This window comes from Sarcophilus harrisii, chromosome 2, assembly GCF_902635505.1.
Source record: "Sarcophilus harrisii chromosome 2, mSarHar1.11, whole genome shotgun sequence".
In the NCBI taxonomy this organism is placed as follows: Eukaryota; Metazoa; Chordata; class Mammalia; order Dasyuromorphia; family Dasyuridae; genus Sarcophilus; species Sarcophilus harrisii.
The window spans coordinates 167573677-167705132 of NC_045427.1; the positions used below are offsets into that span (position 1 = coordinate 167573677).

The following is a 131456-nucleotide window of genomic DNA, read 5'->3' on the forward strand; positions in this document are numbered from 1 at the left end:
TTACTCAATAGAAACTACTTAGAAGTCAAAACAATATAAAATTAAAATCCCATTAGAGCAGATTAGCTAAATTGTTATTTGTAAGAACAAGGATATGGTTATCATCCTTCTATAGACCAGTTACTTGTTCCAAGGCCAGACTCTAATCTAACCGGCTGGAGATGGTACAACAGTACAATGATGGATCAAAACAAATAATTATTATTAGAAAAGCGGTTCCTAGCACATACATATCCTTGTGGAAATATAATCTTTATGTACAAAAACAAATTCTTACTACTTAGTAGAGAGGTTACTGTTAAATGACATCCAGCTAGGCATCCAGCAGAGCAGATTGAGTATATAGTTATAGTGTTTTGATAATGTGCTATGAAATTATGCATGTTCCTTTTCATTTACCATGAGATAGTAAAAGATAAAAGTAGAATATATATGATATTTACACTGCAGGAAGACAGCAGAAATGATTTTTGTTCGAGTAGCAATTTCCCTTCTACTCTTTACCATCCTCAATTGAAACATGAATCATCTTGAAGAATCCACTAAATTTCCTAATTTCCTAATAAAACTAACAAGACTGATAAAGAGTTAGAAACTTCAGAAGGAAAGAGGGTGAGATGTATGTGGGTGACGTTGCTTTCTTCTAAACATATCACTTGCTAGCTAATTCATTAAAAGAAGCAGCCGCTATGTTTCACCTGTAGTTCCAGCAGATTCAATGATTTACAAGTAATATAGTTACAATGAAAGACTTTTGTTTCTTTCTCTGATTATAAAAAAAAAAAAAAAATTGGTGTATCTTTATCATTGGACTTGAACAACAGAATAACAAAGGAGACAAAGTATATAGAATAAAGAGTATATAGAATAAAGTTTATATTGGCCTTACCTTACTGATGAATGTTGGTTTTAACCTGGCAGTGGCATAGCAAGGATTGAAATATCTAGCCAGTGTTCGCTGTGAAAGTGATAATAAAAGTTTGGATATTTAGTTTGTTCTTGAAAAGCAAAAATGTAAATTCTAAAGGAATTTATATCAGTTTAAAACATAAATCATTTTGTAAATGTTAGCAAACAATACATAGGAAATGAACAAAATGTCCTTTTTTAGCTCTGAAACAAAAACATTTTAAAAGTTATACATTTTAGATACTTCTTATGACCAAATTTTATAGAATAAAATGTAAACAGTAATATATGCAATAGCATAATTATATACCAGGGTCCTATTTTATGCAATCAAGAGATTAATACACTCATTTAATTAAATAAGTCATACTGAATATATAACAAAACACCTAACACTGTACGTTATTTCTTACTAGAATACATTACTTTTAGTCTGGAGAATTAAAAATAATATAGTCAATGATATTTTAAAAAATTCTTTATATTCAGCTGGTGATATGGGCAAATGCTTCTTAAAAAGACAACTTTTAATAATTCTGTGATATTCAATTAAATAGATGAAAAGAAATTCAAACATAAAATATAAGTTCCTGTGCCTTTTAAATTTAGTGTATCTCCATGTTATTAAGCAATTACTTTAATCTCTTTTATGAAGCAAGATGATGCATGCTTAAAAAAAACAAAAACCACTATTTATTTGAACTAATTGATTAAGGGATGAAAAACCATCACTCAAAAGATATTTTAATAAATAGACCTCAATATTATGTTAGAATAACACTGCCAAACTACAGCTCTTTACTTAAAACCTATAGAAGAAAAACAACTCTGTAATCTCCCTTTAAAATAAAGTACATTTTTTTACTTACTGGTGATGGAAGAGTCCTATATCTGATGTAAAAAACGGCAGCAATCAACACTATATCTCTTGAAATAATCATGTAAGTGAGTGAAACTGAAAAGTGAAAATGAAATCATCTTAACATATATATTTGTCAAGATACCAGGAGATACCCCATTTTCCAGAGCTAAGGTCTAGCAAGCAAGCTGTGCCCCGAGTTTGGCATAAAAAAATCCTGTGCACTCACCTTCTGAAAAAAAGTTACATAATTATTGCATTGCTTTAGGCATTAGCACCAGGCATTCTCTGAGCTCAAAGTCGGATAAATACCTATGGCCTGTTCATGAAACCCTGCTATGAATCAAAATTGTCTCATGGTTGCTCATGAGTTGCCCTCCACTGTCAAAGCCACAAACTCATTGTGTGGCCCATTGACATAAGTACTGAGACCTACCTTGGGTCTGCCCACTAGAGGAAAGGCCCCAGCACATGTGTCTAAACTGACTCCTTGCTTGCAAGCCGTTTAACTGTTTGATTTCTGACACTAAATTTCTGACACTATTGCTTTGTTCAGCTCCGGACGTTCACAAGTTAAAGGCTAGTTCTGTCCAGTTAACAACATTAACAAATACATCTATAACACCCCAATTACTCACTACTGTCAGGGAAAGTATTCTATATAAATTTTCAATTAAATAATTTACTTTATTGAATATCAAAACATTTAAATTCTAATTATCACATATGGCAAACTTTATAATATGGATTAGCCATTTCTCCATCTTCATAAATAATACAGATCCATAACCTTTTCTTGATGACCTTAGGGCTTCATTGTGAAACTCAATTGTCATATTGTGTGGTAATATACCATGATGCCCTGAAAGACTAGTGACATATGTGCAGGACTAAAAAACTCCAGACTACTATTAAATTTTTTTTTAATGTCTTCCCCTTTACTTCTCAGGTCTACAATCATTACTTCGTGCAGTCCAGAAGTTTGTTTCTAAGAAATACTATCCTCCACTTTTACCATTAATTGATTTCCTGAGTTAGGAAATATAACTGAGCCTTTCAGAACTGTGAAGAAGGCTATATTTAAAGAGATTCAATGCTGCACAAATGGCCTTTCCTCCTCCTCCTCCTCCTCCCAATACCATACTTAAATTTAACTAGGTGTTCTATAGTTTCCAAAGCACTCTAGCCTTTAAGAAAGACTGATCAAAGTATTAGCCCCTTTTTAAAGTATAAGGGAAATTCGGAGGGGTTAAGTAACTTGCTTTTGTCAATTTTTCTTAAGTAATTTGCTTGGGTCAATTTTTCTTTATCTTCAGATTCTAGCACAGTGGCACATGCAGGCACTTTACAAGGGTATCTATTAGTGAAGAGACAAAATAAATTCAAATATTGTATATGGATGTTGTTGAGATATTTAGAGACCTTTTTTTTGTTCATTCCAAGGTTCTTCACTTTATTCTTGGCAGTGAAGCCACCTTCTCCTTACTACCTGGATTTCCAAACCAAAATGCATCACTTGTTCCCTTCTTCACTTTGACAATACCCTTTCCATTATCCACACTACAACACAAGGCCACTGGCAGCACTTAATGTGTTTCAGTAAGTAACTTCAATCTAAGATGTCAACAGAAATGAGGTACAATATTCCTCTATTTATGAAAATACTTCCTTTATGTATCTTAGAAGATTGATCTCCCAGCTGAAGTAAATCTGATTCAAAGACTCTTATCAGATATAAAATGTTCTTTCTGTCATAATAGGATTGTGATAAATTCTAATAGGCCAGTTGATCAAAAAATTTTGATTTGCATAAATCAAAGAATACTTTTTAATGCCTGTCCAGTTATTATCAATAGCCTCTATCTTTGTATGAACATGACCCTCAAGAAATCAAGTTTTCCCAATTTAAATTTTTCATCAACAAAAAAGATATATAGTTAGGTTATAGAACCATATTTGTTCTTCCTTAAAACCTAAGCCTTAAACCAATTTTTATTTCTTTAAGAGGTTGAATGCTCAAAACATATATATATATATATATATAAATTTTTTGCAAATAGTTCCTACTTTCTGAGTTACAAATTATTTTTAATTAACTTCTAAAATACATAAATTTGCTTTCTAATCAGGCTTCTGATGCATACTGTTTTTATATGATTTGGGGCAAATTTTTTTAATCTCTGTGGCCCAGGCAACTTTTATTAAGACAATAAATTGCAGGTCAATTGCTGATATACTTTGGTAGAGGGTGTTTCCTGTCAATGAACTCTTTAAACCCTGAATACTGAAGTGAAAATAGAAGAGTTTTTGTTTTTTAAATTCTTTGTGGTAAATTTCTTACAAAATTACAATACTGGATATTATTTTTGAGCTCTTACCTGGAATGAGATCTGCACATGTCAAGCTAATATACAGGACACTGATGAGTATTTTATCAGCAAGTGGATCAAGAGCACTTCCCAATGCTGATTTCTGGTTGGCCCAGTTTCTGGCAATAAATCCATCCAACTGAAAATAGAAGAGGTTTTGTTTTTTAAACAAATGTCATCATTATTGTAAATGCTATATGAGATCACTTCAAAATAAAGCAATATTCCTGAGAATTGCTAACAAAAATATATAAATGTTATTTACAAAACATATAAAATGAAGTATCAAAATTTGATGTTATACACCTCCCCCCCCCAAAGTTTCTAATTTATTGTTATACATTCACTTCTGAAAACTACTCACCTATGTACTTAGAATTTTCATCATTTTTCTACTATCTCAATATTCTAGTTGTGCACCCAGGCTCGTTAATACTAGTAATATGTTGATTTAATTACATACCATTTTTAGTGCCTACCTGGTTATTCCCATATTCTATGGTATCAACAACTTCTATCTTTATATGAGACCTTCTTGATTTCTTGAGGGTCATGTTCATACAAAGATAGAGGTTATTGATAATAACTGGACAGGCATTAAAAAGTATTCTTTGATCCAGTGACATTAGCCTCCCTCAAACCAGACACCATCAGAGCACTTTCTCTTATTGTCCCCCTTACCTGTAATGCTTACTTGCTGCTCGATCTTCATCTCCATCTCCACTTACTGGCATCTCTGCCTTCCTCTAAATTCCAATTAAAATCCTATCTTATATAGGAAGCTTTCCTATATAACCCCTCTTAATTCTAGTCCTTCCTTCTTTTTATATATTGTTGTTTTTCCCACCCTTCCTTAAGATTATGAGCTCCCTGAGGGCAGGGGCCATCTTTTCCTTCTTTATACCCTCTCAGGGCGCAGAATACTGCCTGGCATATTGTAGATTGCTCAATAATGTTTACAGATGGACAAATCTCTGTTTAGCATGTTACATAAAAATGTGCAAGATAAATATGTTATGATTGAAAACTTTGATAATATTATTTCCTTGTTTACTATTGCAAAAGAAGTTAGGCAAAGTAAATTTGTGAAGCATAAATTTGATTGTATAGATTTACATAAAGAAAAAAAGGTATCATTATTGGTGGAATTGTAAACACATCCAGCCATTCTGGAGAGCAATATGGAACTATGCTCAAAAAGTTATCAAACTGTGCATACCCTTTGATTCAGCAGTGTTTCTACTGGGCTTATACCCCAAAGAGATATTAAAGAAGGGAAAGGGACCTGGCCTGTATGTGCCAAAATGTTTGTGGCAGCCCTGTTTGTAGTGACTAGAAGCTGTTAAATGAATGGATGCCCATCAATTGGAGAATGGCTGAGTAAATTGTGGTATATGAATGTTATGGAATATTATTGTTCTGTAAGAAACGACCAGCAGGATGAATACAGAGAGGCTTGGAGAGACTTACATGAACTGATGCTAAGTGAAATGAGCAGAACCAGGAGATCACTATATACCTCAACAATGATACTGTATGAGGATGTATTCTGATGGAAGTGGATTTCTTCGACAAAGAGATCTAACTCAGTTTCAATTGATCAAGAATGGACAGAAGCAGCTACACCCAAAGAAAGAACACTGGGAAATGAATGTAAACTGCTTGCATTTTTGTTTTTCTTCCCAGGTTATTTATACCTTCCAAATCCAATTTTCCCTGTGCAACAAGAGAACTGTTCAGTTCTGCACACATATATTGTATTTAGGATATACTGTAACCTATTTACCATGTATAGGACTGCTTGCCATCTGGGGGAGGAGGTAGAGGAAGGGAGGGGAAAAATCAGAACAGAAGTGAGTGGAAGGGATAATGTTGTAAAAAATTACCCTGGCATGGATTCTGTCAATAAAAAGTTATTAAAAAAAAATTTAAGTATCTAATATGGTAAAGTGTCTTGAAATGCCTTTAAAGTATCTTAAAAATGACAGACTATATATACCAAAGAACTTTTTTTTTAATGGAAGGGATTTTTTTGATGTTTAATTTGTATTGACTGTTAGTATTACATTTATGTTTATGAATGTATATTTATTCATATAAACATATTTTTGTTGTTAAAAAAAAGAAAAAAGGTATCTTAATATGTGTTTTGAACACATATTACTATATGTAATTACTAAAAAAAATTAAAAGACTAAACTTTTAATCTTTATATTGGGGGTCTTTTAATGTTTTATATTCTTATTGAACATGTTAAATAGTGAACTGTTTGCAAAGTTAACAGTAGACTACTATCAGTACCTTAAGTGAAAAGTTATACATTGTAGATATCTATGAATAATGGGCCATCCACTAGGGGAAAAAAAAGAGTACTTAAATATACTTATAAACTATAAGAAAAGATTTAGTTTAATCATAGTGATTACAATGTTATATAAGGTAAGTAGAAAGACAAACTAATCCAAGAGAACTTAATTAAAAAAAAACAAAAACAATTCCCCTCCTCTCCAAATCATACCAGTCTGTCCAATTAAGTACAATAGTATATAGTCTCTAAGCATCAAAAGACAAGTTCTAAGTCCAGCTGTTATTAACTAGCTATATAATCTTAGGCAACTTACTTAATTTCTGTCTCAATTTCTTCATTTGTAAAATATGCATAACATTTTGTAAGAGTAAAATTAGCGTGGACATGAAAAAATGCACAAGAGCTGTATAAATGTACAGTACCATATTATTGAAATAATGGTGAAAAATAAAGGATTACTTGAAAATTGTTATTACCTAAGAATAGATATATATGAGATTATCTCCAGTACTATCTTCAAATTGTATAGACTTTCCTATTATTCAACTGCAACATCCACTGGCCCTTTTAATAAATGACTACAATGTTCAGTATCATTTTATAATTTTTATAGATATACATTACAACTTACCAAATCAGTTAATCCAGCCAAAGCAAAAACTCCTAGTGCAACATTAAAATCTTCTTCAATAATCAAATAACCCAAAACAGGTGCCAAGGCAATTCTTGTCATTGACAATAAATTTGGAATTGTCCATGGGTTTTCATACTGGAACAAAAAAAATAAGGAAGTTAAAAATTAACACACACACACTTTAATTGTTTGTAACTTCAAAACAGTACCATTACATCCTAAAAAGATTAAGGGAGCGGTTTATCAAAAAACAATAATGTGGCAGAATCTTCAATTATCAGGATCACACAAACTATGTGCTACTTGAGCAAAAACACTCTTAATTTAGTTCTGTTTCTAACAAAATTTACTGAACTTCTAGGTATTGAGTTAGACTGTGTTAAAAAGACAGCAACATCTGGCTGCTTCTACAAGCAGCCTCCTAAATAGATATGGGTCAACTAGAGAAGAGAGGCAGAAAGAGAAAAAGATACACACAAATTACTTTTTAAAAAGTTAAGTTTTGCTTTCAGAGATAGTTTCTGCAGGAGGTTTGTTTGCATTTTGCTGAAGGATGGATTTCAAAAAGTGGAGAAAAGGAGGCCATTTCATCTACCAGATATAGTATAAGCAAAAGACACAGGCAAAAATGCATAGTTTTTGTTTGTGGAACAATCATTAGTCCAGTTTAGACAAGATATATGAAAGGATGTAAAATAAAACTACAAATATATACAGCCTTGAAGGCTGGTCTAAAGAATATTTCTACCTAGATGCTCTGCTGAAAGGAAAATACAAAATCCAGAATAATTTTAAATAATTTATAAAACATATCTGGAAACTAAACAGCACCCCATCCCCAAAATTCAAAGCCTCTCTACTAATTTCTTCCACCAAATATCTTCACTTAGCAGATATTTATGCAATATGGTGACATTTAGCTGAGCTGTAGTGCCTTCAAGAATCTTTCATTCTTTTGGCAAGAAATTTTCCTAGTGATAGCATTTCTATTTTTAAAAGGTTCAGCTGTGAATGATGGAACTTAAGAAATATTCCTCCAATAATGTGATTTCCTAACTCCCTAAATGGGATTTTCTTTTCATCCATCCATCCACTCATTATGACCTTATTATTTTTTTTAATTTTTTTATTTATTTAATAGCCTTTTATTTACAGGTTGTATGTATGGGTAACTTTACAGCATTAACAATTGCCAAACCTCTTGTTCCAATTTTTCACCTCTTACCCCCCCACCCCCTCCCCCAGATGGCAGGATGACCAGTAGATGTTAAATATATTAAAATATAAATTAGATACACAATAAGTATACATGACCAAACCGTTATTTTGCTGTACAAAAAGAATCAGACTCTGAAATATTGTACAATTAGCTTGTGAAGGAAATAAAAAATGCAGGTGGGCATAAATATAGGGATTGGGAGTTCAATGTAATGGTTTTTAGTCATCACCCAGAGTTCTTTCTCTGGGTGTAGCTGATGACCTTATTATTTAGTGCTTCATAAAAACTTGTGATACACATTTTAAAAAATCAAATGTTAACAATACTAAGAAACATGAAGGTACTACATTTTTCTATCAGAACCTGGTAATGTTTTTAAACTTTTTTTTTTTAAACACAATGTCTGAAAAGCACTCTACAATGAAATTCATAATTGACAAAACTGTCATTCAGTAATTCAAATGGAAAACAAATCTAGAGACATTTGGTCACATCATTGTGTTCTCTGTCTTCCCCTTTTCTTCCCCCAATACTCACCCTACAGTGCCTAACATAATACACTTGGCACACGGTAGACATACAATAAAGAACTGTGGAATGGATTTTGCTGAATGGGCCCCCTTACATAATTTAACTGAAACCTAGTAGGAATATGTCCAAATTCAAGTTAAAAGGTCATTCTCTCTTTTCCACTGCCACAGTCCAAAGAATAAAGACATGCATTTCCAGAGACAGTCGGATATAAAGCAAGTTAAACGTATCCAAAGAAACAACGAAGAAAAATGTGATAAATTACTTAATAGCTGAGGGTAAGAAAATAAAAAGCAAAAAAAGAAACCCAAGCCTTACAAGAGAATAAAAGCACCAAGAATTACTCTTGGAGAAATCAATGGGATAAAATAAACAAGGATGAACAGTTTTGTATATCCACGTAAATTAATTTGATAATTATGATGCAAGAAGGTAGACCAGATACCACATTAATGATGAGATGAATTAGTTTTTGCCATATAATTCAGGTCAGAGAGAATATTTTATCGAATTAATTCACAACCATTGAAGCTAAATTTGTAAAACTCTCAAAAAGTTAAAGAAGCTAATCTCAGATTACCCAACCAGATGACACTCAACCTGTGTCATGCTCGAGAAACAACTGAAGTTTATGAAGGAACTTCTGCCAGGAGATGGCAACCTCAAACCATACAGCATTCAAATGTCAACATGCTTTAGCTATTAAGGCAGTTTATACTTCTGCCTTGATGTGGATACCTCAACTCATGCTGCACATCTGATGAGATGGCCTAATAGAGGCCATTGAAGACATAACAATTGAACATGTAACAATTGGAGATGAGACTTGCTATCATGACAACAAGTCCTCCCACACTCAAAATCAAGCTGACTTAATGTTTGGTCAACATTTAACAGACACCGGTAACAAATGAAAAAAAAGTTGGAAAATATTTCCAAACTCGACAAATAAAATAATTTCATTTTTATTTTTTAAAAAAAATCAAAGATATAGTTTTAATTAGAACTGAAAGCAGTCTTTTTAAAGATATATCTGAAAATGGTCATATGCTTAAAAAAATTAAGTCAGCCCGTTTTGTTTCCTCCCTAAAAATTTAGTTCCTTTGATTCCTTAAAAAGAGTTTACTTTAATATATTCCATTTAATGAGAAAGACTAAAACCACTTTTTAGTTCTGGTAGTTCCAGAAAAGTTCTCCATAGAAATCTCTGGGCGTAAGGGCCGCTGCACGTGCCGGTAGTGGCTAACTTTGCCACTCTCAACGACCAAACTTGGAGGATGCACGCCTGTCACCTCGGACATATGGCACGTACGGCTCACGCCAGGGCAGAACGTTAACCAGTTCAGCGACAGAAACAGACTTTCATTGGGATGGTGAGGTGCTCGTCCCTGTAGTCCTCGCTCCCGGCGCCAGGGAGCCCCACAGCTAGATCCCAGTCAGGTGAGAAGGTGTGAGGCTGTGAGGCACTTAGCCCCCCCCCCCATTTGAGGGAGGGGCTCAGATGACGCGGAGAAGCTCTCCGCCTTACCTACCAGGCTGGAGGGACGCCGTTTCCACGGCGAGTTCAAGACTTCTTTCGCTCCGGGAGCATCTGGCGTTTGTTCCGGGGCCCCCCTCCCCCCGGCGGAGCTGTGTCCTCTTCGGCCGGACCCTGCTAACCGCAGGCCAGCCGTGACGCCAGTCCTGGGACGGGGGCTGCCCGGCACCTGCGGGAGCAGCCCCCAGTGGGTGGGCAGGAGGCCCCAGCAGCTGCAGGAGGCGGCGGAGCCCGGGCTCAAGGTGGGCCGGGGTCGCCTCCCAAGCTCCTCGAGGCCTCCCGCCCTAGACCACGGTCTGGCAGCCGCTAGCCGCTCCTCGGCGCGCTCCTGATCGAACTTCGCCCCTGCCCCCAGCGCGGCTCCCCGCTCCAGAGACACGGGGCTGCGGGATCGGGGGCTGAGCGAGAGACTGCGGCCGGCGCCGTGGAGCACCCCCCGGGAGCTCCGGCTTAGCCAAGCTGGCAGCATGGCTTCGGAGGGGGCGGCGGCCACGGCGGCCGGGCTGGGAAAGAGCGCGGAAGTCGCCTCAGCGGCCTGAGGAGATGCAGCAGCCGGAGTGAGGGCAGAAGAGTCGTCTCTCCATGAAGGCGAGTTCTCAGTCGCCCTCACGCCCCACTAACCCCAAGGCAAGGCCGCAAACCAGGACGCGGACACCTGCATGTTCGTCTTCGAACATCCAGCGGTCCCCGCCTCTGTCCAGGTGGCCTCGAGAGTGGCCAGGGGCGGGCGCTTTCACGACACTTTTACGACATCCCGAAGCCTTCCCTACCACTTACCCCAGCCGGGTCCGTTAGTGGGGCCCGCGGGGGCCGTTACGGTGCTATCAACTGCTGATCTTCCGACAGTCTCCAGAGGAAATGGAGGGGGCGGGGCGAGGAGCGGGCGCAAAGACCCCTGGAGCCGTCCGCTGGGAGCGCCCGGCTAACGGGAAAGGGGGCGGTGGTTTGGGGGAAAGAGTGGACACATCCCACCGGGAAGCTGGGCCAGGGCTGGGACATGTACATCTACGGGGTGGGCGGAGAGCCGAAGGAGCTTGCCCCTCCCATCCGCCAGCCACCTGGATCGGCTGCTCTTCGGAGCGGACAGGTGCGCGGCAGTGGCAGCACGGAGGCAGAGCCCAGGGCTATCTCCCGTGGGAATGATCGTGGATCCCGGGACCATAACGGAGCCAAGTTCGGGGTCGTCTACGGCCGCTGACCCGCTTTCCGAATCCTGCTGGTACCCGCCCTGCTCCAACCTGCGACGGGTGGAGGTGAGGTGCTGGTCCCACACTAGAGGCCCGAGTAGGCTACAGCCTCCCCGCTTCCGTGGAGCTTGGGCCGGCCCAGGAGTCCTGCACCTCGTGGAGTTTTCTGCCCCGTCTGAGATGGAGCTCAGGAAAAAGAAGGCAGGCGTTAAGGGGAAATATGTAAAGATGGGCTAGTTTTTAACGTGGACTAAGGTGTGGGAAGGGTACTTTTGCTTAGCATAGCTCCAGGGGCGACATAGTAAGCGCATATTTAATGTGTATTGGCTTGTTTGGAATTGTTTGGATGAGTTGTTTATTAGGACTCTAGGACTATTATCCGTACTTAGCACTCGATTATATTGGGGAAGGATTGTCTTGTTTATGCCAAAATTACAGACAAATAGGGAGCAAACAGTTTTAACAAAAACAGTTAACTGCAGTAAAAGTAAGCAGTGTTTGGCGCCAGTTTTGAGTTTTTTTTTTTTTTGCTCATATTTCGGACAAGTCAATGAGAGATATGTTCTGTTTTAGCTTGAATTAACTTTATGAAAGTATCTTGTAGTGCATTTATATCTTTTTTGGATATTTATTTTATTATAGCTTTTTATTTACAAAACATGCATGGGTAAGTTTTCAACACCGACCCTTGCAAAACCTTTTGTTTTCCCCTCCTTCCCCCCACTCCCTCTCCTATGTGGCAAGCAGTCCAATACATATTAAATATGTTAAAGCATATGTTAAATACAATATATGTATACATATTTATACAGTTATCTTGCACAAGAAAAATCGGATCTAGAAAGTTTTTAAAAAGTTATGTTTTAAAAAGTTTTAAGTTTAAGTTTAAAAAGTTAAAAAGTTTAAAAAAACCTGAGAAGGAAAACAAAAATGCAAGCAAACAATAACAAAGAGTAGAAATGCTATGTTGTGGTCCACACTCATTTCCCCTAGTTCTCTCTCTGGGTGTATCTGACTCTCTTCATTATTGAACAAGTGGAACTGGTTTGAATCATATCATTGTTTAAGAGAGTCACATGTTACAGAATTGATCATCATATAGTATTGTTGAAGTATATAATCTCCTAGTTCTGCTCATTTCACTCAGCATCAATATATGTCTCTCCAAGCTTCTCTGAAATCATCCTGCTGGTCATTTCTTACAGAACAGTAATACTCCATAACATTCATATACCACAATTTATTCAGCCATTTTCCAATTGATGGACATCCATTCAATTTCCAGTTTCTAGCCACTACAAAAAGAGCTGGTGCATTTATTTCTTAAACAAAAATGATTTAACAAAGTCAATATTAATTAAATTTAAAATGAGCCAATATAAAACTTGACAAAGTAGCAGTTATTTGGGATATTCTATAATAAGGCTATTATTTTCTCTTATGTAATAGACAAAAGTCAAAGGAGTCAAATCTTAAAGGACATTAAAGTGAATAACTAACAGATTTAGAATTGTCATAATTTTCGACCTCACATGACCTCACTAAAACTTAAATCACACCAGAATACTATTCTCCCCTTGACCATATCACTTGATAACTGAATTCCTTTAGGTCAGAAGCTGCTCTAATCAGACTTTCACTATTATTTTTAATAAAACTGCTTTCTTCATAAGTTGTGATTTCCTAATTGCCATATCCAGTTGCCCATTGTTAACCCACATCTCTGAACTTTTGTTGCTACTCACCCTCTTTCTTGACATTTCTCTAGCTTTTCTGAAATTGATTCCCCCCCCTCCCCCCATTTGCTGGTTACTCTTTCTCCTGTTGCCACTTAAGATACAAATATGCTCTAAAGTTATGTCCTCGGTGTGCTTCTTTACAGTGTCTTTAGGGCAATTTTTGTGAACATTTATTTTGACTGTGCATGTTTGTTAGTATGAGAAAGGACCCCACATGTATTGAGACCTTATGAATCCTGCCATTTTCTGTAGCTGGGAGGGAGTCAGAAAAGACATCTCTAACTTCCTCCTTCTCCCACTCCCATCGCCAGTGGGGACTCATTCTTGGAAGCTGAAGACTACTTCTCTCCATAGAGTAGTATTATTAGTATAAGTATTGTCTATATGCTCCCTTAAATATTGTTCATCTAGGGAATGTGATTTAACTTCTGATAGCTTTGACATTTCTGGGAAGAAGGGGAACCCTTCCAAGTTCTATATCCAAGACTTTAACACCCTTACCACCAAATACCTGTTCCACAGTTAAAATACATAGTGAATTACAAAGAATCCCATTTATCCATATCATAGCAAAATTGAAATCAAAGGAGAATAATAGAGTGAAGCTTTTTCTTTTTCTTTTTTTTTGGAAGCAAGATACCTTCACTCAATCAAGAATTGAGTATCCTATCACAACATAGCATTTTCATTCTTTTTGTTTGCATTTTCTTTCATATATATACATATACATATATAGGCATATATATACATATACATATATAGGATTAACATTTTTAACATATATTGGATTAGTTGTCATCTAGGGAAGAGGTTGAGCAAAATTTGAAACACAAGATTCTGCAAGAGTCAATGTTGAAAAATTGTCCATGCATATGTTTTGAAAATAAAAAGCTTTAATTAAAAAAAAAAAAAAATGAGTATCCTAGATCTTATCCAAGGGGTAATCCCCTGAGTCACTTATGTAAACAAGCTGGAAATTAGGTATGGGATGGAGACTGGCAGTGTGCTACTCATATCTTCCCAGAAACTTTTCCTTCAGCAGTCTAAAGTGAGGTTGGCCTCTTCTATCTTCTTTCTTGTAGCTGGAAGCCAGAAATGCCTAAAGATTTCACTTTGAAGACTAAAACTCTTGTGAAGCGTGGTTGCTAGGACCGCCCCCCCCCCCTTCCCAAATTAATTAGACACATCTTAAGGTACAAAGAGAAAGCATTTATTTAGTCCCACAGGGAGAGTCCCAGGCAAGCACACCTGGGAGCCATCCCAGCTTCCATCATGTGATTATGAAGTTTGTTGGGATTTAAATAGCAAAAGACCCAAGCTTTTTCATTGGATAGATGAAAAGAAAGTAACCATCCTTGCCCAATGGTCACCAATGTTGTCTGCTTCCTGTGGGTCATGTCACTTCACTAACTTCATGTGACTTTCTGCAACACAGGGTTAAAGGCCTGATCTTCTGTCTCTGGGAATAGGGATCATGTGACTTAGGCCTAGTCTCATAAACTGAGAAAACTTCACTTGATCAGTCCCATTCAGTCCTGATATATTTTTTTCCACTAGGTTATCTCTGTGATCTGGGCCTTCAGGCTGGTCCCTCTCTTCAGTACTAACTGTAATCTGTCCTCTACTATTTAGAACCAACACCCGCACATCAGAGGAAGCTTTAGCTAAATCTTGAACTACTCTGATGATTAAATGCATAAGCAAGCAGGTGACAGGATATTGTTGCTTAAAACAATGAGTAGGAGAGACTCCACTTCCACCCACTCCCACCATCTGTCTTGGAAACCCTGTTATTACAATCAACAGACTGGCATCTGGCAGCCAGTTATCCATAGAACTACAGCACTGGAGTCAGGAGGCCCTCAGGGCCACTGTCACATCATTTCCACATCAAGCAGTCCAGACCCATACTCATTTGGGACAAAGGGACAAAGTTCTCATCTTCTGGAGAGGCTTCAGGCTAACAAGGAGCGTAGAGTTGGCCCTGCCCAGTGGGGTCCAGACTGAAGAGGGAAGACAAGTGACTTGTAAGCAGCAGCAGCAGCATTTGGTGTGGAGTGTCAATGATTTCAGGTTAACTAAATGGCTGGAATTTCATGTCTTGAAAGAAGCAACTCTCATAAGCATATTTAAAATACAAGGACTAAATATGAGCAAAAAAGAATAAAGTAGTTAATATGGAGCTTACTAGGGATAGTAACCCCTCCCAGAGGAAGACTTGGGTTGTGGGGAGAAGGTGAGGCTACCATGAATGCCTCTCATCCAAACAGCTTTCCTAGGATAAATATCAAAAAATGTTTTCCCCAAAATTCTTGCTTTTGTTTCCTCAAAGAAGTGGGTACAATGGGTTGAACACTATGTCCTTCAGTGAGTATGATCTTTTCCAGCAAAAACCCTAGAGTCTTACCAGGAAAGGCTTTTACCCAACTAGTACAGGTGTACTACAAACAGAGCAGTTTGAAGCCCCTGCACGGGGCACATGTGCAGGCCCTTTTAACAGTCCTTTAAGAATTTACTTTCCTGGGAACTATATGAGGGAATGCAGGAGTCAGAAATTGGGGAATTAAAGTTGCCATGATCAGAGGCAAACAGCAACATGGGCAGCTGATCTGTAAGCCTACTTCCCTCTACCTGAAGTGAATGGAACAACAGAGACCTCTCTAGGTCCATGGACAGTTTGCAGTAATTGTTTAACCCACATACTTAATGGGGAATTGGCTGTCAAAAATACCCTTTTCCATATAGCCTCCATCATCATGCAAAACATGAAAAATGCATTTGAAGTCAGTATAGATCTTTGCAAAGTAAGCAAGTGGTCTAGGATAGGGTTCCAGAGACCCCTAGGACCTAGTCCTGCAGGTGACTAACATAGTGTAAAAAGGCTCTAGGCAGATAATAGTTTTAGCTTTCAGAGTCCTTAAAAACAACAACAACAACAAAAAAAAAACTTAGCCTGATCAGGGCCTGCTAAGATTGTCTGCTTGCTTTCCTAGTGAAAAGGGAAAGTGGAAGTGGTCCCAAATACTTAGGCAAAGTAGGCCTTCAGACAAACTCTAGCCCCAGGAAGCAAAAGAGTTTTCATTGTTGGTGGAGTTGTGAACAAATCCAACCATTCTGGAGAGCAATCTGGAATTAATGCCTAAAAAGTTATCAAACTGTGCATACCCTTTGACCCAGCAGTGTTACTACTGGGCTTATATCCAAAAGAGATATTAAAGAAGGGAAAGGGACCTGTATGTGCCAAAATGTTTGTGGCAGCCCTTTTTGTAGTGGCCAGAAACTGGAAAATGAATGGATGCCCATCAATTGGAAAATAGTTGGGTAAATTGTGATATATGAATGTTATGGAATATTATTGTTCCGTAAGAAATGACCAGCAGGATGAATACAGAGAGGCTTGGAGAGACTTACATGAATGGATGCTGAGTGAAATGAGCAGAATCAGGAGATCATTATACTTCAATACTATATGAGGATAGGTTCTGATGGAAATGGATATCCTCGACAAAGAAAAGATCTAATTCAGTTCCAATTGATCAATGATGGACAGAATCAGCTATACCCAGAGAAGGGACACTGGGAAATGAATGTGGACTACTTGCATTTTTGTTGTTTTTCCCAGGTTATTTTTACCTTCTGAATCCAATTCTTGTGCAATAAGAGAACTGTATGGTTCTGCACATGTATAAGACTGCCTGCCATCTAGGGAAGGGGGGGGGGGGGGCGGTGGAGGGAGGAAAGGGAAAAGTTGGAACAGAAGTGAATGCAAGGGATAATGTAAAAAAAAAAAAATTACCCATGTATATGTTCTGTCAATAAAAAGTTATTAAAAAAAAAAGAGTTTAAAGATTTTATAGTAGCAACTTAAGAATCCTCCAGGGCTTCGCGAATCAATATCTATATACTTGTATATTGTGCCTTATATCTTCCATTGGCCACTTGCTTTGATTACAGAATTTTGCTATAAGAGGAAAAATCAGGGACATGATTTAAACAGTACCCAAACTGGTCCCTCAGGTCTTGACTTGAGAGCATATACAGGATAAAACATCCTTAACTCAATTTTACTTCAGGTAACTGTCCTAATTTTTAACAATCCCACCTTAAGCTGGACTCAGGAATATTCAGGTGGGTTCTTATCCAAAAAGTTCACCACTAGAAATTTGAGTCAGAAGGATCCTACCTACAGCAGAGGGCAAGCTCATCCTCCTAATTCATTCCCAGTTACTAACTTCCACTTAAAACAATTTCTTTTTAGTAGCTTGTGGCATATTCCTTTCAGATGGTGGATTACTGGCTTGATAATCAGACAGTTATACTTAAATTTAAAATTCCAAATAGCAGCTACAATCCCAAGAGATTTTATTTCCAATAGCAATTCTCATTAAAGCTTCAGATGATTCTAGCTCTCAAGGATCATGGTAAAAGATTCATCCTAGAAAGTTCACAGCTTATTTTTCATATCTAAGTAGTTGGTTTTAAGTTCAACATTACACATATCATTTTGCTTTTAAAATGACCAATAATAGAAAAATTCTAAACTGCACAATGACCATAACAGAAACATGTTCAAAGGGAGAAAGGCAAAAACTATTAATGTCCCCTTAAATAATGGGTACAACTATCAAAACATACAAAATACAGAAATCCTAATTTCACATAAAAGAACTTTTATCAGAATTAATTCATTCTTTTAAAAAATGTTCAATTTATCAAATCAGGTTAAAATTCTGCTCTAGGTTTTTGTTATAGTCCTTAAACAAAGAGAACATTATGTACTTAGATAAACATGAAATAATTTGCTGAAGACAGATGGGACACCTTAGTAGAAAAATCGCTTTCAGAAAACTTATGGTTCCAACAAACTTCTTAGAGCAGCTATAGACTTGAAAAAACATTGTTATTAACACCATGTAAATGTAGGCTGTTCCATTAAACAACATAAGCAATGTTTCAAATAGCAAGGGGGAGGGGAGCTCCAAAGAGCTGCAGTATGTTAAAAAGCAGCTGCACTTTGCGGGGGAGAGGGGAAGTTAGTCACCTGACAAGTCTAACCTTATAAGGTCCTCTTATTTCTTCACGTAGCATTTCAACCCCACCATGCTTCCTGACCCCCAATTCTCACAGCTAACTTTTTAGAGTCCCCCAGGAAGCCTAGCCTGCAAGCCAAAGACATCCCCAATCTCATAGATTATCTCCTTTCCCCTGGCAAATGGCAAATTCCATTAGCAGTTTGTCCCTTTCTGTCCAATCTAACTCTTCTTCCCTTTTCCAATATACTGTGGTTACTCTGTATGTTGTTTTTTCGGTTCCATTCATTCTGCATCAGTTGATATAGATCTTTCTATGCTTCTCTGTATTCATCACATTCATCCACTTCTTACAGCCATTAGTAGTAGTCTATTTCATGTGCCATAATTTGTTTAGCCATTCTACAATTGTTGGGCTTCAACTTTGTTTCCAATTCTTTACTATAACAAAAATTGTTGCTATAAAGAATTTGATATGTATAGAGACTTTCTTATTAAATACCCCCTTGGATTATAAAGCTAGTAATGTTCTCTCTGGGTCAAAGAGTATGAACATTCACTTTATTGCTTCCCAAAATTATTGTACTGATTTATAAGTCTACCAACAATGCATTAGTGTTTCCATCTTCCCATAATCCCTCCAACATTAATTTTTCTCACTTTTGTCAATTTGCTATGTATGAAGTGAAACCTCTTCAGGCTTGTTTTGGCTTTCATTTCTCTTATTTGTAATGTGGACATTTTTTCATATAGTTTACAATTCTTTCATATAGTTTACAATACTAAACTATTCATATCATTTAAATATTGGAAAGCAATTATGTATGTGTGTTTGTATGTTAATCATTTAAATGTCTTATATACCAACCCTTAGAGAAATTTGATACGAGAATTACTTTTGAAGACTTCCTATTGAAGGTTAATTGATTTTGTGTGGAAGCCTTTGCTTTATATAATCAAAACTATTCACTTTATTTTCTGTAATTCCTGTTGTTTGATTAAAAATACATCTATCCATAGCTATAGAGGTGTATATATAATATACAGTAAGTTCTTAATGCTTATTTATTGATCAATGAACTAATAGAACCTTCTGTTTTCCTGCTCCAAAAATAAAGGCAATAGTTGTTTCAGGTTGAGAGATGCCAAAGTGAACAATTGAATGGGCTAGGTGTTTTTCAAGTATGGGGAAAAAAATACCTCTTTTAAAACTTATCTTCTTCTGCCTGAAATTTTAGCATTTATTTGAAAACATTCTGAGAAGGGGTGCATGAGTTTTCCAAGATTGCCAAAGGGAGGATCTGTGATACAAAAAAGATGAGGAATCCCAGGTCTAGCTTTTTAATTTTGTGGATTATCTTGGTTTTCCACATTTGCTGGCTCAGTCTTTTGTTTTTTGTTTTTTTTTCATTCTGCTAATCTGTTTGTATTTCTCTAGCACCAGTGTTCCTAACCTGTTTTTTGCATCATGGACCACTTTGGTATTATGGTAAAGCCCTATGAACTCCTGAGAATAATTTTAAAAAAATAAAATGCATACAATGTAACTGGTTTAGTTACTTTTAAATATAGTTATCAAAATATTACACATAAATTCAGGAACTCCTGGTTAAAACCTCCTAATCCAGTTCAATATTCTTAGTTTACAAGTCAAGAAACAGAGTCCCAGAGGTGATCTGCCCAAGATCACATCTACAAATGGTAGAGTCAGAATTTGAATTCATGTCCTCTGACTCCAAATCCAAAAGTATGCTCACTGCAGGATCAAATTTACTTTAACTTACTGAGTTGTATGATCCAAATTGACAAGAAAAACAAATAACTTGCCACATTACAATTTTTCTTGATAACATTATTTTAAAATATGAAGATTGTAGCTTACACTTTGAGCTTAAAGACCTAATAGCAAAATAACTGACCAAACTTTAACAGATAAAAAAGTTAAAATCCTCTTCTACCCCAATCGCCAAAAACATTAACAAGGAACTGTCCTTGATTCTTCAAACTATGTTTCTTAGAACTTGGTGGAAACTCCTAGTTAATAAATAAACAAACAGGTTATGGAGAAAATGCAGAAATATGAAAGCATCACAGTTCTAATTTTCAGCACATTAAAACTAAGCATTTACAGAAGCACATGGCAAGAGAATAAACAGAATTTTAATGTTTCTGTATAATGTACAAAACCATCTCAAAACATTAAATGCAAGAGCTTTAGTTAAAATGCTTTGTGATGGCACACATGGGAAAAACATTTAAACTGGTAATAAAATTTTGTATTAATGAAAAGCATAAGCTTCTTTAAAAAAAAATCTTAATTTTGCTGATCTTCTGTTTTATAATTTTTCATTTTCCTGTCCTCATTTCTTAATTAGTATTGCTTATCTTGTAACAAAGAAGTAAAGAGGGGAGGGGAGGAAGTTTGACAAAACTACCCCGTTTCTCCAGGATATCTGACAACAAACAGATATGTAGGTGGTTCAGCTAACAGGTGTTGGACTTGGAATCAGGAACATCTAAATTGAAATCTAGTTTCAGACACTTAAGAGGCATGTGACTTTAACAAGTCACTTAATTTCTTTCAGCCTCTTGTTTCTTCACATAAAAAAACAGGAATAGCACTTCTTTCACAGGGACAACCACAAAGTGAGCAAATGAAAGTGCTTTACAAATATAAAATACATTTATGTACTTTGTAAATGTAAATGTGCATTTATATATATAGCAATTTGCAATCTTAAAATTGTTACATAAAAGTTACTATTATATGACCAAAATGATATCACTAAGTTAGAGTTAAGTTAGTGAGTCCAACTATGGCTGATCAGACCAATAAGAGCTTGGAATGCTGAAACACAAATATGAAAATTTGAGATGGCTTCTCTAAGTGCACCTTGGGTTTCTTCTGAGCTAATTAAATTCTGCATTGCTGTGAGCACATCACCTTCTCTGATGAGGGCAAGCCATGCTGGCCAATCCTGGCCAGTGTCTTCCATGTCATAGTCAATTCTAAAGTTCTTAGAGATTTTGAGAGTTTTTCTGACTACCTGATAAGCGCTTGCCCTGTGTGAATTCAAGAGTCTTTTTGGCAAGTTTAACATTTAGTATTTAAACAATGTGGTCAGCCCAAGAGAATTGCATTCTCAGCAGCAGAGTTTGAATGGATGATTGTTTAGTTTAAGAAAGAACCTCAGTGTCTGCTCTTATTCTGCCTGATAATATTCAGAATCTTCCTAAGAAAATTTAAATTGAAGTGATTCAGTTTCTTAGCATGGAGTTGGTATCTTGTCCAGGTTTCACAGACATACAACAATGAGGTCAGTACAATAGCTCTGTAGACCTTTGATTTGACCTCTCCTCTCCCACTTTCCTTGGGACCCTCCCAGATGTTGAGCTAGCTCTGGCAATGTGTGTTTCAACCTCATTATCAATGCATACATCCCTGGAAAGTATACTGCCAAGGTAAGTGAATTTGATAGCATTCAAAACATTTCCATTTGCTTTTTTAAGTGTTTTGCATAATTTGGGCACAAAGGCATTAAAAATCTCACACCCAAATTTCTTTTTTTTTTTTATTATAGCTTTTTATTTACAAAACATATGCATGGGTAATTTTTTGACTCTTGGAAAACCTTCTGTTCCAACTTTTCCCCTCCTCCCCGAACCACCTCCTCTGGGGGGCAGGTAGTCCAATACATGTTAAATATGTTAAAGTATATGTTAAATACAATATATGTATACATATTTATACAGTTATGTAAAAGGCTGAAACTCTGAATAGGTGCACTTGTATCAGACAACCAAGCACTTAAGGCGAATTACGTACTGGACAATAACTCTGGCATGTTTGGAATTTCTCTTCTCACAGTTAATGCTAGCTCAATGCTTGGGGTTAAGAGAATTGTAAGGAGGGATTAGGGGGTGGAGTGAGACAAGTCAGTCACTTTGGAGGTGGACTAAGAGAAGGGAGGTTGTGAAGAACTTGTGGCAGTCTTGTTAACCCCTTTCATTTCTCCTCCTAAAGATCAAGGACTTTTACTTATCCTGACTCTGGCTGATTCTGAGGCCTTCAGGGGACTAACCTGGACTTCACAGTTATCTTGCTGCACAAGAAAAATCAGATCTAGAAAGAAAGAAAAAATCCAAGAAGGAAAACAAAAATGCAAGCAAACAATAACAGAAAGAGTGGAAATGCTATGTTGTCACACCCAAATTTCAAAGCTCCCAAGTTAAGGAGAAAATATTGGAAGCAACAAGAAAAAAACTTAAATATCATGGAGCTACAATGAGGATTACATAAAATCTAGCAGTTACATTGAAGGACCATAGGTCTTGGAATACTATATTTCACAGATCAAAAGAACTGGGGTTATGACCAAGGGTAACAGAAAAGTTAAGTATAATCTTTAATTTTTTTAAAAATGGGCATTTACTGAACTGAAAGACTTTAAAGTTTTTGTGGAAAAAATAAACCCAGAACTTAAGGAAAAATTTGACATATAATATCCAAGAGAAATAAATATAGGGTAAACATTAAAGTTCAATTATAAGGAACTCAAGGCCAAATTATTTACTTCATATATGTGAAATTATTAGCAGTACTTGTAAAATTGTCATTATTTGCGTAGTCTGAGCTGAGTATGATGGAATGATTCTAAAATAAAGCTGTGGAGGGGGGAAGAGAAAAAGTAATTACCTCATACAAATGAGGCATCATAAATATGATACAGAAGAAACTAGCAGGGGGAGGGTGAATGGTGCTGGAACCTTACTCTTAATGAAAATGGGCTAAAGAAGGAATAATATAGAGGGTGGAGAGAGAGGATAAGAGAAAGACTTAGAGGGGTGAGTACATTAAAGAATAAGAGGACAATATAGTAGATAAATGTAAAGCAGAGAAATGAAGAGAAATAGAGTAAGAGGGATAGGAAAAAATAGGAGGAAAATATAAATAGTAATTTACAATGTTAATGGGATGAATTTACCCATAAAATGGAAATTGGTAGCAAATTAGAAATTTGAATTCAACATGTTGCTTTCTAGAAACATAAAAATGAGAGACACCAAGATAAGGACAGTAATAAAATTTATTATGTAAAAAGATTAGGGATAGTAATCATCTTAGAAAAGTTAAAGTTAAAATAGATTTAATTAAAAGTGAAAAATAGAGAAACTGTCAGCAATATTCAATACTGTTATAGAATCTTAAAAATAACTAGATAGTATAAAATACATGAGCATATTCTTGCTAGAACAGACACAAGATCTATCGGAACATAAATGTAAAACATTTTTTATACAAATAAACCCAGATCTAAATAAACTGAAGTAATATTTATTATTCATGGATAGGTAAAGCAAATTTATTTTTTTAATGTCATTTTAAAATTTCATTGACATGCAATGACATTAAAATGTCATTTTTAAAATGACAATTTTAACTTGTCATCTCAAATTACTAAAGTTAATGAGTTCAAATGAGAACAAAAAAGTTCATTTAGAAGAGTAAAATGTAAGGAACTTTAAAAGAAACCAGGAAAAAAGTAAAGGAAGTAGATTTGGCAATACCTTAAACTACATCATAAGGGAGAGCATTGTTGAAGTATATAAAGGATAATTTTATTTTAAATTAAAATCTTTTTGTATAAATAAAACCTATGTAGCCAAAAATAGAAGGAATGCAAAGAATTAGAAAAAAAATTTGTAATTCAGTTGGAATATTTCAGTAACATGGAAAATGATAAGATGGTTGATTTAGAAAAATATGGAAATGCTTGGACCTATAGGAAGATGCTATCTACCATAAAACAGATGACAGGTGAAAATAAGCATAGTGTGCTTTTATGAGTGTGTACGTGTGTGTGTGTGTGTGTGTGTGTGTGTGTGTGTGTATGTATACACACAATATGTATAAAAATCTCCACACTTAATTGTAGCCTCCTTTAGGGTAGAGAAGGGCAAAAAGTAAAAAGTACACACATAAAAGAAAACAAGGAAGCAAAACTGGGCAGTTTTAAAAATATGTAGCATTTAGCATATAGATTTTCTTAAAATGGAAAACTTTTATATTGAAGCCTCTTTTATGGTTTGCTGTGAATATGGTAATTTAAAAAAAGTATTTTAATTTAAAATAAAAAGAATATCACACCAAGGACCTTAGGCTGTAGCTTAGATTACTGTCTCTCTAGGGCTAAGGGAAATTACTGTCACTCTTATCACTACTTTGTAGCTCCTACTACTTGGGCCAAGGGATTTTTTCACTTACTGACCATAACTCAGTGTTTACACTGAGGGAGTTTTAGTGGCTTTAGAGGCTTTAGTGAAGAAGACTTCAGTTCAAAAGACAGACTAATCTTTAAGGACTTCTCTAAACAATCATTGTTTGTCCTTCATGCTCAAAGACCATAGCGTCAGGAAGATGATAGCATAACTTTTAGGTAAATTGAATTTAAGTGATAGAGGACTATGCAAAGTCACCAGCCTCACTTTGTCCTCTGGAGCTATCTAAGTCCTGTGGCAATGTGTAGATCAGGATGACTAGAAATGGCCCCAGATGCACTGGGAGACCTTGTCCCTTTAAGCTAAGGTCTCAGTTTGACTTGAGTACTGGGACTGGAGTCAGTAAAAAATGAGTTCAAATTCTGCCTCTAAAATACCTACTAGCTGTATGACCCTGTGGAAGTCACTTAATCCTATTGGATTCAGTTTCTTCATCATAAAATGAACTGGAAAAGGAAATGGCAAAGCACCCCACTAACTTTACTAGTCTCTAAGTAATCAGACTGGGTACTCCTTTTGTTGGAAAAGGCTACTGGTTAAGACTAATATCCCCTTCATGTTGCATAGTGCCTAACAGAGAATACACTGCAATAAGTTGTTGAATTGAATTTCCAACTCAGAGTCCTAGTCAGAATAGTTGAATGGGACTTTACTATCATAATGTCTTAAATCTATCATAATTTGTTTTCTAAATTACTCCATGTTCATATGTATAATACTATTAATTTCTTATAAGAGTTGTCTTCTGTCTTAGGACAAGTTTCTCCACTTAAAAAAAAAAAAAAAACTCCCTGACAAAAAATTTGCCTGTTGCTTAGCATTTACATCAAACTTAATTTTCAAAAATGGCTACTCTCCCAAGTGACTAGGTATTACATGTATGAATGATTTGGGTGTGGGCTTTCAGAGACTTTTATTATGATATACAGAAAATAGGTTTGAGAAACCAAGGACATTTTAAAATTTCATCCATATCAAAAAGGTAGTATGTAAAACTATCTTCCAGGTGAACAATTTTTTCCCCACCCACAAATTATTCAGTAATTAAAGATAAGGAAGTGTCTCTATTGATTTCCATGTGTAGTACCTAGGGTTTCCCTTAAAAACGGGTCCCTTGATCCCCAGATTTGAGGTAAGTCACTTCCTTAGGTAACTCTAAGACCAGAATGATTTTGGACTTAACTAGAATCCATCTAGGCACTTTCAGTTTAGCCACCCTCTAGTGGTCAAGTGGATATACTGCAGCCATTCAGCAGGTTCTATTTTAATCAAAGGAATTAAGTGATCTGGGGCCTATTTACCAAAGGAGAGTGCTCACCTCTGGGCAACTAGACACTCTTAGTAAACAATTAACAATGAACATGCTTGTCATTTATATAGGTTTAAAGTTAGCCCATAAGCCTATAATTTGATTTGCTTACATGGCAGAATACCACTACTTTAGGAGAGCAAATCATTGGGTAGGAGAGTACATAGATATCCTAGATCTTCCAAGTTTGAGAATCATATTACCAATAATGTGGATTATAAACAGCATATAACTAGATGGCTCAATGAATAGAGCACTGGTACTGGAGTCAGGAAGAAATGGGTCTGAATTTGACCTCAGACCTTTACTAGCTGTGTGACCATGGACAAAACACTTAATCTCTTGTTGCCTTAATGCTCAAAAGAAGGAAATGGGAAACCACTTCAGAATCTTTGCCAAGAAAACCCCATGGACAGCATTATTATATATGGTTCCCAGGGTCACAAAGAGTTGGACATGATTGAACAAATTAACAGGAAAGTTTTGACCAAGGTGTGGCTCTTAGCAACTTACTGCTATCTCACCACAAAAACCACCATAGGACTCAACAACCCTTGTGAGATGGAAGAACATCAAACTTTATAAAATCTGCCTTGCTACTGCATCCTAATGTCCTCTAGACCTTGCCATCTATATTGCCTTCAGACCTCCAGGCTTTTCCCAACTGTCAGGCCTGATAGAGTCTGGGAGAAGGCAGCAAAAAAAATTAAGACTTGGGAAACTGAGTTCTTGTCTTCTAGGGAGGTTCTGCTAAGTTAACTTAAATCCAAGTTTCTCACCTTTAAATTTGCTTTTCCTAGAGCTAGTGTTACCAACTAAGTCAAGATGAAAGCTAAAATCAGCTCATTTGAGCCTTCTCCAATACTTCCCCATTGTTTAGTCAGTATAGGTACAGCATTGCTTCTGGGTTTACTCCTCCAAAATGTACTTTCATAGGCATGTTAGCTCTCTAGAGGTGTGACTGATACTTCTGATTCTATGGATAACTCAATACATAGTTATTCCTAATACTGTGGTTCAAAAGCCTCCAACCATGTGCATCATATTGACAATCAGCCAATAGTCTTTTCTAATATCTTAGAAAAGACATTTACTGAAGTAACAAACCAAAAAAAAAAAAAAAAAAAGCTAGTATTTATATATCACATTATTGCTATTATATACAGATTGTTTTAAAAATGTTATTTTATCCAAACATCAATCATGGAAGTTGGGAATTATATAAGGATGAATAAGAAAAAAATAACAGAAAAGATAGAATTAAGAGGCATTGAGGAAGGCTTCCTATAGAAGATGGGATTTGAATTAGGACTTAAAGGAAGTCAGGGTATTCAGGATGCAGAGCCTAAAAGGAAGAGCTGGAAGAGCTTTCCAATCATGAGGCACAAGTAAAATTCCTGGAGAGGAGAGAATTTGTGGAATAGGCTGGAAGTCAGTGTCACTGGATGAGTATGTGTTAGGGAAAAAGGTAAAAGAAGACTGGAAAGGGAGGAGGGGACAAGTTATGAAGGGTTTTGAATGCCAAACACAGCATTTTGTATTTGCTCCTGGAGGTAAGAGAACACTACTGGAGTTTATAGTCTCATATGAGACTAGGGAAGAAGAACAAAGTAGAAGAAGGTACCTGAGTGATTAAAGAGAAAGTTCATGGTAAATGGCCTCAGTTTCTTCTGTAAAATATGAGGCAAAATTCTTAGCTGAGATTTGAGGAAGAATTAAAAAAGATGCTGTGGAGAGTAGAATAATGAGTAAATATGAGAAATATAACAGAATTGCCTAGCAGCAGTGAGGCCTCAATTGGAGTTATATAATAAATCTGTTGGGCAGTTGTGAAGCTCAGGAAATAAAATACTGGGCCTGGAGTCAGGACTATCTGAGTTCTGCCTCAGATACCAGCTGTGTTATTCTGAGCAAGTCACTTAATCTCACTTTGCCTTAATCCTCTGGAGAAGGAAATGGGAAACCCCAACAATATCTTTGCCAAGAAAACTCAGTAAGAAGTCATGAAGAATCAGGCCTAACTGAACGACTGAACGACAATGTAAATATGTAGTGGACCCAGTCAGAACATTTGCATGCTTTTCTCTACATGTATGTAGGCAAGAAAATAATGAATGATTGGCGTGATATATAAGATTGAAGCTTGAATGGATGTAACTGGTAATATAAGGGGGATAGGGGATTGAAAAAAGGAGGACAGCACAGAAAACTGGGAGAGAATTGAGGACTCAAGGAACTAGAGGTCATGGTGCAGATGAAGAGGGTTAAGTAAAAGAATGCAGAGGGAGAAGTGAAAGGCCAACAGATAATAATTAGATGTAAGGATTTCAGAATTCTTGATAATCGAGTTGGCACATTTTGTGGGTGACTCGAGATGAGGTTAATGTGGAGGAGGAGCACAAAATAGCTATAGCTGAGTATGTTGAGGAACTGAGTAGGATATCTGAGGGAGAATCAATATGAATATTGAATTCTACCTAGTATGAGTGTAGAAGTTGAGACTTAAGAGAAAATCGTAAGCCAAGAATAAAACTTATGGAGAAAGAAAGTGGAATGAACGGTGAGGAGGAGGGGGAAAGGGGGAAGAGAAAATCTATAGACAACAGCTACCTGGAATTTGTTTGATAGATATAAATATTTATTTGGTAGATATAAATAGCATGAACCCCAAAAGAAGAGACTTTACTAAGTGATGGAAAAAAAGGGAGAACCTGGAAATGACAATGGGGAGTAAGAAATACTCCAACTTCTTTTCCTCAGACAATGTGAAGAATGAGTGAAGGAGTTACCAATCATGGAAAGGGTGGCCAGGGAGGCCATATAGGAGAAATTCTGGTTTCAGTACGACCTAATAGAGAGGAAAAGATTAAAGAAATTTGTTGCCTATGGATCATGCCTTCCAAAGGACAGAATGAAAGAGCTAGATGGAATTGGATGAAATTTGAGGACATAGAGGGTAGAGAGAAGGGTTTAACAGTAACTTCTCATATGATTTCCAGGACAGGCGTAATTACTAATGTTACCTGGATCTGTTCTAGACTGTCCTTCATTCTCAAAGAGGATAATAACATCAGGGAGAGGATGCCATGACATGCAAGTGAATTGAATTTAAATGAGGGAGGGCTGGGCAAGGTCACCCGCTTCACTTTTCCCTCCAGAGCCAACTGGGTCTAGCAGCAAGATATAGATCAGGATGACTAGGGATTGGAGACCTGTATTATATGAGGGATATAAAATGGGACTTGTGTAAAGTGATTCATATCCTTCATTATGATTTCCACAGAAATCTCTGAGGTAAATGTACACAAACATTTGGCTAAATAGCAAAAATTGCTTCAATTTATTCTTCTACCAACAGAATCACAATCAATAAACACATATCAAATCATCTGTGGCTTAGAAGATAAGTTCTAGAATACTGCTGGAGGCATGTAGAGATGAGGCAATCAGCCAAACTGCTGCTTTTATCTTGGATAAAGTTTAAGCAGATGCCAAAGTTAAAGGAAAAAGGTCATGAAATATAACCTGAAGAATACATGTACCTTGACGTGGGGAGAGCTGGGGGGAGCAATACCACAATACCTCCTCTAAATTTTACATATTTTTAAATAAAAAAAAAAAGGTTTTAGAAAATAAGAAGCAGATCATTTTAGAATCAGTGATGAGAACAAAAATAACCCTCTTAACCCAGTAAAACTAAACAATTTTAAAGCCATTCATTAAAAAGGATGGTATCTCCAAATTTCTAACTACTCTCTGGAACCATAACATGCCAAGAAATTGAGCTCGTTATCTTTAAGGCTATCTTATTTATGAAATTAAAAAAAAACATCACCAAGCAGTAATATCCTTTTTATACTGAATTCTCATTTGCTTAGTTAAACAGCAAAAGGAATACACATAAATTTAAAAAGTTTTTATAAAATTAAATTTTAATATCATTTACATCATTTACAATAAGTACAAAAAATCGGCTCATTTTAATTTCATTTTAAATTTTAAGCTGAGAATTTCACATATGAAAATCCCCTTTTGAAGAATATTAAATATGCAGTCAAGATCAAATGTCAAGATAAAAAAATATCAAATATTAATTTCTAAGTAATATAAAATTTAAGCAAAAATAAGCTCCAATGAATACTATGTAATTTTTTTTGTTGGAACTATTTAATTCAAAATTTTAAATATACCTTGTGTCTCCTTCAAAACTGATTTTTTTAAATGTTAAAAATATAAGTATAAAAAAGTGATTGAGATATATTTCAGTTTTTTCTTTTTTTTTTTTGACTACTAGTAAGAAAAATGTAAACAACTGTGGACCTTTGGGAAGAAATGAATAAGGAGGCTGCCTATCACTGAAAAAAAAGAAAACAAATTATTTAGTTCACCTTATCTACTACATTTGATTCTCTTTTCATGTGGCATTTCTGACTACAAAAAATTATTTTAAGAAAACTATATGACTAACATTAAATTGATAGTAAATTCAGATATACTTTCTCTTACATTTCAAACAATTTTTTTTTTTTAAAGCAACTGTTGATGGTAAATTATTTGGGGAAACTCACTTTACATAGTTTGGAGCTGGTAGATTTTTGGACCTTTTTTCAAGAGGTAACCTTGGTCATTTAATGAACTGATAAAATTTTCAAAATCAGCAACCTAGAAGAAAAAAGAAAATTCTGGGCAAGTGAACTATAAAACAAACTGAAATTGTTACACTAATTATATTTGAATATCTGTTCAGATCTATGATTTCATTGGTATAGGAAACTATAGCAGTGAAGATACTCTCTACCAGGCAGTCTGTAGATAGATACCATTTGCTATTTCTAATCTTAGATAGCTGTCAGGGTCACTGAGAGGCTAAATGGACTTGCCAAGGATAAAAAAGCCAGTGTATAACAAAGATAGGACTCACTCTGAATCTGAAATATTAGAGGATTTGATCATAGGGTAAATGAGAAAAGTTCTGCTGATGAACACTTTAACTGGGAAAAAAGCATGTGCTTATATTGGAAGATGGTGGACTTTATGATGCATTTAATCTGAGGGGAAAAACAATACAAAGAGAGAGCACTGTCTCTAAGAAAGAGGTGTGCTTCCATAAGCATCATTCTAGCCTAGGAAAAGGGAAGTATAAGCTGGCACACCCACCAGTGGAACAGCATAAATATGGAAGAATCATAATCAAACTAAAAATCCCAATCCCTAGGGTCTCTGACAAAAGCGCAAACAAGAATTACTAGGAAAACTGGAAAACAGTCTGGCAAAAATTAGGTTTAGGCCAATATCACATTCCACAACAAAGTCAGAATGGACATATGATTTAAGTATTATGTCATAACAAAAACTGAAAGACAACCAAATCAGTTATGCATCATAAAAAGCATAACCCCATGACTGGTGTTGAATGATATAAATTTTTTTTCTCTAATTCTTAATACCAAACCCCTCATGTGAGTATTTCTAAATGTATCATATGGCACAAAAAGTCTGTAAATTTAATGTGAATCTATACTTTATGCCATTTTCTTTATTAAAAACAATATATTCAGCACATTATTTTCATAATTGTCCTTGCTGTTACCTTCTTCTGAATTAATAGAAAGTTCCTATATATACACAACATAAACATATAAATATATTTGTATAGTGGTACCTCTTCTAAAACAAAGTAGATGCCCATTGACTGGAGAATAGCTAATCAAATTGTGGTATATAAAACAATGGAGTAATATACTATGTTGTAGGGAATGGTGAATATGAAGAATTCATAGGAATGTGACAAATGAAATAAACAGAACCAGGAAAAAAATGTACATATATTCTGTCCTCCTTGTTTAATGTGTTATTTAATTTTACTTAACTTCTTTTTTCATGTATTTCTTTTTCTTTGTTTTAAGGGATGATGACTGATTTGGGGAGGGGAAGAGACATATCTGGAAATAAAAACAAAATCCATCAAAAAAAATTTTGAAAAGAAAATAAACCAAGAGACAGTGAATAATTTTATTTTTGGTTCTTCTTTATATTTCAGCATCCCTGGAGGCATAACATGTTCCCACCTATTCCCAAGGAACCTTCACAGTAGAAAATAATAGAAATGCTACTATAGTTTGAAAGAAGTTATTCAAGTTTGGGATTTATGAAATATGAAACAAAATATGAAAGAAATTTTAAACAACACCTTATTATACTCACTACAAGTAATTTCCTTTAAAATTCCCTTATATAGTTAAAAAATCTTATTGATATAAAGGTTTGAATGGAAAAATCTCTAAATATATTTGCTTTTTTTTTCTAGTTATTAGCTTTATAGAAGTCAATAATGCCCTACAAAAATGATTACCAAACAATAAATGGGAATACAAAAGTTGAAAATGTAAGTTAGGAGAGATGAGAAACACTCAGTTTTATCCAAATAGCAACAGAGCTGAATATTCTTGATTAAACATCCTGATTTCAGTAGTATACTGCTAATAATAAATTCTATTCTAATTTATCTGCTGCACACATTTTGTTTTAATGAGCACTTTGGCTTACGTCTGCATTGCCTTAAGACAGTGTAATATAATGCTTAGTGCAATGGGCTTGGAGTAAGAGTTTTAAATCCCAGGATCTACTAACTGTCTGACTCCAGATCTAGTCAAATACCCTCTCAGAATGTCAGTTTGCTCACTAGTGAAATGAGGATAATCAAACCTGCAGTGTACCTACCTTTGCTTACTGTGAGACATAAAATGTCTTGCAAACTTTAAAAGTGATTGAAAATTTGTTATTATGATGTAAAATATCTTATAGCTAAGAAGCAGTAGAAAAAGATCCAGTTTGAGAGTCTTAACCTGGATACAAGTACTGTCCTCTGACCCACACTGGCAGAATGACCCTGGGCAAGTCTCAAAACATCTTATTACTGCATTCAGTTTTCAAGGACTATAAGCTCTGGAGAAGGTGCCAATGTACATTGGTAGAACTTCCTCACTGGGGTGTTCCCTATGCCAATGAAAAAGATCTGGTCCCTCCTACCCCCACACCCAATAAGAGCACTTTGCAGAGAATTATATAAAAAATATTACCTGAATGTTTAGCTCTTTAGAAATCTGTCGAAGTTGTTGATATTGAAATAAATTATTATAGGTTCTTTCTGCAATGGTGTTGAGAGCAGAAATAAACCTTTTTGCTGATGATCTGTTGCTCATTCCAGAACCATGTTGAGAACGTTCAAAATCCAGATTCCCAAACTCATCTGAGTAAGTTCCTAGCATACTAAAACAAACAAGATTTGGCAAATATGACAGGGATTTAAAAAATTGGTAATAAACCTTTAGACTGTAAAAGACCTTTAAAAATGTTTATTCTGAATTCTGGGACTAAATAAAATGAGCATATCTATGTACAAAATAAAATGAAAGAGGATTATACATAAAACTATAAATCTTGAGTTCTTTCAAGTTTGTAATAATTTCAACAAGCAATTTTTAAGGTTATCCTGCTTGTCAAGATTATCATCTCTTTTATTTTTTCATGTTTAAAAACAAGTTTCAATGGCCCTCTTTTTTTTTTTTTTGACAACCTATTGCTATCTATCTTTATCTTCCTACCCCTACCCCTAATTGAATAAAAAAAATATTGAAACAAAAGGCAAGAATCTTCACAGTATTGAAATAATGGGAAAAAAAGGGATGATGCTAGATCCCGATAATATAAAACACAAATCATTAAAAACAATTTGATACTGACTGAAGACATAGACTGCTTATTAGAATGCATTAAGTACACAACATACAGAAGCAAACAAACATAGTAGGCTAGTGTTTGATAAACCCAAATTTGCTGGCTAGTGGAGTAAGAATTCACTCTGAGAAAAACTGTTAGGAAAACTAGAAAACAGTAAGGCAGAAAATATATTTAGAGCATCATCATAGATAGTATCCTGAGATAAGCTTCAAAAAGAAATAGGAATTAGACATAAAGGGTAACAGCATGTATAAATTAATAGGAACAAAGAAAAAATTAGATCTAACTTTTAGATCTATATATAAGGGAACAGTGCATAACAAAATAAGGGATGGAAAGGGTCACAGAATACAAAATTGATAATTTTGATTACATTAAAATTAAGTTTTTATACTAACAAAATCAATTAGATTTAGAGAATTAGAGAACTGAATTAGCTTGTATTAGGGAAAAAAAGAAAAACACCTTTGCAGCAAGCTTGTCTGATAAGCATCTCATTTTCAAAGTATATAAAGAACTGATTAAATAAGAATATGAGCTACTCCCCAACTGATAAATGATCAAAGAATATATGAAGTCATTTTTTAAAATGAGACATTTAAGCTAACAAAATGTGGAAAAAGTCCCTGAATCACTAATAATTAGATTAAAGCAACCCTGCTGTAGGACTATTACTTTAGCTGCTGTGTGGAGAATGGACTGGAGAGGTTAGGACCAATTACTAGATTATTGTAGTAGTCTAAATGAGAGGTGAAAAAGGCCTGATCCAGGATGGCAGAGAGGAGACAGATGTGATATATGTTGTGGAGGTTGACACAATTTGGTAACTAATTAGATACGTGGGGTGATGGAGAATTAGGTGTCCAGGATGAGTCTGACATTGCAAACCTGGTAACTAGATGGATGACAGTGCCCTTGACAGAAATATAAAAGTTTAAAAGAATTAGGTTTTTTTGGGAAAAAATAATGAATTCTGTATGAATGGAAGAACTTAGCACAAAAATGATAGCCATTACATGATAAGATTATTGGTTTTGATGACACATGAAAGTAGTTAAAAATATAGACTAGAACTCTGTTTTGTATAACCCCTTCAACTCCCACAAAAATGGTAGAAGATAGCAGGATAGAAGATACTAAGAATCACACAGATCTCAGATTAGGTATAAGCATTAATATAGCTATTAGTATTAATGAGCAATCTTTATCCAGTAACACATTAGTATATATACTACTGGAAGAAGTGGACTATATCCACACTGATATTTTTGCCACAAATGAAACTAGAAGGAATGAGGAAATTGAAGCAAAATGGAATGATGTCTCATAATTCTTCCTAGGAGTTAATAAATAATTTGGCAGACTTGGGTTTTATCACATATCCAGAAACAAAAAACAATTTGAAGAAGCATTTAGTTATCTTGCTTTTTAAGATTCATGATAAACAAAAGTAATAGCTCATCATGAAACAATCTTAGCCTAAATACTAATTGTAAAAGAAAATTCTGTGAAAAATTGTACAGGCTCATTCAAATGAAGTCAATATATACCTTGTTAATTTAAGTTTTCTAGGACAGTATTGACTTCCCTTTACCCAAAATAAAATCTATGGATCATAAGGTAAAATATCAAAAGTAACGTTAAATGAATATTGACACCTGATGTGAGAACTAATCTGTAATAGCCAGCAGACAATCACAGCCCTATTACAGATAGCATCTGTACACTCTCTACACTCTCCAGGCTCCTATATCAGATCCTCTATAGGATCTACAGGAAATTTTGGCATTTCCCTTTCTTAAGTTCCCTACATTTGATTACTTCATAAAACAATGCTTCCCATCTTTTCATACTCAAAGTCCATAATAGTAATAGGGATCATTATTAAAAATAATACCTAGAGGCTTGAGAAAGCTAAGGATCACATTATAATGACCTAATGAGATTACATAATGTGATTCTTATAAGTCTTATATCTATATATTGTGCTTCAAAAGGAATCAAAAAAGTCCCTGGAACATAGCAAGCACCAAACAATATTACAAAAGTAAAACTGATAACAAATTAACAAAGAGGAAGTAACTGGTAACTGACTTTGAAATAATTTCAGAGTATTTGTGTACAGCATGATCATTGACTGGATTAAGGTTATAATGAAAGGTTTATTTCATGAGCTACTTTTAAAAGTGAGACTTTATCAGGAGATATTGACAGACAAATGGCAGTAGTAGATACTGTGATCAAGTGAATCTTGAAATCAAAGTCTATTAAAAAAAGATATACTTGAAGGCATTAAGAATATTACAGCCAGGGGCAGCTAGGTGGTGCGGCAAATAAAGAGCACCAGCCCTGAAGTCAGGAGGATCCGAGTTCAAATCTGGTCTCAGACATTTAATACTTCCTAGTTGTGTGACCCTGGGAAAGTCACTTAACCCCAACTGCTTCAGGAAAAAAAATTAAGCCAAAGGGTTAATGCTACAATTCTTGTATCATCATCTACACTACTTCCCTTTTTGTGAAAACATCTTTGAGTTAGTTGATAGATTTCTAATGAGCTTTTGAGATACAGAGATAAATGAAACCATTTTCAGTTATACTGATCAAAGCCAGAGGCATTTTGTCAGCCTATAGCTTTGTAGTGGAATTTGTTTCAAAAATATTTATTGTTTTCAATTTTTTTAATAGGCCATCTTTGAATCTTTGTATGTCCTTCTCTTCCTTTTTTGAAGGCTCTTAACCTTCCTACAGCTTCCCTGGGTGATGGTCCCTGTATTTCATAAATATTGTAGATTTTTACTTGGATACTTCAAAATCTACTGTTTTCTATTTACTGTTCCAAAAGCAAATATTAACACTGGCATTGCCAAAGTGTTATTTTCACTAAAATGTTCACCCATTGAACTCTGACTTCAGGATGCTGCTAAGTCTTTTGACATATAACACCAGCTTCCTTTCTGATTTTTTATACTCAGTATGTCTTACTTGAAGAAGATCAAGGTATTGCTTTTATCCTTGATTCTATTCGAGCTCTGGATTCAAGCTCAAAGATTTACTTGGTGTAAATTAAGAACTTCACCCTAATGAATCCAATGACATTTTAATGTCATTGGAAAAAGCTTCCATGAAAAAGTTGTTTAACATACTTTTCAGTAAAGCCATACACCTTAAAGCCATACATATATATTAATTGATTAATGTAATATTTTGGTGAGATTCCCCTTTGATTTAACCATATTCAGTACCATTTAGCAGGGATGATGATAAAAAACAGTTTTTTTATTCACATTGTTATTAAAATCATTTCCACAGAAATAATGATTCAGCAGAAAAATCAGGTACACATAAATCAACAATCTAATGACAATGAAATGGCATTATTTCATTTATTATTTCTTAGTTTAATTTAAAATTTGATCTTACCTGTACTTCATAATTTCAACTATGTCCTCTGCATCTTCTTTGGTTGCTTTTTCTCTTAATTCTAACCTTGTCCGAGCCTTCAACAAAATTCATAATAGATTTTCAATCTTGATAGGTAATACAAGTTAATATATTTGCTCCTCTTAGAATAAGTCATAACAGCTATATTTTATGCATTATACATATTTTAAAGGTGCAACTCCAAACATATTAGTTTGGCACAGGCTGGGAACTGATCATCTGAAATATTATTATAGTTACAATATGACACTTTCACTGAAATTGTACTCCAAGGCTTCAGCACAGTGTGAAGATCTCTCTGGTTTATCAAAGACTATGTAAGAGGAGAATAGCTAGTAGAAGGCCTACTAGAATGGAAAGGAATCACAAAGATTGTCTGCTAAGGTATGGAAGTGTTTTGAACTGCATCAGTTGAGGGAGTACTCACATGAATAAAGCCGTGAATCCTTGAAATACTTAAGTATGAAAACCAGCAATATAAAAAACAGAGAATACAAAATTTTTTTTTGAAACTTAATTACTTTGAAGTTAAGTTTCTAGTAATCTCTCTTGTGTTTTATTTTAAGTGACACCAATCAACACAAGGCCCTAATTCTTAAAATGATAAGTTATTTTTCAATTATTAGAAGTATAAGCCTTCCATTATCCTTGATATATATATATATATGTAAAACTTGGTAATTTGGAGTTCTAGAATACTTTATATCCTTTTCCCAGTTACTTCAAAAAGAGATTATGGATCTGTCAAATCTTCAAAGAACACTCCACAGTGAGTTAATAAGCAGTCCTACTGGCTAGAAAGAACCAGCAAGAACTTTTTTTGGAAGATACAAAGATATTGGTTCACACAGTTTGTGTATGTTTAATAAATCTACTAAAGGATTTATATCTTTTATTTTCTGATTGTATACAAAGTATCCAAGTGCCTATTCATGAAAGATACCAAATCTGCTTTTAAAAATAATATAATACAGCAAACTGTAATAAAAGTAAAGAAATAAAAACTATTTAAATTTTTACAACTGAAAATAACCTCTGTCAGACGAATTAATGACTCCAACTGCCTTGTGGTAATTGGTGTGCCATTTAATCTTTGAGTCTGTTTCCGAAGTTCAAGATAAAAATTTTGAAGAATTTGAGCAGCTTCTGGAGATAACTTTGGATGAACATACTGCCGAGAATATCCAACATATTTTCTCAATAAATAGTGTGGAATTGGATCTAAGTTTTCTCCAGGAGAAACCTAAAACAATGATTCAAGTATATGGGTTATAGATATGTTGATAAAACAAAAAGATTGCTAAAAAATGATCAGTTTTAAATTATTAGCAAATTGATTGTAACAACTTATCACTACAACACTACACTATGACCAAGTAGGATTTATATCAGAAATGTAGGGCTGGTTCAATATCAGGAAAACTATTTGCAAAAGTGACCACATCAATAACCAAACTAATAGAAAGAACTTGACTATTATCATAGATGCAGAAAAAACATGACAAAACACAACATCCATTCCCATTAAAAACACTAGAGAGCATAATAACAAATGGAGTTTCCCTTAAAATGATACTAAGTAGCACCTATCTAAAACCATCAGCAAGCATCATATATAATGAGGATAAATTAAATATCTTTAGAACTCTAGATATTAAGTCTTATAAAGGAGATTCTTAAAATCTGAGTGTAATTATTTTCAAAAAAACTGATACTATCCTTAATTCTCATATAGTATGAAATAAAGAATAGAGCATAAGTATATATAGTATAAATGCAATAAAAAAAGAATGAATTAATTTCTTACATTTGAACAGAAGAAAAAGATTGAGGAGGAAACATATTGGTGAGGAAATGCTTACTTTTAGTCTTTCTGATAAAGGTTTATCAGAGACAACTTCAAGCAAAGAAGTGTTTGAATCCTGAGTGCTCACACGAGACACTGTGGCACTTGAAACTGTTTTCTTCTTTCCAGCTCTTATTGCCATCACATGTTCAGAAAGTAAATGGTCATGATCCTCATTTGGAGTATCCAGTAGGATAAATACCAAATCAAATCTGGATAACAGAGCACTCCCAATTCTAGAAGGTTTATAAACACAAAGAAGAATTTTTAAAAATCGACAAACCCTGTTTCCCTTATTACTCAAAAATACCAAATAAAATTTAAGAAACAAAAATTTAAAGTTAACAAAAGAATGAAACATTTCACTTTAAAGATCAATTAGCAAGTACAGCATTAAGTCTCACGTAAAGGTCAGGAATTCCTGGCACATAGGCCATAGTGGCTCATGATGGCTTCTTTTTGTCTGATACACAAATGAAATGGGCTCTACTTCCTTCTCTCCTCACCTCACCCCAAATACCCCTTGCTTATTTCTACTTTGCTCGTAACCTTAGGATTAATACACTCTTCTTTGGAGCTTCAACTCAAGATATCATCTTTCACTATGTCTTTTTCTTGCCCATTTTTTAACTTGCCCTTTTCACACAGCTGAAGTAAAAAAAAAAATTTTTTTAAATCCAAATATAATTGGTCACATAATGACCTGTATTAGAAGAAAAACCTGCCATTTTATTGTATATTTTTTGAATATGTTTAAATAAAGACTTACTTTAAATTTTCAGAAACAGTTTTAGCTTTATTATAGTGTCCCCCAACTGGGTTTGCAGCAGCAATAATTGAAGTTCTTGCTGGAAGGTTGCAGACAATGCCAGCTTTAGCAAGACTAATACTTTGCTGTTCCATAGCTTCTAGCAGGGCTTGATGCTGATTACCCATCTTATCAAATTCATCTATTCCACAAATACCTGCAATTAAAGTAAAGTTTAGATTAAAGGAATAGCTGTTATGACTTTTTCTCAAGCTAACTATAAGAAAAACTAATAAATAAAACACACAACTAAACCACAATTTTAAAAAATGCATAATTAATAATCTAGTATTTTGTACTTAATATATATTAAATCTAAGTAGTTCAATTTGAAGCAAAACAGTAGTTCTTATCTAGAATTTCACAATAAATGATCAACTAGTTTCTGGCAGTTGGAAGCATGAAAAATTATAAAGTAAACACTGTATCATAAAGAGAATTGTTGTCCATACTATAGCTAAACAAAAATGTTACATAACATCAATATCATTCATAATAAACCACCTATTGTACACTATACCATCATAGAATTCAAAAATAAATTTATCTAAAGTACCAAATCACCTACTTTATTTTTTAAATTATTAATAACAATATTTAATTTTCAGTAGTGAATTTGGAGTCATAGGACTTGGATTCAAATATTTTAGACCTGCTACTTAATAACCTTGGACTTCAGTTTCCTCTGTAAAATCAAAAGGCAGTGGGCCTTAAGACATTCTTCTAGTTTTAATATTGACTATTTAACTTCTTAAACAAAAAAACTGATACTTTTAATATAAATGATTCTAGAAGGTGATCAAAAGTTAAATGTTTCTACTAGTTAATATAGCATATCAACCATAAAAGTTATCCATCCAAACTACTGCTCTATATGTTTTCTATATGTAGCTATTCTGAAAAGTTAGCAGTTAGATGGATTCTCTCATTTCTACATGCCTCCAGCAGTTCCATAGTACTTATCTCTTACTAAACCAAAGATGACTTGATATGTGTATATTGATTGTGATTCTATTTGTAGCAGAATACATTGACAGCAATTTTTGCTATTCAGCTACATGTTTGTGTGCATTTGCCTCAAGAGATTTTTGTGGAAATCATAACTTATAACTCTCATTTTACATTCCTCGTATAGGATAGGTCTCCCATTTCATCTAGGGCCATCTCCAGTTGTCTTGATCTACATTTTGTCACTGGACTCAGATGGCTCCAGAGAGGAAACTGAGGCTGGTGAACTTGCACAGTTCTCCCTTACTTAAATCCAATTCACTTGTATTTCATCACATTACCTCTATGATGTCAAGGTAGTCTTTGAGATCGAAGGACAAACAGTCTAGAACTGTGAATAATACTAATATTGAAAAGGTGCATTCTAGGGGAAGCATAATTTAGATGATACTAAGATGTAGCATTCTAATTAGATTTCTGGAGGTCTACGGACCAGCCTTGTTTTCAACAGAATAATCACCACAAGAATGGTCAGGGACAAAGTCCAAAAGTCTTTATTGTCTCCTTCACAGTCTATCTCCTTCGCCTGGGGCTGGGCTAGCTTTCTGGAGGCCCTCCAGAATGGGTCTTGGTTTCAGTGGACGAAATGCAAGAGAGATCCACCACAAGGCTAATGAAGATGGAATGTTTTTCTTCCAGTCCTTGTTGGCATTTATATATTCTATTATAAGTACATCATCATAGGTGTCAATCTTGTAGAATAGTTGTCAACTTGTAGAACTATACTAAATACATGTAAACTAAAGAATCATTATCTTAATTCTACTGACAACACCTTGTTTTAGGATTAAATCAATCATACTGATCCTAAAGAGTTCCTGCCCTTTACACTAAGGGATTGATTTATAAGTTCAGGAGCCAAGATGGCAGAAAAAAGTCAGGGACTTGCCTGAACTCTACTCCAAATTCCTCCAAATACCTTTAAATAATGATTCAAATTCTAGAAAGAGAATCCACAAAAGGATGGAGTGAAACAATTTTCCAGCCCAAGACAACTCAGAAGGTTGGTAGAAAAGATTTGTTACAGTGGGGTGAAAGTGTAACACAGTGTAACACAGACAAGACTCCTGCAAAATAGGAGTAGGCCTTGGGGGCGGCTGAATCATTGACAGAGAGTAAGAATCGAACAATTAATCAGGAGATTAAAGGGATCTCTTTGTTGGCACTGGAAGCAAGACTCCATTGCTTTGCCTAATATTCAGATCAGGATCATAGTTCTGGTTTTAATTCCGGGGGAATAGGAGCATTAGCACATTAGAGCTGACAGCTTCAGGGAAGCAGGAGTTCCAGTCACAGTTTTAAGGTGGAAAAGAGTGCCTGTAGTTACTCACATACCAGTATACAGCACAGGGGAGTGGTAAACATCCTTAGATCATGTTACTTTGGAAGAAGTGAAAACTAAACACCTATATCCAAAGCCTCAAAGAAAAAATATGACTTGGCCCCAAGCCATGGAAAAAATCAAAAAGGATTTTAAAAATCAAGAGAGGTAGAGAAAAAACTGGGAAGAGAAATGAGAATGATGTAAGAATATCATTAAAAGGAATCAACAGTTTGATAAAACTGAGTAATTACTGAGGAAAATAACATCTGAAAAAAAACCAGAATAGGCCAAATGGTAAAAGAGATGCAAAATCCAATGAAGAGAAGAATGCCTGGAAAAGTAAAATTAACCAAATGGAAAAAGATATGCAAAAGTTCACCGAAGAGAAGAACTCCTTAAAAAGCAGAATTTGTTCTATGGGGAAAAAGGCACAAAAATTCACTGGAAAAAAAAATTCCTTAAAAATTAGAATTGGGCAAGGGGAAGTTACTGACTCTGTGAGACACCAAGAGTCAAACAAAATCAAAAAGAATAAAAATAGAAGACAATGTGAAATATCTCATTAGAACAACACCTAATCTGGAAAATATATCCAGGACTGATAATTTAAAAATTGGGCTACCTGAAAACCAGGATTAAAAAAAAGTGTGGACTACATTTTTCAAGAAATTATCAAGGAAAGTTCCCTAATATTCTTGAACCAGAGGATAAAAATAGCAATTTTTAAAAGTCCACCAATCACCTTCTGAAAGAGATCCCAAATTGAAAACTCCCAGAAATATTATACCCAAATTCTAGAATTCGTAGGTCAAGGAGAAAATTCAGAAGGATCTTATAATGAAAGGTGCTGCCCATCTTCAGAGAAAGAACTAATGGAGCCAGAAGGTAGATCAAAGATACATTTTCCTTACTTTATTTTTCTTGGGTTTTTTTGATCTGTGTTTTCTTTCACAGAATGAGTTACATGAAATTGTGTTTTGCACGACTATAGATATATAACCTATGTCAAAATGCTGGCTTCCTGAATGAGGAACTAGAATAAAGGAGAAAATTTGACTCAAAATTTGAAAACAGAATGTTAAAATTGTTTTTACATATAATTGGGAAAAAATAAAATATTAAATTAGAAAAAAAATAATTACAGGTAGAAAGACATCAATGGCATGGTAAAAATCTTGGACCAGATTAATATCTAAAAAGGTTATTGAGAGAGAATCAACACTTACTGACCTCTATGCCTACTTCCTATCCATGTCAATATTTTATGAGGATCTTCTACATAATGTACTGAGGTCCATATAATTACTCATTTTCTTATTTGTCCACAAATTTTAAAAAATAATTTTTTGATTTGCAGTTTTTACAACTATGAACAGTATAAAAGAATAATAATTTATAAAGAATATATAAGGATAAAATGAAACCTTACATTTTTCATTTTTAAATGAAAGTAGCTCTTTATTTATCTAAAACAAAACAGTAATAACCACAGATTTTGAGATGCAATTCACTGTTCCAATACCATAGTTCCACTGATCTTTTATTTAGCACTTACTAAATTGTACTCTATGATGCTGCAATATATAAAAGAAATGGTGGTGTTATGTAACGTGTTTAGTTGCATTATGTACAATAATTCGTTTCATGATACAATATCTGTTTATTATTTTTCATACTTTAAATTACCAGTTTTCATACTTAATCTCTGTTAACATTCACAATGAACATTGGTAAAAATAATTTGTTTTCCACAAAACCAGTTTTAAATAAACTGATGAACAGCCCATAACTACATTATGGGCCCTCAGATATTTCTGAAAATCCAGAGAAGTGGATTTTTATATGGCTGCACTTAGAAATTAGGTTAAAAATGTTTAGTGGACATAGAGGGCTGAAACTATTGAGTTAATGCACTGAGGTCAGGACTGCTGAGCACTTGAGGCTAACTACCGATTGGACAATACTCTATGGGCATATACTTGGAAAATGGTCCTTCCCACTATCCTGTGCTGACTCAATGATTGGTGTATACAGAGGATTGTAGGAGGGACTAAGGAGTGGAGTAAGACTAGCCAGAGACACATTTTGGCAGTAAATGAGGGAGAAGACAGTCACGAAGATTCTGCTTCCATCCTGCATCTAAAGACCAAGAATAAAGACTAAGGACTTTTGCTTATCCTGACTCCGGCTGATTCTAAGGTATCCAGGGTACACCATGGTCGTCACAAGTGGATATTCCAAAGTATGCACATCACTCAATTGTGTGGTGCTACTTTCAAACTAATTGCCACTCTTTTCAAAATATAAAAACTGCAATGCTATTTTCCCATTACATTGGTACAATTTGTTGCCAATTGTTGAAGAATCCCTCTATGTTAATACTTTGCAAACAGTATACTAAAAATGATAGAAAGAAATTTAGGGAGGGAAAATAATAAAAACTTTTAGTCTACTGAACTTGGCTTCATTTTTCTTTCTTACCTTGATCACCAAGTACCAGGGCACCAGCTTCTAAGGCAAAGTCTCCAGATGTACTATCTTTTGAAAGTGTGACAGTCAGACCAGATGAAGTAGTTGTATTTCCACAAACATAAACACCACGTGGAGCAACATTACACACTGCCTAAAGAAAATAAGGTAAAGCCACTAAAATAAAACAAAAAAGTGAACATACCTCTCTATATAGTACCATCTTTGAATTCTCAAATCTTCCTTCATTATTAATTCCTAACTTCTTTTGATTCTACCTTTATATTCTTCTTACAAATATCAATTCCTCTTTATTTCTACTAGTCCCATCATAGTTTTGGTTCCTTATTATCTCTATTCAAACTTATTACCATTCTGCTAATCTTTAGTCTTCCCTCTACTGATTCATTATTCTAGTTGTAGAATATTCACAAAAAGCTTTGACCGTATCTCAACTCAGGAACTTTAAATGCTGCCAAAATTCGCTACTGAGAAAGGTTTGAATTCTTCCTAATATTAAAAACAATCTATATACAAAGATTTAATCGTAACATGGCTTTTCAGCCTAATTACTTCTACTTTCCCCCCAAAATACATTATTAATGTTACCTATTCTTTGAGCATATATTAACTGTTCTATCTGGAATACTTTTCTCATCTGTTCAAATCATACATATTCTTCAAGGCCCAGTTCAAATGACAACTTTATCATCAAGTTTTCTCTAACCTCCATCTCAGGAGGTAATCTTCCCATCTTCTGGATTCCTATATTTTGATGGATCCCTACTTCAGCACCACTTTCAATGCCAGACTGTCCTCTGAGACCAAAGATCTCTTCCCTCTCCTTCCTGCCTTTTAGGGTCTTCTCCAGAAAAGAAAGTCACCCCTACCTCCTGACCAGGCTCCTATACCTCCACCTTCAACTATCTCCAGTGAAGGCTTCTAGGCGACGAAGATACATTATTGCCTGTCAGAAGGTCTAAACTTATCATCTAATCTGCTAACTTCAACAATCTTATTCCCCAATCACTTGGACTCACTGCTGAATTGTTGGCATGGTCTCATATTCTCATAATCTCCTTGTTCCAGTGATTTTGAACTCCAGGCTGCCAGTATACAAAGCTTAACTTTCTATCTCTTCTACCTTAATGTTATTTCCATTCTTCCCCACCTCAGATCTGCCTACTCCTTTCCTGTACTCTTTGGAATGTGTCCTACTCCATAAATTACAAACTTTTACCTTAAATCTTTTTTTTCCTTTCACTCTTTCCGCCTTCTGGCCCTCACAGAGATTCGGCCAATTCCTGACGAAACCATTTCTATTGATATCTTTTCTAGTACTGGCTATAATTTCTCTTGCACTACATTCCCATTCCTCACTAATCCTTGTGGAGTATACATAATACTCCTTTTCCCCCATTAATACTTTCAGATTCCCTCTATCACTGTCACCTAAGTGCCCTCTCTTCTATTAAGGCTCAAACAATACAAATTTATCACTCAATCTAAACCTGATACTTGTTATTTATCAACCTTCAGGATGTTCTCCTTCTTTCCTCAATACCTGTCTCTCAGTGTTATTCTTCTTATCATCTCTGTCCTCATATGAAAGCATTTAAACATACACACACCAGCAGGTCCTCAAATACTCTAACTTCTCAGTGTTCAGTTTTTCAATTCTACCCCTCACCTACCCACAGAGGTTAAATATTTGATCTTATCAAATGTTCTACTTCCTTATTGTCCAAAACATAAATTCCTTCATCAGATCATAATCTTTTATCTTTCTACCTTCTCTATGCCTTATGACCTCTAACCTTTTTCTTTATCCTTCAAGCATGACCTTCAGTCTATCCCCTCCTCAGCTCTTTCTTAAGCCACTACCCACACTCTGGCTACATTCTCCTCCCTTTTCTATCTTGACTGGTTAGTAAATCAAATCAATTTAACTCTACGTCATATTCTACCTTCACAACTCTGTTGTCCTATTAATGATAATATCTTACCAAACATGAACCCTGAATTATTCTTACCATCTGTTTTCTTCTTATCTATTCATATGCTGCTGAATGGAACTAGATGTAATCATAGAACTGTGTTGCCTAGATTTATTTCACGCTTATTTGCCTCTTCAATGATTGGTACAATACTCGACATTCAGTACTTTAAATAAATGAATTTTGATTGACAAATCTGCACCTTTTATTGGCTTTCACATCCTATATTATAATACAATTATTTGTTTTTTGTTACTTGTTTTATCAGACTGTTAAACATAGCAACAGAAGGGACTATGTCTAATTTATGTTGGTATTCTCAAGCATGCTTTGCAAAAAGTAGATATTTAAGAACTAAACAAATTAATGTTTAAATTCAAATAGCAAAAATAGTAGTTGACTTGCCCAGAGTCACACAGCTAGGAAGTATTAATTGTCTGAAGCTGAATTTGAACTCATATCCTTCTGACTTCAGGGCTGGTGCTCTATCCACTGTGCCATCTAGTTGCCCCGGGTCAAATAATTTTTTTAAAATTACAGTTACAGTGATTTAAAATGAAATTAAATATTTTAAACAAAAGAGTATGCAATACATAAAACAGTCTAGAAGCCCAAAGTTTGAAAAAAAGAAGTTCAGAGTTTAAATCTATTTGGCTGTTTTTAAGTAAGGATTCTAATAAAACCTGAAAATATGAGTAATTCCACTGTTATTGTTCAGGATTGCTAACTGAATCATTACTATGTATAGATAGATAGTCACAGAATGAACGATTTTTGAAAACAAATGTGGAAAAATAAAAATTTTATATATTATAAACAAAAAAAGAAAAAAATTCATGCAATGAGTAATTTGTAAAATATATTTGTAAAAATGATATGAGTAGCTTATAAATGGTACCAAACTTTTGGTCAAAGTATGATCGTAAAATAATGGTTAAACTTTAGGTCTCAAAAGCAATATGATCCTATGGACAGAGTGATAAACTTTGAATAAGAAAGACATGGTTTGAATACTACCTCACACAATTGGTAGTTATATAATTCTGGGTAAGTTATTTGCCTATCTAAGACTCAGTATAGTTATTTTTTAAAATAGAGATAATACTAGTGACTACTTTACAAAGTTTATGTGAGGATAAAATGAGATAAAATATTTAAAACATTTTACAAATTTTAAAGCTCTATTGTGTATTGTCAGCTATGTTGTAATTATTCTTCTTAATGAACACAGTCAGAAATCTGCCAAAAAATGCAATACGGTGGAATGAATGAAAAAGGAAAAGGAAAAATGTGTGCTTACAATATGTTGAGTTTTTATTACACAATGTGCGGAATATGTAATACAAAATATAAAGAAAATATAAAATTCTGGGCTCCTTATTATGACTAATTATGGAGCAGATAAATCAAAATTTTGATATCATAATTATCTGAATACTCAGTAACTCCTCAGCTTTTATACTTACAAACAATTACATAAAAGGCCAGTTGGTGATGCTATTGTACTTCTGTAATTTTTACTTTGGTCTCATCATTAGTAAACTCATCTCACATAATAAAAGCAAGGCGATGGGCAGGACATCAAAGATGGGAATTTTAAATTGAGGAATGTGGATGACAAGACATCTACTTACTTGAGCTATAGTAAATTATAGGTAGGTGATTGCCATTTGAAAGGAGAACCAACAAAAGAATTATTTCCCTGACTCATTATACAAATCTCCTTAAATTATGTATCAAATCATGTCCATGGAAACATGCTTATTATGTACTGAATAAGCTTGATAAAACAAGTGTATTATATATCCATACCCAAAACATCAAAAGTGCCTACGTACTAAGCCCTAGGGTTGCAAATGCAAAAGTAGGACAGTCCTGCCTGCCCCCTGGGAGTTTGAATTCTCCAACTTCATAATGCATTCACAGCTAAATAAATATATGATATACATAAAACTAACAAAAGGATAATAGCTGAAAGAATGAGCAAAGGCCTCTTGAAACAATTGGCACTTGAGGTAACCATTCAATCCCTATATTAAGGGTTTCTATTAGATCTCTAAGTATAACGTGATAACCTACCTGTAGCATTTGACTCTTTCCCAATCCTGGATCTCCAACCACTAAGACATGTGGATCTCCTCGAATTGGAATTCTGTTTTTGTCATCCACATATTTCTGACATCCTCCAAAAAGTGCTAATGCCAAACCAGCTTTAACAAGCTAGAGCATAAAAAAATAAAATTAGTCAGAAATAAGGCAAAGAATTAATAATTGGTTCTTACCTTCTATTTCCTTCTGACATTGTATTTCTGAAATTATAACAAGAGCTCATTTCATGTGCTATCACGAAATGCTATCTCCCTAATTTTCCTGAAGGTGATAACTATCAAGACTATTCTGTAAATTTATAACATTAATTTATGAAGGTAATGATTCAAGTGAATACATACAGGAGGAAAAAAAATCAATTGATAAAAATTTATTAAGAATTTATCATGTGATTAATGCTAAGTGAAATGAACAGAATCAGGAGATCATCATACATGGCAATAACAAGATTATATGATGATCAATTCTGATGGACATGGCTCTCTTCAACAATGAGATGATTCAAACCAGTTCCAATTGTTCAATGATGAAGAGAGCCATCTACACCCAGAGAGAGGACAGTGGGAATCGAATGTGGTTTACAACATAGTATTCTCATCATTTTTATTGTTGTTTGCATTTTATTTTACTTCTTTTTCTTTTTTTTTTTTTTAAAACTGGTTTGATTTGATTTTTCTTGTTCAGCACAATAATTGTATAAATATGTATACATACATTGGATTTAATGTATATTTCTACCATGTTTTTAAAAAAAATTATCATGTGCCAAGCACCATGTTAAGTGCTGGGGATACAAAAAAGAGGCAAAAGAGACTTATAATCTCAGGAGCTTATAATCTAAAGAGGGAGACAACATACAAATATATACAAAGCAAATTATATATAGGCTAAATAAGAAATAATTGAAGTTAACAATTCATGTTAAGATCAATTATTTTTATTTGTCTATTTTATAACTACTTCAAAATTCTTCAGACATCATATTTACTAAATGAAGACAGTAGGTTTTCATTTAAAATAAGAACAAAATTAAACAATGTATAATACTTACTTCATGACCAAAAATTACAGGGCAAAGTGAGCTGAAAAACAAAAAGAACTAGCTTTGAAATACTGTCAAAATTCATTATCCTTTTAAAAAACTATTAGGTATTAAGGAATTTTCACTTACTATTAAAAAAAAATTCCAACAAATTTTTACTACATTTAAGTTTTCAAAATTTTTCCTTGACTTATGCTAATCTTTAAAAAAATAGGAATATTTTTTCTGCACACAGTTAAGACTTCTGCACACAGAATAAGCACTTTAATTATCTTAAGTGAATTATACCCACTACTAAGTCTTTTCCAGAAATAGATTTTAAATTAGCTTTTGATTGTAGAGCATACACATTGTATTAAATGACCAAGTAGATATATATATATATATATATATATATATATATATATAAATAACAATATACTAAAGATAGTAGATGACAACATATTTGAACTTTAGGACTGTATAAACAAAACTATGGATGGATATGCAGCAGTGAATATGCAACCATTAGGAAAAGAAGATAAACAATATGGCATAAAAGATAGAATGCTAAACTTGGGAGTTAGTTAATCCAATGCTGAAACACTGCCTCAGAGACTTACTAGCTGTACAACTTTGAGCAAATTATTTAACCTCTACCTCCTTCAGTTTCTTCTATAAAATGAAGATAAAAATAGCACCTAAAAATAGCAAAATATAATTTTGCAAAGCTTAAAATGCTAAATAAATGCTATCAGCTGTTATCACAATCACAATAAAAATAGAGAATGTCAACTGTATCAATTTTTACTAAATTTTATTATATATACTCTGTCTCCCTTCCCCCTCCTTTTTTGGAAACATGTAACCATTTATTGCCTACTATATTCCAAAATTACTGATGGTCCATGGCTCATGTTGAAGTTTCAAAGAAATGTCAATAGGAAGGAATAGAATTGAAACAAAGTAACAGGAAAAATGTCACACAACTGTCATATTCACACACACAAAAAAAAAAAACCAAAGTCACCTAATAGAAAAATCAAACTATGTTAAACATTCTGATATTCTATATCATGGCAGAATGGGAAAAAAGAAAGAAAACTGGATTTGGAATCAGAGAACCTGGTACAAATTCCATCTCTGTTACTACCTATTACAACCTTGGGTAAATCTCATAAATCTGTTATCTAATCTGGAAAATAAAGGATTAAAACAATCTTTATGGTTTTTTCCAGTTCTAAATCTATGATCCTATAATCTTAGGCAATTAATTTTACTTCTCTAATGCTAATTTTTTATCTTTAAAAGGACAATAATATTCTCCATAAAATTGTGGAAATTAATTGACATGGCTACAAAAATACTCGGTAAACATAAAATATTAAATAAATGTGAACTATCATTAAATAAAATCAAATGAACAAAAAAGAAATATCCATCATTAAATAAATATGACCATCTTTGAAGAGCAGTAGAAATAGTGTTAAATGTTTATTTATATGGAGGGTATTTGGAAGATGTAGAGAACTGAATTTGAATCTTCCAGTTCCCATAATAGTATTCTGGTGACTATAATAACTCTACCTCAGAGGTCAATTTCTGCTTTTGTGAGTTTTTGTGGTTTTCTTATTCAGGGAGGCATCCTCGAATTGAAAAGTTATGAGGCAAAAGTATAAAATAAAGTAGTGAACTTAGAGTCATGGAGACTTGAGTTCAAAATCTGCCTCTGACATTTACTTGCTGGTGGCCTTTGGTAGTCATTTAACCTCTCTAAGGGGGACAGTTTTCAAACTAGGTGTACTATCAGTGCCATAGTGAAGATTTATGAATAATGGTGAATTTGTTAATTAATATTTAAAATTCAGTTTAAAGAGGTCTTAAGGCTTCCAAAGCACAAAATCAAAGTGAACAATAGGGCGTAAGAAAAGTACTTTACTTAGAAAAGTATCTATATTCCTAAAACAACAATTCTTTGTATCTGCAACTGACTTCTCAGAATGTAAGGTAAAAGTAATAATAATAGCTGAAGGTTATCCTCTACTTTGAATGCTCTCTATATATTTTCTCATATGTTCTTCACAACAAATCTGTGGAGTAGGCACTAGTATTATTATCCCTGCTTTATAGATGGGGAAACTGGGATCCAGAAGAGTTGAATGACTTTGCCATAGTCATATCACCTATGGTCAGAAGTGGGATTGGAACCCAGGACTGTGTTAGCTTCAATTGTAGGGCTTTCTTTCAAAAAGATAGCAAACATGTAAATGACATTGCAAGGCAGGATAATAATGAAGCACAATCACTAGTTCAATAATAGATGTGTATTACATTATAATGAGCTTCAAATATTTAACTTAAGCATTAAAATAACTACTTATCCATACTTGACAATAAGCTTAAAAAGGTTTTCTTCAGATTGAATTTCTTGAACAGCATAAAGATCTTTCAGTGAAAACTCCATAGATGTTCCATAATTTGCTCCATTTTCAGAAATTTTTGTTTTTTGTCCTTTGCTATTGCTGACAGAATTTGCTTCAATGTATAAGAGGAACATGCACTTGTCATTCTTACTTCGAGAACCTAAAAAATTAAAACAAAATCTTCCCTTTATTTATTCAAGTTACAAAATCAAGACATGGTGAACTATAAAAGAAACTTCAAATAAAAGTAAATGTTACACCTTCATAATAAACATTATATCTAAAGTCTAGAATATGACAATTAAATTTGAAAATATCCCAAACTCTAATAAAAAGATGGAAGATGAACAGCTACTCATTAGCTCTTCATTTAAAAAAAAAGAAAAGAAAAGAAAAGAAAAAGAAAAAAACAAAATTTATAGTATACCTTCTTCAGTATTTGACACTTTAACAATTCCTGTAATGGTGACTATGTCTCCTGGAACACAGCTATCTACAAGGTCCTGAACAAGTTCACATTCTATTGTTCGAGGAATCCGACCTGCTTCTCTCTGGTCATCTGACATCAACTCTTGAATTCTACAAAGACAGTAAAGTACAAATTCATAGAAAACACTGATTTTATTTCTTCTTTTACATGTTATAAATTTGCTCATCAAATATTAAAGTATCCCTTAACATGGAGGTAAACTAAACACTGTATATAATAGTAAAAATAACATAATTCCTTACCACTTTTTTCATTTAAATTGTGAGGTCAATTTTTTTATTTTAGTAAATTCTATTATTTTGGAATATAGGCATGATATAAGAACTACACATATAAGTGTTTCCTCTACTGTTGCAAATGAAATCTTTAAAATGGTTTTCAAACAGTTTATCACAAACAATCAACATTTTATTAAATGACTATTATTTGTTAGATACTATACAAAGACAGTCTGGCTCAGTGACTCACTATTTCAGGTGGAGGAGTTAGCATATTCCATCCTCCTCACTGTCAGCTTCTAGGTTCTCCCATTATTGCCATTACTCTGCTCCTCTGAAATCCACTCAATCCATAACTACCACTTAATGAAAATTCTGGTACTAGTTGGCTACCAACTTCTAGGCAATCCCTTTCTTTTCTCTAAGAAGTTAGTGCCTGGTCACAATCCTCCACTTCTTACTTCTTGCCCTTTATTCTAAGAAGTCCCAATAAACACAATGACACTCTCAGTTTCCCAACTAACCTCTCACTCCTCAGTCACACCAAAAGATGGCTATACCTTTGTTCTTGCCCAAATCTCCCTTGACTTCTGTGCAACTTTTGACATTTCAGTTATCTACTTCTCCTTAATACTATTCTATGTTTTCCTCACATTATTCTTTCCTGATCCTCCTCTCATTTATCGATTCCTTCTCAGTCTATTGGATTTTTATCCAGGTCAGATCCATTAACTGTGGGTCTGTTCTTCCCTTCTCTACACTATTTCACTTGAATTCATCAACTCCCACAGACTTTCAAATCCTTCTGTTCCACTCTCTCTACCCTCCCTAATAAGAAAGCAAAATAACAAAACAAAACAAAACAAAAAACCCCAAAAACAAAACCTGTAACAAAGAAAATAGTCAAAACAAAAATTCTTGTGCTCATCCTATGCTCTCTAACAAGTATATTTCAGCTAGTCTTCTGGAATGATGGTCAATGTGAGTTCCTAAGTGTTTCAAAAGTTTTTTCAAAAATGTGTCAAAGTTTTTTGTTTTTGCTGAATATTTTTCTCCTCATCCACCTGATTCTCTTACTTTGACTATACTGGCTTTGTTTGTTGAAAGATTTTTAAATTTTTTATATACTCAAAACTATCCATTTTACCTCCTATGATATATTCTCTCTCTCATTTGGTTATAAACTCTTTCCCTTTCCACAGAGCTGACAGGTAATTTCTTCCTTAGTTCTCCAATTTATGATGTTACTTTTTATATTTAAAGTTATGTACCCATTTGGAGCTTATGGTGGTATACAGTATGAAATATTGGTCTAGTCCTAGTTTTTATCAGATTTTTTCAAATTTTGACAACAGTGTAGAAGGCCGCAACTCTGAAAAGTTATACTTAAGACTCAGTATGATTGATGAGATAATGATTCTCTATCTAAGCACATATTTAGTGTAATATTTAATATGATGTAATATTCTACAGTTGGCACTTGCTCAGTGTGGTGTAGTGATGTAATCATATTGAAGTATTTAAGAGCTGGGACATCTGGTAATGCTCTTTCAGCCACAACTCTCAGCCACAGACACAAGAGAAGACACCAGTTCCAGCCTCCGTCTTTGACCAGCCACATGATAGCTTTTCTGCCACCTTCACTCCTCCACTAAGACCAAGGACTTGGGCTAATCCCAAGGTCCTCCAGAGAGCTAATTAGGACTTTACAAACAGTTTTTGTTGAATAGTGAATTCCTGTCCAAAAAACTGGAATCTTTGCATTTTTGCTATGGTGCTTATTTGTTTCTATATAAATTATAGCTAATCTACTTCAGTAAGCAATCTATTTTTTTACCCACTATTAAATGATATTAGGAAGTATTTTATATGGAAGTTTGAGATCTCATACTACTAGGCCTTATTTTTTGCCACTTTTTGCATAAATTCCCTAGATATTACTGATTTTTTATTTTTCCAAGTGAAGTCTATTTTTTTTTTTTCACTCTACAAAATTACTTTTTGGTAGTTAGATTGGTATAACACTATACAAATAAATTAACTGAAGCAACATTGTCATTTTGATATTTTCACTTAGAATTCCCATGAGAAATTAATATTTTTCTAATTATTAAAAACTGCCTTTATTTCCATAAAGAATGTTTTATGGTTATGTCCATATAGTTCTAATGAATGTCTTGGCAGGTATATTCATAAATATTTTATACTTTCTATAGTAAATTTTTAACAGAATTTTTTCTCTTTATGTTAGATTATGTTGGTAAGATATAAAAATGCTAACTTATATGGCTTAATTTCATATTCTGCAACTTTGCTAAAGTTAATTGTTTCAATACATTTTAAAAAATTACTCTCTAGGATTATCTAAGCCATCCTACTATCTGGAAAATATGATAATTTTGTTTCCTCTTCACCTATGTTTATTCCCTTGCTTTTTTTTTTTTTATTGTCTTATTGCAACATTTGGTACCATATTGTGCAGCAATGACAATAATGGATGTCCTTACTTTATCCCTGATTTGCTGGAAAGGCTTCTAGTTTATTGCCTTTGTAGATAATGCTGGCTAAAGATTTTAAATAGATAATACTAATCACATTAAAGACTTGTTTATTTCTATGTCTTGTGGCATTTTTTTCCCTTAACAAGAATGAATTTTGTATTTTGTCAAAACTTTTCTGCATCTACTGATATCATCATATGATTTTTGTTGTACTTGCTATTAAATAACTAATTACCTTCATTCCTGGTTTAAATTCAATCTGGTCATAATGTATAATCTTTTTGATATGATGATATATCTTTTCTAATATTTTATTTAAATTTTTTACATCAATTTTCATTAGGAACTTAAACCCTAATGGTTTTTCTTTTTTGCTTTTACTTTCTTTGGTTTGGGTATCAAGAATATATTTGGCAATTTACATTTTTGTAAATATTCATACATTTCATTTAGATTGTCAATTTTTATTAGCATATAATTGGATTGATTAGTTACTAATAATTTCATTTCTTCATTGGGTGTGAATTTACCTTAAATATATTTGATACTAGTTATTATGCAGAGTTCCTTTGTAACACTTCCCCCATGGCCTAGCACTTTGTTCAATGAATAACTACAATAAGTTACAATAAATCTTTTAGCAAACCTTGCATCACATAAAACCCATGCATTACATTTACTGATCAGTGTTTTTAATCATTATTGGACTAATTATAACAAATTTTATTCCATAGTATGATAATAATAACACATGTATATATCACTTTAAGCTTCCAAGAAACTGATAACCTATTTTTGTTGTTACTTACTTAATAGTCTGCCAATCCACAGTAATTGTGAGAGGACAGTTTCGGATGGCAGTGAATGTTTTCCCATGGCATATAGGCACAGGACACTGGAACAGAATATATTCAAAGTCATAATTTACTAGACTTAAAATGAGATCCTTAGAAAAACATAAATGAAAATTCTTCATTTAACTTTTTTGGTTAATAATTTGGCACCTAGTTATAGTTTGATACAGTAATGGCAAACCTAAAAACAGGTTTGCAATTGCCTATTTTATAAAATCTAAATGCTATGCAGGTGTCAAGCTCTTCATACTGTCTTCGTTCTGCTTAGCCATTTTATCTAATTTTAATCTTACAATCTTATTAAGCTTCTACTAGATGAAGAGTGCTCTGAAAGAGACATAAAACATAATCAAAGTACTTACCAAAATATTAGACAGGTCACCTTATTGTTTCCTCTCACACAATACATTCATTCCTACCTTTAACACTGCCTTTTTGACCTGGAATACCCTTCTTACCTTTGTCTCCAACTATTTATATATTTTACCAATCATCAAGCCTGACTGGTCCTGTTTTAAATCCCACCTTTTTTTCTTGTATATCAAGAAAATAGAAAATGAAACAGATCAATGAATTGGGTATGCAATTAATATTTAAAAAAGAAGAAATTAAAAATCCCCAATTAAATACCAAATTGGAAATTCTGAAAATCAGTGGTGATATTAATAAAACTGAATATTAAGAAAATCATTTAATTAGTAAATAAAACTAGGAACTGGTCTTATGAAAAAAATTATTTTGTTATTTTGCCCAATTATATGCCAATAAATTTAACAATTTAAGTAAAATGGAAGAATACTTACAAAAACATAAATTGCCTAGATTAACAGAAGAGGAAATAGAATATCTAAATAAATATTTTAGAAAAAAGAAACTGAAGAGGCCATAAATGAGCTTCCTAAGAGAAAAAAAAAAAAAAGCATCAGGATACCAGAGAGTTTTACAAAAGAATTCTATCAAACATTTAAAAGACTAACTAGTTGCAACATTAAACAAAGTATTTGGAATAATAGGGGAAAAAAAAGAGTTCTACCAAACTCCTTTTACAAAAAAAAAATATGGTGCAGATACTTAAATCAGGAAAAGTAAAAACAGACCAAAAAAGTATAGTCCAATTTCAATAATTACTATTGAAGCAAAAATTCCAAATAAAATATTAACTAGGAGACTACAACAATATATTAAAAAGATTATACATTTATACATTATGATCAAGTGGGATTTATACCAGGATTGCACAAATGGTTCAATATAAGTAAAATGATAAATATAATTGATTATATCAATAATACAAGTAAAAAAAAATCACATAATTACATCAATAAATGCAGAAAGTTTTTGACAAAATACAACATTCGTTCCCATTTTAAAAACACTTGAAATCATAGGTATAAATGGATTTTTCTTTAAAATGATAAGAAGTATCTAAAACCATTAGTAGAGACAGCTAGTTGGTGTAGTGGATAGAACATCAGCCCTGAATTCAGGAAGATCTGAGTTCAAATTTGGACTCAGACACTTTACACTTACTAAGTATGTGACCCTGAACAAGCCACTTAACCCCAATTGCCTCAGCCAAAAAACAAAACAAAACAAAAAAACAACAACAACAACAACAAAAAAAAAACTCAACTATTGGTGAACATTATCTATAACAGGGATAAGCTAGAAGCCTTTCCAATAGGACTGGGAATGAAATGAGGATGCTCATTATCAACAATATAATTCAACATTGAATTAGAAATGCTAGCAATAGTAATAAGAAAAGGAAATCGAAAGAATTAGAATAGGCAAAGAGGTACCTCTTTCAACATTGTACACAACAAGATTAGACAATGATCAACTGTAATAAACTTGGTTCTTTTCAACAATAAGGTGATTCAAGGCAATTCCAATAGACTTGTAATGGAAACAGCCATCTGCAACCAGAGAGTAAACTATGGAAACTGAATGTGGATCACAACATATTATTTCTACCTTTGTGTTGTTTATTTGCTTTTTTCTTTCTCCCCCCCCCCCCCCCTTTTGATCTGACTTTTCTTGCATAACATGATAAAAGTGGAAATATGTTTATAAGAACTACATGTGTTTAACCTATATCAGATTACTTGCGCTCTAGAGGAGAGGGTGGTAGGGAGGGAGAGAGAAAAATTGGGAACACAAGGTTTTGTAAGGGTGGATGTTGAAAACCATTTTTGCATTGCATGTTTTTTTTTTAATTAAAAAATTCATTCTGCAAACAATACCAAGCATACCTATGATGCTATATTTGGAAAATTATAGAGATTCAACTAAAAGACAGTTAAAACAATTAATTTTAGTAAAGTAGCAGGACATAAAATAAACCCACAAATTATCAGCATTTCTATCACAAAAACGTCCTGCAAGAAGATATATCAAGTGATAGTCCATTTAAAAGAACCATAGACAATACAAAATATGTGTCAAATTTACAAGAATATGAGTCATTCTCCAATTGGTAAATAGTTAAAGGATACAAATGGGCATATCTTTGCCAAGAAATCCCCATATGGGTTCATGAAAAATCAGACACAACTGAAACGAGTGAATAACAACAACAACAAAAAAGGGATTCTGAGAAATGGAGTGTGAGGTGGAGCACATGAGAAACTCACTATAATCATGGTTCCATTCAGTACTGTTTATTCCCTAAGGGTTAAAAAAATTCTTTGACAATGAAGACTTGAAATTACCTTTGTGGGAAGACTATATTTTCCATCTGGAAAAGAAAAACTCTGTATTTCTCCACAAGTAGCACACAAAAAAGCCATCTTGGTACAAAGAGGTTTTATATTACTGACTCGAACAACTGTTCCTCGTAAAGCAATATATTTTCCATAGCAATTGGCTCGGACATTTTTCAACTGAGTTAGGGAGTCATAGTTGTATACCCTAAAATAATGGAAACATGTATGTGAGATTCATAAAGAAATTATCAAATTATATATGAAATTACAGAGTGAAAACATCATTAAAGATATAAGGACTTCCCCCCCCCCCTTTCCTTCTTCCTAAGTTCTTTGAGAAAAGAATTTTTTTTTATAAGTAGGACTACATGAAAACAAATGATTAATCTAAAAGGTGCTCTGTAATGACACACAATTTAAAAACTTTCACTGCTTCTTTTAAAAAAAATACTGAAAATTTCACTTATAAATTCTAGGCAAAGCTTAATATGTCACATCTACTTCCTTTTAATGAAAATGGCTCTGTGTTTAAATAATAACAACCTGTGTGAAATACAACCAAAAATATGGTCATAAGGAGACTTAGCAATTTAAAAGTACACTATAGTCATCAGTAACAAATCCAAACACTAGCAATGTCATAAGTATTCAGTGATTAAATTGACATTGATTGAAAAATGACAATTTTCACATTTTCCTTGAAAGACTTAAAATTGGTTCACATCAACAAAAGAGAGGGCTATATGAATATCCTTTCCATGTTAGATTCTTTTAAATAACACTTTCTTAAATAGTTTTCAATGTCATTATTCTAAGAAATTTTAAAACAAAATTCATTCTTTACCTTGCAATGATATGTGGCACATTTACAATTGTTTTTCCTTCACTTGATAATCCCTCTTGGGCCTGTAATTCAGCTGCATGTCTTTCAAGATCTTTTGTTAATATCTAGATAGGTAAAATACAGAGACTTCTTTATATATTATTTTATACATGTTTCCAGAAACATTTTAGCTTATAAGGATCCTAATATTCCTTGGTTAGTACTATTATCTATGTAAATTTACTCTGCAATATTCTATGCTTTTGCTATGACAAGGAATTGGCCTTTGCTTGACTCATTGTCTCAAGGATGGGTTTTCAAACTCCCTATGTAGAATCTCTGGTTCCAATATAATCTGGCTACTGTCTCCCAGGCTAAAGTAAGGCCCAAGAAGGCCTTATATCAGTGTTTCTTGGTGTAGTTCTACTAAAGAATGTTCTAGAGTCTAAAAAAGATTTCATAAAGGCAATGTAGAATGTAGTATAATGTTAAATGGTTGAAAGACCTGGGTGCAAGTCCTAACTTACACATAGTAGTTGTGAAATCTTAGGCAAATTATAAAACCTCTATTTTTCCCAGTTATATGCAAAACATTTTTTTACATTTGTTTTTAAAATGTTGAATTCCAAATTCTCTCTGTCCTTCCTTTCCACTAAGAAGGCACATATGAAGTTATTCAGAACATTTCTATAAAAGTTGTGCTGTGAAAGAATATATTCTGCTCCACTCCCCCCCAAAAAAAACCCTCAAGAAAATTACATTAAAAAAAAAAAGTATGCTTCAATCTGTATTTAGCCACAACCAGTTTTTTCTCTAGCTCCAGATAACATTTTTTTTTTTATTATAAGTCTTTTAGAGTAGTCTTGGATTATTGTATTGCTGAGAATTGCAAAGTCATTCTCAACTGATCATCCTACAATATTGATATTACTTTATACATAATACATTTTACTTTGAGTTCGTAGAGGCCTTTCCATGTTTTTCTGAGAGCATCCTGCTCACCATTTCTTACAGAACAGTATTTCATCATAATTGCATGCCACAAATTATTCAGCCATTCCCCAAATGATGGACACCCCTTCAATTTCCAATTTTTTGCCCTGAGAAAATATATTTTTGTACAGATAGACCCTTTTCCTGCCCCCCCCCACCCCATCCCCCACACATCTCTTTTGGCATACATGGCTAGTAATGAAAGTATTAGGTAAAAATGTATGATTTTATAGCCTTTGGGCACAGAACATATCTTTTGATTATTTATCAATAGGGAAATGACTTTTTAAAAAAATAAATAATATGTTATGTCACTTAAGATTTGCCTTTCCTGATTACCCCCTTATATTTTTCCTGAGCCCTGTATTTGAAAGTCAGATCTTCTATTCAGCTCTGATACTTTCATCATGAATACTTTAAAGTACTCTATTTCTCTGAATGATCACCTTTTCCCTAAAGGACTATACTTAGTTTTGCAAGGTAGTTGATTCTTGGTTGCAATCCTAGCTCCCCTTCTCTCTGAAATATCATATTCTAAGTCTTTAGAATAGAAGATGCTAAATCTTGTGTTATTCTGACTGTGGTTCTACTATAATTGAATTGTTTCTTTCTGGATGCTTACAATATTTTCTCCTTGATCTGCCAAAATTTGGCTATAATATTCCTGGAAGTTTTCATTTTGGGATCTCTTTCAGGAGGCAATTGGTGGATTCTTTCAATTTCCAATTTATCCTCTGGTTCTAGAATTTCAGGTCAGGTCATTTTCCTTGATAATTTCTTGAAAGATGATGTTTAGGCTCTTTTTTTGATCATGACTTTCAGGGAGACCAATAATTTTTAAATTATCTCTTTTATACCTGACAATTCTCTAAGATGACAAGTGATAAACTAGTTGCTGATCTGATCTGGTGAAGACAATTTCTACACCAGTGAAATTACAGATTTGTGGAAAAATTAATTAGACAAACATGAATTTTGAATTAAAATGTTAAAGTAAAACTTAAATAAAGAATCTCCACGCAAATGATAGAAGAATTGAATGGAGTAGCCTTAATTAAGATAACATATCCATTCAACAATATAGCCAAATTTATTTTCTCCCAATAGGAATCATCAAAGAAAATAAGAAAGACAGGGCTTAGAATCTTAAGATCTAAAATTATGAGCTTCGGATCTGCATTTTAATAACCACGTGATTCTGGGCAAAAAAAAAAAAATGTCTCTATGAACTTTAGTTTTCCCCTCTGAAAATAGTATGAATACTTATACTATCTACTTGTAAGGACTGCACTATCTATTTAGGAGGAAAGTTCAATATAAACATTAATTATTATTCACATCATTAAACTATAGTAGCGATAGGATGTGATATGTATGCCATTGCATCCTACCTTAGACTGAGGCTTATAATCTAGGAATATTGTTAGTCCTAGTCATTAGAGATTTTTGTTAGTGAAGGCTAATAGAACAATGCTTTTGAAGGGACTACCGTGAGTCTGCTTTCTTTTATCAAGGTATTAAGAGAAATCTTGTTTTCTAGTGCTAAGATTCAGCAAGCCAGCTGTGCCCTGAGTTTGGTATAACCACAATCCTTTATACTCACCCTCTGGATGACCTCAGCTGCAACAAAATTCCAGGACTGTCATTGAGGATAAAGTCCTGCTATGAATTAAACTTATTATATTGTTGCTGTTACTACCGTTCACTGTGCAGTCACAGATGTAAGTATTGAGATCTTCCCACACTGCCTTGGGGCCCCCACTAAAAGCAGGACTCAAGCACATGTGTCTTTGCTTGTAAGCCATTTTCCTCACATTGAAATGAACCTTGTTTGATTTTTGACTGCTTTTTTCGGCTCCAGCCACCCACAGGTTAGAGACCAGTTCTAGTCTGGTTGACACTTTCAAAATCTTACAAAGCTTATGATAGAAATTTTTACCTGATGAATTGCTAGACCCATACAGGCCAATGTTTTTTCAGGCATATCTCTTAATTCAGTTGCTATGTTTGGTATCAAGTTAGTCAATTTATCATCTTGTATGAGTTCTTTATAATCCACCAAAATACTTCCTTTTCTTTCTATTTCATCCTAGAATATAAAGATACAAGGCCATATTTTTCTCATGCATGTAAAAATTTCGTATGTGAATTTTTCTAAAAGTATTTTCATTAAGCACTTTGAAAATATATATTACTTATATGTTAAGAATTTTATTCTATGGGATTCTTACCTTATCATATAACTCAATGTGCTTTGTGAAAAAATCTTCAAATGCTTGAATCTTCTGAACAAAAGGAGAACTATCGCTGTAAACTAAAGCAACATATGCTGTCAGTATGTATACTACACACACACACACACACACACACATACATACACGATTCCTTGATGCATATAAACATTATAGAGATCTCATGGTCTAAGGGAAATATCAGAAGAACTCTGTGTTCTGTGTTCTCCTCCTTCACCCAGTTAGTGATCTTGGCAAAGTCACTTAAAGTCATATGATCTCAGTTTCTTAACTGTAAAGTAAGGCTTAGGCAAGATGACCTCAAAAGTGGTCCCTATTCCAAATTTGTTTTTCTATGGAAAAGCTTAAGTGATATTCCCAACTGAGAAAAGAATCTCAAACTAGATGAATGTCCACATAGCCAAGGGCTACTTGAGCATCTGATCTTCCATTGACTGTCAATGGGGGCTTTGAGATACTACTGAGCCATCCTCAGACAGCATGAGGGTTGTCAGCTTCAGGAATGGAGTTTGCCATACTGGTAATGGACTTAGTGTGGACATCTGAGTAACTTAGTTCACTACAACATGGAAGTCAGGAGATCCACCAGTATCCCTCTGGAGCTGGCACTGAATGAGTATCCACAATGCTTGTCTCAGTTTAAACCACTGAATAACTAAATCTCATCCAGATAGTTTCACAAATTTAAAGATGGAAAATACCTCAATGGCTATCTAATCTGGCTTTTTTATTTCAAAGGTAAGAAAACCAAGGCTCAGAGTGATGGTGTAGTTTGGCCAATATTACACAAAAAGGAAATGGCATAACCAGAATTTATAGGTCACAGATTGATCAAAAGAAGAGCCTGTGAAGGCTATCAAGTCCTACTCCCTTATTTCATAGATGAAGAAGAGACCCAAAGAAGTTGAGTGATTTGCTCTATGTCTAGTGCCTATATGCAAAGCAGAGTATCCTCCAAATATAGACTCTTTCTACCATGCCATAATGAAGAATACAAATTTTGTTTCATATTTCAAACATGAATTCCAAAAAGTAGTCAAGAAAAATGTCATTTATTCTCTTAACTCTGAACTTTACCTTCAGAGAAATAAAATTTCCAGCCTTTATATGGTATGAACTGGTCTAGAGTTGATTGTTGCAGCCAAGGTTCTGGGCTTTGTACTGAAAGATATATTAAGTTATCATTAAGCATTTTCCAAATTTCTTCAAAACAATTCTTAAGCAATTAAGTAAGGAATGATACCAAAAAATCTTCAAGATAAGAGACTCAAAAGCCTCTTTGAATGTTATCATACCCCATAATATACATCATTATCTATCATACAGCAAGGAGCACTAGTCATTCCTCAAGCAATATAAGGTATCATACTTACCAGAAACATGTTTCTCTGTCGTTTTCTTCTCATCATTTCTTTGTTCTTTTCCTCTTCCTTTACCAAAGCCCCAACCACCTCTTCCTCTTCTCCAGTTTTGAAATCCTCGCCCAAATCCTCTGCCTCTAAAATTGGTACTCATACCCTACAGAAATTGAAATGGATTTACCCAAAGTCATACGGATAATATTTGAAAATGTACAATAATAAATGCTTAAAATAATGGAATAGATCACAATCTGTTAGTAATCATATTTACCATATCAGAGAACTCTCAGATTTATTTATCTATCCCTACCTTCTCTCCTGACCTCCACTCTCACATCTCCAGTTTTCCCATCTCTGGGGAAGGAAATGAGCATTTACATATTACCTGTGGGTGAGTCACTGTGGAAGTGCTTTTTTTTTTTTTTTAAACAAATATTATCATACTTTCAATTGGACACTTCGAATGAGATATTTTATAGGTATCTTAAGTTCAACATGTTCAATATACCATTATCTTTATTCAATAAAACCTCCCCTCTTTCTAACTTCCCTATTATTGTTAAGGGCAACCACAATTCTGTCATCCGGGCTTGCAATCTAAGTATCTTTGACTCCTTACTTTAATTCACTTCGCATATTCAATCAGTTGCCAAATTCTGGCAATTCTATTTCTCTAATATTTTTGGTATATAATCCCTCCTCTCCTTTAACATTGATTATTGTGCAGGCCTTTGTCAAGTTATATTTGCACTATTGCAATAGCCTTCTAATTAGTCTCTCTATCAAATGTTTCCCTTTCTATCTATTTAGCTACTAAATTGTTATTCTTAAACCAAGAGTCTGATCATTATCCCTCTTCTATTCAATAAACTCCAATGTGTCTCTTTTCCTCAAGGATCAAATATAAAATCTTTTGTTTGCTTTTTAAAGGCATTAAAACTGACCCCTTTCTCCTTTTTCAGTCTTTACATCTTATTTCTGTCCACATGTTCAATGATCCAATGACTGGCTTCCTTGCAGTTCCTCTCACTTGACACTCCATCTCTTGACCTTGTTTACTGATTGTATCCAATATTAGAAAACTTTCCTTTCTAATCTCTGACACCTGGCTTTCTTTAATTCTCATTTAAAATCTTACTTTCTGCAAGAAGCTTCTCCCAGTGTCCCTTATTCTTATTGCCTTCCTTCTGAAGTGATTTTCAATTCATTTTGTATATATCTCGTTTGTACATAGCTATTTGCATGTTGTCTCTTGTTAGATTGTGAGGTTCTTGAGAATGGGAACTGTTTTTGTCTTTCTTCTTATCTCTAGCATTTAACATAGTGTCTAGCACACAATAAATGCTTGTTGACCTGATTTGGTATGATAATTTTGATTTCTGAAATATGAGATTGCAGTTATAACTTATAGGACTCTCATATGAAGTCACTTGGGCTAAGTGGCCCTAATAACCCTAATAAACACATAAGTAATATGCCCATACTTTTCTATTGCCTTGATTCATTTTCACCCTATGAATAATCTCTATTACTGATTAGATAAGTCTCTGTCCAACTGCAGTGACTGATACCTCTAGTCTAGTAGCTGATTATCACTTCAAACCCTCACTTAATTAAGAAACTTCTCTATTCCAGCAAGGGGGAAAATCTCTTCCAGCACATTTGATGTTATCTGTCCCTATAAAGTCCATCTTTAAACTGTAAACTTTCCCACTTACATCCCACTGTGAACTAATACCTTCCTAAGATCTTGCCACTCTCTCACATGAATGACCCTGTCCTTACATGGCTAATCTCTGGGGAAAATGTGTGTATGTGTATTGCTTTTATTTTTGCTTATTTGTTGTGTTGCATAGTAATAAAAATCATGCTTACTTCAGCTTTCTGAGAGTTAATCTTTTGTAAATCCTCAAACTTAGGGTCCCTTTTCTAACCTGAGTTGTGAAGCCAGATAGTGTACCTGATATAGTAGGAAATGTACAAAGTAAATGACAGCCTAAGACTTTTACTGGTAAATGACAATGATAATGCTTGAAACTACGTATCTCATGGCTTTTTTTTTTTTTTGAGAATAGCACCAGTACCTTAACGTACTACATAAATATGAACTATTAGTTTTAATACATTGTTCCAGCACATGAAAACATTGTTTTACACTATGTAGACTTCCATAGAAAATATGCATTGAGATAATTCTTTTTGAAAAATGAGAAGGAACAGAACAGGCAGGCTTTTGCAGAAGATTTTTCTACAGCAGACTATGACTTCAATATCACAAAACTGGCTAATATCCCTTAATTTTCAATTGTTAAAAAAAAAAAAAAAAAAATTGCTTTGGTGGAGCAAAACAAGACATTGCCATGCAATAACTGTCATTATATCTTCCTCTTCCCTTTTATAACTCAAACTCCCAAGGAAAAAAACCCAAAATAAAACTGTATATTCTCATTGTTTCCACTTCAATTCAGTCTTTCCTCAGACCCTTGCATTCTAACATGTCTCTACCAATCAATTTAACTGACTCTCCTCAAGGTCACCAATAATTTCTTTCTTGCTAAATCCAGTAGCTTTTTCTGTCTTCAGCCTTTTTGGTGAATCTGTAGCAATTGACACTATAGAAAATTGATCATGTCATTCTCAATAATTTTTCCTCCTTGGGTTTTATTCTATAGTGGGTAATCTCCTATCTATTGGACCAATCCTGTTCTCCTTTGTTGGATCATTATCCACATCCTACAGCTATATGCCAGATAAGAGTTCTTTCTACATTTTATGTCAGTAACCTCATCTGTTCCCAAAGATTCAATTTTTTTTTTCTGAGACAACTGGGGTTAAGAGACTTGCCCAGGACACACAGCTAGGAAGTGTTAAGTATCTGAGGTCACCTTTGAACTCAGGACTTCAGGACTGGTACTCTATCCATTGTGGCAACTAGCTGCCCTCAAATATTTTTTCTAAGTAGATGACTCCAAAATCAATCTATCTGCTGCCTGAGCTTCAGGCCTGCATCTTCAACTGCCTGTTTGACATCTCTATCTAAATATCTCATAAGCATCAAACTCTACATTTCCCTAAATAGCCTACATTATCTTTGACCTCTCATAATTTTTGTTGAAGATACTTCCATTATTCCAGAAATATACATTCACAATGTAAATTCTATCTTCAATTATTCACTTCCTTATTCCATATTGCTAAGTCTTGCTAATTACACCTCAACATCTTTCAGTTCTTCTCTTATTCACACCATAACCATCAGGCTCTCATCCCCTTACCTCTACATCTAAGCTCTTCCCTCTCCCATATATCAGCTACCAAGCTGGAATTCCTTTGTCTAATAGCAGGATTGCAACTGCTGCTTTTTTGGATTCATATATCAAGTGATATATTTTTTATCATTTGTTTGTTATTCCTTATATGTTAGTCAGGAAGAATTTACTGAACATTTATTATATGCAAAGTACTGTCCTAAGATCTGGGGATAAAAAGATAAAATGGTCCCTGTACTCCAGAAGTTCACATTCTAGAGGAAGACAATATGAAAATGACTATAAGTATCTTTGCTTTTTTAGATATGCATTGTAATTAATGAATTATAGCTTCAAGAAACTTTCAGTTGCTTTTATGATAAAATATTAACTCTTCTGACATTGGTCTAGATCTAACTTCCCAATCTATATAGAAAAAGGTAAGGAGATTAAGAATATTAAATAACCACATTAGGAAATGCAGATGGATGGGAAGTTTATGGATTAGTCTCTTTAGTATACCTTAGAAGGGCATACCCTAGATAGTGAGGTGGCCCAGATGTTAAATGGAAGAGGGGGAAAATTACAATCAGGAAAATGCAGGAACTTGCAATAATCCAAATTCTTCTAAAATTTATCTTTTTAAAAATATCAACATTCTCCTAGTAATTTTATGCACCTGTAAATCATGGTACTCCCCAATCAAAATTAAAGGTAACATAATGGGAGACACAGAGATGTAAGATAGGCATGTGTTTACGCTGTAGTGTATAAACAAAGGTAACTTACCTTTGTACAAGAAGTGGAATAAAAGATATCATCTAGGGAAAGGGAGAGTGGGCAAGCTGAGAATATATGGTCAAATGCAGTGCTAAGTTGACAAAAACAATATAGCTAAAAACCTTTAACTTTTAAAAATGTATTGTAAAAATTGTATTTTAATATTAGTTTGCATTATAATCCTATTTTATTTGATGCATTTGAAAACATTATTTTGAGGAGCCCACAGGCTTCCCCAGCTTGATGAATCAGAACCTCCGACCTAAAAGGAGGCCTAAAGCAAATCAGGGAGTTTTAAATTGAAAAATGTGTAGGCCCAAGTGGCGGATTCAAGATGAATGAATTCTCGAGGAGTTTGCGTGCTTAGGGATGGGGGTGTGGGGCGAAGAGGGAAAGGGAGAGGGAATGGGAGGCCACTGGCAAAAGAAGAAATAAAGATCAAGTCTGGCTTTCCCAAGGCACGACTACGGTCCCTATGCCCTCCCGTAGAGGCCCCGCGCGATCCCAGCCGCTTCCACCCCAGATCCTCGGGGCCTTCTCACCCTCCCCGCAGAATCTCAAAGGGACTGCTCAGGGACCGCAGGAGGACGTTAGAAAACTCAAACCGGGCCTCCGCGGCACTGCCCGGCGAGACTCCTCCGCGAGGGAGAGGCGCAGTCTAAGCCCGGTAACTTGAGAGAATCCCAGCCTCCAAGCCGCCCTCTCCGGCCCGGAGTTCTTTTTTCGCGCCGGAATGACGCCCTTCCGCCTAAGGAAGGCAGAGAAGGAAAGGGAGGGACTAGAGCAAATTGGAGCCAATCGGAGGCACAGCCAGACGGAAGTTGGAAGGCGGCTGAGCCACCCATGCCGGAAAGCGGAAGCGGCGTGCTCGGGGCTTGTCTTGGAGAACTGGCGGCGCGGTTGTGTCTGCTTGGGGCTTCCTGAGGGCTGATGGAAGGCACGAAAGGAGAGGGGCAGCCTGGAGGAGGCACCATGGCAAACAACGCGGAGCAACCTCGCCAACAGGACCACCTCGTTAGGGATGGGGATTTTGTGGTGTTGAAGAGAGAGGACGTGTTCAAAGCCGTGCAAGTGCAGCGAAGAAAGTGAGTAAAAGTGCCCCGGACTGAGGAGGAGGAGGAGAACCCCTTCGGTACCGTCCTTTCGGGCTCTCGCTCCTGAAGGCCCAGCCACCGCCGCCGCCTCCTGGGCCACCCTGTGTAAGACAAGCACCCCTGTACTTCTGCACTTCACACACGGGCCAGGAGGGGAGCGGGCAGTGGCCTTTGCCGCCCTCATCACCCAGCGGTCCTGGAGGTGCACGCTGTGTAGCCGTGGGATCTGGCCCAATGCTGGGCCGGGGAGGGAGAAAGTGGTGCCATTACCTGTCAGCCACTGGGGCCTCTTCGTTTCTCCGGGAGCGATCTCCCCAGTTCTCAGTCTTTCTCTATGTCTCAACCCTGGTCTTATACTGGGGGACTGCGGTTTACATGTCGATGTCCTTCTCAGACATTTTGCCCTGCCCCTTCGTCAACCTCCTGTACTTCAGCCACCCGTATCTTCACTGCTTCCCGGCTGCACGTGAGGATTCATACCTTTCTTTTCCCTATCATCTATAAGTATTCCATTGAGGTGATCTGGAATTCAGAAATTCCTTTAATGATAGCCTTCTGCCATCAGTCCCTGGGCTTCACTCCTACACCCATACTTCAACCTTCTTTTGCCTTACAGTCCACACCCTCTCAGTGCTCATAGGGCTTGCCACTTTGAGCTTAAGATACTCTTTTTAATTCATTTATTCGCTTTCTTCTCTTCTCAGTCACTCACTGTTTTCTACTTCTTGCCCTCTTGATCTACTGCCACTCGTATCTGGTCAAACTTCAGCTCTGAGTTACCTCTACCCCCTGTCTCTTTGGTGCCAGAGAACTACATTGGGAAGTCACACAACTCTGTTGGCTGGGTCCACCGTGAATTTATCATTTATCAAATGGGCTTTCAAGTTGCATAGTGTAATAGAGCAATTACTTTGGAGTCAGAGGACCTCTATTCAATCTCACCTCTATTTGTGAATATGGGCAAGTCATTTTTCTTCTCTTAACCTCAAAGTTTTCTTATATATGAAGTGAGGAGATTGGACCAGATTATTTTTAAAGAGAAGGGATAGAAAGTTGTAGAGAGGCAAATTTAAATTTAGGCTAAATGTTAACAGAAACATCTTAATAATCAAGCTATGCAAAAGTGAAATGATCTACCTGTAGAGTAGAGGTAAGGTGCTTCTTATTGAAGGATTTCAATCAAAGATTGAGTGATTGTTTATATATAAATATATCATAAAGGAGATTCTTGTTCATTTATGGGTTAGCTTAGATAGTTTTTAATGTCCTTTTGAATTCTGAGGATCTTTGAATCTTCCTTTTCGTTTCAGGTATTACCATCTACCTTGCTGCCTCTTCATCCTCCTCCTTGTCCTTTAAGGTGGATGTTCCTCTGGTCAACTTCTCTCTCTACACTTTCTACTTAGGCAATTTCATTTATTTCTTCACCTTCAAATGTAACTTCTTTGTAGAAGACTCCCATGGGCAGTCCTGAGATGTGAGAGGGGTATGAGAAACCAACATGTCCAGCTGGCACCTGACCAAGAATAATTTCTACCACCATTGCAGATTATCATTTAATTTCTGATTTAAATCCTCCAGTGAGAGAAATACTCTTGTCTTTATTCTGAACTCCAAACTTCATGGAGGAAATGGCACCTGAGATCAGTTTAATTCAGCAAATGTTTGCTAAGCATCTGCCTTGTCTCAGGCACTTTACTAGGCACTTGGGATTCAAAGATAAAAATGGAATAATTGTCCCTACTCCAAGAAGCTTGTATTCAGCTTCATTAGTGGGATGGGAGGATGTGGAAACAACATGTGCATAGCCAAGTAAATGCTAAATACAAAGTAACTTAGGATAGTGATACTAACATCTTAGGACATCCAGAAAGACCTCTTATGGACAGACCCATTTAAGCTGAGCTTGGAAGGAATCTAGGGGTTCTGAGGCGAAAGTGAGGAGAAAGAAAATCCCAAGCATAGTAAGAGAGCCTGTACAAAAGGCACAGAGATGAGAGATCCACTGTCATGTATGGGAGACACCAAGTAGTTCAGTTTGCCTGGAACAGAGTGCTAGAGGCGGAATAACAAGCAGTCAGTTTGGAAGGGCAGGTTAGGAGACAGATTGTGAAGGGCTTTAAATGCCAAACAGAGGAGTGTATGTTTTATCCTAGAGATAGTAGAGCTCATTAGATCATAGATTTAAGCTGGAAAGGAGTCCATCTAATCAGTAAGTATTAAGTGTCTACCCTGCCTACACAAGAGATATATAAAGAAAGGTAAAAGACAATTCCTGCCCTGAAGGATCTCACAATCTAAAAGGGGGAGACAACAAGTAAACACCTAGGTACAAACAGGTGTTCAATAGAGGGAAGACAGTAAATTAGGAGGGATTGAGAAAGTTTTCCTACAAAAGATGGCATTTTAGCTTGAACATGAAAAAAGCCAGGAAAAGGAAATGAGGAGGAGCATTCCTGGCTGGAGTACAGCCTATGAATATGCCTGGAGCCAAGGTGATAGAGTATCTAGTTTGAGGAGCAGCTAGAAGGCCAATGTCACTGGATCTAAGAGTATATGAGGACAGTGTCATAAGATTAGAAAGGTGGGGAAAGGTGCTAGATTATGAACACTTTTTTTTTTTTTTTTTTGCTAAGGCAATTGGGGTCATACAGTTAGGAAATATTAAGTGTGTGAGGCCAGATTTGAATTCAGGTCCTCCTGACTTTAGGACTGGTGTTCTATCCATTGTGCCACCTAGCTGCCCTAGTTTTGGTGTTTTTGAACACCAAATAGAGGACTTTATATTTGATCCTGGAGGTGAAAGGGAGCTTCTGAAGTTTATTATAGTGAGATGATGTAGTCAGATTTCTACTTTTGGAAAATCACTTTAGTATTTGAATGGAAGATGAATTGGAATGGATAGAGACCTTTTATTTAGTTCAGGAGTTAGATTGCAAAAGGCATTAACGATAAAAAAAAAAAGCTACCCCCTTATCTAGTTTAATTTCTTCATTATACAAATAAAGAATAACATTCCCAAGACCATACAGATAATGAGTAACAGAAATGGGAACTATTGAAGCTTTTTTGAATAGAGGTCAAGCCTATGTGGTCAGAGAAGGAGAGAGGACTGGAACACCTTCTGAAAATTGTGAGGCTCCTTTAATGACCCCAAGCTTCTCATGAAAATGCAGGCTTCTCTTATTGATAGTAATATTATACCACTATTAAATATATGGCAGCATGACTTTGAAAACAACTACCTCAGTAGAATTAGAAATAGTTCACACAGAGGACAATGGAGAGATTCATGGTAGTTTTGAACAGACCTCAGCATATAAATGATAAAGAACTTTAAAGTACAGGAATAAAAGACATATTCAAGGAAGTGTATGAAGGGAAGACAAGATGGCCTGGTCCTTGGGAAAAATATACTTAATCAAGAATTATACAGAATAAGCATTTTGCTTATTGATGGGACCTTCCAAATTGAAGAGATCACAGAACCATTCAAATATTTGAGATTGGAAAGGGACAGTTTATAGGAGAAATGAAAGTACTTTGTTTTGGACCATGTTAGATTTGAGATACTCATGAGACAACCAGTTGGAATTCCCAGTAGATAGTTGGTGATACAGTATTAAATTAATAAGAGAAAATAGGGCTGAGTTGTCATCTACATGAAGGTAATAAAATGATCCTGTGAAAACTAATGAGATCACAGTGAAAAAGGAGCATATAACCTTTGGGATATACCCATATGTAGGGTATGGGATGAGGATAATAATCCTGACCAGGAGAATGAGAATTTTCGGACAAGTAAGAAATCAGTCAATTTTTAAGGAATCTTAGTGTAATTCTGTTTGTCCAGAGTACCTTCTCTCCCCAAAGATTCCCTTCAGTCTTACCTGATAGAGCCCATGCTTTTGTATCTTTCTAATTCATTAGTTTACATATATTTTTGCTAGAACATAAGCTATATGAGGGCAGGAATTTTATTTTAGCCTTTTCTCTCCTTCGCCCTAACTTCATGTTCCATATACAGTGAATTTTCAATAAATGCATGAATTAAGGGTAATAATGTATTATTTATTAATGTAGTTATTTATTAATATTATTAATGTATTATGGTGATTTATGGAACCTTATCCCTCCTGCATCGGTAGTAACTTCTGAACCAAAAAATCACATATGCTGTGCAAAAAAAATTGGTGTTTTTTTTTAATCCCCTGTTATTCCATATTTGACTTGCCTTCCCAGGTAAATTGTATGCCTTTTAAGGGCCAGAATTTATCTTCTACAGAATCTAGTAAGGTGTCTTGCACATATTAGTAAATTTTAAAATTTGATCTTTGATGTCAGAAAACTAGAAACTTTTAATATTAAGATACAGCCAAGTTACCTGTGAATTTCTTTGAAATGTTAATGAATCTATAGTTGTATCAAGGTATGGCCAGTAGGCTGTTATTATATATTGAATTATCTTAGTTGGGAATTTTGAAAAGAAAGCTTTCTTTTGGTTCCTGATCAGTAGAAGGAAGTAAATGAAGGAGAAGTACCTATTCTTAGTATAAAAGAAGTGTTAAAAATTGTAAATGAAGACAACTCATAGAGATAAAACCCAAGAAGAAATTAAATAAGAACAAAGATATTTACTATCATTGGCTTTTTTAAAAAAATTTATTTAATAGCCTTTTATTTACAGGTTATATGTATGGGTAACTTTACAGCATTAACAATTGCCAAACCTCTTGTTCCAATTTTTCACCTCTTACCCTCCACCCCCTTCCCCAGATGGCAGGATGACCAGTAGATGTTAAATATATTAAAATATAAATTAGATACACAATAAATATACATGACCAAACCGTTATTTTGCTGTACAAAAAGCATCAGACTCTGAAATATTGTACAATTAGCTTGTGAAGGAAATCAAAAATGCAGGTGGACATAAATATAGGGATTGGGAATTCAATGTAATGGTTTTTAGTCATCACCCAGAGTTCTTTCTCTGGGCGTAACTGGTTCAGTTCATTACTGCTCCATTGGAAATGATTTGGTTGATCTCATTGCTGAGGATGGCCAGGTCCATCAGAACTGGTCATCATATAGTATTGTTGTTGAAGTATATATAATGATCTCCTGGTCCTGCTCATTTCACTCAGCATCAGTTCGTGTAAGTCTCTCCAGGCCTTTCTGAAATCATCCTGTTGGTCATTTCTTACAGAACAATAATATTCCATAATATTCATATACCACAATTTATTCAGCCATTCTCCAACTGATGGGCATCCACTCAGTTTCTATCATTGGCTTTTAAAACATTGTCATTTTGTAGCTTCCTCATTTGTAATTTTATTAAGCCACTGTTTCTTGTTAGATCCATCTAAAACCTAAAGATGGGCTGTGCAAAAGGGAAATGGGAAAAATGCTGTGTCTCCCTAACACAAATAATCTGAGCCATGAGAAATCCCAGAGGAAGAAAGAGTAGTAGTTATAGAAGAAAGATGGGAATCAAGTTGGCAGAGCATCAGTCCTGAAGTCAGGAGGATCCAAGTTCAAATCTGGCCTCGGACACTTCCTAGGTGTGTGACCTTGGGCAAGTCAGTTAACCTCAATTGCCTCAGCCAAAAAAAAGAAAATAAATTTAGACTTGCCATAAGGAAAAATTTCCCAACAACCAGATGGCAATTAAAGGGGGGAAGGGGAAAAGAATTAGTGAGGCAGTAGAGTAGTACAGCATCAGACTTGGCAAGATTCGTCCATTCCAGATACTTAGAGCTGTAAGACTTTGGATCTGTGACCCTTAACTTTTTTCTGCCTCAGTTTCCTCAACTGTAAAATGAGGATAATAATAGAACCAGAATTGCTGTGTGGATAAATATTTGTAAAGTGCTTTGTAAACTTTACTGTATCGAGTTAATCATTATTATTTTTATGGTTAGACAACTATTTCTTCAAAATGTTATGAAAGACATTAGTTTCAGGCATGGGTTGTACTAGGTGGCTTCTGAGGGCCTTTCCAATTCAAAATGAGCCACTTAGCTGCCCCATATTTTCTTCTTTTAAAAAAAAATTAATAATTTATTTTTCCAAATATGAAGATCCTTCATATTCATAGATCTAGAAGTCTTTGCAAAATCTTGTGTTCTAAATCTATTTTCAGGGCAGTTAGGTAACTCAGTGGATAGAGCACCAGCACTGGTATTAGGAGGACTTGGCAGTTTGCCACCAAAATAAAAACTATTCTTCCTCCCTTTGTTCCTTGTTCAACCTTATTCTGATTCAAGCAGAAAAGTCTGATCTCTTCTTTATAAACAACAACATTTAATATTACTAATATTATACATAATATAAATATAATAATAAAGTACTTGAAGAGAGTTCTTAACCTTAGACTTTGTGGATTAAAGCTAACATTGTAGAATGAATTTAAACCTGTAACACTGTTTCTTACATCTTATTACTTGTTCCTAATTTTTGTTCTTTTCAATAAGAAAAGGAAAAAAACTGCATTGTTTTCTGTGTATTATTGTCTATTTAAAAAACAGTATCCATAATTTGCAACCAAGAAAAAACCCCAAAACAAAGCAAGTAGTAATTGATTCTCAGTTGTTTTTCTTTTTTAATCAATGAAACACAGAAAACTTAAGTCACTTTTCCTTAAGTTTACTCCCTGGACCCTCAAAGAATTCAAGACTTAGATTTTGCTGAGACTTAAAATCATTTATCTCTGCAGGGAAGGGGTTGACTAAGAAAACTGGGAATGGGGTAATGGGAAATATACAAATATTATTATTTTTTAGAATTAATTATTTGTTACAAAAGAGGAATATAGATAAAGGAAGTTCTGCTTAACCAGATGCTGTTGACCCCATTTATCTTTTGAGAAGCCTGAATTATCTTGAGAAACATTGGATCACGGTATTGGACTGGAAGTCAAAAAACAAGCATTAAAATTATAGTAATTATTTTGAAAGAATCACACACACAGCATATTTATCCCAGTTTCCCCATAATGATAAGAAACCATACTGTTCTCACTTCACATTACCTCTGAATCATTTAGTTAATTAAAACTTATTAAGCTTCTACTATGTGCTGATCACTGTGCTTAATAAGCACAAGTCTTCTTGCTACCTAAAAATGTATTTAAAGATGAATGAATGAATGAATTACATTGAACTACTCAGACTGAAAATATTCAATATATTCACAATCTAAGATTTTTTTTGAAAGCCAGTTTATTCATTTTAATTCAGTATATGAAACATCAAATATAAAAAAAAATTTGGATCCTTATTATAGGCATCTGTTGGTAAATATAAGGGCAGCATGATAAATCAAAAAGAGTGCTAGATGAGTAGTTGAGAAAACATCCTATTTTTTTTTTTGATATATAGATATATCTATAATGTCTATATTCAGTTTCTTAATCTATAAAAATAAAATAGCACCTGTCTCCCTGGATTGTTGTGAGACTCAAATGAGATGTCTATAAAAAGCACTGTAAACTTTAGCATTATATAAATGTAAGTTATTTCTAGGTGGCACAGCAGATCAAAATGTTAAACATTGAATTGGAAGACCCAAATTCAAATCTACTTTCAGATATTTACTGGCTATGTGACTTGGGCAAGTCATTTACTCTGTTTCCTTATCTGTAAATTGGAAATAACTATATTAATCATCTGCCTGTTGTTAGTGCTAATCGGAATAAAATGAAATATTTTAAAAATGCTTTTCAAACCTTAAAATATTAGATAAATGCTAGCTATTCTATACATCTCCTTTTGTCTCAATTTTCTTGTCTGTAAAAGAAGAGGGTTCGAATAGGTGACCACTAAGATTTCTTTCAGTTTTTTATATATATAGCTATACCCAGAAATATTGTGGCTTCAATTTCAGATACCACAATATAGAGAATATTGCAATAAAGTGCATCACAAATTATTTTGTTTCCCACTGCATATAAGAGTTATGTTTATACTATACTTTAGTCTGTTAAGTGTATAGTAATAATATGTCTAAACAACAATGCACACATTTGATTTTTAAAATGCTTTATTGCTTAAAAAAATGCTGTCATCTGAGCCTTCAGTGAGTCAATCTTTTTTGTTGGTAGATCTTGCCTCAATGTTAATGGTTGCTGACTGGTCCTAGTGGCATAAGCTGTGGTAATTTCATCAGATAACACAGTGATGAAGTTTGCGACATCGATCAATTCTTCCTTTCATGAAAGATTTCTCTGTAGCATGTGATGTTATTTAATAGCATTTTACCTATGGTAGAACTTTCAAGTTTAAAGTTAGTTCTTTCAAATCCTATTGCTGCTTTATCAAATAAGTTCATGTCATAGTCTTCAGTATTGTGTCTCTGGGAGTAGGTATGTGTTGGGAGAGAGATGGGGGAATGGCCAGGTTGGTGGAGCAGTCCAAACACAAACGATATTTTCAGTTAAATTTGTTGTTTTATATAAGTGTGTTTCATAGAAACAATTACAATAGTAACATCACATATCACAGATCATCTTAACAGATAAAATGTTGAAAAAATTTGTGACATTTGCCAGTGTAATACAGAGACATGCTAAAACACATATATTGAAAAATAGTGCCAATAGACTTGTTGCAGAGTTGACACAAATCTTCACTTTGTTAAAAACACACACACACACATACGCATACACACAACAACGTACTATAATTTCTGCAAACTGTTGTGAAATGAAATGCCTATTAATCCTATTGCTCTTTATTCAGACAGTCAATAACTTATTATTATTGGCTAGCCCTATATTAAATACTAAAGACGAAAACATAAAAAAAGTCTTCTCTTCAAACTAAAAAATCATTTAATCACCAAGAATTTATTAAATGTCTACTGTATGCAAGGACTGTGCTAAGTAGTAAGGAAACAAAGATAAAAGTGAAACATTCAGAGAATTTATATGCCATCCCTAGCTGCTTCATCTTACAGCATTATTATAAGAATTTCCATTTGTCTCTGATTTGCGGTGAAAAACACTTATATATATATATGAAGATTTCCAAATTTTTCCATTAAGTTGCCAGCAACTCATTGTTGGATCCATTTCCGATATTTATATAGTAGCAATGATACTTGTAAATACATATGTATTAGATGATATAGATAGTTACTTGCCTGAGGAGAAGGGAAGATTTTAAACTATATAATTTTATAAAGTCCTTTCTACTCCTGTGATTCCAGAAGAACAAATGTTATTTTAAATGAATAGAAATTGTATTATTTCCTCCCCAGCCAACCCCAACTCTGTTTTTCTGCTCTTGCATTGTTTAATTTTACAAAGGCCTAATGCTTTTATGTAATATAGTAATATTGTTTGCTTATTCATACCCTTTGTTGTTTACTTCATTTTTCAATTTCTTCTTTTCCCTATTCAAAAAAACTCAGGTTTTTGGGCCCCTGATTGCCCATTGTAGTCAGGGATGATTTTGTAGGATTTTTTTGTTCATAGGAACCAATTGAATAAAAAAGAATTGTAAACTTGTTTAGAATTGTCTTTTTTCACATTTTGTAGAGATATAATGAAAAGAACGCTTAGTCTGGAATCTGAGGACCTACATAAATATCCCACCTCTGATATTTACTACTTGTTTGACCTTTAACAAATCCCTAAATCTCTGTAGGCCTCAGTTTCCTCATCTATAAAGTGAAGGGGTTGGACTAAATAGCCTCCTAACTCTCTTCTACCCTAGGTTTATGATACTACAACTAGCTTATTTGACTAATAACTATCTTCTTTTTAATCTCTTTCAGAAAAGTCACTTTTGAGAAACAGTGGTTTTTTTTGGATAATGTTATTGGACATAGTTATGGAACTACATTTGAAGTATCTAGTGGAGGGAACCTTCAACCCAAGAAAATGATGGAAGAGATCACTTCAGGTATGTCTTGTTTTTCAAGTATGGAAAAATAGTTTCTTAATCAAAAAGACCTCACAAATTAGAGGTTTTTGAAGAATCTACCACCTACATTTATCTTTACTTTGCTTCTAAAATTCTATTTTAAGAAATTCCAAATTAGTTTGTATTGTAGTACCAATATAATACAATAATGCTGAATTAGGTGGCAAATTTAGGTTCTAGTCTCAACCTTTCCACTAACTAGCTATATAATCTTGGATAAATAACGTGATAAATAACGTCTCTCTCTCACACACACACACATACACACACTCACTTACTTTATCCCAGTTGCACCTATAACATGAGGCAGTTTGATCTGATAAATTAATGGAATGGATAGGAGACTTAACCTTGTGCCAAGAAGACCTAAATTATTTTTAAGGTCTAATCCATTTTTTATTATTATTAATTTGGAGAGAAGAAATAAGTAACTTTCATCAGTGTTTTAAAACTAGCTTTTCATGTATTATTTAACCTCATAAGCATTGATTTTAGAGGCATTGTGTTGTAAAGCACAGAGAGATGACCTCACATAGTCAGGAAGTTCTGACTTCTCATCTCGTCTTCGACACATCCAGGTTATGTGACACTTGGGAAATCACTTAGCCACTCAATGGTCCAGGCAACTCTCAGAAACTACAATTGTAGAGAAGGTGCTTATCTGCATCGGTGAAGAAATTCTTCACCTGTCCTGATGAAATCATAGGTCAAGTTTTTTAAAAGCAATCTTAAACGTGAAAAATTTGTCCTATGAATTAAAAGTTTATAATGTTACTTTAGGACAAGAATATAATGAATCAATCTCTTTCCTTTAGAAACTAAAGAAGCTGGTATTGATAATCGAAATATAGTTGATGATGGAAAGTCTCAGAAACTTACTCAAGATGACATAAAAGCTTTGAAGGACAAGGGCATTAAAGGAGAGGTAATATGAGAGTTTGCCCAGATATACTTAGGGATTTGCTTGGTGTTTAGTGAATTAAGGCACACAACTTTAGGTGAAGCATAAACACTGTTATTGTTATTACCTCTTCTCTTAATAAACATGTCAAGAAAGGCCTTCAATTAAAAGTATCAGAGAAAGCTCTTTTCTCCTATGGGAAACTTAAATGTTTGTTTCATTATTATTGACCCCCACATTCCTTAGCATGAATCTATCCTTGGCCTTCTTTCTTCTCATTCTCTCATTTCTTTTCCTCTTAATAATCTAACCTTCTTCCATGAATTAAATTGTCATCTTTACATAGATGATGCCCAAATATACATACCTGTCCCCCGAATGCCAATCACTTGTCAGCTGCTTGTTCATCTCCACTTGTCATCCCATTAGCATTTCAGATTCAACATGGCTGAAAGAGAACTCATATTCTTCCTTTTCAAACTCATCCTTCTTCCAAATTTTCCCAAATTTTGCCAAATTCATGGCATCACTTTTCTTCCAGTTACCCAAATTCATAATCTCATGATCATCCTTGACTTTTCTTTTCCTTTTATTCCTCTTCTGTATTTAGCTGCCAAGTCTTGTCTTTTCTTTTGCAATATCCCTTACATCCATTCCCTTTTATTCATTCATCTGGACTATTTTAGTAGCTTCTAAATTGTTTTTCTTCATTCTACTTTATTCTTTCTAAGTCACAAATCTGATCATGTTGCTCCTTTGCTCAAAAGCTGTCAGTAGTTCCTTGTTTCCTTAGAATAAAAAAAAGTCTGTCTGTTGAGAACTTTCCTTAATCTATTTCCAAAATAACTTTCCATCCATATTTCCCATTATTCCTCCTTATTACATTTATGTTTCAAACAAACTGAATTTTCCAGCTTTCACATCTGTGCATTTGTATAGACTTTCCTGGCTTGGCTTGCACTCCCTTTTCATCTCTGCTTCATAGAGAATCAATTCAGATATTGCCTCCTCCATGAAACCTTCCCTGGTATCCTTATCTTCCTTGCCATTTATTAATGTTCTCTCTTCCCTTAAATCATCTTCTATTTACTTATCTCTGTATATATGTAATTTTTCCAGCTTCATGAGGTTTTTGTATGGTATAGTTTTCATTTTCCTATTTCTGGCATCCAGCACAGTGTTTTGTACATTGTTGTTGCTTAATGTTTGTTGAGTCAAATTGAATTAATACTTTGGTTTTTATGAGGCGAGAGGATCCAGGATTAGACCTTTGTAAATGTACTAAAACCCTTTTTCCTTTGTCTAATAATTTCAACTATTTGGTGTGCAATATGGAATAACTATTACTTTTCTTATAGGAAATTGTTCAGCAGTTAATTGAAAATAGTACAACATTCCGAGATAAGACTGAATTCGCCCAAGATAAATATATAAAGAAGAAGAAGAAAAAGTAAGAACTGTATTAGTAAGTTGCAAGTAGAAATAAGATAAGTTCAAAACAATTATTCTCTACAAAAGGAGTTTTTTGTGTGTTTTATCTTTAGATATGAAGCAGTCATTACTGTTGTGAAGCCATCAACCCGTATTCTTTCAATTATGTATTATGCAAGAGAACCAGGAAAAATTAAGTAAGCCATATTTCCTTTAAAAATGGAAGACTTGGGGAACAGGAAGTAGTTTATTGTAATAAAGTCATGATTTTGAATAAACTTGGGAATACAAAATACCACTTCATGACTTCTAAATTCTTAGGTATTTTTTGAAATGTAAGTAACAGTAATGGGATCATTTTTTCCTCCTTAGCTACATGCGATATGATACACTGGCCCAGATGTTGACTTTGGGAAATATCCATGCTGGCAACAAAATGATTGTCATGGAAACTTGTGCAGGCTTGGTGCTGGGTGCTGTAATGGAGCGGATGGGAGGTAAGAAAGTTCCAGATTTTAAGCACTTCACACTTATATTTAAGATAAAACATTTTGAATTGTGTTGACAGCAGGTCTGAGTACCATATGGTGCCTTAATTTCAAAATATTTTGGAAATGTTTTGAATTCTTACTTGGAATCAGAAAGTTAGCCACTGTGTTCTCTCCTTCTCTGAGGCAAGGTGACTTAAGATGATACAGATTTCATATTTGGCCTATTTAAACCTCTCTAGGAAAACAGATTCTTAAAAACTCCTTGGAAGGAACCATGGAGTGAGCATCTTTTCCATGCTGAGACCAACTAAGCTTTATCATGTTTTGAAATTGAGATTATTCAGTAAAATTTCTTTGTTTCATATGAACTTAGGGGATTGCAAATTGTTTTTCCCAGGATATTTTATACTAAAACTAACTCTCAATGGATTATTTCATCTTCATATATCAAAGATGTATCTTCTTTATTTTCAGGTTTTGGATCAATCATCCAGATGTATCCTGGAGGTGGTCCTGTTCGAGCAGCAACAACTTGTTTTGGATTTCCAAAATCTTTCTTTAATAGTCTTTATGAATTTCCCCTTGGCAAAGTGAACAGTCTTCTAAATGGAACATTTTCTTCCAAAGCTTTGCCTTCAGAATCCAAAGACAGTATTTCAGTAGAAGAAAACAATGGTGTTCTTCTTGATGACCTACAGACTTCTCCAAAGGAGATGGAAGAAAATATTATTGAAGTTATAGAAAATAACCATCCTCAACAAGAAACAATGGAAGTTATTTCTCAAGAGCCAGAATATAAGGATCAGAAAGAAAGAGGAAATAAAAAAGACTATGTAAGAGTCCCATCTTCTCATGATGTTTCTCCTTTATGCTCCTATACCTTTAGTGCAATCATAAATGTCACAATTATTGGAGAAAACTTTTTTGGATATTTAAGAGAATTCTGTGGTATACTGGAGAAAAATCCCCCACACTTTAGATTTGGAATCAAGGGACCTCAATTTGAATCTTCCCTTCTGTTTTTTTAATTTATGGGACCTTCAGCAGCTCACTTCATTTCACTGTTCCTTAGTTTCCTCATCCATAGAGAATTAGATTGGGTTAATAAAAAGAGCGATAGTAATCTTGTGACAATGAGCAAATCAGTTCTTTAAGTCCCAGTTTCTTCATCTGAAAAATGAATATAATGACCTACATCACAGGATTATTGTGAGGATCAACTGAGATAATATATGCAGAGCACTTTTCAAACTATAAAGAGCAGTGCAAATGTCAGGATTTGTAATTAAAATGAAGAGGTCCGAATTGATATTTTCTAATCCTAGATGTGTGCCCCATGACCTGTAAGTATTTTAGTATAGTTCCTGACATATATTAGGTACTTAATAGATGTTTGTTGACATAACTGTGCAAGTTATTAGGATATATTCCCCTGCTATATTTTAGTATTTTTATTACTGCTTCCTAAATTACATCTTTTTACTATTGTGAACTGCCTGAATTGGCAAAGAACAAATTGGAGATCCCGTAAAGTGTCTGGGTCAGCAGTTGATTGAGTTAAATTTTTTTTTTCTTAATCTTTCAAGATTCAGGAATTCCAAAAAAAACAAGAACAACAGAAGAAAAGACAAATAGAAGCTGCTGCTCTACTGAATGAAAGAAATGCAGATGGGTGAGTGTGGGTAATATTACTCATCAAGTGCACAAAGCTTATTAACATTGGTCATACTCCAGCAAAACAGATGGCTTATTTTTTTTTTTTTTTTTTTTTAAATTTTATTCTGGTTATCCTGCTACTTGCTCATCAGCATTATTGCCAGTTTGTTGCTTTGAAGGAGTTACTTTGGCTGCAAGAAAATTTAAACTGCTCTTGATTAATTATTTAGCAGTCTGGTTCTACCAGCAGTTCTGTTTTTTTTTTTTTTTTTTTTCTTCTTCTTCTTGATTATTCCACTTAGGTCTTAGTGGTTGAATAGAAAGAATGATGCTGTGGAAAGAGTACTTTGGTTCAAGACCATTTTAAATGGTGATTGATTAGTTTTCTAATTATTTGGAGAAAACCTTTAAAAGATAGTCTTCAACTTTAAATAGTACTTAAGAGTTGCGAAAAACCAATAGTGAGAACTAAGCCTTAATATTGAAAAAGTAGCAGACCTTGAGGGCAGTTGGGTGGCACAGCAGATAGAGTATTGGGCTTGGAACCAAGAAGACTCATCTTACTGGGTTCAAGTCCAGCCTCGGACATTTGCTAACTATGTGACCCTGAACAAAGCACTTAACCCTATTTGCTTCAGTTTCCTCAAGGTAACCTCCAGGTAAAATGACCTGGAAAAGACAGTGACAAACAATTTCACTATCTTTGTTCCAAATGGGATCACAAAGAGTTGGAAGTGACTCAAATGACTGAACAACAACAACAACAACAAAAACAATAACAACCCTGGAGTACTCTGTTAGTTTGAATTTCCAGAAAGCTACTTAAATGATTTCTTTTGTGTATTTGTATAATGGAATGCATGTAATAATTTTTAAGTCTTATCAAAATAGTGTATTCTACTTGACAAAAATATTTTGTCTTCATTTGTTTTTCCTTTTTCAGTTTAATTATAGCCAGTCGATACCACCCAACACCCCTGGCTCTTTCTTTGCTGGAATTTGTTGCTTCTTCAAGACCTTTTGTTATCTACTGTCATTATAAAGAGGTAATGCCATACTAATTTGACATGGATTTTTCTGTATGGCTGAGTAAATAATAGATTGAGTGCTGAAGATTTGGGATAATGCAAAAACCTATTAACTTCTGTTCTTGAATTTCTGTCCAGTAAATATTACTTAAATTGTATTTTTTCTTTATCCTTCAGCCTCTGGTAGAGTGCTATACAAAATTAAGAGAAAGAGGAGGAGTTATTAATCTCAGGCTATCAGAAACCTGGCTTAGAAATTATCAGGTATGTATTTAAATAAATTGCAATGTGAAATAAGAAAATACATATTGTCCTTAATATATAAATATTTTCACTTTTGTCTCCAAATCTCTCTTACATCTGATTTCTTTACCCATATGGCTATTACCTAGTTCAAGCTGTTGTCATCTCTCACTTGGACTATTATCTTGCACATAGTAGTCTTCTTACCATTCTCCCTGTTTCAAGATTTCCCACTCCAATTTAACCTATACAGTACTGCCAAAAGAGTTTTTTAAGTGCAGGCCAAACTACATCATTTTCCTACCTAATAAATTCCAGTAGTTCTCCCTCGCCTTCAAGATGAAATATGTCTTTTATTTGGTTTTTAAAAAACCCTTCACAATCAGTCTTAACAACCTTATGATGGAAAGCTTCTTTTCTTGTGTTCTACAGTCCAGCCAAACCACCTTCCTACTATTCCTCACACATTATACTCCCATTTCATACCTATTTTTGTCCAAGCTGTCCCCTGTTCTTGGTGTGCACTCTCTTCTTACCTTTGCTTCTTAAAATCCCTTCTTTCCTTCAAAACTCTGTTCAAGCATAAAGTTTACTTTATGAAGACTGTCCTTATTATACAAGCTGTTAGTGCCTTCTTGCCCTAAATTTATCCTATATTTATATGTATATTTTTAGTATGAAAATTTGTTTACATGTATATCGCTGTATAAAACATATAGTCCTTGAAAAACGAGAACTATTTAATTTGTCTTTTTATCCCCAGAACCTAGACATACATCAGGTGTTTAATAGGTGCTTCTTCATTGATCAAGTATTGTAGAATGTGCAGTAATTCAAATTTCTGAATTAAATTCTTCATAATTTAGTTGACTAATTCTGTTTCGCAGTATCTGTCACATAATTCCTTTTCATTCCATAAGTTATGTAGTTACCATTCAGCTTCAGACTTACATCACCTAGACTATTGCAGTATCCCTCTCTGATTTCCCTACTTCTGGCTATGTCTCCCTCCCTTTGCCCTTACAATCATCTTTCATAGAGCTGCCAAATAATCTTCTGAAAACACGTCTACCTGTGGGATATGCCTCCCCAAACATCTCCTGGAACTCTTTATTGCCATTAAGTTAAAACATAATTTGTCACTGTGGCATTCAACACTTCTCAGTTTTACTCTAGAGTCCCTGTCCAGACTTATTTCACATTGTTCTCTCCTTGCACTCTGGTCTAGCCTTCCATCTTACATGGGTCTAAAGGTTTCCTCAGATCAACACAGGGTCCGCCTCCTATGAAAAGTTTTTTCTTCTCTTCCTAGTTGATATAGTGCTGTGCAATTAAGTGGGAGCAAAGTAAATGTATTAAGTTTATTGACTTGTACAATAAATCTTACATCTTAAAAAAAAGCTCAGCATCTTTAACTATTATATAGTATGTCACTTTATTTTTTTACATGATTTAGCATTGAATTCATGAGATTTTTTAATGCGTTTTTAAATCCTTCATTATGAAACCACATTTTAAATCATTTTGTATATTGTGTATCTTTGACAAAGAGCCCATCTGTCTTTAATTGTAATTCATAGTTTCTCAGTGGAGTTTGTTAGGCAACTTCCTATGCCATGGAAGTATATTTATCTCTACCTCTGATAAATAATCTTTTTGTGATGTATGGAATGATATAAAGAGATAAAAAAGCATGGTAGTCTTTCTACTTTCACAGAATTTTGTTTATTTGTTTTTATTTAGACATATGCTCTTTGCCCAGTAAAATTTAAGTTTCTCATGGGGAAAATACTGTTTCATTTTGTCTTTGTATCTCCAAAACCTTGCATAGTTTATAGTAGGTATTTAATGAGAATATGAATATGAATATGTTGAACTCATATAATGACAATAATAATTCATTCACATAGTACTTTGAAGTTTATAGATCACCTTTAGTTTTGAATTTGCTTTGTAGTAAGCATATTTGGAGGGCAGCTAGGTGCCACAGTGGATAAGAGTCCTGGGCTGGGAGTTAGTAGGACTCATCTTCCTGAGTTCATATCTGGCCTAAGATACTACCTAACGGTATGACCCTGGACAAGTCATTTAACTCTGCCTCATTTCATTGTAAAATGAGCTGAAGAAAGAAATATCAGAGTAATATTTTTGCCAAGAGAATCCCAAATGGGGTCACAGAGAGTTCCAGATATAACTGAAACAAACCATAAAGCACATTTGGAGATTTGTAAAGCACCTTTAGAATTGTCAAATTTTAGAACCTTTTTTTGTGTCATAGACTCCTTTGGCAAAAATCTGGTAAAATCTATGGATACTTTCTCAGAATAATGTTTTTAGAAAATGCATAGGATTTCAAAGGAAACCAATTAAGTTATCAATATTGAAAAAATTAACAAATTCATATTCCTTTGAAAACTATCTACCTTATACTCCAGCATAAGAACCCCTGACATAGTCAGATCTTCATTACAAATAATCCTCATATCTTAAAAAAATAAATTTAGTTACATGCTAGCATAACCACTGTCACCCATCCCCTTAATAATAGAAAAACAATTAAGCGAAACTCTTGGGCATATGACTTTGATAGTATATTCATCATTCTTCCTCATTTGGAGTACATCAACTCTGTCCTGAAAAGAATGAAGTATTTTTCATCTTGACTCTGCTGGAACCAAGGTTGCTCAGACCTCCGAAATGGGCCTTAGAAATCCAAGGACAGTTAGAAAGCAGTATAAAAAGCATTTTCCCTTTTTATTGTAAAAAGTAGTCTTTCTATTTAAATAGTGCAGCACTGAAATTTTATTAATTTTCAAAAGAAATATCAGTAGAAGTCATTTTTTGTCCTTTTCTATCTTTTACCCCTTTCTATTTGTATCTTTGGTGTCGCTCATTAAGTGACCTGGACTTTAAAAGTCAGAAGTCTTGATTATAATTTCAATGTTGATAGTAGTAGCAAATGTGACTTTTTAAAAAAATTATTTACTTTTATTTTTCCCCAGTTACATGTAAAAAAATTTTTAACATTAATTTTAAGAACTTTTCCATATTCCTTTCCTCCCCCCCCCCCCCCCCCCCCCCCCCCCCCCCCCCATTGAAAAGGGCCAGCAATTCAATACAGGTTATACACAGGTAATTAAAGCACTGTGATCCTAAACAAAATAATCTTTCCTGGGCCATAGTTTCTATCTCCTTGCCCTATAGAGTAAATTGAAGGGAAATACTTTGTAAATCTTAAAGTGCCTTAGAATTGTTAGTTCTTATTTCATGTAGAAGAAACTGGAATAGAAGATTTTTGATTTTTGAATAAGATTATTCCAGAAAATTAATTTAATACAATGTTTTAAAATTTATATTTGAATCTTAATTTATCTTGGTCAACTTAGAAAATTTAACACTTTTCTTTTGCTTAGGTTCTGCCAGATCGAAGTCATCCCAAACTGATGATGAGTGGAGGTGGGGGATATCTTCTCTCAGGCATCACTGTTGCCAACGATAAACAAAAACCAGAGTCCTGTACAGTAGAATTAGAGAAGAATGAAGAGCCAATAGCTAAAAAGCAGAAAGTTGAGGAATCTGAAGATCTACCTTGATTTTACTTAAAAGGAGTCTATGAATTAGCGATTCATATATTAACATGCCATTACCAGTTGCTCCTTGGTACCCTAAGAGCATGTTTACACAGCCAGTCTTGGAAACCTGGATGTGTTCATGTATTTTAAAGAAGATTTTCCCAGTTAATACCTGGTTGTTGGGAAGGAAGAAAAAAGACCTCTGAGCCACTTTATGGACAGAGGTGTTAGATCCATCATGGCATGAAGGTGCCAAGAAAACCAAAGCCTTTCGGCATGACATGGAATTAAGTTTGACTTAACCAAGTTCACTTGTGTGTCTTAAAATTGTGTGTCAATTAGTATCTTAAAAATTCAGATAAAGTAAGAAAAATAATCTCAACACATTTTGTATATAGAACTCAACTGGTTTTAATCAATTGAAAAGTATTCATATACACATAAATGTGTATTTGAAAGAATTTATGGAAGAAAAGTTTAAACAGTGTGGGAGGTTTTATATAATTTGCATACCAAATATTTCTTATCTCCAGTGGTATTATGTACATTTTAAGATTGTATTGGTTTTTATTATTTTTAATATTTGACAACTTGAAGTTGTAAATATTTGTTTTATCATTGTCTATCATGGTATATAGAAGGGTTGTGGTGGGATTATTTAGTTTTTTGTTAATTTTCAAAAGACTTTCATTCTTCATTTCCAATAAAACTACTCTAACTTTTCTCTCAGTATTAAAATTGAGAGGGATTTTTTTTGTATTTTTTTTCACGAGGAATCTTTCTTATAAAAGGGCAAATGGGCCATAAATCTTAAAATGTGACAATAAAATGATGAGACTTTTTCACATGATTTATAAAACTAAAACTAGTCTCATCTAGTTTCTCACCTCAATCCAATACATTTTAAAGAGTTTTCTGTTTCATGACTATAAGTTAATATAGTCAATGATAGTAACATGCCAGTTTGCTGTCTAAGCATAATTGGGTAGTTAGATTTTTAAAATTTTTAATAAATTGGCCCTGATTTCATTATTGATTTGCAACTGATTTTCAGATTATGCCCAAGACAGATGATCTGTCTTCATAGTTTTTGAATATGTTATTGATATAGTATGGTTATTAATATTTATTTAAATATTAATAATTTATTATTAGTGTTATCTTAACTGTGAAATTCTCATGAGAAAAAGAAGTTGGGATATTCTTGATTAGGCTTATGTTATTTAAACTGCTAGATCTATACTTTGTATTCTGATAATGGTAAATGATAGTTATCAACAAATACACATCTTGTTCTTTTTTTATCTTGGCTAGCAATGCATTTCATACTGAGACTTAGCTTAATGTTAAAGTAAATCTTTGTTTTTCTAATGCCACTATCTGAGTACATTGTGAAACATGGGCTAGGATGAATAGAGAAGACATTTGCCTGGCTAGAGATTCCAATATTGCAAGTATTTATTAATTGTCCTATGTGAGGTAATAAGGGTACAAAGACAAAACAAGTACAGTTCCTGACCTCAAAGAACTTAATTCTACTGGAATGTATTATTCTTGTTAACTTGCGGGCATGGTTCATAAATCTGATAGATCAGATTACAGTAACTTGTGTAGTGCACAATGACTACCCTTTAAAAATTATTTATTTACTTATTTTGTAATCATTTATTATCTTTCTTTCCTACTGCTCTCCCTGCTTTCCCAATTAAACAATAAAAAAAGCACGAAAAATAAAATGTTTACAGTCTAGCAAAATAATTCCACATTGATTATGGGCAAAAGTTTGTCTCATTTTTTCATTTTAAATCTCATTTTTCTGGCAAGAGGTGGGTGGCATATTTCCTCTTTAGTATTCTGGATTAATGGTTTATCATCACATTGGTCATAGTTCTGAAGTCTTTCAGATTTTTTTAGTCTCAACGATGTTATCCTCGAATAAATTCTGGTTCTGCTCACTTCACTTTTCTTCATTTCATAAAGATCTTGCTAGTTTTCCTTTGAAACTTTCCGTTTCAATATTTGTTATGGTACAATAATATTTTGCATACACATATCATAATTTATCTAGCCATTTTCTAGTAGAAGGGCACCCTCCTTTATTTCTAGTTTGGGCATACTACAAAAAGAGAAATTATAAATACATTTTTGTACATATAAATCCTTTTTCTCTCTTTGGCATTACTGAGTCTAAGTATATGTAGTTTTCTAACTATTGGGACTAACTTTTGCTTTCCAAAATGATTCGAATAATTTATTGCTCTCTGAACAATGCACTCATCTGTCCATTTTATCCAAAGTCCCTGCAACAATTGACTTTTAAAAATTTTTAGTTGTTGTCTTTACAAAAGTGAGAGACGTGAGGTAGAACCTCACAATTCTTAAGTTATAGGGATTTGGAGAAACTTTTTTTCATGTAGTTGTTGATAGCTTGGATTTATTACTTAGAATACTGCATGTTGATATCCTTTCATCCATTGGGAATGACCCTTCAAAATGGTTACATTTTTTAAAATAGTAGTTTTTCTCACTTTAAGCCTTTGCTATTTATTCCTTATCTAGAACTATTTATAGTCTAAATTCATTTATTACCCAATATTACCATTATTTCTGGGGAGGAAGGTTTGGGTAGGTGGTAATGATTTAAAGGCTGAATGTTCAACCAAAGCATAAAGTTGGAACTGAAATAACTGGTACCAGCACTATTTTTCTTGTATATATGATTTGTGCCATCCTTTTGTGTGAATGACAAAGTTAATGTAGAAAAGCTGCAGAAAATGTGGAAATATATATAGTTCAGACTAGTCATTTTTGTGGTTCATTTGTTCCAGTCATGACCCCATTTGGAATGTTCTTAGCAAAGATATAAGAATAATTCGCTATATCCTTCTCAAGCTCATTTTAGGGATTGGGGAACCAAGACAGGCAGGGTTAAATGACTTGCCCAGAGTCACACAGGCTTGCTTTAGGTATATTTAAATAGTTGAAATTGTTTAAAGCAGCAGCTTGTAAGATGAGTAGATTAGATGACCTTGGACCCTCATCTATCCTTGAGTTTACAAAAGCTAGTATTTTGACATTTATGGAGTAGAAAGATATAAAACACTTTATAAACTTGTTGGATATGCTTTCTCTGTGATTTTGCTCAGTTTGAACTACATTGAAAGAATTATGCTAATCCACTTGGGTCACATATTGAAATGAGCATCTGTTAATCAATCTTTCATTTATACAGGTAAGCCAGTTCAATTTAGTAAATGCTATTCTGAACACATTTTGTGCAGAGCCCTCTGCTAAAAATTAGGGAAAATATAAGGATCTACCCTCAATAGAGCTTGTACTTTAGGTAGGACTCACTTAAGAGGGACACTTTACCTCTAAAAAAATCTGTCAAGTTATTTTTTCTCCCCCCCCCCCATTTAATAGTATTTTATTTTTTCTAATTACATATAAAGATCACTTTCAACATTCACTTTAATAAAATTTTGAGTTCCAATTGTTTTTTCTCCCTCCTTAAGGTGGCAAGCAATCTGATATAGGTTAGACATATATAATAATATTAAACATTTCTACATGAGTCATATTGTGAAAGAAGAATCAGAACAAAATGGAAAAACCATGAGAAAGAAAATAAGTGAAAATAGTATGTTTTGATCAGCATTCAGACTTCATAGTTTTTTTCCTGGATGTGAATAACATTTTCCATCATGTGTTGTTTGGAATTGTCTTAGATTATTATATTGCTGGAAAGATCAATATATTGTATATATTTGATATAATCAATCAAAGTTGATCATCTCTCAATGTTGTTACTGTGTACAATATTCTGGTCCTGCTCATTTCACTTTATCAGTTCATAGTTACTGTTCTAAGTCTCCCAATACTTTGAGGCAGCAAGATGGTACAAAGGTTGGAGCACTGGAGAGTCAGGAAGAACTAAGTTCATATCAGACCTCAATGAGGCAAGTTACTTCTGTTTGCCTCTGTTTCCACATCTACAAAACGGGATAATAATAGCACCTACCTCCCAGGATTATGACAATTGTAAAGTGCTTTGCACAGTACACAGTAAGCAATAAATATATGTTAACTTACCATTATAATACTCAGAAATATTCATCCTCTTAAAAATTCCCTCTTTTATTTTTCCGTTGTCTGAATGTCTTAGGTAGTTGTATAGAGTTTAGAGTATTTGGAATTTGTAGGACTGGATTGAATTTCAGACATTAGTTCCAAGCAGTATGCCTTTGGAGAAGTGACTCAATCCTTCTGATCATCAGTTCCCTCATTTAAAAAAAAATTAATATTTCTCGTACCTAACAAGTTTTTTTTTAAGACCTTGGTCCATTAAATTAATCTCCAAGACCATTTCTTCATTACTTTTTAAAATTTGATGCATGCCCCATCTTCCTCAAAGAATTGTTTTAAGACTGAAATGAGAGTATTTAAAGTAATTTATAAGTCATAAAGCATCACCTCTTGGAATATAAATTGACTGGAAAAATGTAGTATTAAGTGAAATCTTTCACAGGATGTTTGTGTTTTTTGGAATTATATGTTGAGAGTATGTTGATTGGCAAGTCTTAATCAAATCTCTGACTCTGCTATTTTAAGTTTCAGTATTCCCTTAGCACATGTAGTGGCCACAAAGTAATCACTTTGGAATTTTTACTTGAAAAATAGTGAGTCCTGAAACTTAATATCATTCAGCTTTCTCTGCTTAGAAATATGCCTAAATCCTATGGCTCAGCATCAGATATTTCCAGGAATACTTTAAAATAAAGATACAGAGTTTTGGAAGATTTTATTTATGGCATGTTCATTTTTAAAATAAGCTAATATATGCAGAACTTTTTTTTTTTTTAAATTCAAATAGAAGAGAACAAAAAAGATTGCCAAGAATACAATCTTTTGAAGAGGTGGTTGGTCTGCATTCATCATGTGTATCATTCTAGAGCAAAAGCATAAAAAGGTGGGAATGAATTCAGAAATCTGGGAACTCAAGAAGTCTTATTTTTATTCCCACCATTACTTCCGGTGGCTATTGGATGACAACACTAAAAAAAAAAAAAAAAAAAAAAAAAAAAAAAAAGTGGGAAAAGAGGCAGAGGAAGATTTAATAATTCTGTTTCATCACTGACAATAAAAGGAACTAAAAGTATCAGCTTTTTAAACAAAAGCTCACTAAAGGTGAGTTCAATTAAATCTGACTCTGACCCCATTTGTGAGTTTTCTTGGCTAAAATACTAGAATGGTTTGCCATTTCCATTTCCTTCTCCAAGTCATATTACAGATGAGGAAACCAAGGCAAACAGTTAAGTGGCTTGTCCAGGATCAAAGAGTTAGTGTCATATTTGAGTCTTCCTAATTTCAGGCCTAACACACTGTCCATCATGCCATCTAATTCTCCAAGGGCTAAAGTGGTACTACAGGACTGTTAATGACAGAGTCACAGATTGACTGGTGCTAGAGGCAAGATGTCAGAGGAACTTAGAATTCAAGATGATAGAAAAGGATTGGACAGAAATCAATGGATTAAGTCATGGTAAGGTGGGTGACTATAACAGGAAATCATGACAATTGAATAAATAACCAAAATAATGGGTGACTCTGCACGAACTAGAGAGTGTCCTAAAAGGCTTGGTGCATTTTTAAGGTATAAAAGATGTTTTATATTCATAAAGAAATGCTAAAAAGATTGATCTTAAAAGCTCCTATCCCAGATGAAAGGCCATTAATTTGGAGTATTACCCTATCATATAAATTAAGCTTTTGCTGAAGAGTGCTTTGCAGATTTTTTAATCTTTGGACACAAATTCCCCTTTCCTTACCCCCTGTGCCCCCACTTAGGGAAAATTAAATGTCCAAAGTTAACTGCTGAAGAATAACACTAAATTCAGAAGAGTGTTGAGGTCTATCTTCTTCATGCAATCAGGAATGGAATGCTTTGCTATTTATTACTCACATATTTCTGGTTTCTGGATGCCCACTAAGTCAGTGTCTCCAGAAATTCTAGATTGGTAAATAATACCTAAAATAAGTGAGTACTGCTTGAATACTTTGCTATTTATTATTCACTTAGCTAACTTTCAATGTGAGTCCTTTAGTTGTTTTCCTCATTTATGACCCCATTTGGGGTTTTCTTGGCTAAGATACTGGAGTGGTTTGCCATTGTCTTTTTTAGCTCATTTTACTGATGAGGAAACAGAAAAAGGGTTTCCAGATTTGAATTTAAGAAAATGACTCAGGTTGGGGCCAATATTCTATTCACCATGCCACCTACCACCCCTTTCTGATGTTAAAAATATCAAAACAATTTTTAAAAGTTGCAATGTAATAATATTCTTGTTCATGTGGTACCACTTCCTGGACTCTTCCTTGAATTTCTGTGTTTGCTTATTGAGACTTGTTTTCTCTTTCTTGCCTCGGTTGGCAGAGCGGCAATAACTCACAGGGCTAGTCCAAATGCTAGTTGGTTATAGCATTAATTTAATCTGCTTTTCAGGCATGAATGGGTTCACTGCTCCTTAATCAGTTTAGTGCCCTCCTCTGTTCCTTAGGGAGGAAGAGCTCATCCCCTTGGGACTGAATTGGGTGAAGCCATTCTGTTGTCTTCATCCCTGCAGAAGACCGGAAACTCTGAACTCTAGCCATCCATTGGCTTCAGTCATCCCCAACAGAGGGATTCCAGGCATTTGAAATTTAAAGGAAGTCCATTATCAAAATCATAATATGACAGCAATTAAGAAAATTGAAGGGAATGCCTGTGACCTATAGGTGCTGATCCAATGTATTTGAAAAATGTCATGCATTTAAAGAAAATAATTCTTCCTTGCAAAAACAAGACATTCCCAAAAGCAACCTGGAAATATGTAGCAATAACCCAGTTGCTGTGACTAAACTCTGATTTAACAGATTGAATTCCCAGCTACAGTTAGACATTTTTGATGGCTTTATATCATGCATATATGTGTGATCTCTAGACTGGGCACTGAAAGTCTGCAATGCAAATAGTACTTGAGAGACCACAGATGCCAGCTAGAAACTTGTAGTTCTTTCTAATGCATTGTTTATAGGTTGGAGGAAAATTGGGCCATGCCGTGCTGCTTTTTGCCAGTTGTCCTCCCATGTGGAGCATCTGCTTTGTGTCATTTTCTAGGCTATAAGTTTGGTGCATTGCAGTGCTTTGTATCCTTTCAAGTCGTACTCATTCTGTCTCCCTTCCTCTCCAAATCTCTCTCTCTCTCTCTCTCTCTCTCTCTCTCTCTCTCTCTCGGTCTCTCCCTCCCTCTCTCTCTCTTTCTCTCTCTCTCTCTCTGGGTCTCTCCCTCTCTCTCTGTTTTTGTCTCTCTCCCTCTCTGTTTCTCTCTCTCTTTCTTTCTCTCCCATCTCTTTCTCTCTCTCCTCTCTTTCTCCTTAGTCTCTTCACTTTCTTTCTCTCCCTCTTCCTCCCCTTCTCCATTTCTTTTCCCTCTCCATCCCCCTATTAGCTCTTGGCCTTCCAGTTTGGGGGCTTTTGGATACCCTGCAAAGGAAAAGGAGAGGTAGGTGTATGAGCCTGTACACAGACACTGTTGGATGTTATAAGAACAGGGTTGGGATATTTCTGTAATTAGTCAATTTAAAAAGAAATTGACTTTAAATGTCAGTGATTGTTTTCACTTTCATTTATGCTGAGGCAGTATTTATAATTAAATGATGATTATTTGGATTGAGATAGTTTGTTATCAGGTTACTTACTTGGCTTTTGGAGTGTCAGGGCATGACCACATTTAAATAGCTCCATTTTTCCCCTGATTAAAATAAACTCCCATAAAAATAAATATTTATCTGGCTAACACTTTTAGAAAGGTAACCTGAAAAAACCTGGATTTGCCAATGTAGCCAATTCTTGATTCTGTGTGTTGGAAGAGTGCAAACATGGGCAAATGAATCCACCTGTAATCCCCAGGCTTCATTCACTACGTGTCAGTTGCCACCTCATCTCTTTCAAAACTTGAACCAAAACTGGTAAGTAGAGAACTCTGCAAGTGCTTTCAGGAAAGGAACTGGCAAGTTATAAATAACAAAGGAAAGAATCTTAGAATATTAAAGGAGACTTATATACTGTTTCCTTATAACAATGTGGAAAACTGGAGTTTCAGGTTGCCTCCAATGATTCAGCTAAATGTGGCAGGTCATAATATTCAGATGTACAATTCCTTCAGCTTTTATTCTGTTCATTATACTCTTGTTGCATTTTCAAATCTTAAACAAATAAAAAGGTGTGCAGGTAGGGTGGCACACAGTTAGAATGCTGTGTCTGGAGTCAAGATCTGAATTCAAGTCTAGCTTCAGACACTCACTAATTATATGACCCTGGGCAAATCACTTAACCTTATTTGTCTCAGTTTTCTCATCTATAAAATAAGTTGAAGAATGAAATGGCAAACTACTCCAATATCTTTGCCAAAAACAAAAACAAAACCTAACTGGGGTTATGACGAGTCAGACATGACTGACTAAATAACAATAATACTTTAATGATTATAAAGCTGATATATGCAGAGATTGTTGAAATTACTTTTAGCACTTTGAATATTTGATATATCTTCTGCAGTCTATTCTGTCATACTTCCATTAGGCCATTCTACCCCATGCCTTCTGTAAGCTTGGAGGCTCATCCACCATCTTATATCTGGGAGATCATCAAATTTAAACATATAATATCAATCTATATGCTGAATATATTCAAAGAAGCCTTAAGTATCATTCTCTATAACAGAAAAAGAAAGTCAAGAAAGATGATGTATTTGGTCCTACTTTACATTTTATTTTTTCAAATTAGGAGGCATAATATATTTCTCAAGGACAATAGCACATTCATCACAAAGCATATTCAAATATAAGTTTATATGCTAAAATTCATGCTATTCAAGTTTCAATAGCATCCTAAAAACAATAAAGACATTTCCAATTGTGTAAATACACTGAGTGAACAGTAAACTCTACTAACTGTCTTTGGGTAAATGATACTTTCTGATGGCAGCATCTGCCAAGACTAGATAGTGTGAGTGCATGTATATTAAAGCTACCCACTGCTGTGAAACTTTATAGCATGAGTCACCCTCTCTGGCTACCACTGAATTTCTCTGCTATTTTCTGTAATTCCAGGTCCATTGCAGCCAAGTTTTCTAGTTCCTTCTCCTGTAAAAAAAAATTAGAAAGAAGATTTAGACCAAGAAACATTAGATCTAAACACATGTTCAGCCCTGGGTTTGAAATGGATGGATTAAAGTAAAGCAAAAATACGCAGGCTTGAAACTCTAATTTCTGAGATCAGAACATTCTGTTTGCCATCTCTGCCCCTTCTAGCATGAAACTTTGAAAACTTTCAAATGTAAGGATCTTAGAAATAAATGAGTTTAACTCCCATTTTGCAAATGGAAAAACTTAATGCTTAGAGAATGGTGACTTTCCTAAAGTCACATAGGTAAGTGGGACAATCTTTTGATTCATCCTTCATTGACCTTTTCATCACTCTACACTTCTCTAGTCTTTGAAAAGAGTTACAAGTAAAGTTTTGGCTCTTCTTTTGTAAGATAAGATTTGACCTGCTGGGGCAAGGGAATGGATACAAAAATATCCCTAGAGTAGAGTTCTTAACCTGGGGTGCACGAACTTTTGAATTTTTTAAATTAATTCTTTAAATATAATTGCTTTTCTTTATATTTCTTCATATTTTACTTTGTGAACTTTAAGACATTCTGAAAAAAAGGTTCATAGACTTTATTAAAAAATTAAGAAATCTTGTCCTAGAGATTTCTTTTAACCTTATTGCATTAAGAGGAAGTTATACTTTTAAAATACTTTTTCTAATGTCATCCTTTAGATCTTCAGTTTTTTACAAGTGCAGGCCTGAATTACTCAAGGAAATTTAGGGAAAGCCAGATATTGTGTTCCAAATTATTATAAAATGATAACAATGATGAACCCAAACACTGATGCCCTCAGGATTTCCTCCTTTTTCTAGTTGGTAATATAATATCGTAGTTATGAAGTTCCAACAGCTGTTTGGAAGGAGATGATTCTACAAATTGAAATATGTCAAGGGGTTTGAGGAGACTGAAAAATGAAGAACCACACTTCGGAAAAAGTAGAAAATTCTCTGTAATGATGAAATAAAACCTGGATAAATGGTTTCCAAGCCTCTATTAGCAAGATAGATTTTGTGACAAGATATTTCACCATCCTTTCTCTCACTACACACATTTTTCAATTTACACAAATTTCCCATGGGCACTGTTTCTCTAATTTGAAAACATTTTCATTCTTACTCATTCTATACTCCTAGTGATCACTAATCTTTAAAAAGCCATATTTGGTAAAGCAGGCTCCCAAAGACCTCCATTATGAGTGGCAAATGGCAAGAGTCCATTACATCATATGTTTTGATGTATATTTGCAGAAATGACTCATTGACAAAGGGGAAAATATAAAGCCAGTGGTTTAGATTGCTTTTTTCTAGGGCCTATGAAATTTTAATACCCAGTGACAGCATAGATTAGTGGATTAAGAACTGTCATCAAAATCAGAAAGATATGTTTCAAGTCTTTCTTCTGATATAATGACTGAGACTCTTGGCAACTTAATTTCTCAATGCTGAAGATAATTCTATGTAATTTGTAGAGCACTTGCCAATCCACATTAGTTCCTTCTATCTACAGCAATGAATATACATCTCGGAATCCATTCCCATTTGTACCCCCAAAATCTGACAAGCTGCATGGATTGCATGCTATCAATCTTACTTAGGGACATTATGACTTTTATTCATTCTATGTGAATCAATAAGGAAAAGGAGCATTGCTTAGACAGGGAGCAATAGCTTTGATAAAAATGATCTCCACAAATTTGAAATTCTCCTTTACAATATCAAGTATCATTTGTCTTCCAAAAGAACTATTAGTCAGAAACCAAACAGATTCAGTTCACCTGTTCTCATAATCTGTGTCTCCTCTAGGATTAGAAGCATTTATGAACTATATAATGAACAAGAAACAAGCAGGAGAAAGATAGTAAGGAAATTAGGACCTTGTTTATGTAGCTGTGCGTTCCTCCTTCCCTTCTGTCACCCTAAATATATACTAGGTAATAAAGTCTAAAATGAAACTGTACTCCAGTAAAAAAGGTAATTTCCCTCTATAATTTTTCATCTCTTTAACTTCACCCATTTGTTAATTTCAGATATTCTTGGATTCATCTGTCATTAAACATTGACTGACTTTTTGAAATAAAAATCAAAGATCTTACCTCCTCCTCTGTCAGAGGCTTCTGACCAAGGTCACCATTCTCACTCCTGATCATTTGGTGTTTTCTCATATCTTCATCAGAGTTATAGAATTCTGGAAATTCATCAGACTTCTTCCTGTAATTGAGAAGCTGGGCAAGTTCATCAATTCTGTCATATTGCCTTTTCAGATCATATTTGGGGATGGTGACAAGACTTCTCTTCTCATCATGCTCCTGATTCATGTCTTCTACAAATGGCTTTTTGTTCCACAAGTCATAATCATTGTAGTCAGGGAAAAAAGTCTTTTCATTTAGGCTAGATCTATTTTCCTCTTCATTCTTGGGAAATTGATCACTCATTCTATCCTTTTCCTCAAAATGTCTGTTCCTCCACTGGAAGGGTTCATAATAAGAACTGTATGGAATCCCCAATCTCTTCATCTTCTCTTCTGCATGATGGACATCAAATTGTTTTTCTTGAAGCCTTGTTTCTTCTCTATTATTTTCACCATCTTCATCTTCTCTCTCTTGCCACTTTCCTATATCACTTTCCTCATTGTTTCTCTTTTCATGGTCCAAATAGCTTCTGTCTTGCTCTTTCTTTCCCCTAGGATGCCTCCTTTCATTGTCTATGTTGCTTCTTTCACTGAGATACCTTTTATCATTTCTATTTCCACGAGTGGAATGAACACCTGGTTCTTGTTCCCTTTCTCCATGATGGTAGCTCTTGTCCTCATCAAAGTGCCTCCCTTCCTCATTTTTTCCATCATAATGATGTCTTACTTCTTCAATTTGTCTGTTGTGATGGGTTCTTTTCTCTTCTTCCTCATTGTAACGCCTCTTGTCTTTGAATTCTTTACTTGACCTTTCTTCCTCAAGATCATCAAAACCGTGATTCCTGTAGTAATTCCCCTTCTCTTCATGATAACTTGGTTCCTCCTGTAGGTCTTCATAATTGTTTTTGTAGTGGCCTCTCTTGTCCCAGAAATGATCCTTGTCTTCATTTGATTCCTCAGATTCAAGTGTGTTTCTTCTTTCTTCAGAGTGAGCCTTTCCCTCTTCAAAGGACTGGTCCAGTCTATATCTCCTGTGATGGTGTCTAGGTTTTAACCTACGTTTGGTCACTTCAGAGACAGCAGCCTCTTCGCTTTCAGCTGATTCTACACTTCCATGTAGATTTTTAGGCTCCCAGCCACGTTTCTCACTACTATTACTCTCACTTTCCTCTTCACTCTCTTCACTGCTTCTTTCCCGGCTATGTGTCTTCTCAGGATGTTCCATAGAATATCTGTTATTTTTGGCTGCAAACTCTTTGGTGATCTTAGCTGTGGCTTGGTTCCTTTTGTCAAGAAAGGTATTTTGAACCTCCCCTGAGTCTTCATAGAGAGGTTTTTCTTTACTTCCTTCTTCATTGTGATCACTTTTTTTATATTTTTCAATCCCCCCTTCAACTCTTTCTTTTTCTTTCTCATTGTTATTTTCAGGCTGGTGCTTTCTTGCCTCTTTAAGGTCTTGGTCTTCATGAAGATGAAAACTTGGTTGATACTTTCCTCTTTCTTCCTTATTTTCTTCATCCTGCTGGAGCTTTTCTGTATTTTCTTCCATTTGTCTTTTAGATTCTTCCTCTGCTGGGTTTTCCTCCTCTAAACTCATAGGTATATGAGTTTCTCCATTAGTTGGGTCTCTTAACAATCTTACTGCAAATTTGGATTTTTCACTTTCATTTTCTGTTTCATCTTTGTCCTGTTGCCCACCTAAAATAAAAATTTCAAAGAACACAATGTAATTCATAATATGTTTCAAACTTTCAATAATTACCAATTTATGACTTCCATATATCCTAAGGCTGTTGATATATAGACTGAAATTGATGGCTATTGAGCACCTTCTTTTTCTTCTTAACTTTTTTCACATATCTTTATTTTATTTTTAATTTATGGTCTAGAACAAGCTTTTCTATAACATTGTATAATAAAAAATATGGTTACACATGAAATTGAAAATCTGTTATGTACAACTTGCTATTCATCATGAAAATTTCTTTATTCTCTTTTTTCTTTCATATCTTCTCATTTTATTAGCATAAAGAATATAGATTAGTATTATATCAAAATTCAGATATATAATTAGAATCATTTTAGAACTAAGAGGAATCAATCTCTTTTTAACAGATGAGCATACTGAATCTCCGCAAAGTTAAATACATTAATACTTATATTTCTATTTGTATGTTTCTTTATCATGAGTCTCAAGATCATTCTTTATTGAATTCAGCCTGATTCTAAGAATAGAAAGATTATTAAGATGGAGATATGCTCACTGAGCAACTAAATTTAATCAAGATAAACAGCCAATTTGTATAATTCAAGCACCAAAATAAATCTCTACTCCCAAATGATCTGTTTTGGTAATCAAGAATCATCAAATCAATTAGGGCAATGAATTAGTCTCTGCTTTCTTTTGTATTATGTAGAAAGTATCTGTAGAAAGGCTGATACATTATAACGGAGGAAGAAAAATGGAAACCCTCTGACAAAAAGGAGCATTGTTTAAAAATATCCAGTGAAAGGGAACTCATCTTGAAAATTTGAGCTGATTGTATGCCATTAAAACTTTCACTCCTAGGGTCTCAATTATATCTGATGAACCTAGTTCAATAAGTCAAATCCCTCTTTAGTATGACAGCCTTTAAAACATTTTAAAACAGTTGCCACACCCTCTTTTCTCTAGGTCTTATCATTTCTAAGCCAAATAGTACTATTCTTTTCAAATATTCTTCATATGACAATTTCAAGAATCCTCATTATCTTAGTCTTCTTCCCTTACACATGTTCCATTTTATTAATATTCCTTTTCTATATCATGCCCAGAATTTAGCACAACATTCTGGATATAGTATGCAAGCAGAGAGTGTATCGGTACTATTACTTCCCTGATTCTGGACACTGTTTTTTTTTTGGGGGGGGGCAACTTCAGCACACTATTGAATCAAAGTATGCTTGTCATCAATTAAAATTTTTAATATGTTTTACGTATATGCTATTAAAGCACATCTCTCCTCAGTCTATCCTTGTCAATTTATTTGTTCAACCTCAATAGAGGGCTTAAAAGTTAGCCCTATTAATTTTATCTTATTAGAATTGATTCACTAAATTACCCTGTCCTTTTTGGAAAACAACTCTGTCACTCAACATATAAACTGCTCCCTCCAGGTTTTGTAGCATTTGTAAATTGGATACATCTGCCACATTTCCTTTTCCAAATTGCTGATGAAAATGTTAAATAGGATAAGGTCAAGGATAGCAAGCCTCCTATGCTGATACTAAACTCTTAATCAACATTCTTTGGCTACTATTATTCAAGTAGCTATGAATCTAGCTATCTGTTCTATCATGCAAACTCTATTTCTCCATCTTGTCCCCAAGAATAATATTTCCTTAAATATATAAACACTCTATCCATAGCATTGTATAGTAATCTGACTAAAAAAAGAAAATATATTGGGTCTGTTAAATTTCCTTTTAGTTGATTCATAATTATAGTTGTTTCCCTCACAATAACAATAAGTAATGCTCAAAATTTTGAGCCACCGAGGAAACATCTTAGCAAGAGTGAAGTGCAAAAATACTCTTTTAGAGATATCAGATCTCTGAGGCTACTCAGGTAGCATGTGTTCCTGTTCTTTAGCACATAAACTGGAAAGATGACTGTTTGATTATATATTGTATAAGACAATGGGAATTTTATCATTCTAATTATTCTTCTTTGCTGTAGATTATGTTCAGCTGCAATTGCAATGTGTTATTTCAATTTTATTGGTTTGGAAGCTTAACATCATTACAGAGAACGGAAGGATTTAGCTAGCCAAGCAGAAAAAATTAAAGTAGGAAAAGGAGTCATTCTCAAGATACAACAGGCAAATTTCAGAGTTTGAAAGGTCAGAGAATTGATAAAAGCAGCATTTATTAGCAGGACTGAATTGTGATCCTAGGGCAGAGGACTTATTTCATACTTTGTGCTGAGTGTCAGGGGTACAAATAATCTAATCTTAGCCAGAAGGAGATTAAGGGTACACTTATGTTTCCAAGGGAAACTAGCCCCTGAATGGGGCAAGAACAGTTTCTTTGATTAACCAAAATGCAAAAGATGTTTTGTTTTGAATTTTTCTCCAACTAAAAAGATTCTTGTCTGAAATAACAGTGTCCAAATTGTAATACTCCCTGCTAAATTGAGCTTTAAGCCATGGCAGATGATAATAAATAAAGGCTGCAATTACAGCTCACAGCTTAAGAATCCTCCTTGAAGGAATGAAATACTGAATTACAAAATTAAGTTGTGAGATGTTCCACAATTTACCCTAATTTCAAAGTCACTTGAATAATAAAAAAAGCCATCTCATTTATAAGCATTATGGTGTAATGGAAATAGGACTGGACATGGAGTCAGGAGATATATGTTGAGTCCCAGCTCTAGTACTAATAAGCTATTTGCTTTTGAGAAAGTCACTTAACTAGCCATGATCCTCAGTTTCTTTATTTGTAAAATGGGAATAATACTTGCCTTACCCATCTCCCAGGACTGTTTTGATCAAAGTGCAATAATGTTGCATAATTGGAGCATTACAGATATTAGTTGAAGTTATTCTTTGCTATAGAAGGGATCCCTGCTCTAGAATGATTGGGAGACTGGGCTGGATGATCTCTGAGAACATTTCCAATTCCAAGATTCTTATAATTTTGAAAAATCCTTAATTTCTATGATTCTCACTTTGCTTTGGTTTTTATTCAAGAACAATAGTTTCAGAAAGAGTTAATGGAGAGAGAAGAGAAGGAAAGGTAAAGAGGAAGAATGAGAAGAAAAAGACAGAAAAAAGAGCAGTGACTCCAAGGGAGAGTCAGAAGCAGGTCACTCAAAAACAGGAATAAGCAATTTTGTTAGCATTTTGGGCCAATGGGACCACTGGTACAATTAAAATTGAGAAGAAAGAAAAGAAGAGAAAAAAGAAAACAGAAAAGGAAGGTATTGGCATATAGGAACTTGAAGTCAAAGTTACATCATTTAATTACTAGTACCTTTATCTGGACCTATATCTCACTGACCATGAGAGACCAGGCACTTGGTCACTGACCACTAGAAGGCCTGAGTTCTGGAAAGAAGAGATCTTACTAATAGGCAGTAATTCTTAGTGTGAATGCATGGCATTTATACTGACAAATGAATGACATGGAAAGGAGACGTGTTTATTTATATATCTAGATTCTAGAAGACTATCCTATTGTTCTGTGTACAGTTATCCATAGAGATCCATCCTTTCATTTTCTACTTTTTTCTAGAAAAACAAAGGAGCAAAAGAATATATAAAAAAGAAAAGAAGGTATGTTAGAGAGAAGTTACAAATAATTACTTCTGATTATGTACACCATGTACAACAGTGGGAAACAAAGTTCAGGCCATACTGGATATTTGGACAACACTGAGTTATTATTTCAACAGACATTTAAAATGAGTATTTTTACTTGTTTTGTGGAAGAGAGTAAGGTATGATGAGCTGGAGAAGGGGAAAAAAAGGCTTCATTCCATGATTTCTAACTCAAGAAATTTTTTAACAGTGGAAAATAGTAAAAATATAAAAAAAGAATCTTCTTGACTTGTTTTTATCTGGCATGATTTTTGTATGCAGTTGAAAAAGGACACATATTTGGAAAACACCTTAGTTATAACTATTCTTATTAGGTCCTGCACTGTTTATATTTGTTCAGATCATAATAAAAGTAAAACCAACATTAGTGTCTTAGGCACCCCAGATACAAGAAATTGGCCCTACATACCATAGTTCAAACATATTGCTTCAAACTGGAGTTATAATCCACATAAACCTTTTCTATTATAACAAGGCCCACACTGAAAGAGATTTTTAAATGGTATGTAGGTGAAGTGGTTTTTATTATCAATATTAAAATCACTAACATATGATTATGACAAGTCAAGAATATCTTTATAAGAATGCTTCATTTTGTAATCTTTTCTCTTGTCTTCCCTTATATTCTCCTCTATTCCTCATTTTCAATGCTATCATTTTAAAATATTTTTCTTAAAGAATGTGTGCTGTTAATTGAATATGGATTAACATCGATATCAACTGGGAAGTAGGTTTCTATTAACATGTCATAGAAGTGACCTCTATATGAAGTTTGAAGTATCTCTCCACATATTTGGGGATTAAAGAAAAAAAAAAAGATTGAAGGGTTACATTTCATTTAAAAATATTATTTCTTTAAGTTTCTATATAGTGAGTGCAGAATCTAGACTGATCATACTTGATAAGCCTACTATATTGTCTCAAACTCAGTTCTATTTTTAGATAACCTGAGAGAAGAGATGAGAACATTATACTTCACACTGGCTCTAATATATTGAATATATATATATATATATACTCTCACATATGTTAAAAAAATATGCCAGCACCTAACCTCAATGAAGAATAGATATGACTGAATGTCAAGTCATAGAAATCAGGATCAATTCCTTTTCAGGTATCTTCAATATTCTTCTTTTTCACTTGCTTCTTACCTTATGCCTACAAAAAAAACTTATCTTCCCTACTTTAAAAAAAAAAAAAAGGTCTTTGACTTTTCTAACCAAGTCAAGGATTTCCATACATTCACTGCCCAACTAACTTCTTGCAAAAAATTTCCTCTCTTCTTCACCTCCCTCTCCTCTGCCTCTTGCAATCTAATTTTCATTTCATGCTACTAAAATTACTCTCTTAAGAGATATTAGGGACCTCCTAATAATGAAATCCAATAAGCTTTTAAAAATCTTCATCTTTCTTGCGCTTTCTGTAATATTTACATTTCAGATGTTTCTGGGTATTCTACCTCTCTGGGTTTCAAAAACCTCTCTCTCTCTTTCTCTCTCTCTCTCTCTCTCTCTCTCTCTCTCTCTCTCTCTCTCTCTGTCTGTCTCTGTCTCTCTCTTTTTGACTCTCTTCCCTCCCCCTTCTCTCTCTGGCTCTCCCCTGCTCCCCCTTCTCTATCTCTATAGCTCTGCTCTTTTCTCACAGTCTTCAAATTCACATCTCTAATTGCGTGCAAGATATTTCTACCGGGATGTCCCCATTGTTTCTTTAGACTCAGCATATCCTGAGTTCACACTTCACCTATTTATCTTCCTAAATCTTTTTCCCGACTCTATCACTACTCAGAAAACTTCAGTAGCTCCTTATGCTAAGTAAAATTCCAAGTCCTTTGCCTGGCATTCAAGATCTTCCACAATCTGATATACCCTACCTTTTTTTTTAAGCTGTATCTCTTCCATGAATTCTGCACTACAACCAAACTCACTGTCACTTTGAATACTCCCTGAATTTTTCCTACTTTTGGACCTTTGTTAACATAGTTCTTAGTACATGAAATTCCTTCTTTCACTTCCTTCACCTATTGAAATTCGAACCCTTCTTTAAAATTCAACTCAAATGCTTTCTGTTCCATGAAACCTTCCTTGATTTCCCTCTATCTCTATTCAGTATTCCACAATTATCTAACAATTATCTAACCCTAACTTACTTGGGCTTTACATAGCACTTTGCTCACATCTCTCTAACCACTTGCCATATATTCTTATAGGTTACAGGTATTTGTATATGTATCATAATCCCTTATTAGACTTTAAGCCCGTGTCTTTTTAAGATTTTGCTTCTCCTTTAGTGCCCAGCAAAGTTTTTTGAACACAAGAGGTGATTAATAAATTGCTGTTTAAGCAAGCTGTATAAAATGCTACAGCTAAGAGATGATGGGGCTCAAACGTTCTGACACTGCCTATGTGATGTTGGGAAAATCCTCTAAGCTTCCTGGGCCCCATTTTCCTCATATATCAAATGAAGGAGTCACATAGTTTAATTAGTGACAGAACTGGGACTAGAATCCAGGTCTTCCACCATAAGCCTAGCATCTATCTCCCACACTACTCTGCCAGAAGTAGGGTGGTCTTGGAGCCAGCTTATACTGGCTTTCAGGAGCCAATTGTTAAAATTTAAGTGAAAAAGCACTTACATCTCAAAAAATCATCAAAGGCCATAAATCAGGGCTTGATTTACTATTTGGTTATTTGTCTGGACTTCAAAAGTGACAGAGAAAATGATAATAAAGTAGATTAAACTTTTAAAGCTTGTCATGTGTGCATATTTCTCCTTGAGGGCCAATTATTAAATATTTCCCAATACAGACCTGATCAGAAAGCATATGATTGTCAAATTAAAATGAAATTGAACCCCATTCTAAAACAGGAGGCTTCTATGCATCACTAAGTCTCTCAGCTCAAGTCAAGGAACAAAAGATTATACTTACCCTTCTTCAAGATTTTCTTGCACTCCAGACTTATGGGAGGAGCATTTGGTCTTGATAAAGCATTGGAAAGGACTTCTACTATGCAATGGGTCACCTAGAGAAAGACAGTTTCATTAGCAGAATCATAATAGTTCAGTCTAGGGCCCTGCCTAAAAAAGCATTCAAAGGGACAAGTCAGTGTCATGTGTTATATACTTCCGCAGTATAAAGAACACATGAAATTATATATATTCACCTAGGAAAAAGTATAATGATTCTTATAACAGTAATATAGATTTGTAATCAGGATTTATTTTCAAAGAGATTCTCTAAACTGGCAACTTAATTTTGCTTCATCATTGGATAGAGATAAAACACCATAATATCTAAGACCACATAATGAAATTTTGATACTGATAGGAAAATAAATAAGCATGTGAATCTGAAAGAAAAGTACATATGAATGTTGATATTTAAAATAATTGACAAATGTTTATTAAGTGCCTATTGCTTCATTCTGGAAGAGGACCATGACATCAGGGAAGTGATACCATGACAATGCAAGTAAACTGAATTTAAGTGAGGTGGGGTTGTGCATGGTCACCTGCCTCACTTTCCCCTCCAGAGTCATCTGGGTTCAGTAGCAAGACATAGATCAGGATGACTAGAGCTGACTCTGGAAGCAGCAGGAGACCTTGGCCTTTTTATGCTAAGGTCTTCAACAGGTCTCAGTTTGACTGAGGCCACACCCATCCAGTGCTTAAGGCTAGATAGATAGCCTATTATGTATAATACAATTGTACTAAGCACTATGGGAAATAAGAAGTACAAGTCCCTGATTTTGCCTTTAAGGATAATAGAGATGATAGACATAATTATATATTTATACTAACAATTTGTACAGATTTAGGGCCAACTGAACAAGAAGCTTTACTGGGAATACTTGAATAAATCTAGTGGGTATAGTAAAAAATTAATTGAATAAAAGGGAATTAAGTAGAACATCTCTCTTCTGAGACAATGAATCATAGGATAGATTTTGGAGTTGGAGAAAACATTAGGGACTATTCAATATACCATATTCATTTTAAAGTTTATGAAACTGGGTTTCCAATAAAGTTAAATGACTTGTTCAGGGTCATATGACTATTAAATGGCAGAATCTAGACTAGAACTCTTCTGAATCAGGTATTTCTTTTCTATTATACTAAGATATTTCCACCAATTCAAAATAACAAATGTCAAGTGCTAAATCAAAGGCATAAATAATAAATATAATTAGAATTCAGAGGAAAAAGAAATACTTGTACCCAGGGGTCTGGGCAGATAAGACTTCCTGGGAAAAATAAAACTTGAGCTTGGACTTGAATAGGTACTATTTCAATAGGGGAAAGAAATAGGGGAACAAAGAAATGTTTTTCTGAGCTTCTCAAGCTGGATAAAATTTACTTCTCTTGTGTCTCCCATACTCCTTAGCATTGTAGCAAGCACAAAGTAGGTTGCTTAAGGGAAAAGTGGTATGTATGTAAAAATGTATGGAAACACAACAACAACAACAACAAAAGTGTCAGTGAAACAGATAAAAATATAAGATAGCAAAGAAAGTTCAGAAGGATACACAGACAAGCAAGGCCATCTTGATACTACTTTGTTAAATATACCTTTTTTAAAAAATGATGTGCATATAATAGAAATTTATGGTTTTATCTACAATCTTTTTTTGTCTATTCCTCTTTGTATATACAGATGTTTATGTTTGTTAATACTTGTCAAGGTCACAATTTAAAAAATTTTGGAGGAAAAGAGGCAGGAGAAGAATTTTGGAGAGAAAGAAATTTTGGAGGAAAAGAAGAAATTCTGGAGAAAAAGAAATTTTGAAGGAAAAGACTAGATTTCAAAACATCTAATTCAAAGTATACCAGAAGGAAATTATTGTGCAACACTGGGACCTCCTTCATTGTCCATTATGGGGCCATTCCCTCATCTGGGAATATGAGAGAAGAAGGCATCCCTCTCCCTAAACTCTAGAACTTTGATTCTGATTCTGAAAAGGTCAAAACCTCCAGGTAACAAAGTTAGTTTCAGACCTTAGGGCTCTAATGTAAGGAAATCTACAATGCCTTCTTTGATACCCTCTGGCTCCCTGTTCTCTAACTCTCCAATTACTTGGCATTTATTCTGTTTATAGTTGTAAGTGCACCATATTTTCTTCTCTGACAGAATATAGTCTATTGATAGAAGAGACATTCAATTTTTGTTTTTGTTTTCCAATTTCTAGCACAGTATCTAGTATATAGTAGACACAATAATTGCTTGTTAATTGATTGATCAATTCAAGGAATCAAGCTTTTGAGCAAATTGGAAACCTGCTTTTTTGTTAATTATAGAAAATTTCTGAAAACAGTCAGTAGTTTTGGCATCACATTGATATTGAAATTGGAGGAAGGGGAGAAGGGAAAAGATAAAGTATCCCCATTTAAGGAAAAAACTCACCATATTAGGGAGACAAAACCAGGTCTAAGAGGTAGATACTTTGGGGAGGGAGAGAGGGAAATTCTAGAATTATGCTTTTAGCTATGATTTCTACTCACCATCTCTTCTATGTGGTCTCCTTTATCCACCGGCATAGAAGTGACAGCTTTAGAAGAAGATAAAGAGTTGAAAGTTATATGAATTGATTAAAAATAAATAAATGAAATAAAAAATGTGAACCAAAATTCAAATATTCACATCTCTCCATGAGACAATAATTACCATAACTAATATTTCTTTATCACTTTAAAGACTGCTAGGTTTTTTCCCAATGCAACCCTATGTGAGAGGTAATATCCTCACTTTTAGGTGACAAAACTGAGGCTCAGGGAAGTCAAATGATCTGTGCATGATCACAAAGCAAAGTTGGAATCATGACTCAGATACAAGGTTCATGATCAAAAAGTCTGTGCTCTTTTCACTCTACATTCTTTCAAGACAGAAGCAGAGAACTGAAGCTGTCCCTAGTATAGAATAGATCCTCATGAATGTTTTCCATTTTAGGCTGGTTTCTGTGCTAGGTCTCTCTCTCTCTCTCTCTCTCTCTCTCTCTCTCTCTCTCTCCCCCTCTTCTTCCTCCTCCTCTTCTGCCTGTCCCTCCTCCTCCTCCCTCCTCTCCCTCTTTATCCCTCCTTTCCTTCCTTTCTCCCTCTCTCCCTTCCCTCTCTTCTTCCCTCTCCCATCCTCTATCTCCCTTCTTCCCCTTCTCCTTCCCTCTTCCTTCCTCCCTTCCCCTCCCCTCTTCCTCCCTCCCTCTTTTCCCCCTTTCCCCCTTCTTTTCACTTCTCTCTCTCCCCCATGCAGTTTCAGTCTGTCTATCTCAGTCTGTCTGACTCTGTGTCTCTGTCTCTGTCTGTCCCTCTCTCTGTCTCTCCCTTTGCCCCTTAACAGTTGGAAGAGTCGCTGGTGCATAAGTCTACAACACAGCAGTAACAACAAAACCAAGCAATTTTTAAAATGAGACTCATTTGCATTGGAAATTGTCCCTGTGTGGTATTGTCCACTGGAAGCTTTCTGCTTTTACTGTGAAACATACAATTTCACTTGTATACATGCAAGGGATGGAGAATTTTTCTGGCTTTAAAAGTATGTGAATTTACAAAATATTAAATTAAAAAGTATTCTACTTTGCAACTCTGTTGTACCTCAGGCAGCTGCTTACTAGGTCTGCTCCCAGCCCCACCTGTGCTTTATGATGCTCATAGTTACTATAGACCCCAAAGTCTAATTGAGCAGGTAGACAGAGTTTGGGGAAGAGAAGTATAGGGGAAATGACTCTAGCAGCTGATGCAAAAAAAAAAAAAAAAGCATGAAGCTTATTTAATAAAATTAACCTATAATCTTTCTTTCCCTTCTTACTCCTATCACAAGATAAAGGTTTAGGTTCCCCATAACCACTTAAGAAAAGTTTCTTAGTGTTCTTTCATGTTTTGTTTCATCAAAGCTATGCTTGATGTTCGTTTTAACCTGGTATCACCGACATGGGAATGGGAAAGAGAGAATGAAGGATGAGAGACATACTAGGAGATGTCTTAGATCCTGTACCCATTGGTTGGCAGCCCTGAATGGGCACCTACTCATTTTTAGATGACTCTGGGGGCTGAGCTTCTTGATGAGTAAGGAAAAGCTCATTGAGTCCACTATATTTAGTTGATGTGATCTAGCTTCCCACCAATCATATAGAAATGCCATTTTTATTATTTTCCCTGAAGCCACTGTGAATACCACCCTAATTCCCAATACTTTTTGTCTCCTACTCTGGGCGCATTATCTAGATCTATACTACCATTCCTCCTGCAAAGGGTATGTCTGTCAGCTGCCTTAAGAGACAATTCACAGTCTCTATGATTCTACAAACCCAAACTCCCTTCCTGACCATCATTTCTCTACTTGTGTTTTCCTTCCTTGTTAGGATGCAAATTCCATGAGGACATGGATCAATCTATTTTTTTATTTTATTTTTAACTTATGGAATAACATAATTATTTCCTTAACATAACAGAATTAAAAAAAAAAAGATGATTGCACATGGAAATCTATTATAATCTATTATGTATACCTTGCTGTTTCTTATATATATGTACATATATTTAAATATAGTAACTTATTAAACATTGTTGCCTTCTCTTCCCACCATACTCCATGATAGCCACCACTATTACACACAGATATGTGTATATATATGTAAAATCATGCTACATATACGGCTATTTATTGATTTATCTGGATATTATCTATATACTTCTATTTATCTATTTCTATTTTTGTATTTGTAGTTTAGTAAATAGAAAAGTTCCTGGAATATAGTAAATGCTTAATAAATGCATTTTAATTCATTGACCTGCAAAGAACATTCTCCTCCATTTTAGTTATAAAAGATAAGATCCAGGGAAGGTGAATGGGGGAAAATGTTATTTTCAGTGCCTGAGTCAGAAGCAGAATTAAGAGCTCCAATCCCCTTTTCTGTTTGGCCCACTTTTCTATTCATCACACTGGGCTGAAAAGCTCATGACACCCCTGTTTTGATACCTGAGGAGCCAATAAGAACTGCCCAAGAAAAGAATAAGAAATTCTCAGTAGGGAGAGAATGAAGTATGGAGAAATAAACTATCTGCAATCTCCAAAGGATGCCAGTAGTGAGTTATGACCTACTTAATGATTTCATGAGCTTTATGACTTATAGACTTCAAGAAGGAGTTGAATTGCTCAGAAATTTTTTTTTGATGGAGAGCAATTGGCAATAAGTTTTTTAATTATTTGCAAGTCTGCTCTACTCTAGTCAAGCCAGTTCCTTTTATGTTAGGCAGCTTCTTTGAGAAATTTATCCTGCAGATAATAAATGTCAACAGTTCTATTTTCTGTGACTGCCAATAGGCAGAAGTATTAGGGTTATTAACCTGATTCTGACTCAGGCAATTTTATATCTAGATTGCAGGGCTCTGCACATGTTGATACATAGATGGAGTTGGCAGAATTGTTTTCTTATTTCCCTTACTTCTCATTGTGGATGATTCATTCTGAAATCATTTCTCTGAAAGACAGCCAGGAATTTGGGGAAAAAAATATTTTCACGTGAATGTGAATAAAAGTTTCACATTTCCTGGAGTATCACACTTATAAAAATAACACATTCTGCTTCACATACTTATTTGTGAAATGTCATTTTCTCCATTTAGACAATATATACTTTGAGAACATGAACTGTTCTACTACTGACTTCGTGACCTTGGGCAAAGTAATTAACTACTTAGGGCCTCAATTTTCTCATCTATAAAATAAGAGAGTTGAATTGACTTTTAATATCCTTGTAAGCTCTACATTTATGAATCTACAACAGGATTTTATTTCATCTTTGTATTCAGGTACTTAGTCAACGTACAATTATGAAGTGATTAATAAATGTTTATTGAATTGAGGCAGCAGGGTGGTGCAATGGATAGAGGACAGAGCCTGGAGAGAGCAAGAGTCATACTTCCTAAGTTCAAATATGACCCCAGGCATTTACTAGCTATGTGACTCTGAACAAGTCATTTAATTTAATTGCCTCAGTTTCCCTATCTGTAAAATGAGCTAGAGAAAGAAATGAAAAACCATTTCAGTATCTGCTAAGAAACTCTAAAAGAGATTTAGAATGAAGAATAAGACATAACTGAAATGACTGAACAACACATGCACGTGTATGTGTGTAAATATATGTATATAAATAAATTTATGTATGTCTGTACATGCACGTGTGTGAGTGTGTGTGTGTGTGTGTGTGTGTGTGTGTGTGTGTGTTTCTATTTGTATGACTCTGGGCAAGGCACTTAAACTGGGAAAACCTAGGAAAGTTGGTTTTGTCAGCATTATCATCCTACTGAAACTAGGAAAATAAACCAAACTTGGAGTCACACAGCTGTCTAAAGATGTCAGAATAAATATTAATAAAATCTGTTGAATTAGTAGCTCAGTTGGTATGTATCACAATATGTATACATAATCTCTCTTCTGCCCTTCTATTCCAGCAATATTTAAAATATATTTCCAACAACATCAAGCTACAACATCTCTGCTTTCTCATTCAAACTCCTAAAAAAAGCTATCTATATTTATTGCCTCCACTTCCTCTCCTCTCCTATCTCAAGCCCTTGCAATCTAATTTCAAGATTCAGCATTCAACTGACATTGTTTTCTCCAAAGTTACCAATGAGTTTAGTCTTTATCCTTTTTGAGCTGTCTACTTCATTTTGACATTACTGAGATTATCTCCTCTCTGGGTTTTCATGACAACTTTACCTGGTTTTCTTCCTATGTGGGTGGTCACTTTACATTCTCCTTTGATTAGTCTTTGATCCTTTACTCTCTATAATCTTTATCAGAGGTGTCATCAAATTTAGCTCCCATGAGTTTATTATTCCTGTGCAAATGATTCACATATCTATAATTCCAGCCTTTGTCTCTCACCTAAGTTCCAGTCATGAATCACTATGTAATTATTAGATATTTCAAAATGGATACCCTGGAAACGTCTCCAATTCAACGTGTATAAGAGGGCTCAGGTTCTCTCCCACATCCACCCCTCTTCTAAACCTTTATATTTGTCAAATCATCATTCTTTCAGTCTCTCAGATTCATAATCATGATATTATTCTTGATTCTTCACTTGCTTTCATCTGTATATCCAATTAGTTAGCATTTCTTGCTGTTTTTACCTCTAAATCATTTCTTGCATTTTATCCTCTCCCCTATTTTAAACTAATAATGTCATAAGCTTGATTCAAGCTCTCTTCATTTCTTATCTAGATTATTGCAGCAACCTTCCTTGCTGACATTCTTTCTTCTCATCAATACATCATCCATATTACTACCAAAGTGATTTTCTTTTCTTAAGCTCACATATGCCATGCCATTCTCCTACTCAAATTCTGGTGATTTTCTATTAACTTAAGAATCAAATATAAATTTGACTATTTAGCTTTTAAGCATTTCATAAGCTGATCCCAGCCTGTTTCTTTCTAGCTTCATTGTATATTTTTTCCTCCTCATACTTTGTGATCAAGCCAAATTGACTTTCTTTCTGCTCCTTACACATGACACTCCATTTCCTGTCACTGTACTTTTGCATTAGTTATCCCTCATGCCTGAAATACATTGACTTTTCATTTCATTCCCATAAAATCCATGACCTTTCAGAATTTATTCTTGGCAACACCTTCCACATGAAGCCTTTCTTGATTTCTCCAACCATCAGCACCCTCATCTGGAATGACTTTTTATTTATTTCTATTTTATTTGGGATTTACTTCTTGCCTCCCCCTTTAGAATTTATGCTGAAAACAGAAATAACTTCATTCTTTATATTTGTATTCTTAGCATCCATTGCTTAGCACACAGTAGGTGCTTAACCAATGCTTGTTGATGGATTGATGATGATCATTTTTTAAGACAATAAAATTTCAATCTTCATTCCAATCATTTGAAGTTCTAAATGTTGCTATCTTAAATGCCTTGAGATGTTTCAATTTGTTTGCATCATTGCTTAGTGCCAGGCACATGGTAAGTGCATAAGTGTTTTTGATCCACTTTACAAAGCTCCTTAGCTCTTAAAAGTTTACAATTTTACTTGGTCCTTTTAAAGTTCCTTTCACTAGAAAATTGCACCTCCATATGATAGAATCACCACAGTCCTCCCACAGTTCCATATCAAAGACAGAGAAGCTAAGACAAGAATAGTGTAATGAGTAGGTCACAAATTAATAGGAGGAAGAGAGAACAAAACTCAAGCATTTAAAAATTCTTAATATTATAATCTAGTAAAACAACAATAACAATCATGGATGATTACTACCCTGTAAACTTTTTTCCACTCAACTGTTACCTTAGCTTTATATATAGTAATATGATAGGAAGTGACAGAGAAAAAAAATTACCATTTCCATTTCCCCCCTTTTTTTGCCAAGATGAATGCTTAATGGCTGTGATCTTAAGCCCAAAGTCCAAGTTCTCAAGTTTAATAACACAAGAGTTACTTGGAATAGTAAAGTTTATGAAAATTCAAGCTAAGAAAGGAAATTTAGACAAGTTTATTAAATGCTCAAATTTCAATATTTTGGACTTATTTTTAATTTTTTTCCATTTCTATGTAGTCTCTCTGGAGAGGGTTTAAAAGCTATTTTAATTTCATCCCAGGAATGACTGTCTCCTAAGACTATTTCTCTGTGTAGCTGACTTTTCCCAGATCAGAAATCGGTAAAATTCTTTGGAATGAAAAACTTCTGAAGCTTCAAGATGACTGCTCTCTTAATGAATTATAAAGTTATCTATTAAAATCTTGCTAGAACTAACGTGTCCCCAACTCTTCTATATTTTTTAATGTATTCTATTTTTACACAAAAGTATAAAATACTCAGCAGCCAGTGTCCCTGAATTGCTTTCATCAACCTCTGAAGGTGCCAAAGTAATAATACCCAATATGTTTGGGTGGGTGAAAATATGTTCTTTTTTATTGCAACAAACTGCAGCTTGATATTTAGCTTTCAATTGCTAATTTTGCAGAACAATTCACTTTTATGGGACTAAGAATCCCATCTTTTCATTTGATCATTTGTAATTAGACTAGAAGCTCTATGCTTATGAAAGTAAGCACATCAGTTTTGCCTGTGAAATCCAAAACTTCATTCTGTGACATGCTAATTGCTATTAGTTTTCTTCTACAAGTAACATATGTAACATCAAACAGTCAAGTTATTTCTGGGTCTCATAAGGTAGTTCCTTTCATGTTACGCTTTTAATTAGTTTACTTTTGCATAAAGTAATACTCACAAAACTTCAAAAAAGTGAAAACTAAACGATCAATTTATAAATTAAATATGCAGATGGTAAATTAACTTTTGAATTGTGTATAAAAGGAATTTCTTATGACTCAAAACTGGGGTCTGCCATCATAAATGTTTATAATCTCACTTTAGTTTGATTGTAGGATGAAAATATTGAAGATTATCTATGTTGTTGACAGTGACAATTAGAATGTGCCTATACCATGAACAAAAAAGACACTGGAACAATACTGATCATTGTGGGAATTTAATAAGTCCCCTTCAAAAGATATCTCATTAACATAATAATAAAATTAGATGGCCTTTTCAAGTTCCTCCTGAATCTGGGATAGTAAAGCATGAATTTCACATTTTCATTTTGTTGAAGTATTTTCATGGATAAGAAAATGTTTATAAGTATTTTGTGATTAAATGATAAAATTTTAAACAATATTTATAAATGTTATAATTTGTCTTTGTTGTCTACAGGAAGATATTTATAAGGACTTTAGCCTTTTAGCCATTATCAATTCCTCAAAGTGTTTTGAACACAAAAGACTCTAAATTACTTCAGCAATATCTATTGCTGAATAAAAATATATTTGATTAAATTATCTCATAAGGATTATATAAATAATAATCTTCCAAAGATATGTGATCTGCAATATAGCAGATCTTCTCTTGACTCTAATTTTGTGTCTAAATTTTGAATTTAGTAATTACAGTCAAACATAAAACAGTCAAAAAATTACAGTCAAATTACAGAACTCTAGAGCCATTGACAATAGTCTATCCATGTGGTGAGAATTCTTTTTATTTGTCTAGCTCCCAGAACTAATCAGTACAGGTGCTAAATTAACTCCCCCTACAAAGCCAAATCAACAAATGTTCAGCACTTACTTCCTTAAGAGAGTTGCTTAAGTTGAAAAGTTAATCGATAACTAATATTTATATTGTTTTGAATGCTTTATATGATGCACAAGTGTTTTAAATATGCAAAGTAATTTACATAGCTTATATAATCAGAGTCACACTGGCAGTAAGTATCAGAGGCATGAATTTCACCCAGGTCTCTGAGAATCTCTGAGAAGATTGTCCTATCCACTGCGACTTCTTTAGGTAAGAGATTAAACATACTGTAGTTTCAGTAACAAATTACAATTCAATAAACATTTACTAAATGACTGCTACAAACATAGTAAGGGGGGGAAAAAACTTCAAACCTCATAGATGCTGTAGTTCTTGAATACAAGTTTTGAAAAATAGGTTTAATTCATTTCTACATCATAAAAAGGGAGAAATATAGTAAATTCACCTGAAGAGATTTTCACTAATTCAAAAATTTTAGAGTCCTATGGAAGGACATTTTTCTTGAGACAATTATTTTGAAAGATAACTTATTCAATCTGAAGCACACAGACAGAAACAGAAACTTCCAGATAGTTATAATCTTCAACTTCATTTCCAAAATGGATATATAAGAACTCTTAAGATTTATTCTTTCATTTTTTTCTATTGTCCTCACCTACTTGGTTCTTCTACCCCACCCCCCAAGATATGAAGTTGAAAGAAACACCCTTAGGAATTTCTATTATTAGCTAACTGAAACCGATTGAATTGTGTAGGAAAACACTACTACAGAGAATGAAGTATATATAGACAGACAAATCGATTATATATTGTACTATATGCATGAACACACAAATACATAAATATAAATAGGGCACACATTTTACTATGTTTTTTGCATTCATAGTAAAACACAAGAAGCAAATGTCTAACTAGCACTACTTTGTTTATACTCCCATATCTTCTTGGATATATATATATCTTTGTCAGAAGTTAGATAAGCAATTTAAGATACTCTACCTTAAATTTACAGCTAGACTGAGAGCCATAGATTTAAGAAGTTAGTGCAACACACACACACACACACATGCACACACACTCCAGATTTCTTTTTCTCTCCCCGTCACCTTAACCCATATTAGGTTATTTTTTGGGATAAATGTTTTGGAAATAAAATCAAATTGGCATCCTTTTAATACTCTTTCTCACCTAAAATGGATAGTACAAAGTTACATACTCCCCATATTAGGCTAGGAAGACCCCCCAAACTTCCCTAAAACTGAATCAATAGGGAGAAACAAGGGAAAAGCAAGAAGGTTGTACAGGAATTATCAAAGAGGAAGCCCCACAAAAGAGGGAGAAAACTCTTCACACATCATAGTTCTGATCCTTAGCCTGCCACACACGTCCTTCCCCCCACCCCCACCCCCCACTCCAGTCCTTCCAAGATTAAATCCATGACAGTAATGGAAATGATAGAAGTACAGCCAGACATGAGGGAATAGCTCAAAACAAATAAAGAGCTATCCGTGGTGCTGAATTGATTACCCAGCTCAACTTACCTCCTAGAGCCGTGGCTCCCAGTAGACTGAGCAATATTAAGGGCCGCATGGTCCTTGATCGGGGAGGACCAGAGACTTGTGCAGGCCAGTGGCGGGGTAGTTAGTGGAGAAGGACCTGGAGAAGAGGAGAAAAGGAAGTATTAGCTGAGCTCGGAGACAACTGCAGCAGTAGAGGGCTCAGGAAAGAGCTGCTCTACCACCACACCCTAGGTTCACCGGGGAATGTAAAGAAGCAGCAGCTCTACCTCTATTTAAAGGGGATAAATGGGGGCGGAAAAGGCCGGGAGGGGGCTGACAGCAAGAGCTGAGATTCAACCGAGAGGCGGGGACCCTAGTTCAGTCCTCCTGCGTCACGACAAGCCCAGGAAGAAGTGTCTGGGAGGAGGGACGGAGAGGAGAGGGAGGGAGAGGAGAGGGAGGGGGAGAAGAGGCATATTGGAGGGAGGGGAAATCACTGCAATGAGGCAGAAACTTCAACCAGCCCAGACGCTTACTTCCTGGGACTTGGGAGCTGGAAGCTGAAGGAAAGAACGCGATAAATGAAGAAATATGGTCCAGATTTGATTAAGGAGGGAGGATCTACGACTAGCCTTCCTTTTTGTATCCCGACCTCTAAAAAGACAATAGTCTGCATCAGGGGTTTTATGAAGTTGCCTCCAAATGTATGCATGTGTTTTTATTATATAGAAATGCATGCCTATATGGCTATAGTAGATGTGTTTAAATATCTGTATATTAATCACTGTTTGCTTTGTGGTATGAAAGTGTTGCTAAAGAAGAAAGATGGGAATAGGGAAGTGAATTAAAGGTGGAGACAAAAGATTGTTTTTAAAAGAAAAACATTGGAACAAGAGGTTTGGCAATTGTTAATGCTGTAAAGTTACCCATGCATATATCCTGTAAATAAAAGGCTATTAAAAAAAAAAGGGCAAAAAAAGAAAAGAAAAGAAAAACAAAGCAGCCAATAATAATCTTCCAAGATTAAGTTTCCTAACTTGTATAAAGATCTCAGTGAAAGACTTTACTAAAGAATTATAGGAAACCATGTTGTTACTGAAATCCTCTGATATTCAATAATTACTGCAGAGTTAAAGTGAAAATGAACTTCTGGTTAATAGTCACCAGCTGTGTGATCCTTGAGTTTCTCCTATTCATATGGAGATAGATATTTTTCTCAATATAAAGAAATGTTTCCCATATTAAAACATAGCCAAATTAACTATGGTTTAATATGTTTCTATTTTATAATTGGGATAGGATTGGATTTCTGCCATACAGCCCAGAAAAGGAGGCTGCATTCTACAATAGAGAGAAATTGGCTCTTGAGTGAGAGGACATATTCATAACCTTTCTTCTAAACATTTACTGCCTGTGTGACCTTGGGCCTTAGTTTCTTCATCCTTAAAATGAAGGAGTTGGATTAGATATCTTCTAAAGTTTACTCCAGCTCCGTGGTGTTATTAAAGACATTCCCTTGGAAGAGATGAGAAATGTTCATCCTTTCTTACTTTGTTCATCCCAAACTAATCTCTCCTCAATGGAACATTTGCAGTGTGATTCTACAAGTATGTGGTTTTCATAAGAAGAAAGGAACATACCAGAGTCTTCATTTATAATGTAAAACCTAGTAAAAAAAACTGAAAACATATAATTGGGCCTTCACCTTAATGTGTCCTTTCAGGGAATGAATCTTAATAGGTAGAATTGTAGAGAAGCATTGGCATTCCTGAGTTTAAAGGGGTCTAATTATCTTCACAGAGGTTGGGTTGCTCTTCACAGAGGTTGGCTCTGCCTTTTCCTCCAGTTTATATTTATATGAAGCTCTTCTTCTATTGATGAAACCTCACTAGAATTTTAACTGCTTTTTAAAAGTCATTGATTCACCTCACACAAACCTCTGAAATTTCAGCCTCAAAAAAGGACTCAATTCCTGTTTCACCTTCTTCTGCCAATAAATTCCTTCTATTCTTGCTGTCTCAAGATTCCACAATTAAAGTTCCTTCTTTCTTTTACCTGAATGCCTGGGATACCAAGTTCTTTCTTTTATTTCTCAAAATAAATGTGCACCTAGTATATTCATAAGTGGATGACAAGACTATATTCATGGGGTGGGAAATATTTAAAAATGTTTTCAACTGATCAATTTTTTAAAAAAACAGAAGAAACATTTGCATAGATTTGTGAAAGACAATCTTTCTTCTCAATGATCTAGGCAGGGTTCCTCAAACTATGGCCCTTGGGCCAGAAGCAGCAGCTGAGGATCCTTACCCCCTTCACCCAGGGCTATGAAGTTTCTTTATTTAAAGACCCACAAAACAAAGTTTTTGTTTTTACTATAGTCTGGCCCTCCAACAGTCTGAGGGACAATGAACTGGCCCCCTATTTAAAAAGTTTGAGGACCCCTGATAGGACTTGTATTCACAACATAGACCATTCTTTATACTCTGATTCAGGCTGCAGATTTTGCTGAAAAGTAAACTGTAGGAAATACTAAAGAAAATTAAAAGGGAAAAATGGATATCTTTCAGTATTTCCTAATGAAGAAAAAAGATTTTGCATTTGATTTCTGTGAGAACTGCTTTAGCAACCGGGAGAATATTTGGGTTTTTTCCTCTGCCAATTAGTAACATGCCCTATTGCAATTACTATCTTTAAAATGAACTGCTAGAGAATTCAGTGCACCTGAAGCAGACAGAAATAGTATTTTATCTCCTATAATTAAAAAGATTTGCTCTTCATGCAAAGTATCTTCACATTACTCTTACTAAAGTGTGAAAAACCTGACTTGTTAAACAAGAAAGTATATTTGATGATAATCAAAATCTAATTATCATATGGATATTCTGGCTATGAAACTCAGTGATCAAATTTACTCAGTGTCAAATTTATTTTGGATCATTCCAATCAACACTTCCATGCAATTTGATACATTCAGTTTGTGAATCATAACACACTTGTTACTCCATATATATATTGACATGTTGATTAAAGTTTATATTTGACCAGTGAAGTAGTGATTGAAACAATTTTTAATGGACAAACTTTTTCAATATTCCATCTGAAAACAAATGGGCAATTCCCAAAAGGGTTATCTGCAAGACAGATGAATTGACTTTCTTAAAGTGAAAAGGGATTTTGTACAAAATGAACAAAAGGACAAAAATGCCAATAATAAAGGGGAGAAATATTGTCACTTTGGAGGTTAGAGGAACAGAGTTTAATATCTTTGAGACAAAGAGTGGCACATCTATCTTTTCAGTTAATCCCTTGGAGGTACAAAAATTTTCAATCAGTTGATTAGGGGGTTGATACTAGATACACATTTGAACATAATTACTTTGCTACTCAATTTTGCTCTGATTTGCTTTGTAGCTGGGGAGGGTTAAGTGGGAGGGAAGGGTATATTGATATTGCGATATTAAAAAAAAACCAATGACAATTTTAAAAAGAGGAACAACACTAATATTCTTGAGAATACAAACTTCAGTTTGTACCACTGTCTTTTTATATTATCTTAATTTTTAATATATCCCTCCTCTCTACCCAATAAAACCAAACTTTGTAAAAAATATCTAAAAGGAAAGATGAAAAAAAAAAAAACATGATAAAAGAAAACTAATGAGTAGTTATCAGGCATTACTTTTCTCCCCATTCCTATTTTCTTCCATTCCCCCCAAAAAGAAGAGAGAGAATTATTGAATCACATGAGCATAATTAAACAAAATAAATTTCTATCTGGGTCATAACTACAAAATATGCTTCTTATTCATCATATTAATTCTCTTTCTGTCAAGAGGTGGATAGCATTCTTTTTTCCAGTCATCTGGAATCCTGATCATTTAGTTGTTAAACATTCTTAAGTATTTCAGAATCATTCATTTTTATAATGTTGATGTTAAAACAAAAATTTTTCTTCTAATCCTCTTCATTTCACTCTGAATCAAGACATACAAATGTGTCTGTGTCTCCATCTTTTCTCTTAATTTCATACAGCACATAATATTCAAATCCCACAAGTTATTCAGCTATTCATTTGCTGAATGATACACACACATACACACACACATACACACACACACCACATGTCATGCAAGGAATTTGTTAGAATCCTTTCTTTTGTTATTTCTCCAAGAAGTTTATGTATATTAAAATTAATTCCTATGAATCCATCTCATGCTGAAGTTTTTTTTTTCTTTTGGAGTTCATTTATGGCTTGTTCAATTTCTTTTTTCTGGGAGTGATTAATTTAAATTCTCTATTGCTTGTTTTGTTAATCTAGTTAATTTAAATTTTTATAAATGTTTATTTCATCTAAGTTGAAGCTTTATTGGAACATAACTGGGCAAATAGTTTCTACTAATATTCTTTATTCCTTCATTTCTTGTGATTTTTCCTTTTTATTTTTCATATTGGTCTTCTCTTTGTTATTTTTAATCAAATTAGCTTGTGGTTTATCTATTTTTAAAATATCTTCTGGTTTTATTTAGTGATTCATTATTGTTGTTTTACTTTCACTGTTGCTAATCTCTTCCTTGATTTTAAGAATTTCAATTTTGGTATTTATTTGAGGGATCTCACTTGTGTTTAATATTTCTGCTTTTTTGCATTTCTTTGTAAAGTTTTAATATCCTAATATAGGACTTATTTTTGCAAAGGTTACATGCACACTTTGAAATTCATTGTAATTTCTCATAATATACTCCCTCCTATAACTATTCAATAATTATGTATCATATAATAATCTGTCATATCTAATTTTTATAAAAGTTTTATTTAGGGAATGAATTCTAAGTCTCCCTTATTCTGGGGATCAGACCAAGAAGTAACTCTTTCCTTATACTTCTTCTACCCCCCAACTCCCTTTCTTATCATGGCAGTCTTTCCATTGCATGCACCTCCTATTTCTGGGGACTCAAACCAAATTAAAGCCCCTAGTTCAACCCATGCCTTACTTTCATCTGGTACACTGAGATTATCCCTTCTCTGGGGATCACTCTTAATTGAAGTCCTTTCCCCAGAGGAGAAGATGAAAAAGAAGTTTTTTATTTAATCTATGGCTAAGTCTTAGGTTGTCCCTCTTCTGACAGAATGTTCTTTTTACTTTATTTCACCCCCTTTTCTCCTTCATATATATATATATATATATATATACACACACACACACACCTACACTTATATATGTGTTCATTATATGCATAATATATATCTACATACATACATCTTATATATACATACATTTAATATTTATATAGATATGTATATGCACATACATATACCTACATCTAAAACAATATTAATATGGTTGACATACAACTGACATAATATAGATTTCTCTCTTCACTGAATCTTTTTAAGTTTGACTTTTTGTGAGATCAAGAATTATTACCTTGCTTTTCTTTCTAATAAATTCTACTCCTGATAATTGTTATTATATTTATGTATAACTCTTACTTTCTATCCCTACTAATTCTTTTATTTACTTCTACCTGTTAACTTGTCTTGCTATTATTTAACCTGCCCACTGCTTCTCTCCCCTTTATGGCTTCCCTGATTACTCCCCCCATGGATTTCTCTTTTATCTTCTCCCATCACATTTTCCTTATCTTTTTATCCCATTCACATTAATCTACAAACCTTATCCCATGCTTGTTAATTATCCTATTCCCTCCCTCCTTATTTTTTCTACATTTATTTTATTGTTCCCTATTTCACCCATTTCTAATGGGAATAGGTTTTCAGAACTACCATCCCCTATTTAATGCCTTTGTATCAGTTCTTTCTTTCACATCTCATTCCTATAGCATAATTATTATTATTTCCTAGATGGTTTTGCCTTTTATCCTTACATTATACTCAATTGTACCCCAATCTTCCTTTTGAATTACCTAATTATTAATGTCAATTTTAGGCATCTGGTTTATATTTCCACATATAGAATATATATAAAATATTCTATTATATAATATTAGTATATGTGTTATATAATATTATATAATATATTCTATATTATGTAACATAATATAATATAGAATATAAACTATAGAATATAAAGTTTGTCCTTATTGAGTCCCTTGAAATTATTCTTTGATGTTGGCTCTTATAGTAAATTTTCTGTTGAGTTCAGGTTTAAGATAAAATCCTAGAAATCTGAGAGTTCATTGAATGTCCATTTTTTTATTCAATATTACATTTAATTTAGCTATATTGTTTTTGACAACAATTCTAGTTCTTTTGATTTTTGATATATAGTATTTTAGAATCTGTGGCCTTTTACTGTAGCTATTTATAAATCCTGTGCAAACCTAAGGGTAGCTGCAGCATATTTAAACTGGCTTTGTTGTTGTTTGGACTTTTAAAATTTTCTCTTTGATCTGGGGGGTCTTTGAAATTTAGCAAAGATGTTCCTTTATGTTTTCTTGATAGGATTTCTTTGAGGTGATGATCAGCAGATTTTTTTTATTTATCCTTTCCCCTCTTGTTCTAATATTTTAGGGAAATTTTCTTTAAATATTTCTTGTATTATTAAATCATGATTGGTTTGGTTTTTTTTGGTAGTCTAATTCTTTTTATGTTCTTTTCTTCTTGATTGATTCTCCAGCATTTTTTAAAAATGAGATGTCTCACATTCTTTTCTGGCTTTTCATTCTTTATATTTTATTTTATTATTTATCTGTCTCTTATAATTTCACTGGCTTCCCCATGCTCACTTTTACTTTTCAAAGAGTCATTTTCTGCTTTAAGACTCTGGATTTCCTTTTTCAGTTGATTAACTTTCTTTTCATAATTTTGTTTTTCTTGGGTTGTTATGGTTTTATTTTTAGTTTTTCCTCAATCTCTCTCCTTTGATTTCTAAAGTCTTTTTGAGTTCTTCTATGAATTCATTTGGGATAGGTGACCATTTAACATTACTCTTTGGAGTAGGAGAGCCTTTTTTAATCTCGTATCCTCTGAAGGTAAACTTATTCTTCCCTATTCAAAGAATAACTTTTTATGGTAGAGTTTTTTTTTTAAACAAGAACTTTTTAGTGTAATTCCACTAGTCCTGGGATGGGAGAGATGGTGCTTTTGGCTTCACTTCAGTTCTCCCCTCTGACCTGGAACCCCAAAACAAAGAACTTCATTCTCCTGTAAGTGCCCGAAGTTGGCAACTTCCCTGTCCCAATGCTTCTACATTCACCAGAATTGGTTCCTTCTCATCCAGGGCCCATTCTCAGCAGGACAGATGGGCCTGGTGTTCCTTATCCACAGAGGTTAAATCTTCCTAGACTCAGATCCCTGATTCCCCTCACTGTCCTGGAGGGGAAAGTTCCTGTGGTTTGGGCTGAGACTACCCCCAAATGCAGCTAGCCTCCTTGTTTGTTGTTTCAGTGAAACTAGCCTAAATGTGTTACACTTCATCCTCACCAAACTTTGGTCGTAGGTCTTTCTTCAGAGTTTCTCTGGTTGAGGCAGAAAGACCGCTGTTATACCCCAAGTCTTATTTGTTTTTCACTGCTCTATATTCACCAGTCTACATTCACCGGGAGGTGCAATTTTATTTTCTTTATGGGGGAAATCTGGAGAGCTTGGAATTTTCTGACCTACTCTGTCATTTTCCCAGAATCCTCGCTCTACCTCTCCCCACTTTTCCCCAAAAGCAACTGGCAACCTACACTAGAGCTTTCTTCTTCCTGCGGAACTTGCTACTTTTGTTTACTGAAATCTTTCACTTTTACTTTCACCCCTCAGAGTATCCAGATCTGCTTTACTGGTTTTTTTTCCAGGTGAGTGATGTTGTGTAGTAATTGTTTAGTGGAGAGAATGTGTTTAGCACTACCCTTTCCTTCTACTCTATCTTATGGGTCATAATCTAGATATTATTTATATAGCATTTATTTCTGTTCCAGAATCCACTACAGAGCTATTCATCTTCAGAATGCGTTTGTGGTCCACATGTGGTAAACACACAGATACACATACATCATAATAAGGATAGAGTAAAGCTAAGTTAAAGGAGGTGTAGTGAAGAGAATTGGGGGCCTGTTTATTTAGTAGAACTTCTGAAACAGATGATATATCTATATCTATTTATATAAATATATATATATCTGAGATATATCTAGATATACAAAATATATCTAGATATATCTCAGATATAGATATATCTATGCAGATATATCATATATATACATACATATATATAACACAACTATACCCAGGTCTTACATAATGTTAATGAAAACAAATAAAGATAGAAAGGATAATTAGGGTTGGCTCTTTGCAAAAAAGTAGTGCTTTCCCTTTTCCCTTTTTTGACTTTTTAATCTTTTGGTGACACCTCTTCACCAAGATAAGCTGAATGTGATCAAACAGATGTAAAGATTAAACATTGCCATCTTGGGTGTAAGTGAACTTAAATGGATGAGAATGGGTGAATTTAATTTAGGTGATCATTATGTGTACTTCTATAAGCAAGACTCCCTTAGAAGAAATGGAATAGCTTTCATAGTCAATAAAAGGGTGAGAAAAACAATAGTGAAATATAATTTCAAAAAAATTAAAGAATAACTGCTCAAATTCCCAAAGCAAACCATTCAATATCATAGTAATACAAATCTATGTTCCAACTACTGATGCAGAAGAGGGCAAAGTTGGCCAACTCTATGAAAGCCTGCAATATCTTCTAGAAAGAACACCCCCCCCCCCAAAAGATGTTATTTACATTCATCATAGGGAATTGGAAAGCTAAAGTAAAAAAAAAATACATAACTGGAATAATAGGCAAGAGTAATTAGGTTATACAAATAGGTATGAGAGCAAAAAGTGACAGAGGAATTAGATGGGGGAGGAGGGCAAATTTTGGGGTGAGGCAGGGCAAAGAGAGAGTTTCATTAAGGTAACTCCTTGTTCATAGAAAATATTTTTTCAACAACCCAAAAGGTGATTCTACACATGGATATTACCAGATGGTCGATATAGAAATCAAATAATTCTATGCTTTGCAACCTGAGAGAAATTGTTATTTTCCTATTATATTAATAACTAATTATTAAATTGGGATCCAGGCTTTTCTCTTCAATTTCCTCATTAAGGCCTAGATCTTCTTAAAAAGTCATTCTCTGAAGGATGTGAGTGATTGAGGCAATTGCTCCTACCCTCGAGGAACATGGCCTTCAATGTTGGGCAGTCTCCATCCAACTAGGAGACCTAACTTCTTTGTAGGGTATAGTCAGAATCCATCTGAGTGAATTTTTACTCTGGGGGAAAAAAAAAAAACCTTAGTCTTTGTATGTCTCCATTAAAGTTTAGAGTACCCCAGCTCATGAAAGAGAAAACCAACCAGAGTGGTGTGTAGTGAGATGGATTCCTCTGTCTGGATTAGTGGGAGTGACTAAGTCTCATTATCAAACCATGTTCTCAGCAGGAAAAGCTGAAGACTTGGCCCACCTACTTATCAAATGTCTACCAAAGGGTTGATTTTTACTAGTCAGGGGCATTCCCTTCAAAAAAAAGTTTATAAAGCTTTCAGGCTTTCCATGGGTTGTCTTTGATTACTAAGAGAAACAAACTGACATCAATTTATTGATTTCCAGCTAGACTAATTCATAAATTCATAAATTGATTATTAATTACTCAGAAACTTTCTTTTCATCTATAATAAGACAAGGTGGAGAAAGTGGAGAAACTCTATGCAATCAGTTAAAACAAGACTGGAATTGGCTGGGGCTCAGATTATGAGTTTCCTCATTACAGAGTTCAAATTAAATTGAAGAAACCAGGGAAAACAATCAGACCACATAGATATGACTTAAATAGCATCACTTATACATATAAAATGGAAGTGATGAATAGATTTAAGGAATTAGATTTGGTAGAGATGAACTATCGACTGAAGTTAACAATGTACCAGCAAAAACAACAACTTCCAAAGAAAAAGGAGCAAAAAAAGCAAAATAATTAATGAAGCTTTAAAAAAATAGCTTAGAAAAGAAAAAGGAGGGAAAAAAAGGAGAAAGGGAAAGTTATATCCAACTGCAGGAGAATAGGAAGGAGAGGTTTTATTTTATTTTTTTATTAAAGCTTTTTAATTTTCAAAACATATGTGTGGACAATTCTTCAGCATTAGCCCTTACAAAAACTTATGTATCAATTTTTGCCCCTTTTCCCCAAGATGGCAAGTAGTCCAATATATGTCAAGCATGGTAGAAATATAGGTTAAATACAATATATGAATATATATTTGTACAATTACTGTGCCGCACAGGAAAAAAGCAAATCAAACAAATAAAAAAATAAGAGAAGCAAAATAAAATGCAAGCAAACAACAACAAAGAGTGAAATGCTGTTGTGAACCACACAGTTCCTACAATCCTCTCTCTAAATGTAGATAGCTCTCGTCATCACTGAACAATTGGAATTGGTTTGAATCATCTTATTGTTGGGGAGTCATGACCATCAGAATTGATCATTGCATAATCTTGTTGCCATGTATAATGATCTCCTGGTAGTGTTTATTTCACTTAGGATTAGTTCATGTAAATCAAGGAGAGGTTTTCCTTAATGAGCAATGCAAAGAAAAAAGGGGGAGGTTAGAGATCTTTTCAAGAAAATTAGAAATATCAAAGTAATGTTTCATGCAAAAATGACTATGATAAGGGACAAAATGATAAGGATTTGATAGATGCTGAAGAGATTAAGAAGAGGGGGCAAAAATACACAAAAGGGTCAGGATCCTCTTCCCCACCATTGCCCTCCCTCTTTATTCCATTCTCCTTAATATATATATTTTTATATATCCCACTTTATCCTATTCTGCCTCTTATTTCTTAAAAATTTAGAAAACTTCTATACTTTTAGACAGATATGTATGTATGTAGTGTTCCCTCTTTAATCCATTACTGATGTGAGAAATCCAGAACTACCAATCCTATTCTTCCATCTAAGTCCTATGTCAGTTCTTTTTCTCACACCTTATTTGTATAGCTAATTATTTTTTTTTGCCTTTTCTTAGAATCACATCATTCTCAGCTCTACTACAATCTTTCTTTCAAACTACGTACTTAATAATGACAATCTTGTACACATTTTACATTTCTACATTATAAAACATAAACAGTTTGTCCCTGTTGAGTCTCTTGAAATTAATCTTTGATGTTTATCTGATATTTCTCTTAGATCTTACATGTCAAATTTTCTATTAAGTTCAGGCCTTTTGAAACAGAATTGTGCAAGTCTGACAATTCATTGAAGGTCTGTTTCCTTTTATTTCCACTCAGGATTATACTTAACTCTGTTAGGTATGATATTTTCAGCTGCAATCCTAGATCTTTTGTTCTTTGATATATAGTATTCAAAGATCTATACTCTTTTAATGCAGCTGCCTCTAGGTCTTGTGTAAGACTTAATTGTGACTCCTACCTGAATTTTTTTCTTCTTACTCATAATATTTTTCCCTTGATTTTGGGGTTTTGAA

At 34.4% G+C, this 131456-nt stretch overlaps 4 protein-coding genes and 1 long non-coding RNA gene across 8 annotated transcripts in view; 2 read left to right on the forward strand and 3 right to left on the reverse strand.

Moving 5' to 3' along the window:
• CRLS1 (cardiolipin synthase 1) overlaps nt 1–11103 on the reverse strand; it is a 14000-nt gene extending 2897 nt beyond the window's left edge. Inside the window, exons 1-5 of one of the 4 annotated variants that reach the window (XM_023494888.2) lie at nt 10362–11103; nt 7077–7214; nt 4147–4276; nt 1779–1864; nt 890–958 (exon numbers count right to left, since the gene is read on the reverse strand). In XM_023494888.2, coding sequence (XP_023350656.1) covers nt 890–958; nt 1779–1864; nt 4147–4276; nt 7077–7214; nt 10362–10835 — 897 coding nt within the window. In that variant the 5' untranslated portion in view covers nt 10836–11103. Of the gene's footprint in view, nt 1–889; nt 959–1778; nt 1865–4146; nt 4277–7076; nt 7215–9429; nt 9735–10121; nt 10146–10189; nt 10272–10361 lie in introns of those variants that run through there. The other 3 variants (XM_031951127.1, XM_031951126.1, XM_031951125.1) reach the window with 3 other exon arrangements.
• Nucleotides 9832–22720, forward strand: LOC116421472. The gene is made up of 2 exons (XR_004231838.1): nt 9832–10269; nt 22347–22720. It is a non-coding gene; the product is annotated as an uncharacterized LOC116421472 (long non-coding RNA).
• Nucleotides 22721–30159: 7439 nt separating this feature from the next.
• MCM8 (minichromosome maintenance 8 homologous recombination repair factor) lies at nt 30160–69060 on the reverse strand. Its single transcript, XM_003758202.4, has 19 exons — nt 68867–69060; nt 64309–64453; nt 64013–64096; nt 62915–62997; nt 62623–62772; nt 59712–59815; nt 58874–59072; nt 56115–56200; nt 52524–52675; nt 52061–52256; nt 49704–49734; nt 48623–48763; nt 44559–44700; nt 39707–39902; nt 38954–39173; nt 38125–38334; nt 37071–37147; nt 32990–33179; nt 30160–30572 (listed from the first exon to the last, which is right to left on the reverse strand). The coding sequence occupies exons 2-19, from the start codon at nt 64448–64450 to the stop codon at nt 30480–30482; spliced, it is 2496 nt and encodes an 831-aa protein (XP_003758250.1). The 5' UTR covers nt 64451–64453; nt 68867–69060; the 3' UTR covers nt 30160–30479.
• A 99-nt stretch (nt 69061–69159) lies between these two features.
• Nucleotides 69160–90887, forward strand: TRMT6 (tRNA methyltransferase 6). The gene is made up of 11 exons (XM_003758209.4): nt 69160–69409; nt 79202–79329; nt 80166–80275; nt 81610–81701; nt 81796–81879; nt 82055–82179; nt 82648–83006; nt 83760–83845; nt 84773–84875; nt 85035–85121; nt 88514–90887. The coding sequence occupies exons 1-11, from the start codon at nt 69255–69257 to the stop codon at nt 88691–88693; spliced, it is 1509 nt and encodes a 502-aa protein (XP_003758257.2). The 5' UTR covers nt 69160–69254; the 3' UTR covers nt 88694–90887.
• A 6571-nt stretch (nt 90888–97458) lies between these two features.
• CHGB (chromogranin B) lies at nt 97459–120467 on the reverse strand. Its single transcript, XM_003758205.3, has 6 exons — nt 120250–120467; nt 120005–120119; nt 110859–110905; nt 108289–108382; nt 99962–101694; nt 97459–97855 (listed from the first exon to the last, which is right to left on the reverse strand). Exons 2-6 carry the CDS (start codon nt 120051–120053, stop codon nt 97772–97774), a joined length of 2007 nt encoding a protein of 668 aa, XP_003758253.1. The 5' UTR covers nt 120054–120119; nt 120250–120467; the 3' UTR covers nt 97459–97771.
• Nucleotides 120468–131456: the final 10989 nt, after the last annotated feature.

Bases quoted from the DNA above. Each gene is read 5' to 3' on its own strand.
- MCM8 (XM_003758202.4), bottom strand. From the start codon at position 64,450: ATGAGTACCAATTTTAGAGGCAGAGGATTTGGGCGAGGATTTCAAAAC. The intron at 49,735-52,060 runs GTATGGATAAGT...TTTGTTTTTCAG, and splicing joins CTTTTTAAGCTTATTGTCAA to CTCACTTTGCCCTGTAATTT. The intron at 33,180-37,070 runs GTAAGATCAAAT...TGTTTGTTTTAG, and splicing joins GTTGAAATTATGAAGTACAG to TATGCTAGGAACTTACTCAG.
- TRMT6 (XM_003758209.4), top strand. From the start codon at position 69,255: ATGGAAGGCACGAAAGGAGAGGGGCAGCCTGGAGGAGGCACCATGGCA. The intron at 80,276-81,609 runs GTAATATGAGAG...CTTTTCTTATAG, and splicing joins ACAAGGGCATTAAAGGAGAG to GAAATTGTTCAGCAGTTAAT. The intron at 82,180-82,647 runs GTAAGAAAGTTC...CTTTATTTTCAG, and splicing joins TGTAATGGAGCGGATGGGAG to GTTTTGGATCAATCATCCAG.
- CHGB (XM_003758205.3), bottom strand. From the start codon at position 120,053: ATGCGGCCCTTAATATTGCTCAGTCTACTGGGAGCCACGGCTCTAGGA. The intron at 110,906-120,004 runs GTAAGTTGAGCT...CTTCTTCTAAAG, and splicing joins GGGAGCCACGGCTCTAGGAG to CTGTCACTTCTATGCCGGTG. The intron at 101,695-108,288 runs GTAAGTATAATC...TTTTTATTTTAG, and splicing joins CAAGAAAATCTTGAAGAAGG to GTGGGCAACAGGACAAAGAT.